Raw genomic sequence first — 142,838 nt, forward strand, 5'->3', positions numbered from 1 at the left:
CGGAGGGGTGAGTACCATGGACAATCTGCCCGCACCCCCTTCCTCCCCTCCCTCCCGTGTCTCAAACACATACACATCCTCGGACACGCTCACACACACACACACACACACTCACTCACTCACTCTCTCTCACACACACACACAGCGCGCCCCAACCCAACTCTGCCACCCTCTGTGCCACATTCTAACACCCCAATCCCTTTGGATCCATTCCCTCAGCAGGGGCCTCTGGGTATCAGGGCCTGATAGAGTCATTAACACAGAGATCCCAGATTCACCCTGGCATGCACACAGGACATACATGAGAATAAGAATAAGTTTCCGCTGTTGGCACAGAAAAGCGTGTAAAAAGACATCCTAAAGTCACCCACATATCCGATTTTACACCGGCGGTATTTATGGTTTTGGGGCGTAGGAGCGCAAACTTCTTTGCCGTGCTGTAATTATCTCTGCTTCTTTTATTAGCCCCATTGTTTTCTCACATCCTTCGATGAGAAAAGGGGCTCGGGGAGAGTTGTAAAGACACAGAGCTGAGCAGCGGGGGATCTGTTTGCCAACCCAGAGACAAGCGACAAACTGAAAAGAATCGCTGAAGAGCTCAATAAGGTGCACCGGGAAAATGAACTGCAACAGTTTCTGTGCTAATCAGTAACTAACCTCTAAACAAGGTTGCATGTGTTGTGACTTCTTTTATTTTGGGGAGGAACATCTCTTGGAGAGAGACACTGAATAGATGTAAGAGGAACAGTGTAATTACTCGTGCTGAATGGGGCCTGCACTGTGCTGGAGAACAGAGAGTTTATGCTGCTGAAACACACTCTTTGTAAAGAGAGCTCTGATCCCCGCAGCGAGCAAAGACACAAATAAACAAACAAAACGGAGACTACTGACACCGAGGTCTCCAATCTCATGGTTATCAAAATGGTATTCATCTCTGCCAGTGGTGGCTTTGCAAAAAAAAAACATTTAAGTGAGGTCAAACTTTAATTTCCCTTTAAAAAAAAAGAGCATTATATCATGTTAGGTTCATTTTTAATGTTTTTTGGAGGAAATTTAGCTTCAAACTTTTCAAATGAGTGTAGTTTGTTTTGTTTTTTTTGTGGTTAGACAAACCAGGCTGAGTGGAGAGCAGGTGGGGGGGGGGCATCACAGGCAACCAGCAACGCACTGACCATTGCGGCGAAATCAAGCAAAGCCACTTATTCAGTTTTTGGGATTTCGTATCCCCCTTACATCCCTGCATAGATCTGCATCCCACTGTCCCTCTACTCTCACACCCCCAACCCTCCCTCCCCTCCTGTGTCCAGCACCCCCTCATTCTACCCAGTCCCCCCAGACCCTTCATTTCTCTCCCCTCCCCTCCCCTCTGCCTCTCACCCATTTCATTGTACCAAAGGAGATTTTCTCCATTGAGGCCCAGTCTCTTAGGTAACCCCAGCGCTGCATGAAATGAGGAGAGGGAGAGAGCGAGAGACAGAGAATGAGAGAAACAGAAAGAGAGAGAGAGAGAGGGCGGGGAAATTGAGAAAGACAGGGGCGAAGGAAATGTAAAGGCGGAGGGAGGGCCGGACAGAAAGGGTTGAAGAAGGAGAGGAAGAAGGACGCCGGATCAGAGGAGGCAGAGGCAGAGAGAGTGAAAGATGGAGAAGTGGGACAAGTGCGGTCAGACGTCGACAGCGACGCCGCTGAAATTCGGCCCAGAGCCGAGGGAGGAAGACTGACTGGCGGAGATGTCCATCGCACATGTAAGGACGAACGCTCTGTGGCTGTGAGGGACTTCATCATATGCTTTTTGCTGTAATTGGTCGTCCAGATTTTAGGCCACGAAGGGTTCAAACACTGGGTGCTACTGCACTGTTGTCTTCTTGATTTTGTGTGCGTTTTGTTGTTGAGTTTTTGTATTTTTCCTTCTTTGTTTATTTGGGTTTTTTGCTGTTTCGTTCTCTTTTTTTTTCTTCCAGCAGATTTAAACTGTTTTAAATTTACACCTGTAAGTAGCCTGTGTGCTAACAGGAGCTGAAGAGCAAAGTTTGGGCCTTCAGGCCTGTTTTAATACCAGCACTTCATGGAGATTTGAAGCACAGTATTTTATTTAAAAATGTAGGACAAATATTTTAAATGCAGGTATTAGTCAAGGAAGATAAACTTTATTGCAAAGTCAGTTTCATGGAAAAAGTTTCAGCCGTTCAGTCTGATGTTAATTCGTGACAGAAATCATTTACTTTACAAAGAAGACCAACGTCAAATGTTTTCAAGTTAAATATTGCAATATAAAACTCTCTTCCTCTTTATTTCAGCAGTTTAGACCATAATTAACACCTTTTTTTCACTTTTTTATAATTTTACTACATTTGTTGGATTTTCTGGTTTTGTGGTTTAACCACAAACTTTATCCTGAACAGAGACTTCAACTGTAAGGAGAGGACCTTCTGAAACGCTGCCATCCTTTGTGGCCATGCTACTCTGCACCTCAATGGTGGGCACACAGCACATGGGGTTCCCATGAATAGACCAGGCCTCACCAAAGACCACATCATTTGGATAAAGATGGGGTCCCACAGAAAGAGAAAACGCCTCACGGAGCGAATCAGATAAAGAGAAAATGTTGCGTACGGCAAATCAGATTAGAGCGGGTCAGAGCTTTAGTTTTTCGTTTGCAGGCCCTCCCACGTCCACCCGCCTGCATCGAACTCTGTGAAATTTACTACTGCTTCTGCTCATGTGTCTGATAATAATGTGCTCCACTGCTGTGCTGAGTTATCATCTCAGGCTTTTGTCTTCTTTGATCCGTGTGACCGTTGGGGGATTCACTTCTTCTTTTGTACAAGGTCACATCGCTGGCTCCCTTTGGACGGGCCTGCCCCCGGGTGGTGACCCCTTCGTTCATCATGGTGTCACCGGCACAGAGGACAAGCATGAGTTAAAGCTTTCAGTTTCTTTTCTCTTCTTTTTTTTTCTCTTCGCCTTCCCGCTCATTCCTGTGTGATGGGCTCACAATCCTTTTAGTTTTTTTGTTCATCCTCCATTATGAAAGTAAAGCTCAACAAGTGGAGAAAAGATTTTTTGGGTGGACCAACACCAATCAGTCTCTGGCCTTAGTGGACTGAAGCCTACTTTAAGTAGGCTATGCACCCGAGTGTCCAAGTGTGCACACTTACGGATGACCAAGAAAAGGATGGAGGTCCGGAGCTGATTGTCCAAACGCAATTCTTGCATGTGCTTTTGTGAAACCAGGAGTTGTGGATGGACATCACGCCCCTGACCTCTGAAAATCAGCGAGGGAGAAACCACCTTTGATGGGCTCTAACCCGGCGGCTTTGCGGGTGGACGAGTGAAAGACACTGAAAGACAAACAGAGAAAGGAGCAGAGTGTGTGTTTATGTAAATGTAAAGCCCGTAAGAACCTCTCTTGACATTTTTTGGAGGTCAGCTTAACTTTCCCCCCCCCCCACGGGAGCATTATTTAGAAAACTGCTCAAAGGTTTCACTTGTGACAAATGACAAGCTCTTAAATTGTAAATATTTCAGTCAATCTAGGTGTGCAGTGAAGAGAAGCTGGTGAATAATTAATATCATCACTGATTTGAAAAGCACTGGCACCAAACAGAGGCAGCAGGTGGAAAGCAGCCAAAGGAATAATAAAGAGAAAGAACTTCATTTTGAATTAATCTGGCCATTTACAAAACGCAAATAATGTGCACAATTGCTAAATAATGCAAACTTTCTCGGAGATGTGATTAAATCAATGCCAGTTGGCTGCCGGTGACATTTGGTTTCACTAATATGTATTTTTCTCTCCGCACAGGTGCAAAGTCTAAATGCTTGGAGATGCCTGGCAGTGCAGATCAGGAGGGTCCCATTTTGGAAAGGAGGTAAGAGTCTGTCTGTGGAGCAGAAAAGACTGAATAGCTCTCACCGCGTTAAGTACAGTTGAATGTGTCCGGTTCGCACTTCAGCACCAGAGTCTAGAGAGGGTCCTGCTAAATTTGCACTGGAAGGGGTGAGAGTGACAGAAAAGTAGAATGAATGAGGGGAGGGAGTTTGTGTGTGTTACTCTGTGTGCGCATACGTGTGTGTGTGTGTGTGTGTGTGTGTGTAGTCTCCTTCTCTGTGTTTGCCCCTGTGAGTTTGCTTCTGTGTGTTTCCCTCTGTTTGACAAAGTTCGAGGGGCCAGGCTTGGAGAAAGAAGAGGGAAAATGAGTGAAAGTAAAGGATTTGAATGAGGTGGAGGGAGAGAGGGAGCAAGCTGGGGAGTGGGATGAAAAAAGAAGGCAGGGATCTGACAGAGAGAGGGAGGGAGAGAAGGACAAGAGGACAGTTTTTGGAGGGAAAAGAAGAGCAAGCACCTTGAAATCTCTGTGGCGAGTTTGCTCGCTGCTTCACAGCACGAGTGGCGTAAATTGGTAAGATTTATAGATTGAAGCTGCAGGAAGCGACAACTCGGTCTGGAAATATGTACGGAGAAAGAGAAAGAGAGAGGGAGAGGCTGAGCGGGAGAGAGAGAGGGCGGGAGGGAGATCAAGAGCGAGGCTGCATTAATATGCTAATGGCCTGAGTGAATACACAACAGGCCCACTGACCAGGCTAATCACTGGTGGACACACACTGAGGCTAATCCCTCATGCAGCACTTACACACATGTGGTCACACGCATGCAGTTGCTCATGCAGATGTACTGTACAGTGCAGGTTAAAATACTGGGACAGTTCGTTTGCAGTGATTTGTCACAGGTTTGAAAGACTGAGCGTGAGGTCAAAGTTCAGGCTTTTATGAGTAATTTCAGGATCTTTTCTACCAGGTTGAATGCTCAGTGACAAAACACGAGATTCTGACTGCATTTAAACTGGAAATGGATTTCTTTTATTGCAGACTGAATGCACAGTCCAAACACAAAAACCGATGAATGTGAAGAGGACTGTGGGACGTAGACGAAGCAACTGAGTGCAGATGTTTTCCAGCTGGTGTTGTAAGTAGATTGACGTGATTTAATTTCATACTATCAGTATTAAATTTCAGATTACAGAGATATACTCAAAACATAATGTGTCACTGTGTTAGCAGACAAAAAAGGAAATCTCCTGAACCAATGAAATGCAGCTGTTGCTCTTATGTGTCTCCTCTGTGTTTTATCTTTGATATCACTGCCATGTGTGTAATTGTATTAAGAGCACCAATAATAAAACTACAATTTAAAAATTTGTCTTTGTGTTTCGATGTGTTTCTTCTTCTGGAGTTATGTGGTAAACTCTTGAGTTAAGTCTACATGTTATTGTTTCAAATAATTAAGTTATTTTTCCTGTTGAAAACTGACAAATATGTTACAATTTATTTTCACACATAAGTAAGGATAACAGGTTTTGCTGGTTTTGTCTCATTATTTAAATCACTAAAATTATTTATAATGTTTATGAAGTTAATTTAACTTACAAACAGTAGAAAAGTTCCACAAGGTTTATGAGATAATGTGGCAAAACACATTATTCTCTTAAAAGCATTCAACTGGAAAACAGTATCTGTCAGTGTTGCAATAAAATCTGGAGCATAGTTATCGCATCATGCGTTTGGTTATCGTGTCATACCATTTTAGTCCCCTTGAGGGTGACAAAGCACCAAGAAACTTAAAGAATTCAGCCACAGCAGATGGAAGGAAGAACCTGCTAAATTGGGAATCATGGGTTTTCCATTAGTTGTTTTTGAAACACAGTTTGGGAACACAGGAGCAGGCTTTTGTATAACACTGCTGTATAACACTGGGTTTGATCTCACTGCTTTCTGATCTCTGCATTAATAAAAACGGAAATTGTAAAAATGGAGGCAAAACATTCGGATCACACAGTTTAAGCCAGTTTAAACAGGGACTGATTCTCAGTAAATTTCCATATAAATGTACAATCCCCACTGACATCAGGTTAAACCGATGACGTGAAAGGTGAATTAAGAGTGTGTACTTTATATCCCTTCATGCTAAACAGACTTTATCAAATTTGCTGACTACTTTTATAATCCTCGTTAGTCATGCATTAAATACTATTCCAGTTTGATGCCTGTTCTCACCCATTGCAATCATTGCATTCTAATTTTATTTACATTAAGTACATAATGTTCCAACTTTTTTGCACTAGGGTTTGTAAATTTGTAACATTCACACACATTCTGGCTCTAATATTTCAAAATGTAACGGATTATTTCTTATATTTTATGTCAAAATGTAAGCAATGTCAAAACTGCAGTTCATTGATGGTATAATTAATTAATCTAGGTAAAATACACAGGCTGGCAGACCACATGAAAGCAAGAAAAGCATGACAGGGAACGTTTTTCACTCATTCTAAACTAATAAATCTGAACTCAGCCAGTTCAGCCAGCTTGCAATGTCGATACATCTCAGACACAAAAACTAAAAGCTGAGTAAGCTAACTAAACTAAGCTGTTACCTTGATAAACATTCCCGAAAGACTAATGTATGACAGATATATAAACATTAATTTTGGCAAAAGCAACAAAAACTGTGACAATTGTGAGTGCCAGCATCCCTTCACTGATGGATTTCTTCCATCAAGAAGAAATCTTGCATTTAACTAGTGTTAATGTATGAATAGAGGCATCTACGCTTGAGTCACCTTAGCACTGTGAAATCATTACAAATTATGTGACTTCTCCTCAGATCTCATTGCTGTTTATTTTATGTTTATATAAACTGATTGTGGATGCTTCATCAAGTTTTAAATGATTTCCCTTTTACATAAAGCAACAGACTTTTCCAACATCCCTTTTTAAAAGGAAAATGGGAAAAAAGATCATCAATACCAGAAAAAAAAACTGCTTGAACATTGTATGTTGTTGCCAATGCAGCTGTTGAGAATATAAACTATTAATAACTTTCACAGCTGATATATTTACAATGAATAAAAAGTAAATCTGTGGTAAACAGCTGAATTTGCATTTTATTGGGACATGCATAGCTTTTTCTTGATAACACAAAGAAAAATCTTTTCTTTTTTACCTTTGCAGGTGCAAAGCAGCCACTAACATGTTTCTTTTTCAACCATCAGTCTCTTCTGTATGCCTTACATATCTGCACCTCCTGCAATAACAAAAGAATATTTTTGAATAATTAGGTAGTTAAGTGTTTTGAATACTGAATCTGAAAAGACCACAAAGGCTATAAAGGATTATTATGATTAGCATTGATTTCTCAGTGTCTGCCAGTAACCTTTTCATCTATGCAGCTGACATACTGAGCTGAACTAGTCTTGACCTCTTGACCCTCTCGCTGGATGTTGTCTCCCTCACTCAGTGACATGTGGGGCACAACACTCCGCACAGTCCACGTCCTGCTTTAAGAAGCAAGGGAAGCCAGCGTTGAGCTGTGAGAGAGCACTAAGCCAAATCCTCCACCATCATCATCATGTTTTCATCCTTGCAGGGGGAGGGAGGGTTGACTACGAGGCAAAGTGGGGGGAGAGACAGACACACACGAGGCCTAGTCGCCACATCTTTTCATGCGGAGAAGCTGAGCCGCTAAACCGTTAGTAACTTCCATTTATTTGCACGAAATATTTACTTAAAATATTCAGCATGTTTTTAAAAAGATTGCATAGTTAGGGGAAGAAGGACTGGGTGATGGGGTGGCTTGTTCTCGGTAGTTTCGCTCTCCTTCGAAGCTTTCGTGGTAACTAGCATGCTAGCCAAGTTACGTAGCTAAGTGTAGTTAGCTTTAGCGATAGGCTTGTTTTGCCAACTTAAACTATGCTTTTCACGCAATTTATTACCAGAGCTTGTTAGCTTTAACGGAAGTGTTAATCGGTCTAATGCCACTTGATTTTGATGTAATACAAGCCACTCTGCTTCTCGGTAGTCACAGACATTGCAAGTTAGCTAGGTTAGTTTACGAGCTTTGGCTAACGTTGGCTAGCGTGGAGAAACGATGGGTTGTTGCCATCTGTCTGGGCTCCATCTCATTTGGTTTGGGGTGTTTTATTCACCTCGTTGAACCCAGATAAGATGAGCAGTGTTTTGGGATCAGCATGCTGCTTATTTGCGGAATATAACACGGGTGTTTCGATCTGTACTGTAAAAGACAATCTTGGCATCAGCTGAGCAGCTGGCTGCTTTAAAACGTCCAGCTGTAACGTTACGTAAAATCACCCAAAATGCATCAAATACGCAAATATTTCTAATGCTAAGCACAGGTAGAATTCACAGCCGTGTAAAGATAGGAGCCACGATAGTTTTGTTTTGCATCTTTATGCCCAAATGGACCCTCTGTGTCACACTCCTGTTTTATACGGTGCTCTTTCTTCTGTTGGAATTTCAGAGCCGTTTTTGGGTTCCCAAAAAAACTCCGGCCCGGGCCTCAGTCCGCGGTCTAGAGTTTGATATCGGGCTGTTAGAGACGGAAGCACGTCGGCTTGTAGCTGTCAGTCAGCCCCTGTGCCCCAACCACCATCATGGGAGACAGCAGAGGTAAGCAAAAGGAAGAACTAATGTGCAAAGATTAATCTTTCAGCACTGCAGACAGGATTATTGTCTAGATGACTTGCATCTGGAAACTAGTGTTAATAATAGATCAATGTTACATTATTATCTGTTGTAAAATCGTAGCTATGAAAGATATGTGGTATGAAGGAACAGAAACTAAAACAAGACTTGCTTAAACATCACAGTGCTAAAGCTTAAACAGATGTGTGTGTGTGTGTGTGTGTGTGTATGGGTGGATGACTGGATGTGTGAAGCGCTTTGGGGTAGGGACTAGTAAAGCGCTATATAAATACAGCCGTTTACCATTTATGTGTTACATCTGACACAGCTAACCAGGTAGAAGTTTGGGGGTTTTTTTTTTTTTGTTTTTTTTTAAATAAATCAGTGTGTGGTGTCCAAAATATCATCTGACATTCTTCTAAAAGTAAGTAGGTTTTAATAATTGTTTTACTGTTAAAAATAAAATCTCCCATTTGATTGAATCGGTGTTCAACTTGCCGGTTCTAATGTAGGAATGTAAAAACATGTCAAAGCTAAAAAATAAATTATGTATATAATTCAAGGTGAGGCAATCATAAAGTTGTTACTGTGCTAAAAAGAAGGCACTCTTCACTCTTTGATTCTGTTTTTCATTAACCTCGATCCAAAACGTTTCAGACTATCAGCACTTTGAACCTTTATTCCCAAGCCAGGAAAGTAATAACAACTCGTGCCAGTGATGGGGATTTATTTATTTATTTTCCCCTGAAATACATGGACAGCTGAGAAAGTATGCACCACTTAAAATTAAACACACACACAAATCTGAGTAATGTAAGGCACAATTCGTTGACTTTGTTGATTTGTTTTTGAGATAACTGTTTTCTTCCTGGCCTGCAGTAGATGATTTGTGAGACAACGTGATTCCCTGATTTTTGTTCCTGGGGGGAAAAAGGGGGGGGGGGTGATTACATCAGACGGCAGCCAGTACATCGCCCACAGCAGCAAGAATGCAGCACAGCCAGCTGTAGAAGGGACCGACTAGTTTAAGGAATGATGATGGGGAAGAACACAATTTACATATTATTTCCAACAATATTTTATGTCATTGTTTTTTTTTTAAATAAATCTGATTGAAATTGCACAGTCAAATAGGGTCTTCAGACAAATGAAGTACATTTATTCATATTAATATTCATATTTTTCACATATTGCACCAATAACATAGAACAAACACACATTTCTGCTAAAACTCATGCAAATTGCTGTAGTAAGAAAATTTTTATTTCCTTTAGAAATGTAAGGAATAACTACTGAGTTCGATTTGACTTAATTTCGCCCTAAAGTCAATGTTAAAAGCAAAGAGAAATTTATATCACCTCATCTATGATAACACAGGTATCTTTACGTATATAGAAATGGCATATCCTCCCGAGAACCAAAGAAAAAAAGTATCTTTCAGTTTAATGTTTTTTTTTATAATTTCCTGCCTCTATGGAGCTAAAAGAGGCCACCCAGTCACATGAGATATCACTGGAAAGGTCAGGATGTCCTAAATTGAGCACATCAGGACTTAGTAGGGTAGCTTTAGTAAGTCAAAAGATATATAGACCAAAAACAAATTTCCATTACAGAGGACATAAATGAATAGGCTGGGTCTCAGGAGGACATCATGATATAATTAAATGAGATGAGCCTGGGCACATCTGTTGTACGAGTAGGAGCCCCGTGTCTGCATCCAATGATAATTTACCGCTCAAAAAAGGAGCGTCTTCAGCAAGCTCCAACAAAGCACAGTGCTTTGCAAATTATGCAGGGAAGCTGTTCCTGATAACCGTGGAAACCACTTGAGGCCGAAACAAACTGTTGAATGCAACCAAGCTGTGAAGGAGTCGATCCTACCTGCTGGTGACGTGTGACCCAAATGTAAACAAGTGACTCAACTGAGCTTTGCTGGGGCACTGATCCTTGCACTCCATATGACAGGAAGAGCAAACGGTGGATGGACATTACTGATGGGGTTGCATGGTTGTAAAGCAGCTTATAAAAAAGCTTGATCCACGTTGCAACATCCCTTGTAGAAATAATGTTTTTAGTTTTGTCATGTGACAATATTGTGGAGCTCCTGATGACTTAAAGGCTTAAGTTACTTTAGGTATTGTTGAACTAAAGTGTTAAGCAGTTGTTTTATATTTTCTTAGTGTAAGCTCTCACGTAATGCAGTTTGTTTTCCATACTTTTCACACACATCTAACTGATGAAACATCACAGAGAAAGCCATCCATAGACTTAGGCGTTTTTGCTGTGTACTGTTATTATGAATAATGAAATTTACTGTATTGTTCATCTTGCTGTCTCTTATCAGATTCCCACAGCCCAGACAGTTCGTCTGTGTCCTCCCCACCTTCGGGCCAGCGCTCCCCTCCGCTGGTTCCCTCAGCTGCAGCTTCCATGACCTCCCTTCCTCCCATCACCACTGCCGGGGTCAATAGCCCCATCAGCAGCATTGGTTCCCCCTTTTCTGTTATCAGCTCTTCGCTGGGGTCTCCCTGCCTACCTGGCACACCGTCAGTGGGTTACGGCCCAATTAGCAGCCCCCAGGTGACAGTTTGCTTTGTTTAGTATGGTTCAGTACATGTGGATGTATCCGTCATTTTGTAGGATTTAGAGCTTGCTACAGCTAAAGTGATGGCTAAACCAACTTTACTCTGTAAATCAGTATCATTCAAAATATTTCACGTTGTATATGCTCAACATTAAACACAAAGTATTCCAAAAATGCTGTTTTTGCTTTAGTGTTTCTTTGATATCAGAAATGTTTGTTCTTTGTTATGAGCCCATTTATATTGTTTTCTGTTTTTTGTTATTTACATGGAAGATTCTAATAGCTGTCTGTTTTCAAACATTTGGCAGAGAGAGAGAGAAGAGTAAGTAGGTTAAAAATTAGGTGCAAAGGGCCCATGTTTCATTTTCAGTGTCCTCTAAAGTTTATAGTGCAGTCTAGATCGTAATATTAAACACAGTCTTTGGATTCTTACAGAGATGAAAAGGGAATAGTGAATAATGTATCATTAAAAAGCCTGGTTGTCATTGCATTTTGCATCTTTTCTGTTGCTTTCTCAGATCAACTCAACAGTGTCGATGTCGGGGCTTCATGCAGTGAGCAGCTCCGATGATGTGAAACCTCCACTGGGCTTGAAACAGCTGTCATCTCACAGCCCTGGGCCGATGCTTTCCCAGAAACGTCTTTGTTCCATCTGTGGAGATAGATCCTCTGGTGAGTAGACTTCTAAAATACAGCTACTTTCTTTGTGTTGCCTCTGAGTTATTTTCATCTATGATTAAAAGCAATTATTCCCTTTTCTCTTAGGTAAGCATTATGGAGTCTACAGCTGTGAGGGCTGCAAAGGTTTCTTCAAAAGAACTGTGCGAAAAGACTTGACCTACACCTGTCGGGACAATAAAGACTGTATTGTGGATAAGAGACAGAGGAATCGCTGCCAGTACTGCCGCTATCAGAAGTGCCTGGCCATGGGCATGAAGAGAGAAGGTGAGCCAGCAGGAAAAGGCCTTGTAATCGGCTTGTTCTAAATCTTCTCTGTGTTATTCCTGTTTATCCAAACAAGTTTAGGTTAAATACACAAAGAGCCAAATATTCACACACAACATACTTTCTGCATCCTTTACAACTTGCAGTGTCCTAAAATCCATTATAAAATCACCAATTTCTTTTTTTTTTTTTTTTTTTTTTTAAAGGTTTAAAAGGTTTTTTACTGTTAATAGTTGGACAAGAGTGTTGCTGATTTAGCTTTGCAATCTATTCTTGTATAACAAAAGGCCAAGAGTAATGTCCTCAAAGGCGCTTTCAATTGGCCCAGTGTTGTGTTTCGGCCTTGGTGCCTTTGCTGCAGGAACCAGCATCTAAATTAAGTTCCATTTTAAACTTCCAAAAAAGTCCCTGCCTTGTACTTGTGAAAATGTAATGGGTGGGGTTTGCAGCAGTGATCATTTCTGACTGGTGGAGTAGCCAACATGAAGCAATTGAGCCAGCCCCTCACAGTCACACTGCGCAATAGTTTGTAAAAATCAGTTTGGTTACTTTAAAGTATGCCACAGAAATCTTTGGTTACTGTTTGTAAACACAGCATTGAATCTTGGCCCCTAATGTCCCCATTCAAAGGGTGAGAGAGAGAAATGGAGAGCAGCTTCAGTGAGCCGAGGCACGAGTGAAGGAACGGAGAGTGAAAACAAAGAAGTGAAAAGAGGAAATAAACATTTTTCTGAAATACAAATAAATAAGCTCACATCTCGGTACAACCCTGCTCAAAACTGGTGCTTTGCCAGATTTTGTGTGAAGTTATCAAAGTGCGCATTTCTTCCATTGTGGTTGCTCTGCTGTGTTTTTGTGTGCATTGTAGCTCAGTCTGACACAGCCTGAACACTACCTCAGACTTCATGCCTTGTTAACAGTTATTAAACAATAACAATGTTAAAATGGATGACATGGCAATTAGCACGAAACATCAAACGCCATTCAGAATTCTCACTGCTGTCCTTAAGAAACCTTTACAAACATCTACTAATCTGTATCTTGCCTTGTACAAGTGTCTTAACACTGAAAGTTACGTTATATCCATTTCAAGCCGGCCCATCTGAGATTATCTGCTGCTAAGCGTCTTAGAGTTGAGCAGTGTAAGTAAGCTAACCATATTGCACCCTGTGCTTTCTCGTGTCCTATTATTAGATTAGCACTGAATTCCTTAGCGTTGTACAATGCAAATTTTATGAACATTGATAATGACTTAATGCAAGTTAAATGTAAGGTATGTCACCACTGTTGTTGCTGATATTGTCACTGTGGTTGTGGAGTATTAAGACAGCACAGATTTAGGAATATTCGAGGCAGCATGCTTTCTGTGGGACCTAATGTCTGCATAATCTGCAGTTTCTGCAGCCTAACTCTGAGCCTAATTTTTTAACTTTACCCAACATTTTAAGAGCTATGATATACTATCCATCCGTCTTCATCCGCTTTATCCGAGGCCGGGTCGCGGCCTAAGCAGAGAGGCCCAGACCTCCCTCTCCCCAGCCACCTCCTCCAGCTTATCCGGGGGAACACCAAGGCGTTCCCAGGCCAGCCGAGAGATGATATACCATAAAAATAAAATTAAACACATCTGCTTTCAAATATTCTTCCTTTAATTAAAGCTGTTTTCACACGTTAGCACTACTCCATGTGGTTTAGGGTGAGAAAGCTGCTTAGTGTGTTCAGTAGGCAGCACTAATGACATCATTTCAGTAGAGGTAAATCTTCTGGACTATGTACCGGAGTTATTTGCACATCACCACAGGCCACCTTTTTACAAGGGAAGTGGCAAGCTAACGACAGTGAGTCACGCGCACTGTGTTTGTGGTTTGTGCTGTGAAATAACAATATAGAGAAGTTGAGGGCTGCAATACATGTGTAAAAACTATTTAAAAACACACTTCTGTCTTAATCTGATGACGGTTTAACAAATTGGTCTCGTGCCTGTATAAGAACGCAGGTCAGTTAACAGTAACAGACACGATGGCAACCCCACTAGATCTGTCCAATCAGAGCAATCAAAATGGAAGGCATGCAAAAAATCAGAACCAATTCATATGAGATAACTTTATTGTATATTTTCCTCACCAGTCATAACAACAAAATAAATTATTCTTAACAAGCTTCCATGTGATTCCAGGCATCATTCGGTCGCTGCAAATTTCAGTAAAGCTGCTGGAAATGTTGCTGACGCAAATGTTGTATTTCTATCTGCTACAGCATGATTGTCCGCGTGACACAAATTTCAACATTAGAAGTTATACGCAAAGCTTTGTGTAGCTGTCAGCGCTCCTTCTAATTTGAATAGAAGTAACTACTCTTCCTCTGTCTGCAGCTGTCTGCATGTACTTCTGCAAGGGAGTGTAATCTCTGCCTGACACTCAGATTAGAGAGCTAATCTCAAATCGTGCTGATTATGGAAAAGACTTGTATCTTAAAGGGACTGTAATGATCTCTTAAATTATATGCAACTTCCTCTGCTTTCTATTCTTGCCTGTTAAATGTTACAAATCATCCAAATCTAATTGATGAGCTTGATAAAGCAGCAATGCTACATATTCCATGACTGAAAAGGCTTTAATATGTGTACGATGGAGGATAGAAAGAGCGAGTAAAGAGTGGTAGAGAGGGAGATGGGGGTGGGTAAGCCTTGTAAACACTAACCCCTTTCCCCCTCTCTTCCTCTTTTTGTTTCCTCTCGATCTCTCTCCCCCACCCTCCTTCTGTAGTGGCCAAGATGAACGACAGATGTAAGGAGAAGAGGGAGGGAGGGGTGTGTGTCTGTGCCTGTATGAGTGAGCAGGAAGCAGAGATATTACATTGCCTATCAATTAGGAGCAGCTAGTTTAAAATATTTTTCCACTGTTTCTTGCCAGTGCTGAGAGGAGGACCAGTGCCAGCCTTGAATTACTTCCCCATGTGTTTTTAACCTTCATGGTTACAGGGAAAGTTTGCTGAGTATGCCCACTCGTTCAGTCATCGTTACACTAGTTTAAGTTACCTATTCTTTGCTCTTAACCAGGTGCAGCCCAGTAGAGTCACACTTACAGAAGAGGTCCGTTCAACCGTGTGGAAACATTTATTTAAGAATAAACTGATGCTTGGTAGTACCGTAGTAAGAATACTGTGAGGATACGTATCCAGATTCTTTTAATTAGCCAACCAGCTGTTGTCTTGCACTGCAGACAGACGCCATCTTCACTGTCTCATACTGGAGCTGGCACTGGTAGTCCCGGTTCTGTTCTGTTCTGCTCTGCCGCCTTAGTGGGCTAGCCGTAGTGGCAGATAACCAGTCCTCCACCTGCTGCGGTTTCTGGTTTCAGTAGCCTTCCAGCTCACTGCAGATCTCCCAGCAAGCAGAACCAGAACTACTGTCGCCAGCTTTAGTCCAGGATGGTGGACAAGAGAATCACTGGAGTGGCAGCTGAATGGCTTTAGGACTGCCACAACAGCAACAGGTTGTCAGCTTGTACACTTATGAAACAGGCTTTATTTAAAAAAAAAAAAAATCATATTACAAAATTTAGGTCAATGGCATAAATCTGGTACTTTAAACAAACCAAAGCGGCCAAGTCACATAATCTGCATCTGCTGATGTCTGTAGGATATCAGACTGTCAAAACATTTGACTGTAAATCATTTGTAACGGACTATGAATTTGATTATTTTAACGTAATTGTGCATTTATTTCTTTTAAAAAAAATCTGGTTACTGTGTATATTAAAAAACTCCCACAGAAATAGGTCATCTAAAGTGAATATAAAACCATATTTTTATTAAACACAGCTTTTTAATACCCCATGAAAAGGGAAAGTAGAGTTCATGCATTTATATTGATTGCATTTACATGGGTGCTGTCTGCAATAACTAGATTGCTTGAACTTTATGAAAATAGAAACCTAGTTTTATTACAGCAGGGATTTAATAGTTCCAAAAACTTTGTTCCAGCCATTAACTGTTAATTGCCTGGAATTGGAATTCAATCTAGGAAAAAGCGCTTACACTCCGAGTTTGATTTCACTGTAATTTCTTCCTTATTGTCTATAAAATGGTTTGTTAATAATTTATGTGGTATGTCTTAATTGGTCTATTTCTGCCTTAGTTGTGGACCTGAAAGAAGTATGAAAGACAGTATGAGAGACTTTTTATGAACTGTGTATACATGTGCCTCTCTCTCCCTGCTGTTTGTTTCTTTTCATATTTCAAAATTCATTTGAATCTTTCTGCTTCTTTCCTTTTGTATGCTCACCTCTTCCTACACCAATCTTTATCCCTCATTGTTCACACATTATCTGTTAATCTCCTTTTCTGCATCTCTCACTTTATTTACCTTGGCTCATTCTTTGTTTATTCTTGTTCTCCACATTTGCCTGCCTACCCAATTCATTTGCTTTCTCGGCCATTCCTCTGCTTGTGTACTTTTCCTCCTCTCATAATAACATACATTCACTCATTTTACCCACCCACATTTTTTTCTCCTTTCTGCTCTTCCTACTTTTTCCTCCCTTCCAACCTTCTTGCCTTTTATTGTTTTCCCCTGTGTTCCTCTCTCCCTTGTCCTGCAGCTGTCCAAGAGGAGCGGCAGAGGAACAAGGATAGAGATGGTGACGTGGAGTCGACCAGTGCAGTCAACGAGGAGATGCCAGTAGAGAAGATTTTGGAAGCAGAGATGGCCGTAGAGCAGAAGACAGAGCTGCATGCAGATGGAAGTTCAGGCGGCAGCTCTGTGAGTAGCCTGGGGGTGGAAATAAACCCTTTAGATGTTTTTAACAATAGAAATAATTATCAAAGGAAGTCTGAGTTTAAACAAACTGTATTGCAGTTACACGTTTGTGTTTCTTGAGCTTTGCGTGATACAGTTACTGTTAGACGTCAGATTAGTTTTAATATTATTCACAGGCACATAGTAATGCATTAAAGCTGCAATGAAATCACTACCACTAATACTATAAATCTGCTTATTTCAGCCCAACGATCCAGTCACCAACATCTGCCAGGCAGCAGACAAGCAGCTCTTCACGCTGGTGGAGTGGGCCAAGAGGATCCCTCATTTCTCAGAGCTGCCCCTGGATGACCAGGTCATCTTGCTACGTGCAGGTAAGTCAGACTGATTTGATCCGGTTTAATGACACAGATGAGATTCTACTGGTTTTACTCTTAGTTAAAACTATCATGATATACTCCAACAGTTTTAAAAGTGCACAAATAACAGGGCGGTTGTTGCAAACAATGAACATTTTTTTTGTGGTTCTTTGTAACAATGGCATTACAGTTTGATCTTCACCATGCATGGATTGATATAAAGTACACCATATGGTCTATCCATCAAAATGTAAACATTTTAATCTTACATAATCTTTAGTTCTCAGGATTTATATTCTGCTGTAACCCGATCTTAAAACTTCCAGTGAGCTTTTAGCCTCACTTGTGCATCAAAGAAGAATGCAAACATCACTTTTGCTTATCAAAGAAATTCAGGACACAATTTAACAATGTTAAGTTTAACTCTTTGATGTTATTTTGATTTCATTATTTTGGTTTTCAAGATCCATTGTTACGTCTTGTAAATAAATTGCACACTGTGTCAGTAAAGATTTTCAACTTGAATAATTATTTCATCAATCATGTTTCGTTTAAGTGTTCCCATATTTATTTACTTATTTATTTATTTATTGAGCAGTATATTTGATGCAGTTATTACAACAGCAGCCACTACAGCCAAGAAAAGCTAAGCATAAACTTGCACACTATTTTTGCAAGGGTATTTGGCATTTTCTGCTTTTTGTGCTTTGTGAAGTAAATTTGGGTAATCTCTTGTTTCTGACGGGTTGTCACATTGAATGGATCAGTGTCTTTGATTTTGCACACATTTAATGATGAGTGTTCTGCCTGATCTCTCCCATTTTTCTGGGCTTTGCAGGAGCACAGTGGCTTGTGACCCACTGAGGCTGGGTTTGTGTGTCTTAGTCTTGAACTGGGGATCTGTCTCATGTATTAGCCACTGCAGTTTAATGTATTTGTTTTTTAAACATGAAATAATCCTCATTAAAGATACTGAGACACCAACTTTTCAACAGGCTGGAATGAGCTCCTGATTGCATCGTTCTCCCATCGCTCCATCTCGGTGAAGGACGGGATTTTACTTGCCACAGGCCTGCATGTCCACAGGAACAGTGCCCACAGTGCAGGTGTTGGAGCTATCTTTGACAGGTAATGCCACAATGTATGGAAACACAAACGGTGCAACTCTGACGTACAAACAACATTTGGGACTCTCTGCAGCTTTAAGGAGAAGAAGGCATGAAACCAAAACATTGTGTTCACTAGAGGGTTTTAGCTTTGTTATATAAGTGCATTTTCAGAAGCCGTTCTACTTTGAATCTCAAGTGTACTACGTCTACATGTATGCAGTATAAAATCATGTACTACATAGTAAAATAAGTGGATCCTGGAAAGCCAAAATGAAATCCCTTTTGGTTTCTCTGGATAGTGAACAAGAATCGAGGTTACAGTGTTCATCTTTGGCTGGCTGCAGCTGCTGTGTTCTGCATTGGCTGTAATTGGCTGAGAGACTTTGCTTCTGTAGTGCTGCCTGTAGGATCACAGCGCATGCCAGGGAGGCTGGTGACTAATACTTAGCAATAGGCATGCATGCAAACTCCTGCACACTCAGTGGCATATCACTCATTGTATAATCTGGTAATGTGGTAATGGCTGGCAAATGTACAATCTTATGTGCAAATATGAAATGGAAATGTCTTTAAAAATATGTGACTATAATTTAATTACTGTGCAGAATGTTTTAGAGGCCGTAAGTATGTTAAAAGGTGTTAAATCTTCCCTTTTTTATTATCCCCCCACACACACACACACAGTTTCAGTACGACTGGCTTAACATGCATAAACAGATTTAATTATAAGTTAAAGATGTCAAACTTTATGTTCTTTGAATTATCGTGCTTTAATATGGATGCAGATATACAAACGGACACTTCTGGCACATTTATAAATGATTAAAGTTCTGGTGCAAACTCCAGTGTGTCTACAAGAAACCATCAGATCACGATCCACGTAGCGTTTATGACCGCAGGCCAAAGATTGAAAAGTTGCCAGCTTCATGAAGGAGGTATATTTCCCCGACTGACCGCCAAGTCGCACCCCAGGCATGTGTGGCTGCGCTGAGCGGGGGTTTTCCCCTCATAGCCGAGAGGTTTGCTGGACGAGGACCCAGAACAAAATGGTGCACTGTTTGTTTGCAGTTGATGCATTAGAAACTTTTCAATTTACTCACATAATTGTGGCCAAAACTATTCATTACTACATACGTGGCCTCTCTAGTCTTCTGCATTATTTCAGCTTCCATCATTTAATACTTAGGTAAGGTGAAATAACGTGTTTTATGTCATGATGGGATGTCAGACGGCTTTTGCCTCGATTTTAAAAAACAGTACGCGTATTGCAGCTCTTGGTTAATCTTATCTAAAGTTTTGGCTTGATCACAGTGTTTTAATTCACAGTAGTTGCACATTAATAGATTACTAATTTGCTACAAATGGTTAATCCTGGCTTCAAATCCAGTTTAGTTCAAATCATGCTGGGCTTGTTGCAAATGGCTCAAAGGTCATTTTCTCATAGCACTGCTCTCTACTAGCAGCAGGCTTCTGTTTCCGCTTGGCATCAGCATCTGTTTGAGTCTACTGAACCATATTTTATGAAAGAGGATGTGGATATTTCTTTGTAACACATTACTCGCTGTAGACGTTTTGCTTTAATGGCCCTGAAGTGCAAAATACCACAAGCTCTTTAAAAAAAAAAGAAAGAAAAGAAACTCCACACACAAAACTCAAACTGAAAAACACATCATTTAACTACACGAACTAACGGACAAATTTCAGCAAACACAAAAGCTGAGCAGGTCCAGATTAATACGATGTAGGTTTAAAAGATGTAAGTCTTAATAGTACCATGACTCTGGTGTCTTATTTTGAAAGGTACCATCTTTCTTTTGAGTTTGGACAGGCAGAAAGTAAATCGATTATTGCACATCCTTTCCTGTTTGCTTCCCTGGTCAATGACCCTTTCCTAGAACAAGCAGACCCAGTCCTTGCCTAGCAGTGTTTCATTCAGTTGAATACTAAATCATGGTCATTGCTGACCTCATTCAAAGAAGCTACTGAACAGTTAAATTTAGTATATTATTATGCTGCTACTGACTAGATGGCCAAGAGGAAAGATGACGCAATGAGCACACACACAGAAAAGAAGCACACAGTGACCCTTTGCCTACATACGCTCCACATTTATGTGAAAATAAATCGATGACAAAGGTAGAAAGCATCTCTGCTTTACTTTGTTGTTGTGTTTGTGCTGTTTTAAATGTGTTTTCTGTTTACCGATGTTTTATTTTCCTTTTTTGTGTGTGGTTAATTTGTTGTCCTAAATGTTGTATCCTGTTCGTCAAGCCTCTGTTCTTCATCCAACAGACACAGTTCAGTGACATTTACTCAGGTTACTTTGCAGATCTGTTAACATTTAGCTAGAAAAATCATTTAAACGTTGAAGGGCCCTTTCTGTAAGATGTTTTTCTGCTGTCCTGCATTTGGCTCATAAAATCTGTTACAGCCTGTGCTTGTTTTAATACATGTGCAAATCATTGAATACTATATACACACTATAATGTAATAAAGCACATCACATTTCTACCAGAGGTCCACATTTAGCAACATGTAACAGTACATGCACAATAAATTTTCAAATAAAGCAAACCTTAAACCAGACATCGCATTTAATACAACCATGTCACATCACATGTAAGCGTGGACTACCTGTGCACTACCTGTACAGCTGAAGGGCTCAGAACAGAAAGTACTGTACTGTAACTGTGTAATGACATTGTAATAACACATTGTGATTGAATACACAGGGCGCACAATGCCGAGGTTGGGGCCATATTTGACAGGTAATTACCCCACTACACAAACACTTTCCTTGAACCCCTCCTCTTTAAGTCTACCTTAAAACAAACAAACAAACGACGTGGAAACGTTGATGCTGTCAGACTTTCCTGCAGCCTTACAGCTGCAAGCCAGGTTCTTACAACAGGATACAAGTCTGAACATCACCTACTAAAATTGTAAATGATCGGCGTACTGTCAGACACCATGTGTTGTTTGTGGCTTCGAATGCATCCTGTCACTGAATGTTTTGCACTTTGGCACTTCATTTTCTTAGAACATAAAGTATATTTAGGTTAGACGACTGCAGAGTGAAACTAAATGTGTGGACTGCCTTTGTGAACAGCAAATACTGTATACCTAAGTCCTCGGTTAAAGTTTAGAGCCCCTAATTTATAGTGGAGGTGGTGTTGGCTGTCATCAGATGGGAAATACCCGTAGTATAAAAATAATGACACGTACTCTGGGTGTACCCCATAAATTACTCCTCATTTCCTCCACTTTCTCAAGTAAAAAGGGGGGGGGGGGGCATTTATCCAGAGCGCTGCCGTGCATAAAACAATTGATTTGGCAGTGCATCGTAATGTTGGTTAAGGTGGTGTCTGTTTAACAAAAACAACCCTGTCATTAAAAACAGATGTTCGTTTCTGATCAAGGATGATGGAGAAGCAAATAAGCAGTCTCTAACAGTCATCACTTCTTCCCCTACTCTATAATTGTATCCCATTCCTCTTTCACTCAGTTCGTTTGCCTGGAGGGGAAACGCTTAATAGTTTAGATTGCAAAACGCAACATCTACTAAAGATTGATAAATGCATTGAATGAAATGTTTGAAAATGTTGTTATTGTGACATTTTCATGTTTAGGCGGTGTTTTTGTTAGTTGTTTGCATTTATTCATGCAGTTGTGAAAAATTAAAAATAGCCATTCTACTTTTAATTTTAAGAAATGATTTTAAAAGTGAGCATTTCATCAAAATGCTGGTGACAGTCCTAGAAAAGTAGTTTTTTTTTTTTTTTTAAACCTTAAATTATGTTAAAAGGATTACTGTTAGGAATTACAGGGGATTATTTCCACCTCGGTCTCTGTGCAGCTCCTCAGTCCATCCACTGCCTGAAACGAGCCGTTTTACCTCCTCTCACTGGTTGTGCCTTTCAAACAGGAGGCTTTAACAGCAGATGGGTGGGTCTGCTGTCCCCACAGCCACAGCTTTGTACTTGAAATGAAGAGTTAAAAAAGAAAAAAAAACTGTTTAACAGAGACAACAACAGGATATGTTCCCTTCACTAAATACATTTTGGGTTTATTCTCAAAAGCTTTGGTCCAAATTATGTGTCTGTGTTTGGTAAATGAAAAATATTTTTCTGACCCGAGTGTCTCTGCTCCATGAGCAGTTGAGGGAAAGACACAAATTAAAGTTTTAAACTAAACAAGAAATTACTAAAAACATTTTTATCTCCAGTCATTGTAGATTTTGACATTTGCCAGCCATTTTCATGACAGGACAGATTCAGTCACCGGTGCAGCTGCAGAACCAGCAGTGTTCAGCCATGGCCTAACTTACAGTCATTATATTAATAAGTAACCATAAATAGCAGTGGTTTTGCCATCTGGTCTCTCTGTTTCACTTAATATTGTCTTTTTCTCATGTATTTTCTCCTATTTTTATCGATTCCCCCTCTTTTTTATTCTTCACTGGCACAATCCTTTCTTTTTTTTCTCCCCTTCTCTCTCCCGGCTTTTTCCTACTGTCTCCATTTGGGACTTCTCTCTTTGCATATCTCTTGTCCTCTCTTCAGGGTTTTGACAGAGCTTGTTAGTAAAATGAGAGACATGCAAATGGACAAGACAGAGCTGGGCTGCCTTCGAGCAATCATTCTCTTCAATCCAGGTACATGGGCAGGTGCAATGTTGAAAATCATGTGAAAGTGTCATTGGGAAAACTAAAATTAAACAGACTCATTAATGTCTGGAAAACTGAAGAAATTTTAAACTGTTGAAGTAATGAAAATATCCTGTTTTTACCTGAAGATGCTAAGGGTTTGTCCAACTCCAGTGAGGTGGAGCTCCTAAGAGAGAGGGTGTACGCATCTCTGGAGTCTTACTGCAAACAGAAATATCCCGATCAGCAGGGAAGGTAAGATATTGCACATGTGACTACAGACGAGAGGTGAAGTCACTGTGGGCTCTGCTTAAATCCACTGACTTTGTTAAAATGAAACAACAATTTATAATTCATTTTTTTAGTTTAGTTGTATGAGATAACTCGGATTGGTATAAAGTAGTCGTATTGCTGATATCTTGTCACTTGAAACTCAATGCACGAGTGGGGGCAGATTCTGTGTACTATAAGCATAACTTGAGCTGTACACTGTTAGACATCGTGATTATGGACCAGATATTTTATGTATTCCAACTCGTGTTTTCACAAACTGTTAGTTCTGCTTAAATACATTATATTAACAGATTATCCAGGATGCTTTCTTTCTGTAATCTGAAAAATTATTCACAATTTTTCGTGCATTTTAATTGATTTTAAGACATTACCAGGTCAGTGGCCATTTCTCTCCCTCATCGTTCCTCCTGTTATACAGGTTTGCAAAGCTCCTCCTCCGGCTCCCGGCACTGCGCTCCATCGGTCTGAAGTGCCTGGAGCACTTGTTCTTCTTTAAACTGATTGGTGATACGCCCATTGACACCTTCCTGATGGAGATGCTAGAGGCGCCTCACCAGCTCACCTAGAGGAGGAGCCAGCTTTGTTCCGGTCAGGATCCAGTGCACACCAGGATTACCAACACGACCCCTCTGTTGGGTCATTGGCTCTTCTTGTTCTTCCTCACTTAACTGCAGCACCTGCTGGTGGACACACAAAAACACACATTCACCCTGGCTAATTGTCTACACACACACACGCATGCAGATACCTTAAATTGCAACCATGGATTGACCTATGATGTAACTAATACACAGATAATATGGCTGTGAAAATAAGTTTCCTAATACTGAGACACACAGATTTTCACTTGTTTTCCCATATCCAGTTTTCCTCCATAGGGGTTATGACTCAAGGAATACACGCCCTTTTTATCTTATATATACAGTAAATGTCTTAATTTTAAGTTAGCCTTCCGTTTTCCCATCTTCAACTCGCAGTGGGTTTTTGCTTCTGTGTAACTGGTGTACCTCCCCTGTTTTTACTTGGGTTACTGCCAGTTGCACCTCTGCATATTATATCCATCACTAGCCGGTTAGTTATTCATGTTTGATTTGAGCTTGAAATCAGGTGCATAGCATTTCAATCAACTGTCCATCATCAAAAGTTTTTTTTGTTTTGTCAGGAGGTGCCCTGTAATGGACAGGCAGAAACACCCTCCCAACGAGCTCATCCAATCTTGTAAAAATTGAAATGTTTAATGCTTTTTATTCATGCTGAAACTTGTTTAAGTTTCTATTTTGAAGTACTGTACTCATGAAATGAGAGCTTTTTCCAAGGCTTTGAAATCCAGGAAAAAGGGGGCTGGGAGGACTTTGAACAGCCAAACATGGTCCTCCCCGCCCTGGTGCGCACAGTGGGCTTTGTAAGAAGAATGACTTGAATTTATTTTCTTTTTCTTTTCTTTTTAAGTTTTAGTTTATCCTTTTCTCTACTTTGGCAGATGGTTTAAACAGCTTGAGGCTCACAGGAAGTACAGCTTCATGCAAAAAAAAAAAAAGAGTATTCATTTAACTTCCCATTCATTTAACGGCTCCTCTTGCTGGTGGTCATTTTTATGCACTTTTGTGAATTGTAACTGTGTAAATGTTTCTGTTTCCTAGAAATGACCATCTCAGACATCTAAGATGAACTTGAAGGTACTAAGTGTAGGATTTTCTCATTGTTGTGTTATTTTCAAATCCCATGTTGTGATTTGTTATAAAAATTCGGTCACGTCCGGAACAAATAATAATCAGATTGGATGTTGGATTGGATGCTAACCTCTAATATACTGACTATATTACCGTTACTGTCTTGACTCGCAGCACAGCTGAACATCTCCATTTGTTATGGGTTTTTTTGGTTTTTTTAAAAGCAAAAGTATTTTTTTAATCGATTGTGTGTTGAACACAAAAGAGGATGATTTGAATTTCTCCCTGAGCAGTTCTGCATGTAACTGAACGGTCTGTCTAAACTGAGTGGCCTGCAGCTCAGGGAGACTCTTCAGTAAATTAACCCAGCAGTTCTTGTAGTTTGAGAGGCATGCTGTGCTGCACCCATACTCTCTGTTAAAGCAGGGTTTGTGCAATACAAAAAGCAGCAGCTGAGATTTGCATAATTTGTCCATTGGCATAATTTTGCAGCCCACAGCTCGTTATAGATCTCGTGTTGAGGATGGAGATCGGTGAAGATGCCCCCATGTTTACAAAGATCCTCGTGTATGTCATGTTTCTCCTGGAATTAACTTGTGATTATATGTAATGGAAATCCTACACCTACTACCTACTCTTTCAAAACTTTATTCACTGTGTATGGGCTCGGTGCTTGCAACCTTTTGTACAGTAGATGTAAATAATAGAAAAAAATGGAGTCATGTGAAAACAAAGGCCTGTTCACACTTGAGAACGTCAAAGATGTGGCTCCACCAAACAAATTATAAAGCTCTATTTTTAGCTGTTGAATCAACATTGGACTGGATTCCCATGTGACAACCATTAAACCTTCACCATTGAACCTTTTGGAGCCCAGGGCCAAACCACACCTCAATGCTGCTTTCGCACCAACTTCTGCCAATGTTTCCTGTAGTTCTTGGTAATTGGTTGGCTGGATTTTGTTGACAATGGCACTTGACATTTACTGTGATTGAAATTTGTGAGCAACTGAATCTGAGAATTACAGTGAAAAGTCAAATGCAGCTACCACACGATCAGGAGATATTAAAACTATGAATTAAACCGTCTACACGTGCTCAAAGGCGAGCAATACTGGGGTACACATAAAGATTTGCTGCCATTTTTGTTAGTATTTAAAAGAGTGTTGACATTCTGAAGTATATTTAGCCTTCTTTTTAGTCACCACATTGAATAGAAATTAGATACACATTTTGCAGTATCATTCTACAGGGAAGAGGCACAAGTGTCCTCTACCAGGTGCTAAATAACGAATACGGTCTTTTCATTTAAGACTTGCACATTTACATCAATGCAATTACAGTATGCAAGTACACAGACAAATCAGACAGCCGTTCTCCACTCTAGCTTAAAACTGAATCTCCCTCTTGAAGTTTTCTTTTTCATTTTTTTTTTAAGACCCCGGCCTTTATTTTAGTCTCCTTACTTTGGAAAATGAATACCAGCAAAGTGCTTGTACTTGTTGGCTGTGGCTGATAAGGCTCTGTGCTCCACCAGTCACAGCCAGAGTTAGTTTGTTTTGTAATTATAGGAAGCAGTTTGCCTGGTGGAAGCAGTGGAAGTAGCTGTTGAATTTTGGGGTCCGCCAGCTACCAGAATGAGCAAAGAGCTTCCCGCCCTGCAAATAGTCCAAATACTACTTCTCAGAGAGGATCCACGGCCTCCCCCATGTGATGTGGACATAGAGGCTGGCAGTTGACCTGTAAAACAGGTGTTGTGTTTAACATATAAGTTGGTCTAACCTTAGAGTTTGGTTTTGTTTCACTTCTTCTTGTTCCTTGCATACAAACGATCAACTCAACAAAGTAGTCTCCAGATGTCCATTAATTTCCTACATGCAGAGAAAGCTCATTCTCTTATGCACCATTGCTGACTCGTGTTATGTATTAGCAAGCAAAGCGAGATGGTGATAAGCTCATGATTTAGGTGAGATGCACGAGCATCTACCAGCATTCTTGTACTGTATAAGCTGTAGTATGGTCTCAGTGCTTTAGTGACTTGAGGTGGTTCAGATGAAATAATAGAGACTTGAGTGATTCTGCAGCCATTGAGCTTTGAAATCTGTGGTCTGGACACAGGTTTGGTTATCCTGAGACAGTTGGGCTGTGGATTCGGTTTTACCTTAAACAAGCTTTTTTTTTTTTTTTCCTCCGTGTGCCGCTCAGAGAGTATGCCGACTTCAGGATGTGTGATGGTGTGAATAATCTCCTCTTGTGGTTGGTTGATATCCTTGAAACTTTCTCTGCAGGATTTTAGCTTTGGAGCTTCCTCTGTTGAATGTTTAAGCCTGCTGCTACTGCACTGTGTTTATACCTTGGGATGGGAATCATTATACAGCCAGTCACAGTGCTGCAGGGTTCACTAGCTGACATTAAGTACTAGACACACATGCAGAGTTGACTGAACGGACGCCGATTTCTGTTGGTGATTCTTCAAAAGTCAAAATATGCAACTTGTATACTCATTGTGGTTCAACTTGTCATGCAATATATCTGTTGTGTTTCTGGCATTAGTTCATTTTAGCTTAGTCTGTTACATAACTTAATATTAATTGGCAGTAAAATCATTTAGGTATTCCCATCCCTCCATATAACAGCAATGTATTTAAGTTGTGCTATGCTATTTTTTCTTTTTAGATTCCTTTACTTTTTGCTATGAGCTTAGCATTTAGAAGACAATAAACAGAAACAGTAAAACGGCGATACAGTCGTTGCAGGTTTTACGTGCTAAGACGTTTCAAGCTTTCAGGCCGACTGTCCTGGCAAAAGCTGGTGGTTGGGTGTTTTTGTTTTTCAGCTTTTGTTTTAAGGTATGTGTGTATGGAATCCTCTGCAGCTGCGCCTTTTGACTGGCAGAAACTGTAGCTTTGGCTGTGACTTGCTGAGCGCTGTTAAATAAATTAGTTGCGTGAAATAATAAAATGGTGCAGGAAAGGCAGCCAGGCTGGAGGGCTGATGAACTCGCTCATTGGCCCGATCCCTGTCAGTACAGCCCAGCCTCCTTCCTGTACTGCCCCATCTCCACTGCCTTTTTTTTTTTTTTTTTTTTTTAACTTAACATTCAGTCACCCACGTGGGCTGAAAATTGTCGGGCTTTCCATCTGAATGGACTCGGACCGTTTGAAAAGGATGTGAAGCTTATCGTGGGACAAAGTGTTGGAGAGCTATGGCGAAGGGATCCCGTGGTGTGTGTCCCTCTTTGCTTACTTTACTTGACGGCAGAGCTGCGGCGATCTGTGGTCTCCACCGAGGGGCCTCGGGATTGCGCCGCACCGCCAAAAATGTTTGTCGTTGCAACCTTGTGCACTCAAGGCAGACGCATGCTGTGACCTTTTGACTGTGTAGCAGTATTGTTGTCGCCATCTTTGTTACATTTTGAAATGACTCTCTTTTGAGAATAAAGACGTTGATTATAAATATGCTTTTTTTTTTTTCCCCCCCTGCGGGCTGTGACTGAAGATTTGATCACCGTGTCTGATTGGACGTTTTAAACCAGGCGCCAAGGCCCCTCCTGTTTGATCAGTGAGTGCTAAAGAGTGTGCTGTGCAGCCTCAAAACCGCCACCACCTTCACTGGTTTATTTATCACTGCCAAGCTGTTTGCAGCCATTTTTAAATGCAGGGCCACTCAGTCCCCAGCGCTTGTCTGTCATGTCATATGTTGTGATCGTGCAGAATGTGCGCTCACCTCGGCCTGTCTGTGATGCTTACTAACGGGGGCCCTAATAGGAGTTGAATGATAGCACGTGTGGAGAGGGGACGTGCTGGTCACAGGAGAGAGTGGATCAGTGTTGTGGACCCCTCTGGGTGCTCAAGCTGTGGATTGGTGCTTAATAGCCTGAAAAGATCTGCTTTGGTTTATAAAGGAGAGGGGAATGCATCGATGAGTGAAATTAGGATAAGGAACGATTTAAGAGGGCTAGCCTAGCCTAGTCCTGCACCTGCTCTTCTTAAGCTGGGTTTGGTTTGGTATTTTTGCCGCTGGGTGTTACCTGTCTGGCTAAAAGTAGACGTTTGAAAAGCTTTTCAGAGCTTAGATTATGAGGGAGAAAATATGGTTCTAACTTTAGAGAAAACAGTGCATAGCCCACTAAAATGCATAGGTGTGGTGAGCAGGATCTGGTTGCATTAACTTGATAGGAAGGATCAGCTGAACTGGATTTCTCCGCTGAAGGAGAAGGTGGTTGTGTTTGAGGTTGGAGGAACCGCGAAGAGTAGGTCAGAGAGCCGAGGAGGGAGGAGAAGAAGGGCAGGGACTTAAAGAACTCAGATCAGGTGTTCGGTTGTTGATCAAGAAGAAGAGCAGGAAAACTATTTTCCAGTAGATCTAGAATCTTCCTTAATTGTTTACTCTTCACTTTAAAAACTTCACACACAGTTTCTTTGTCTCGTTTCTTGTATCAGTCTTTTCAATCTATGCTATTCATCTTTTGTTTATTACAAAGTATTAAACAAATACGAGAAGTGTAAAATCAGAATGGAAGAATCTGTCACTCGTTATTAATTTCTCTCTTTCTCTTGTGTCTGTTCTTTGTCCTGTTTGTATCTTACTCCATCGTACATGTGGAGCTGATTGACTATTGTGTGCTTTGGGGATTGAAAGAAGAAAAAAAAATATGAAATTTTTTTTTTTCAGTCATTAATTCTGAATCTCGTTTCTGTTTGTTGTATCATGAGTAAAGGTTTTAATACTGTACGAGACGTGTGTGTCTTTTTTTTTTTTAAATCTATAAGATGATAAAAGTTACCAGAGTGCACTCAGTTTCTTTTAAAACACCGACTGACCACAGATGTAAGGGAACGTGCCGCCTCCGCTCCGACTGCCTCGGGAAACGATATCCTCCTCAGTCCAGCAGGACCCCAGGGCCCCGAGTGACCACTGGCACCGCACTCCCATCTTTCCACCTCTAGAGGGAGCACTGACCTTTTTGTCCTGTCCAATTTTCTGCAACCGTGGTAAAATTGCTTTGCGTTTCTTTCCCGGCCTACTTTGCACACCTTGACCAATAAGGATGCAGCAGACCTAAGATCAGAGCATGCTTTGCTGATAGGTTTCACCCGACACTGGTGGCTCTGTTCTCTCTGCTGCATATTTAAATGTTGAGAAAAATGTGGGTGTGAGTTTGTCTCTTAGAGATGTAGCCAGGGGAATGCTCTTTCACTTTTGTGCCACCTCCTTTTTTCTGTCCCCTCCCTCGTCTGACAGTCCATCAAAAAAATCTCCTTTTCCTCCTGACTAAGAGAAGCTTTAGCTCACTATGCAGAACCATCAGGATTTGTTTTAGGTCATGGTCAAAGCAACTTTAATCCTGAATATGTTTATAATCAATAGAAGTTTGCAGGGAGTCAGATAAATCAACTATTTTAGACCACCTGTTTTTTATAAGCCTGTTCAGAAATGCTAGTTATTCATGGGCACTTTTCATACCTGTAACTACTCTCCCTCTGAGGGATCTGTAACATGGGAAACCACACATTACCATAGAAGGATAACAATAATACTGTAGCTGCTTCTGTGTTTTTCAAGATGATTTATGCCAAAGATTACAGATTAGACTGGAGGTTTTTAAAAGCTGAAATATATGGGTCAGATTTTCAGAGTTTGTAACACTTTCCATCACTTCAGAGCAGAGAGGTGGTGAATAAGCTTCAAATCACTAGCTGGTCATGGTTATCCTGACGTGGATAAGTAAACTAAGACAGATTAGAAGGATGCCGAGCGTCACTTTGAATGCTACAGATGTTTGAGCCAAGTGTGCCACTCTGAGCTGCTCCTGAAGTACCACCTGCTGCCAGCAGAGGGCGCTGGCACAATAAGGTGTCTGTTCTGGAGGCTCAGTACAGCCAAGTCAGCAGCCTCTATTTAGAGAAGACCCTATAACCTCTCATCTTGGAGTGGTAGACAGTCAGTTTCCCAGTTTGATCCAGGAATATATTTGTCAAATGATGTTTATTTAGATTCCAAAAAAAGGTTTCCACCTGGTTAGAGTCACTATTTTCCCGTAAAGTTGTATTTTGACACTAAACACAGCATTTTGAAACTTCTGAAACATCACTTTTAGTGAATTAAAATAACAGCATTTAATTATAGCTGACCTTTAGCGTTGCGGTCTGTTTAAGTGTTTTGCAGCTATGCTGTTGCCTGGGCCTTTAACCTTTTCTAAGGCCCATTAGCATCTTCAGAGTTTGCTTTACTTCCTGCCTCACGTTTCCTTCCTCATCACAGTTTTGCCTCTGTTGTCTTGCTTTTCGTCCACTCTCTAATATTGACTGCCTGCATTTTGTCTCACTTTCTTTCTGTCCCCAATCTCCTCCTGGCTCTCCCGCCCTCTCACCCCTCCCCTCTCCTGTCTTCTATTTGAGGCTGAGGGCTGTAGAAAGACACCTTTATGCCAGGGGTCAGATTCCTCCTAATTCCTGCTTAGCGAATGTCAATTTTTCACCGGGTAAATGTTTTTTCCCTGCGCTGAATAAACATGATGTGTTTGAAGTCACTTTTTGTGGATCCCGTGTGGTAGAATACCCCACACATCGTCCTCACACACACACACACCTGAGGAGGACAGAGCTTTATTGAGCCTGTGTGCTCTTTGGAGAGGCAAATATTACGCAGGAGGAGAACATGTCAGTTGTGTTTTCTGCTCACTGTTATTTTCTGTTCGGCCTACACAGTAAAATAAACACTATAATCCCCTTTGAGCTTTTTTACATGTTTTTTGTTGTTTTCTTAAAATCCACCTTAAACTCTTTGTGTATTTTATGCTAAAGCTCCGTTTACTGCAGATCTGTTAAGCATTACTACTAATACTGGTGACTGCAGGGACAAATAATTAGTAGTTTTTGGGGGTTTGCACCAGCATACACACAAAAGCAATGACCCTGTTCTTCCTACACCACAGAACACAAGTAGGAAAAGATCATTTAAAGACATCATCTCTCTATTTATAAGACAAAGTACAAACACTAGTAAACTAGAAGTGGATGAACTACTTTAGAAGCCAGTTAAAGTAAACATGTATTAGTGGGAAAGACTGTATATAGAAATAACATCACCACTGTGACGTCCATTGTTTGATTGACTCCACATCTTGAAGCCCCAGAATCATATTCACTCATGAAAACAGAAAAACACACGTGTCAGATAATCGCACGACAGAGACCTCAAAAAGCCCCAAGAGGCAAATCAAACCAGAAAGTTCCAGTTAACTCTGAGGTGAAGCTTTGCAGAGGAAACAAAACGGTATGCGAGACGATCACCTAAAGATTTCTGAAGCTTTGAGCGTTTACGCCATCAAGATCTTGCGTGCAAAAACTTGGATGTGACGAGATGTGGCAGCTTTGACTGTCTAACCGTGTCTTCGTTAGGTGTGTAGTTTCATATGAAAGACAGTCCTTCATCTAGAACCATGGTGCGACCGCAATTTGAAAAATATACTTAATTTTTAATTCATTATGACCCAGAATTAGTGAGAGAGCCCATAAATGGGAGGGAGAGCAGGTAGTGTACTAATCATAACGTCGATGGTTCGAAACCCTGGCTCCCCTACTCATAGTAACCGTGGGCAAGACGCTGAGCCCCAAGTTGCCCCTGATGCCTTCATCGGGCAGAAGACATTTCTTAAAACAGAACTGGCTTCATTAAACCTTTAAACCTTAAAATTCATCTGTATGCATACAGGTGTCAAGGAGAAGGAAATGTATTTACAGGGACTTAAACCTTCCACCTTTACTTGGATGTTAACAGGTTATTTTCCCTGTTAAAGTTCATTTTAACAGAAAAGTCTGTAACTGTAGTTACTGTCGGAGCCAGCCTCATGTGGCCTTTAGGATGAAGTTTTTAATATGTGCGTGATTCACAGCACATAAAAGAATGAACATGATTAGACGTGGATATTGGCATCTAATGTATTTTGCGGATTTTACTGTGTCCTCTTGTTTATTCACCAACTGTGAACGAACAAACAGGATGAATGTGTATGGATCTGCAAAGGAGGCTGGGAGAATGAGTGCTGAGTGTTTATTATCCTCACATATGAAGCTGTTACAAAACTGGTGGTCCTCGCACAGATCCTGCAGCACCACCTCCCTGCTGACAGAAGGGAAACCGGGTGGTGTGGATCATCGGGGTCCATTATGGTGCTGCAGAGGGCGGTCATATTTGGTAAGCTAACCTACTCTGAAAAAGTAAAATAAATGAAAACAAAAACATTTATCTTGCTAAACCACCCACTGAAGGTAGTCGTGACAGTTTATTGTGATTAAATTAAACTTTTCTGTTAGGGGGCACCGGGTGGTACATGTTAGATTCTTGGAAACACAATTTCTGTCTCGTTTCAAGCTTAAAGTCACGTTTCTGTCTTTTTTATGTTGTGTCTGTACGGTTCAGACTTTTGGGACGGGGAGAAACGTTGGAATGAGTGGTGACAACATTTATAAAAGCCAAATTACTGGTCAGCCACTGTCCCCATGTTCTTTCAGGCGTAATGATATGCTAGGTTTTGGGCATACACAGACCAGCTCTGAGCCAGCGTGCACTTAGATGACTGAGAGCGCCTCCTGAGCAGAGCTAAATCTGGGTGAAACTGAGAACGGGTCCCGCACAAAGTATATAATTCTACATTTGAGGATAGTTGGTTTTGCTTTCAAATCAAAGGAACATGGCAGATAAATATATGTCAGGCTGAGAGGAAGGCCTGAAGGAAGACATCGTGGTGGTGCCAACTGGGTACGTAATCAAGAAATGTGCCCCAAAAGTTTTAAACAGCTACGTTTTACGTGCAATTTGTGGTGTATTCTCCATTTTACAGTAAAGGTAAAAAACCTAAACCAGGAGAGAAAATCTAATCTAATCCTTTAAGCGTAATGACTGCCTGTTTTGTCCATCTCAGTTCAAGTAACTGGTTCTACTGGTTTTTGTGTCACTTTCCAAAATAATCTGTCTTACAAAAATAATTCAGCCTTAAATTTTTATATTAAGACATCTAAACACCAAAAAAGTGGGGAAATATAAAATTTCAATAACACAAGATTTTCTTCCTACCTTTTTTTTTACATTCCTAGAAGTGCGACATGATTGGTCAGTGAAGGCAAACAAATGCAAGCAATGTTCATACTACCAAAGTATGGATCAGGTGTAGTAAATCTATTAAAGTCATGGACAAACTCCATCATCTTATTGATTTCAGTTAGAAATTGATCATTTTTTCTAAAATATTAAAGTTTAATAATAAAAATAATCTGTAGAGCTGCACGTTTCAACCCACCAGTCGAGGAGGACCCTCGATTGGTGGGTTCCAGTGTGCATGGAAGATTTGAAGCATTTCTAATGGAAATAACATCAGAAAGCTCCGCCTCTTAATTTCGCTGTAATGATGAGAGAGTGGGAAGTCTGTGTGTGGGAAGATTAACGAGCTCCTGACTGTTTGCCAGGACTGAACGTGAGAGGGGCGCGATGTGTCAGCGAGGGGGAACCAGTAGATGGAAGGAGGGAAACGTGGATTGGAAGACAGAAGAAGGAAGAGGGAGGGTCGTTTTTTCATTTACGCTGCATCCTCGGCTGTTTTGCTCGTACAGTAATGACCCGGATGGGACTGAGCTGCAGGCAAAGATGAAAAGCTCTTTGATGAACAGACAGACCGGAATGAGCTCACATTGTTTTCATTGCAGGTTTTCCCTGACCTCATTAACTGTGTCTGTGCACCAATACTGTGCATCTGTATGCTCGGCCTCATGTTTTGGAAGTTAGTAATTTGTTTTCCTCTTTTTGATCTTTTGTCTGTAGGACAGCCAAGTCTCACCGACACACAGGGGCGGGAATCATAGTGTAATAGTTACAGTACTGTAACTGTGGGTTCATAATACATAACAACAGTACTGTGGTGCAGTGATGCTGCTATTATCAGTTTGTAAGCGTTCTGATTTACCTCTCACCTCTGTCCTCTATTTTCTCCCATCTAAGTTTGTCCTCAACACAAGTAGGATTTAATTAACTGACTGTTGCAATAAAAACATTTATTGTTGAAGTCAGTGTATCGATAATCGTATCACAAGAGGAAGTAATATGATAAATCACACTATGTAGGTTTTCTACCACCTTAGGTTCTCACTGTGTTCTCGTCTTCCGCCTCACTTGTTACACTTTGATCTGTTTTAATCTGCCGTTTTGTTGTCGTCTGTCCTCGATCTTATCCGCCTTCCTCGCTGCACCTCACCTTTGCTCTCGCCATCGTTCTCATATCCCAGATTTGTCTACTGTACCAGAGAGAAGGCCCTGGTCTCAGCAGCTTCCTGTCTCACAAAAGACCCTTCTGTTTCCCCCCTCTGGGATTCCTCCTCTGCCTCCCCACCCACTCTTCAACACCCCTGTGGTACATTCCCCCCTCCTCGATGCATTCCTCGTTGACCTCGGCAGGCTGAGGCGTCCCTCTGTCAGTGAGCTCTGTGAGAGTGGGACTGAGCCTTCACTCGTCGGTGGAAGCAGCTGTTAAATTCAGGTTAAGTAAATCTGCAGAGCGTGCCTTTAAAAGTGAGCCGAGTTATCTTTATTGTTGTTGCAACACAGGTTGTTGCAAACGTGGGCCGATAGCACGATGATCACACTTACAATGCTATAATATAATACTTAATTATCATATGCCAAACATGTCAAAATGAAAGTTAAATTATATGCAGGTGTGTCTGCTTTAAATCAAAGCTTAATGGAAATGTTTTATTTTTACTTGAACACACAAATGTTCAAGTACATCGAAGCTTCGTGTCGAGATAACAACATGACCTGGTTGCTGTACTGACTTCAACTAGTTTACCGACGGGTGCATCTCAAGTCTGTTAGTTGTCTGTTCAATCCAGCATCAACTGCAATCTCCACAAACTGATTCTGTTTATTAATGTGTCAAATCTGTGTGAAACTGGCACTCGAAGCTTTCTGGGTTCCTCCTGTAGTCTAAGTCCTATTGACCACTCATGCTTAAATGTCTGTTCATTACATTCAGGTAAACAATTTATGTGGAGATTAAAAAAGGGATTATATTGGCCAGAACTGCACAAGATTAGCATCATCTACAAACCGAGGATTGTAACAGAAATGGAAAATCTCGTCCCGGATGTCTGGAGGCCCCAAAAAATTTGCCTTTTCCCCAGAGGCTAGACCCCAAGAGGCTAGCTGATGGGTTCCCACATTGTAGAAAAACAAATGAACTTTATCTTTCAATGTCTACTCAGAGTCTTTGATTGGATTCAGGAGACAGACACTCACTCTACTTTTAAGATCAGGCTTAAAGATGAGGTGACCCTGAGCCCTCCTATAGTTATGCTTCACTAGGCCTTGGCTGCAGGGGCTTCCCATGATGCACTGAGGTTTTCATCTTCAATACATCCCATGAAGACTTGTCACGCAGAAAGTGTACAGTACAGTTTAAATAATGACAGATGCACCAGTGAGAAACTTCTCTCTGCTGTCCTGCTAAGACTCAGCATGATGTTAATTTTCCGAACTAACTGTGCTTGGTTTTTGTTGTTTTTATGTAATTGCTACCAAACCTGCAGCTAAATCCCTTAATATGCCTTAAACCAAATTTTATTGTCTCCTCCATTTTTCACTCAGGGTGACTGTTTCTCTCATTTGCCATCTTGAAATTTTAATGCATTTCGTGGAGGAGTTGAGTTCAGCAGCTGGTGTGAAAGGAGCCTTTAAGCTCCTCGCTTCAGCTGCGGCTCCTCCATCGTTCTTTGAAATGCTCAGCTGGGTCAGGCACAGCAAAGTGTCGACCTAATGCCAAACTGACCTTCACCTCCACCTCGCAGAGTCCAGCTGACTAGTCAGGGGTTACAGCTGGGCTTCACTGCCCTCTGTCCCTTCATCGTTCAACCAACCAAATACTCCTAATGCCTCACATTCTTGGTGCTTCTCCTCTTTCATTCTTTACAATGAAGAAGACGAGCTTGTTTTCATCTTTAAAGTGCTCTCCTGTCTTTGTAGAGCCAGTCAGCAGCTCCGTCTTTCACAGGGAGCTGCAGCTTGTACTGCTGGAAGTGTAATACCTCACCAACCAGGTTCCTACACAGGTTTATTTGCACTGCTGTTAATTTTTATGATATTCATTCAGTCATTTTAGTTTTCTTTCCTTTTAGGGAGTTCTACATGGGTTTGACTCGGTTTTTAGAAAATTACTCGGGCAGCTCCGCCTCACCAAACCACCCCGAGTTCAACCCCAATTCCAAAAAAGTTGGAAAACTGTGAAAAATGTGAACGCAGAGTGCAATGATTTGGAAAATTCATAAACTGATACTTATTTACTCATTTTGAAATTTGGTGGCACCAATAAGTTTGGAGAAGTTTGTGTCTACCACTCTCATTTTAACAACAGTCTCTAAACATCTGGGAACAGAGGAGTCCAGCTGCAGGACTTCTGGGAAATGCATCCCATTCTTGTCTGAGAGAGGATTATAGCAGCTCAACAGTCCTGATCGCTCCTTCTCTTTAGTCTGGAGCAGGGTGGGCAACTCCAGGCCTCGAGTGCTGGTGTCCTGCAGGTTTTAGATCTCACCCTGGGTCAACACACCTCAATCACGTGATTAGTTCATTACCAGGCCTCTGGAGAACTTCAAGACATGTTAAAGTCATTTAGCCATTTGAATCAGCTGTGTTGGATCAAGGACACATCTAAAACCTGCAGGGACACCGGCCCTCGAGGCCTGGAGTTGGAGAGCCCTGGTCTGGAGGATACAGAAACCCAGTTTGTGACCAAATTACGCAGCTGTTGGGATGCTGTGAGAAATGTAAATAAACACAATGATGTGTAAATATCATAAACCTGTATTTTCTCCATCTGTGTCTTAGTACCACTTACTTTTCCAGCCTTTTGTTGCTCCCATCCCAAATTCTGTGAGATGTAAAATTCAAATGAGAAAATATTTTTCTCACTTTGTTTCCTTGATTTTATTTACATTTTTCCAGCATCCTGAGGTTTTTAATTTTCAGTAGTAATTCCAACAATATTTGAAGCAGAACATTTATAACTGTATAAACATGTTGAGGTGGATCGTTTCCTGTTGTGTCACATGTGAGAAGGAAAATAGTGGAAAATATTCCAACCTGATTATTCAGAAATGTATGAAGTTGATATGTTGTTTTTAGCTTTAAAGTAAACATGGAAAAGGATTCTCCACTTTGTAAAATACTTCATGAACATTTAGCTCATTGTGGAAAAACAGGGAAACTTTACAACTACAGCATCTGCTCTCCTCAGTTACCAAAGGAGGTAAACATGGAGGTAAACCTGCAACTGTCCTAAGCATCAAACTCAAAATAACCATAAAACGCTTACATTTTAACATTTAAAAGGTTTATCTTTTTTTTTTTTAAAGTTGCATTATGATTATATTTAAATCCAGCACAAAGCTCTAACTTTTCTCTGCAAACAGGTTTTACTTTAGTGGGAAAAAACACAGAAAATGCAGTTTGGGGCATCTGAAAGTCTCCTGGAGAGGCACTACATATCCACCACCTTCATAAAATATGTAATTGTATTTGTGCTCGAACAGTATAACCATGACCACACCGCAGGATTATTTGTGTTTTCATGGGAACTAGCACTTTAGGACTGACTGAGGTCACCTTTGTGCTCTCATTCTGAGGGAAACTCTTCTCTAAACTTTACTGAAGGCTTTTGTCTGCCGGCTGCTGGGGTGACTTCATTTGTGGAAAAACGTGCAGCTTTAGCGACACAAAAATGTTGCTGTGTCAAAGTCGCCGAGGTTCCACCCTGTGTTTTAGTCAGTAGGTCAGATGCATCTGCCCACCCTTGCAGCCACCCTCTCCCTCAGTTTTATTCTGGAATCTCGATGTGTAAATACCTTTTGATCCCTCCTCCCTCCCTCTCTTTCTCCCTCCCCTCACCCTTGTCCGCGCTTTCCCTCTTTATCAATGGCCCTCATTCATTGCCTCTCACCCTGTGCATGCCTGTGTGCCCCTCACCACCAGCTCTCCCTCTCTATTCATTGCTGTGACTTTCTTTCCTGCCTGTACCTTTCCACGGCCCTAACGTCCCCTCCCAGGCACTAGTTTCCTCAGCCTTCATGTGAGTCCTATCGCTCGCCACCATCTCTGGCTCAGTTTCATTTCAGGGATTTTGGTATTTAGATGCAAATCTAGATGTGGTTATTTGAGGCTTAGGCAATATTCATTGGCATTTATGAGAGAAAAAATGAATCGCTGCTACTAATGTGCACGTTTTTCTGTGCCATTTCACTGTTGGTTAGATGTGGATCTGTGGCCCCTGTGAAGCACAGTAAGGCTTGTAGTGGGCTGACTTTCAGCTCCTGACAATTTAATATTCCTTAGGTGAAACCGGCTGCTCAAATATATATATATATAATTTTATGGCTCAGTATAGCATACCTTCTCTTTCTTGTTCATGCTATAGCCACAGTTCTTTCAGTTGCCTTTTATTAGCACAACTATTATGCACCACCTGGGCAAATTACCTTCTAACAGTGAGTAATTGTGCTAAATTGACCAAATCCTGGAGTTCTCCTATTGCTATATTTAACGTCAAAGGCCAAAGAAGCTGCTTTCAAACTCCCAGAAAAGAATTGCTAAGTGTTGAAAGAAAGTAATGGAATAGAAATGCTTAGAAAGGCACACACACGCCTTTTGTATTTTTTATTTTCTTTACTGTTCAGTTTATCGAATATCATCAAAGGACTTGTGTACTTTATAAATATACAGTGTGCTCATATATAAACCGTCCCCTCTGTGTTGCACACATATGTGCTCTGTTATACATCAGCTGGCACGCAAACACTCACCCCACAGAGAAAAACACACCCACTTGTGTGCACCCTCGCTGTACCTCCTTCTCCCTCGTTCTGCCCCACCGTCACCCCTCGTTGTCCTCCCTCCTCCTCCTCCCCTGCCTATTTCGAGGTATGCGGTTAGCTGGGTGTGTTTGGTGGCCAGATTCAAAATCACTGAGCCATTCTCCAAAGAAATTTCCTCCTTTTTTTCTCTTTTTCCTTACCTGACTCAGCACACCTTCATACTGTTTTAGTAAGACGAGTGGAGTGTATTCAACACACACACTCACTCACTCTTTGGAGCCACTGCTGGTGCCGAGAGTATCAGTCCACTCCCTTACTCTTTCCTCCCAGCGAGCCCCTGCTCTGATCTATTTCAGTGTGTTGTGGCCAGCAGGGTGTGTGTGCATTTGCAGCCCTGCCCAGTAAAATACAGACTTTTCAAGGAAGTCAGCAATATAATATGGTCGCTTTATTGTAATTACAAGGTTCTCCTTTTGGAAATGGCAGAGCGAGAGAGAGGGCGAGCTGCCCACAGCCACTTGCTGAGTCCATCTCCTGAGCTAATGCCATCTCTTGCTCTCCCTCTGCAGACTTCCCTGTCTCGGTTTCGTTTATCCTTGAAGTCTCCCTTGCTTGTCTTGACTCAGATGCTGCCACACCATGTGGCTTTATCAGCTGTATACCAGCATTACAGCCAGCAAAGACTTTTCTGCTGTCTGATTGGATGAATTGTGAGAAATCTGTTCAGTGGGTGGCCACATCTGATGGAGCGCACCCTCAGGGAAACCTTGTGGCCTCTGGGCTCTTAAAACCCTTAAATTTCTGTCTGGAAAATTAGAAGGCTTCATTAATCCCTGCTCAGCTGACATTGAAGCTTAATTGAGTAATGACAGGGTTTGCACTGACCTGCCTCACAGGTTATTTCCTTTTTTCTGGACAGAACATTGTAAGCACCTGCTTTTGGATGTCAGGGTATTTTTGCAGCCTCACCTCTTGTTAAAGTGGTCGCAGGGATTTGCCATAAGTCTGTTTGAGGATGATGAAGTCATGCTGCGACTGAAGGAATACGTGCAGTCCTAGTTCTTTGGAATTTGTGGTCATTCCATAACATGGATGCTTAGCAGATTGTGCAGACTGTGCTTCTGCCAGGGAACGCTCGCTTCTGCTGTACTTGGTAAAGGGTGTGGCCACGCTGGATAAAAGACACTGTATACTAAAGCTGAACAAGACGTTTTAAAACCCAAATTTGCAATTTTTCATGCTCTAAAAGCAACAAAATAATGAGATGTTATTGAGCTGCCACAATAAAGTAAAAGATAAAATGCGTTGATTATAATTTTGATGGTGAACCCACAAATCAAATGTCTGCTTGTAAACATATACACGCACATTATTACATTTATTTTGCCTTGTAAATAGAAATTTACTCCTACACGGGTAAACTGGCTGCTTCGTGCACCACATAACAAGACCGGGCAACACCACCCTGAGTTCCACCCGCGGTGACCGAATGTCTGAGGCCATCAGTCTTTCTGTCACCCTGTAGTTCACATCACACTACTTTCATCATAAAACTCTGTGGTTGTGCTGGCCAGTGATTCAAATGTCCAACTGATAAATGTCCAGCAGCCCAGGCTCTGACGGTACGGGTAGTTAGTCTAGACCACTAGAGACAACTTTGTGATGATATCAGACCAACTGCAAACTCAGTAAGTTGTCTGCTCACACCTTCCACTGACCTCGACTTCAATTGTATCTCAGCGACGCACCTGTGAAGTTTCAGAGCTCCATTTGGACAGTTTCTATTGCCATGACAAAATCTATCCACAGACACTGGCCAAATTACTCAAAACCACCTTCGTGGTAGTTTCCGCAACTCCAGGTGTCTCCAGGACAACATTTTTCCATGTTGACACACATACAGACAAACTCTCACAAGGTGACGGCAACACCGGCTAACAACTAAAGACACATTATGCTGATCTGTGTAAAGAAATGTAACTAAACAACTGATTTTCTTTTATTTCCTGCTGTTGTCCTGGTTTTAGTGTTTCCTCCAGTTTACTCTTTAAATCCAAAACTGCCCTGCAGAGGTGCACAGTGCCTCTGTGAGCCTAAGCACCTGCTCGAGCACCTGCATTTAGTTGCAGATACATGCGGTCTTTGGTTTGGATGTCAGAATACAGCGTACATGTTCAGTGGTTAACAAAACTATTATAGCTTAACTTCCAAATTAACATGTAAGACCATATTTTGCTGTTTTTAATCTGTTAAATTTCTGTTCTTCATCATATTACAAATTTCCACATTTGGGATCTGTGTTTAATTCTTCAACATTAACCCAACCGACGAGTTATTGTTGTAAGTAAACGTTGTTATGATATCCTGTGCGGATGAGAATAGAAACTTTTGTTCTTAAGATGAGAAAACTGGCAACAAAAAGCAACACAAAGGGCAACAAACAAGAACACCACTCTGTCTTCTGTCTGTGATTCAGCCATGAATACAACAAAAGCTCTCCACTTGAATGCTTTAGGTTAAGTGAATCAAAGCTGTATGTACAGTTAAAAGCAAACACATACCACAGATGTCTCTTGGGGTGTCTCTTTTTACGGCCCGTGGCATCTACTTTCAGAGCACAAGGAAGCCAGAAACAAACAGTCTGTCCTCAAAAACACTCGATCCAGTGTGTCTAGAAAGCCAAAATAAAACCCAGAGCGGCCGCACTGAGGGAGCGTTTCCTGGACTTTCTGATTTAGTACAAATACTCTTACAGAGAAAATAACAGCTCAGTAAAGCTGGACTGTAGATGATAGAGTAACTTTTGAGTGTATGGTATTTAGATGCCATTTAAATGCATTACATTTACTAATATTTTGTGCTCAACTCTTTCTGATTTTTCAGCCTTGCAGCTGTTCTGCTGACCTCCACTTTTATTCCAACAAAGAAAACTTTCATGTTTTTCTTCTGCATCTGTGAACATGGAAAGCTATATTTTCCTTGGTTTTCATGTAATAATATTTAGGTCTAAAAGTGCCCGGGCCCATTTTCCTCATGATTCTTGATGGATAATTGATGGATGCAGCAGGCTTATTGATGGTTTCGCTGAGTGATCACAGAATGGCCGGCCCTTCTCATCAGAGCTCACCCCTGTAGTTTCTTATGAGAGGGCAGTGCGCTTTCTTCTTTTAGCAGTCATTACTGCTGCACACAGGCTCAAACACGGACACGGTACCTAAAGCGTGTCCTTTTTCTCTTCACGTGAAATTTGGTATCAGGGTTTTTTCATCACTGAACAAGTTTGATGCCCTCAGAAGAATTTTAAGCCAGAGCCAAAAGTAAATCACCAGAACTGTGATTTTAAATTATTTTATGTTCTTTAACTCAAATGTAATAAATATTACTAAATGATCAGAAATAACAAGAGGATGCAGAAATTTATGTCACATAAAGTCGCCCAGTATTCATTGAATGCAGAGCAAAGGCCTAATCTGAGCCAGGGAGAGTCCCGTTGCTAGAACACATGTTCTTCAAATGTAGATGGTGGAGTTAATCATTGTTTAAACCCATGATTTAAAAAAATAATAAATAATAAATAGAATAAATAAATAAGACAAATCCAGCGTTGTCCATGATATATAACCACTGCTACTGTGGCAGCATCCACCCTCAGAGTTTTTGTACTGCAGTGTCAGCCGTCACTGGTGATGACCCTGAAGTATGGTTGCCTTAAAGTTATAAATCAAGAATGAAACCTATAAACAGTGAATTTAAACTTGATTAAAGCTAAACTGCATTTTTTATTGTCCAACAAACCTTTTGGAACTCAGCTGAGACTTTTAGAAATAAACGTTCTTAAAAATGTATTCTCGACGCTGAGTGATTATAATGTCACATGATGTTAACATTAATTCAGGTGCTTTAGCAACATGTGGATATCAGACTGTTAACATGAGCCCCGTGTTTTTCCATCTTATTGATTCTACATATTTAATGTACAGTGGGGCAAAAAAGTATTTAGTCAGCCACCGATTGTGCACGTTCCCCCACTTAAAATGATGACAGAGGTCAGTAATTTGCACCAGAGGTACACTTCAACTGTGAGAGACAGAATGTGAAAAAAAAATCCATGAATTCACATGGTAGGATTTGTAAAGAATTTATTCGTAAATCAGGGTGGAAAATAAGTATTTGGTCACCTCAAACAAGGAAAATCTCTGGCTCTCACAGACCTGTAACGTCTTCTGTAAGAAGCTTTTCTGTCCCCCACTCGTTACCTGTATGAATGGCACCTGTTTGAACTCATCATCTGTATAAAAGACACCTGTCCACAGCCTCAAACAGTCAGACTCCAAACTCCGCCATGGCCAAGACCAAAGAGCTTTGGAAGGACACCAGGAAAAGTATTGTAGACCTGCACCAGACTGGGAAGAGTGAATCTACAATAGGCAAGCAGCTTGGTGTGAAAAATCAACTGTGGGAGCAATCATCAGAAAATGGAAGACATACAAGACCATTGATAATCTCCCTCGATCTGGGGCTCCACGCAAGATCTCATCCCGTGGGGTCAAAATGATCATGAGAACGGTGAGCAAAGATCCCAGAACCACACGGGGGGACCTGGTGAATGACCTGCAGAGAGCTGGGACCAAAGTAACAAAGGTCACCATCAGTAACACACTACAACGGCAGGGAATCAAATCCCGCAGTGCCAGACATGTTCCGCTGCTGAAGCCAGTGCATGTCCAGGCCCGTCTGAAGTTTGCCAGAGAGCACATGGATGATACAGCAGAGGATTGGGAGAATGTCATGTGGTCAGATGAAACCAAAGTAGAACTTTTTGGTATAAACTCAACTCGTCGTGTTTGGAGGAAGAAGAATACTGAGTTGCATCCCAAGAACACCATACCTACTGTGAAGCATGGGGGTGGAAACATCACGCTATGGGGCTGTTTTTCTGCCAAGGGGACAGGACGACTGATCCGTGTTAAGGACAGAATGAATGGGGCCATGTATCGTGAGATTTTGAGCCAAAACCTCCTTCCATCAGTGAGAACTTTGAAGATGAAACGAGGCTGGGTCTTCCAACATGACAATGATCCAAAACACACCGCCCGGGCAACAAAGGAGTGGCTCCGTAAGAAGCATTTGAAAGTCCTGGAGTGGCCTAGCCAGTCTCCAGACCTCAACCCCATAGGAAATCTGTGGCGGGAGTTGAAAGTCCGTGTTGCTCGGCGACAGCCCCAAAACATCACTGCTCTCGAGAAGATCTGCATGGAGGAATGGGCCAAAATACCAGCTACTGTGTGTGCAAACCTGGTAAAGACCTATAGTAAACGTTTGACCTCTGTTATTGCCAACAAAGGTTATGTTACAAAGTATTGAGTTGTATTTTTGTTATTGACCAAATACTTATTTTCCACCCTGATTTACGAATAAATTCTTTACAAATCCTACCATGTGGATTCATGGATTTTTTTTTTTTCACATTCTGTCTCTCACAGTTGAAGTGTACCTCTGGTGCAAATTACTGACCTCTGTCATCATTTTAGGTGGGGGAACTTGCACAATCGGTGGCTGACTAAATACTTTTTTGCCCCACTGTATGTGGAAAGCTCAGGCTCTTCTGTAAATGATGTCAGTCTGAGTTGGGAGACGTTTTGAGGAGGGTTTGACTGCTCAGCACATTTTCTGGGTGATGTTTGCTCTTCTATAAATGATCAGTATAAAATATGAAACACGTAAAAGAATAAACTGATACTTTCTAGTATTAATGTGCCCCAAACACAAGCATGAGGTTTACCCACCAACTGTAAAAATATGTGAAGCCTCAGTTTTTCAACTTGAAGAAAAGTTGGACCAACTTGACCTGATAGAAGTAAAAAGTGGAAACAAGATAGAAGTTTTGTCAACTTAACAATTTGAACCGTGTGCACGTTGTGTTAGCTAAAGCATTTTTAATAACTTTATTAAATTTAAGAAAAAGTTGTGCAACTCTTTACAGAACTTTGTGGAGCCTCATTGAGCCCCAGTGAGGCTCTACAAAGTCTGAAAACTGCAATGACACACTTTCATTTTCTGCAGCGCTCTCATGCAGCTCACAGGCTGCTGGAATGTGATTGGTTGTGCTTTTACATGCTAACTTTATTTATAAAAGTTGTGGTAAAAACAAACATTTTTACAACTTGTTTTTCACGACCCGGATCCGCATTCATCTTTTAATGTTACAGTAATGGTTTATGGTGTTAGGGCCACAGATACTTCCTGGGAAATGCCTTTGCTTCCAGACATCACCCTCACACTCAGCAAAGTTGCCGCACTGACATAAATATTTAGTTTTTAATATACACTCGTAGCATGCTTATGTTTAGTCTGCTGCCATAGTCCACTTCTTATCTGCACTGTAAGAAATACCTGAATCTCATTTTTCTTCAGTTGGGTCAGACTTACAGGGTTTTCAAATAAATAACGCAGACATTGTCATGCAGTTTGGGCCATGCTGCTCGCTGCTGCATTTGAAGTATTTTAGTAAAAAACTCAGGGGGAGGGGAAAACGTCTGCACACCATTTAGCTCCAGTTTAGGAAGTGGAGTCCTAAAACAGGCTTTTGATACATGCCTGGTGACGATTTCATGATATAATTTTCCTGTAATTTAGGAATGGATCTGCTCACACTTCCTCTTTTTCTGCATTTAAATATAAACATGCAATATTAAAACAGCGGGCAGTAGGTCACCTTGTGATTGGAAGCGCGAGTATTTAATAAAGGAAAACCTTTATCATTCATTTGTCAACACACGTGACATCATATCAAACTGACTGAAAGGCACCTGAGCTATGAGGTTTAACATTAGCAGAACATCAAAAAGAATTACGACATTGTGGTGATGAAAAATTGTTTTGTTTGCATCTTAAGTAAATAACTTATACCCTATTTTCCTTTGTGTGCTGCCATTACCACCAGGCCCTTTGAAGAGTTGGTAGTGACGCCAGTTATCTGGGATTTAGCAGAGAATGCAAACACACCCCTGTTTTGCCCTCAGAGAATCAGACAGAAATAGGAGAGAAGAAATGAAAGGTGGTGAGAAAGAGCGAGCAGTATGGAACATCAAGAGATAATTACAGTTGATTACTGCTTTTTGGATGTGAAGTCTGCATTCAAAGAAAGTGAGTAAGCATGGCTGTGTGGAGCGTTTACAGCAGGGCACACAGGCAGCTTTGAAATATACGTATAGGACATGTAGGCCAATGAAAGCAGCTTTGATTTTATATGAAAGGAATGTGTGTTTGATATTACTGCTTAACAGGGTTTGTGTTTGTTAAAGAGACGATTTCAACCCCCGTGCATGTAAAAAAAAAACAAAAAAAAACGAAGAAGAAGCTGAGGTGTCTGAACACATATTTATTACTTTAAGTTTTTAATTTGAAATGTGAGAAGTGCTCGAGCAGTTTACACAGCAGCACGGGACGTCATAAACACCTGTTAGATACTGTAAAATATCTACTTCAGTGTCTTTGTACTACAATTTTTTAAAATTTATGATGTTCAGTTGCTCTTGACTCATCTCTGGTAATTTTGGAGATGACAGGTTGTGGTTTTGTTGGCAAAGAGTTCATTATGTCTTAAGGCAGCATTCCTTAGCCATTAAAAACATGCCAGTTATTTTCATCTTTGCATGATATTGTTAGTAAGGTACAAGAGTAAGGAGGGTAGCTACTAAAGATTCACTCAAACTGTGTTAACTTTGGTATTTAAATGTCCTGTGGTGACTCTTAAATCATCCTAAACCACATCAGCTTTTTGCACAGTTAAGGTCAAAATCTGCGATAATCAGATGTACAGTATTTACAAATATTAAAAGGCTGGAAATGTACATTAGTTCTTTCCATCCTCGTCTGGACCGCGCAGGAAAGGAGGGAGAGTGAATCATTCTTGAGCTTGTTCAAGCTTGAATCAAATCTGAGGAAGAAAGGCTGCCATCACATGGTGCCATCTACTGCGAGATGCACATGCAGGGCAGACAGATAGAGGTGGAGTCCTGACTGGCTGAAATCTGGATGGGAATTAATGGATAGTAATGAGTGATCCTCATTGGACATTTGTGCTGTTAAATAAATGGATGAGTACAATGTAAAACCATCAGGTTTACGTTCTTCAAGTCTCTCTGAAGCATAACTCAGAATTCTTCCAGTACTAAATTCATTTTTTGGGTTTATGTCTTGAGACTTTGGAGTCTCTGCATGTTTTCTTGCATGCAAACATTTTTTCCTTTTAAGCATCAGGCTTCATCATACTCTTCAGTTTCCCATCGCCATCCAACACCTGCAAAACAAGGCCACGTGGGGCTGACCAATCAGAATAAGGGTAGAACTTCGAGAATTTAGCCGAGGGGGCGTGGCTAGTGGCGCGGACAGACGTTTGATTGGCTGACTCAACGTTCATTCAGTTACTCTGCACAGCAGCCGTCTCATCCTCAGTTTACCTGAACAGCCCTGCTTGCTCTACAAAGCCTGCATTTACCTGTCGCAGGTACAGACGCAGAAAGCAAGAAGTGGCAAAGATAAATACTCATCTCAGTAATTTGGGCTTTTCAGAGGGAATCGAGACGAAGACAAAAAGGTTTCACTGACACTGAGTTAATAACTCAGAGTTAACAGAAAAGCTGAAACATCTTTGCAGCTCGATCATAAGAAAAGACCCAGTTTCCACTCCCAGACTCTCCTCGTACACGTACTTCTACGTGCGCCCGGCGCGCTATTACGCACGCCCTCTCCCTCCCTCTCCACCTTTGCCATTCTCTCTCTCTCTCTCCCCCTCTGTCTCTCTCTCCACACACACACACACACATACACAACCGCTCTCACTCTTCGTGGGAGAAAGTAAAGAAGGAGAGAGGGAAAGAGAGAGAAGGGAGAGAGAGCGTGATTCCAGGTCTCTCTCTGCTCTCTCCACTTTGGGTACTCGTACCCAATCTGAGTCAATGGGGCTTCAGTGCTAGGGATTAAACTTCAATATCAAATATATTTATTCACCCCAAACCCATTTTAGTCTTTAGGTTTGGTGCATTAATATAGGTAACTCATTAAGGAAGGTTTCCGGAGAAAGGTAAAGACGTCTCCAGAGGCGTGCTTTTTTGTCTGTTTCCTCACAGAAGGGTCAGTCGGGCTCCTCTCGTCGGCTGGCTTTCTGTGAGAGGATAACTTCCCCCATATCCCACATTTACAGCTGACCCAGGCCGGAGAACTACTGCAACACTATGGATATTGGAGCTTGTCCCTTCCGGAAGAAACGGAGACCATGGCGCATGGACTTCTCCTCCTTCGCCTTGGTAACCGTGGCGCTCGCCCTGTGCCAAACAACTGTGGTTCAAGCAGGTAAGACAGATTTTCCACTTTTTATTGGTGATGTTATTTTTATTCTTTAAATAACATTTAAAATATGGTTTCCTGTTTTTTTCTGTCTCAAACGCCATCTGTTTGAATAAACTGTGGCCGTAATGAGTCTGTATCTCTCCATTATGGGACGTTTGCGCACCTGACGTGCTTCTTTACTTATTCCCAGAAGAATGAGGGCAGTAGTGCCCCATCAGTGGGCCCCACGGTATCCAAATATCTAAATCTGTGTGGTATTTGCTGCATGCAAGAATTACGTCTTTAGACGTTTATATTTTTGAGGACTTAAAGGACTTATTCCTAAAACGCTCTTTTGTGACTTGTGTTTCTCTTTGGGGCCTGAATCTGAACCATACTAACGACTAACTGCTGATATCGAACTGATATTGGTCGGAAAATATTGATCAGGTGATAAAGAGGTGTCCGATTCTGAATCTGAAAAAAAGAACGTATATTCTCGGGCATTCTGTCTTTCTCTATGACCATTAACGGCCTTTATCCATTTTAAAAATAATGCCTTCAAACAAGCTGTTAATTTCCCATTCGTGGAATCTGTCTTCCTCTCTGCATTCAGACTTCTGACAGGTGTCATCTTCTGTTCCTGTTACGAAACATACAGATATATTTTTTTATTTGTTTGTTTTAATCTGATCAGTTTCTTTGTGATTTTCCTCCGATCTGAACTCTATGTGCTCTGTATTAACCTGACCTCGTTATCTAGAGTTCCGAATAGTTCTGACAGGATGGTGCTCATTTCTGTGCCCCTACCCGGAGTGGGGCATGAGATAAAACGGTACAAAGTCCTGTTTGGTAGTTTCTGATGAGCTTTGTCGAATAAAACATTTGGTTTGTTGGATTCTAGTATTTTTAGGGTTTTTTTTCTTTTATTCTGACTAAATATTGGATTCAGTGTGCACTGGGCTACCAGCTGGAACCATATGAATGCGTTTACCAGTTCAGCCTGTGCACCAGTCCATCCATCACTGCCTCCGGTTGTTCAAAGAGGAGGGATTTCTGAGGGATCTCAATAAGACAAAGTGAACTTTATCCCCAGCCAACACCCGGCTGGTTTTCCAGGATTATTTTAGTTTGGGATTTTAAACTGTGGACTTCATGAAGGAATGATCCGTATGCGCTGCTGTTCCTTGATAGACCGCTAGTCGTCTCAAGTTATTTTTAACAGAATCCGCGTTTATAGTCTGGATTAGTTCAGACAAAAATCGTGCATTTGGTGCTTTTTAGTTTTACCTGAAAATAAACTCTCTTTTTTTTTAAGCGAGGCACAAAAAAGCTGTTTTAGCGCAAAATGCAACTATTTTCATAATAATAAAAAAAAATAGTTTTTCACTTTCTATTTGCGTTTTCATGAACTTTTATAATTTGAAGCAGTTGTTGCTTTGGACGTTAACAGGTTGGCTGTTGGCACAGTTGCAGCAGTTTACGGACCGCGGGGGCTTCTGTGGTATAATCGCCTCCTCCACTGTATTCTTTGGCCGCGTTTCCAATTTCAGATTGCGAGAGGCGATTGCACCTTCCAGCCGTGTCCCGTGTGTATTTTGGAGGCGGGAGCCTTGAGACATTTTTGCTTTTCATGAATAGGTTGTTATGCGGCGGAGCAGCTCGGTCGTCGGGGTTCGGAATTGAAAGCGAGCAGTATCTGCGCGTGTGTGCGCGCTTTGTGCACTTGTGTTTGCGTATGTGCGTCTGCAAGCTATGGCTGTTTGTGTCCAGCTCAGGGTGTGGAAACGTATGCCTCATCTGCATGAATGTGCCTCTGTGTGCAGCAGCCCGGGTAGGCTGTGAGCGCTTATACACCAAATCACAGGGTTTCGTTTGCTGGTAGGAAAAAAGTTTTATAATCACCTGCTCTGTGATAATGTCAGCGTGACGCAAGTAAAACACTCACGCGACCTCTCAGGTCTGTGCTACGTGCGCGTGTGGGGGTTCCTGCTCGCACTGGCCCCGTGCACGGACTGTTGCGCGTTTCTGTGTGCGTGGTGTGGCTCAGCAGCAGATGTCAGAGCAAACTGTAACAGCGCCACACTGCGGCGGTGAAATGCAGATTCAGAGGGGTGAAGATGGTCTGAATCCCAGATGTTTGCTCTCAGATGTGTCCTGAGAGAATGAAGACGTCGCCATCACCCAGAGAGCAACACGCCCAGAAACACATGAAAGCAGAGTTTTGTTCAAAGAAGCAGAAATTCAGAGGCCAATATTTTCTTGACATGGATGTTCCTCAACCCCATTTCAAAGGCGACCGCTCCTCAAAGGGCAGTCTGTCTCGCTCAGGCTAAACATAACATACTCTGCTCTCTCTCCTTCCCTCACTGCCAGTGAATAGAGCCACTATATGTGGCGGTGGAGCAGGAGCCTGACAGCTCATTCTTGTGATTGAATGGAAGTGTGTGGTATTTCAGCCGCACGTGACTCAGTTTAGCAGCATTAACCCCGTGCCCTTGGTTTTCCCCTGCCCTGTCATCATGTTCCCCTGGGCCCCTGATGTGACACATCTATCCTCTTTCCTCTGTTGTACTTTTTTTGCACACTTTTCCATTTTTTCTCAGAGTTTTTACACTTGGACATCAGGACCCTTCCCCCATCAAATATCTACATTTTACATCCAACAGCCATCACTTTAAAAATGAGATAACGAGCTCTGTCTAACCACAGTGGGGAGAAACTTGCAGTTACAATATCTGGTTTAGTTTTTTCTCAGAGACTTTGTAAAACTTTCAGCTGACTTGTGCCCTAAGTTGAGCCTTGCAGGCAGTTCTCATGCGCCCTCTCATTCCATGTCTACTTTTGGGATGAATAAATCTCCACCAGTGCTTAAATCTAAACCTAACCATATGTAATGTAAAGTGTCTTTGGTGGTAGAACACGACGTGAGAGCAGGTTGCCTGAAATGCACAGTTCAGGGCAAACACAGCCCATGTTCTTAATGCCTGTCAGAATGACATCTAATAGCCAGCAGTTCAAAAACTATTAACAAAGTGGAAGCTGAACACTGACACAGATATCACAGCGCAGCCTACACATGCACGGTTTCCTTTTCATCTTTAACACTTCCTGTGTTTCCTGGATTCGAGCCTCCACAGGTTGTCCTCACTCTTGGATTGATGCGTTATTGAATCCAGTATTGGAACAAAATGTGTGACACGCTGACCTACTCTCTCAGTCTAGACAAGATTAAAGCATGCGTACGTCAAAGCTGAGATATGCTGAAACACTCTCAGGCCTCATTTCTAACCCACGACATTCCCTCAGACTGTAAACTTGTGAAATCCTTTCTCAGACAAAACCACATTAGCGCTGCAGACTGGAGCGAGCTGAAGATAGTTGGTCTCGTTTCCACAGTTTTATAGGTGATGATTTAGCGGTTTGTGCGTGGGGATAGTCGTTCTTGGGAGACATTCTGTTTGAGCAGAAGATGTGCAAGAACGACGTGAGAGCGTGCCAACTTTATAATGACAGGCTGTCTGTATAGGATGCTATTCCTAGTCACTGTTATTTTGCTGCTTCAAGGAAGTTGATGTGGGAGGGTATGGAGAGCAGCTGTGTGATTTTACATGTAATGTTAATGTACATCTTTTTTCCAGACATCAATGCTGTCTATGCATTTGAAAATAGTTTTAAATTGTGGTTTTAACCAGTAATGTTTTTAGACTTCACTGGAAAATGCTACCCTGAAGCATGAACGATGACAGAAAAGCACTTTGAAGGTTTTTGGGGCTTTACATTTTCTTAGTGCAGTAACCACCAGCTGTCCCACTTAATCCTGCCTCTAAATCTGTTTGTCTTTATTGAGCTCACAGGTGGAGTGGCATTTATGGAGTTTATCCCAGCGTGTATTGTGTGGAAAACAGGGAAAGTCAGAGTTAATTCTATAATAACGACAGAATTTCTAGTATTCAGAGTCGGTGTTTTCAGATTTACAGAGGTGTCTTCAGACTTTATCCCCTTCTTTCTTGGAGTTCTGAGGGTTGAATGCTTTAAGTGTTGCAATCCTGAAGGAATAATCTTCCTGCATAAGTAAGAATCTCAACACAACTTCACAACGAGTCAAAGTTCTCACGCATTCCCCCTGAAGTGGTGTTTACCCGCCGCCGCCTCACATGTGTTCCTGCAGCTAAATTGTTGCCACAGAATACATGATGAGTGTGTGTGTGTGTGTGTGTGTGTGTGTGTGTGTGTGTGTGTGTGTGTGTGTGTGTGTGTTTGTTAGGGGATTTCCAACTGCTTACTGCTCCCATTCCTCTCTTTCTTATCGCCTCTTTGTCTGGTTCATTCTTACTTAAAGTGTTTGATTTATGGTAAATATATTATCTCTACTGTGGATAATTTCAGATCTGTGTTAGTTTACAGCATTTAAATGGTAAAATATAGATTGTGGGTAATGTGCAGTAGCAGTTTTCAGAAGGTCTCTCTGTGAAATGACCCAGTTTATATGTGTGGAGTCTACAAACAGCTTTTATAAGGAGAGAATTATGTGAACCCACATAAACTGGCACTGATGCTCATTTTTCTTTCTCTGTTATAAAAGTGTTCAGTGTAACGAGTGCTTTTCAGTTAAAAGTGTAGATTGTGATGTGCACTGTTCGGACTTGTGAAGAACATCCAGAGCTCAGCTGTGAAGGCCTCTCATTCAGCACAGGGGCACCAACGGTCTTAAGACTGGTGTCTAATTTGTGCCTTTTCTCTCTGTCTGCTCTGTGTGATAGTAAGTTACAGGGACTCACTCGTGACTGCCTCCTGCTCCGGGGCCTTCTGGTCCCGGGTAGGCCTTGTGGTGTCAGTAGCCACCCTCAGATCCAAACTGAGACTGCGGCCTGCAGCTTTGAAACCACACACGACTCTGCATGATACACGTTGGCAGCATCGGGGACGCACACGCAGACTGGCACAGACCACATAATGGCACACGGGGAGCTGCCGTACAGTAAATGTTGGCACTGCCCTGCAGTTACTTATAAACCACACGGAGACTGTGATTCATTAGTGCAGATACTCTAAACTTAGAGGCAGGTATTAAAAGCTGAAAACAAAGCATATGAGCTTAAGTATAAAGACAAAGAGATGCTTTGTTTGTTTTCTCAAAGGAATGATCGGACTTACAGTACAGTTAACACTCACTGAGCGCTGACTTTAAAGGCCCATCGGAGATTACAGGATGAGCAAAGAAAGCAAAAGAGACGCCCTTTAAAATAAGACCAAGTTTAGTACAAATGTTACGACCCGGCTCCAAAGCTGCAAAATAAAAAAAGGAGACGAATACCAGAGTGTTAGTGAGAAGAGGTTTTATCTTGAAATGGCACAGCAGGCTGGCTGAACTGGCTGGTGCCACCAGAACAAAGACCAGTGAGCTCCCGGGAAGCTTCCCTCAGGTATGCTTTTATCCACACCTGAGTAGGTGTGGCCAATTATTACCAGCTGAACACATTGAGGAGATCAGGGGCTGCAGAGGGGCGTAACAACAAAGGTTTTTCTTATTTTCTTTCATATATGTACTGGTACAGTGGCAGATACTCATATTAAAAATAATATCATCATCTTCTACTTCAAACTTCACAAACTCGACTTGCTTTCTGGATCAGAGTAGGATGAATGGCAATAACTTGTATGTTTTAAGGGAATTAATTGTTCTTATTGAATTATGATATTCTTAATCCATGTGTGTTACCTCCAGTGTTAGCTGCTGACAGCAGAACAGTTCAGTCTGTTCAGTTTCTTCTTTTTTTGGCCTCCTTCAGGTTTTCAGGGAGGATTTACTGACTGTGGTACAAAGGCGAGTCCTGCTTTGGTTTTCTGTCTTTCAGTTACAGATTGTGTCACATGGTGTAACATTTATGTTGCAAACAGCCACACACTGACTAATCAAAGCCTCGGCTTACACCAAATAAATCATGTCAATTCAAATAACTCCCTTCTACAACTTCTCATAATGGATTTTCTGTCTGTATACACAGGCATTATAAATAAATCATAACTATAGAGCAGCACGTTGGAAATTATAACCTGGAGCCTGAGCTGCAAGCCTCTGTGGTCAGCAGGCTGGATGGAGACACAGCTGGTGATCACAGAACAAATTTTATGAGACAGTTTTTGAAAGTAGTTTTAATTTTTTAAAGAATTTTCTTATATGAGTGACTCTAAAGTGCTTATCTGTGTACATGTGTGTCTGTGTGTGTGTGTGCGTGTGTTTGTGTGTTAATATAACAATATAGCACTTTTCTTGCTCTTTGTGTCTGACAATGTTGTAGTTGTGTAAAGGTGAGAGGTGAGAGGTCATAGTGTCAGCTGGAGTGTGTGTCTGGTATTTGGCACAGCTGTACCAGAAATACAAAGGGCATGCACACACACAGGCACACACACACAGGCACACACACACAGGCACACACACACACACACACACACACACACACACACACACACACACACACACACAGGCACACACACACAGGCACACACACAAATAATCTTAGGCACAAAGCAGTGGAGAGGGAAGCAAGTGAACTCAGTCACCTGGTAAGCCAGTTTCAACAAACAAAGCTACTGTGATATTTATCCAAAGTCTATCACCCATAATTTTGTCTTTATTTCTTTTATTCTTTATTTTGATGTTTTAAACTTTTTAAACGTATCCAGAACGTCCTTTGAGTCGTTGTACGTCACGATAAACTCTAATCCAAGTAGCACTTGTACAGAATGAGTGGATGGATCGGACGCGTGTCACTACGAGTCGCTTCTTCCTACGTGTTTAATATTTTTTGGGGTTTTTTCAAGGTCTCGTGCTCTTTATGAGGAACACAATGAGCTTTATTCCTTCTCTGCGCATGCTTTCCTCCCCAGTAATCCTCTTTCTGACGTTATGTGCATACAGAGTTTAATCTGCGTGTCCAGCTGCTTTGTGTTTTCTGTTAAGTCAATGAAGCTGCTCGTTAGCAGAGTGTACCGACTCCTGTTAGCAGTTTATCTCACACTCCTGTGAGTGTGTCTGTTTGCACTGAGTGTGTACATGTAAACACATATGTGTGCTGGTGTGGCATGTGGGACTTCAACAGGCCTGACTGTGCTCATGTCACAGTTAGTTAAGTCTCTTTCGGCTCCATCTAGTGGTGACTCTGGGGAATTGCAGCAGTTGAAACCATGCAGGAGCTTATTGCAGTTTTAGCTGCAGGAGTCATTTTACAGTGTGACCGCCACCCTGAGTATCACATGTGTTTCCTATCACAGTGGAAGAAGCTTGTGGTCTGCGTGTTTGGTCAGTTGTGGTTTGTGTGTAACTGGGTGGCTCCCAGTGTAACAGGGACAGGATTGTTTCAGTCGTGGGGCACCTGTTCAAAAATACATCTACTCCATGCTCCAGGCTCATTATACACTGAACAGCAAACCATTATTCCAGACTCGATGGTTTAAGGATAAAACACACAGACCGAGTCTGATAATCTTTATAAAATATATTGTGGCAGTTTTCAGTTTCACTTAATAGATGTTTTCAGTGTTTACACTTGCTGTGTTCTAGATAGATAGATAGATAGATAGATAGATAGATAGATCGATGTTCTCTAAATGTTCAGGCTGTCAGTAGGTATACCTGTACAGGCTACTGTAATGTGCTCTCAGGTGGCTGGGAGCCCTGTTTCCTGTCTTAATGACAGCAGAGTAATTAGCCCACATTTACATCAAAAGGCTGCAGCCATCTGTTAGCGCTTATGGTACGAACGAGCAAGGAACTGGGAAGAGGAAGGAGAGAGAAGGGAAGAAGGAGAGCTTGTGCCCCTCGGCCGTCTGTTTTCTTACCTTGTCTAATTTCATTTTTGCCACTCCTCGTCTCACGTATAGGTGCACTTTTCTCTGTGTGTAGCTCTGTGGCCCAGCGTGTTATTTTTGTGGGTGCGTTTTTGTCCTGATTGTGGTCCTTTAGGCAGGAAGGGCCCCGTCTGCAAATGTGAGCTGGACAGGGAGTCGGGAACAGAGCGGCACATTGTACTGGGCGTACTGGGGGAGCTCGGGGTGCAATCCGATCCAGTATCCTGCCATCACAGAACCAAGCTGTCTGCTGTCACACACACACACACACACCACTTTTGCCTGAACCTCTTCTCTGTCTTTTTGCTGCAAAGATCTGCAAAAGGCTTCAAAGTTATGCAGATAAACAGATCAGCATCCTCCAGGTCCTGGAAAGTTTTTGAATTAAGGAAACTCCATTGAAAGTCAGGGAAAGTATGGAGCCTAGTTTTCTCCGGTTTGTTCTTTACCTCTAGTGCCGTCGAGACACCTATGTCTGGAAATGAAAAATTAGAAAAGGCTAGCATTTTTTTATATTATTGACGGACTTTTCTTCATTTCTGTTTTCTGTTTTAACCTGTCTCATGTTTCCACTTTCACTAACTTCAAGCACCGTTCTCACTTTACCTTTTCCTTATATTCCCTAAACTGTACATCTTCCCTTCCTCTCTTCCTCCTTCACTCTCTCTGTGGTGCAGAGTGATGTTAATGGGCTGTGGTTGAGGAGCCAATATTAATGCACCGTTTGCTTTGTCTGAATAAATATTACAGTTTGTGGGCACGATCTAATAAACTGTGCCCCTGATAAACTGGGTGTCACCTAAACATACGCACCTCTGATGGGACGAGTGTGATTTGAGGAAACCACAGTGTAAACCTCATAAATGGCTGATTTATGTGTCACAGTACGAGCCGACTGTGGGTCTTTATGTTTGACAGCAGCAGACAGGTGACACTGAGGATCTGGGCCAACTTAAAGTCATTTATGATGCTGACGTAGTCAAACTGTTTCTTTTTTCTGACTCTCTCGTTCACACTTTGAATGTGAAACTTTACTCCTGATTCTGTCTTCGGAAGTCTGATGAACTTTGTGCCTGATCGTTAGTTTAGGAAACACGTGTCTCACACTGTGCGGTGATTTTTCACTTCTCTGCTGTTCACATGTTTGGCTGTGATGTCCACAGTGGTAACAGTGGCCCTGAGTGAGTGCCCTGCTGTTATATGGTCCACTGTGCTTTTTAAACATGCTGAGGGTGGAATAATTACAGGTTGTCTATAAATAGGACGTTATTTGAAGTACGTGGAAATGACGGTTTATTAATGTGGCTGCAGGGTGAAAAAAGTAAAAGAAACTTGTCATATAGAAGATGATACATCTCAAAAAAGTATTTTTTTTTCTGTCATTTTTTTGTACCAGAGAAATGTGTCAGTGATGCTGTGAGTTTATTATGAGAGGTGCCACAGCAGGGCTGGCTGTAAATGAGTTTAATTGGTTGTTAACAGTAAAGTAAGCTCAAACACAGAGAGGCTCGCCAACACTGAGGGAGGATGTAACTGCCTCACTTTAAAACCTCAGTGAGATATGCTTTATAATTAGACTTCACTGGGTTTTTTATGCAGGCCAGTTGTTTTCACGCCTTGGCAGCACTTGTGCCATGTGTATTTATTATTCTATCTAAGTGGAGAGCAGAGTTCCCAGCAGCTCTGAGCATTTCATAGGAAACAAACTTCACTGTTATGTTTTTAAGTCTTTAAATGAGAATCATGTACATTTGTATACAATAAAAAACTTCTGAACCTGCTACAGTGACAGTATAACGTCTCCCTGATGCTGCCAACAAGCAGCCTTTTTGGGATTCAACACCAACCAGCCTTAAAACATGCCAATAATAAAATCAATACTTCAAAGATTCTGGTTTTAAGCAGAAATATTCCTGATGTACAGGGAGCAGCACTTCTGCTTCTGCTGTTACAGTTCTGTTTGTTAAAACTGACCATAAAGGGAATCACACCCTGAACCCCAGAGGTTCCTCAATGACACAGTGCCTTTGAGCAATGTGAGAAAGTCAGCCGCAGAAACAGACTGACTGACCTCCGATGTGGAGACGGGATGTGAGGCTGTGTGTGTGTGATTGTACGATGTTCAGGTATGTGTTGAATATTTGTCGAGCGAGCGCGTGCATTCCTGCGTGTACGTGTCAGGGGGGGACTGTGAAATGATTGTGTGGTGTCAGACAAATCTTCGTTTGACTCAGCGCGATCACGTCAACAGCCGCTTGTTTCAGCTGCTCGATAAGCGCGAGCAGAATAGACGCCACTGTCCGCGCTCTGCATTAAACTGAGCTTTCCTGTACCTGCCCTGCACTGCTTCATATATGTGGCTTGGACCGCCGCCCGCTCGCTCTGACACAGGGCCTCCTTTCTTACATTAAACCTAAATGTACAGTGGCGGCCATTGTGGGCATCTGCTGGACCTGATCCTATATCACATTAGTGATTCGAGAACATTTGAGATCGACCTTTTTGATTCTCTGGGGAAAATTGCAAAGAATGACTGCAATGAAAAATAAAACTGCCCTTTTTTGTAAAATATTTGGCAATATTAAAAAGGTCTTTTCAGTTATTTCTATACAGCTTACAGGATGGACAGCCTTCCAGAAAGCTATTAGAGGAAACAGCTGAACTTACAATATTTAGGTCTGCTGTGGAGTAATCGTTCAAGGTGTGAGGCTGTTTTTTCTCACTCAAGAAAAAGAGTTAAGTACTTTGTGCAGAAAAAGCTGTAATTCAGATTTTATCTCTTTAGTTTCCATTGTTCTGAAAGCTCCACAGACCAGTTTGTGTTAATAATGACTGTGTGTAAGGTGCTGATTTAGAGTCATTTTGCAGTATTTCTAGCAACTAAACCATCAGCCTTAAGATTTTACTTGTTTACTTAGTGAACGTCACGTCTTAAAAATAACCGTAATGACTGTTTTCTTTGCTTGTTTCTTTGTCATTAGACCCGGTCGATGTGTTACGGGCTCTGCAGGTTCCCTCTCTACCTGAGGGTGTGAAGAAGGTCCCTGGCTTCTGCACATCCCGTCGCTCCAGCAGCCCCGATCATGCTTTCCGCATCACCAAGAAGGCCCAGATCTCCGCACCCACCAAGCAGCTCTTCTCAGGTAGGCCTCCACCTGGCTGGGCGTCAAAGTGTAAGAGTCTTTGGGCTGACTGGTTTGTAAAGAGCCTCAAGGATTGTTTTTAACCTTATACACAACCTAATTGTTTGTTGTTGTTGTTTTACTTTACTTACTGAGGTGACTGACTTCTATAATATGATGTAAGAATAAAAGGTAATGACATTATCAGAGGTATTCTCTCACACTTTTCTCAAGATGATTAAAGTAAAGCTGCAGAGTTCAGCTGTTCACAGGTGAATACACCTGATATGTCATCGATTCGGTTTACACGGTTTTAAAAAATGCAAAATGGGTGCAACAATTTATTAAATGTGCAAACCTACATGCATAGTATGTATGAATATATGACACAAAAACAGCTTGAATATTTGATGTGACTATCATTATTCTTCAACACAGTCTGAACTCTTAATTTAAGAAGTCTTTAGGACATTCAGAGCTCTCCTTTGGATGCTGTTCTCCATTAAAGTGCATCCACGCTGCTTCGATAATGTTGAGTTCTGGGTTTATTCTGCCCAGGAATGCTTCACTGCTGCAGATAGTTTTCTTTTGACCGGTTACTTTCCTATTTTTTCACATCAAGGTTCACATCATGCAGTGATATATTTTTAGAAAGCAGCTCTTGTTGGTACAAAAATTTTAAGTCAAACTCTGTTATGTTTTTCAACTGAAAAGTGAAAATGTTTAGATACAAGGACAGAAAAGGAGATAAAAAGCACGACTTCCTGAAATCGTGCAGAACTTTTACTCGAGACTAGAAACTGAACAAATATGTCTCTTTGGCAACATCTACAGAAGTGAAGGGAGATTTTTGCACAGTCCTGCAGAACAACAGCTTTTATTGTGAGGCATTTAAGGAATCTTTTAAAGTATGAACATTATAATTATATGTGTAAAAACGTTTTAGGCACAGAGTTAAAAGTTGTGAATAGACTGTTTGTTTGTTGTAATTCTTTATAAATGCCATCCAAAGAAACAAACCCAGTCTGCATGCAGACAGAAAAAAAGTATTTTTCTTTTGTTCATAAATGTGCCATAAATCTGATCGTGTAGAAAGTAATTCATCCATGTCGTGAAGTTTTGCATATTTTACCCAATGTTAGGTCAGAACAGCTTCTGTTGTAATAATTATCTTTGCTAGCTGTATCAATATTGCACAGTATTACCGCCATATAGCAGATCTTATCTTATTTTAATGATTCAGATTGTTTGGGGGAAAGGATTTTAACATTTAAGGTAGTATTATTTAAACCTGTCCCACCTCACAGTGTAAAAACGGCTTTGCATTTAATATTTATCATGAATTCCAGACAGGAAACCTGTAATTATCCTTACTGGTTGGTATCTGTTTGCACTGAGCTGCGTGGAGCAGCTGAGCCCTCTGCGTGATGCTCGTGGATATTAAGTATAATTATGTGTTTTCAGTGCAGGAGCAGAGTTAAAGTATGTGGAAGACCCACAACAAATTAACTTTAGAAGCTGCCTGACACCCCGGGGTGAGGGCAGAAAGGAGACGGTAGCACTTATGTGGCTGTGAATAAATCCTCAAAAGTCAACGCTGATGTTCAGCCTTCTTTCTCCAGCTGTCATTATGTGATACACCATCTATGCCAGCTCCACATGGGATCAGAGCGTGACATTATGTAACCACTTCATGCTGACATGTGTATTTAATAAATTAAAGCTCTTCATTAGTGTTATTTTCACATTTCTACCACTTTCTGCCTCTATGTTTCTTTCCAGTCTGCACACCTGCTTCGCTCTTGTCATCTTTCCTCATCTACAAATATGGTTAATACTTCCCTCGCTCTCATCCTCAGGTCGTTTCCCGGAGAATTTCTCCGTCATGGCTCTGGTTAAAGCCCAGGCTGGCCTCCAGGCCTTCCTCCTCTCCATCTACAGCGAGCAGGGCGTCCAGCAGCTGGGTATCGAACTGGGACGTTCACCTGTTTTCCTGTATGAGGACCAGAGCGGCAAGCCAGCTCCCGAGGACTACCCACTCTTCAAAGGCGTCAACCTGGCTGATGGCAAGTCAGTAACCAGCAACAACAACCAGTTTGTGACCAGTTGAAATGACATGATTGTACTGGTGTAGGTGTGAATGGGACCAGTGTTTGCTGGCTGTGTGGAAACTCAATATTATTTTTTGTGGGGTTGCTGATGGCTGTTTATTTAGGGCTGTTCTCACGTTGCTCATTGAATTGCCTGTGGTTCCTCCTCCTCGTCTGTAGGTGGCATCGCGTTGCTTTCTCTGTTTCCAAGAAGAACGTGACACTGCTGCTGGACTGCAAGAAGAAGATGACCCGCCCTTTGCCCAGGGGCAACAAGGCAGTGGTTGACACCAATGGCATCACAGTGTTTGGAGCCCGCCTGCTGGACGAGGAGGTGTTCCAGGTGAGGAGCTCGATCAAGATAAACTGTGATGTTACTGACTGGGTGGCAACAAAGTTTCAGCAGGAAAATCACACATTTGTTCGTGTTTTGGTCACAGAAACGCAGAAACAAGTTCTAATTATGTGTTTGATTTTTCCTCCACAGGGAGACATCCAGCAGCTGATGATTGCCTCCAACCCTCAAGCTGCCTATGACTTCTGTGAACACTACAGCCCTGACTGTGACTCCCCTCTGCCCAAAACCCAAGCTCAGGACCCCAACACATACGTGAGTAACACCACAACAAGTCCAGAAACAGACATCAATTCATTAGTCATTTAATATCAAAAAATCTTCCCACAGTAACCTTTGTTAGAGTCGCATTCGTGGTGCTTTGTTAACACAAAGTAAATATAAAGTCCTTGAGGAGGTTACAGCTCATTCACAAAACTGAGGGCTCGTCTGTAGCTCCGGTAAAAGATGCCCAAACAGAATCTCGGACTTTGTTTTGGATTTCTGTGACACTTCCTGTAGAAAGAAAACTTTTCACCGAATCCGAATAATTTAAATAAAAAATGTATTTTGTAGCTATTGAAAGATAAAAAGCAGGAACAGGAGCGAAAACTGACCAGCCTGCTGAATGCTTACAATAAACTTTAAGCAGTCAGTGAATATCGCTGATCCTTGTGCAACATCCGCCTTAAGTGCAAAGTAGTGCAAATATATCTCTGTTATATCCATCAGTTCCAGTGCCTATGCCATTGTTAAAGTTCTATCATTAGGATTATTAACTATTTATTGTTTTTATTTATGTTACAACACAACATATTGAAAACATCTTGAGATCAGAAAAAAAACCTTCTGGAAAAAGTTTTTAAGATTCTAAAAAGTCTAGCTGTCAAACTAAATCTACTAAAGTTCGTCTGAAAATGAAGTCCTCGGGTTCAGTTTGGGTCATCTGTTGATGTCATCAAAGTGCTGCTCCCCCTTCCTGTCTTTCTCTCGCATCCTCGTCATCAGCAACAGTTTGTTTCCATCCGCTTTCCTCCTCACCGCCACAGTCTGTGTCTCCCATTCGGTGACGTAAAGCAGAGGCGTTGTCATCGTCCCATCCCAGAGCTGTGATTTTACATTTTTTACACTTTTATGATTTTATGCTGTTGACTTCTTAGAGCAGTGGAACACAGAAAGGTAGGGGAATGAGGATGATACAAGCAAACATCAGTGTCTTTTGACATTTTTTATATATAATGAGTTGAAAGAAAAGGACCTGTTAGAACATAGAATTGTGTTAAATTCTGATTGGTTTTCAAGTATAAGAATTTGGCATCACGATGGCTTAAGGTGGAGCCTCTTTACTTACTGAGACTGGTCGTGCACGTTACATTAAGTACTCTAGGCTTTGCAAGCTTACATTCATTAATTTCACTGTAAAACAAACTGATATCTGTGAGCTGGCAGTGACTGCATCGTCTGCATCCATCCAAAGTACACAGACTTTGTTTTAGAAGTTTGTCTGATGTTAAATCAGGATAAATTATCGGTCACTTCAGAGCTCTGACACTCCCAAACCCTGTCATGTTGATGCTGTTGAGATGACTTTTTCTTTTTTGGATGAATAGAAATCTCTGTGATTTTATTCATTGGCTTCCACTATTGCTTTGTTTTTGCTGTTTTCTCATTCGTCCAGATTCTTGTGTACCGACATATTTAAACACTTTTTGACACAGATTCTGATGAGTGGGAAAAAAGTCAAAGATTTGTGTTTTCTCATCATCCTGTTTTCTGTCTCCTACTGTTGTTTATTCCCCCTGTCCCCAACGCTGCATCACATACTCTTCATCTTAACCTTCATTTATCCCTACATGGCCTCTAAAACCTCTCTCAACCTCCCCGTGGAAATCTAAACTCCTCTTCATGCGTTCTTCCTCTTGCTTTCGCGTTCCTTCCATCTGTCTCAGTACTTTGATGAGGAGCAGGATGACCATGAATACCCCTATTATTATGAGGAAACAACAGGCATTGCCTCCTCCTCCGCGACCCCCTCTCCCCAACCTGGGGCCCCCAACCAACAGGTAAAGAGGGAGCGAGAGTGAAGGAAAACACGAGCAGGGTTTGTGGAAGGGAGGGAGAATGAGAGGGAGAGAGAGAGGCATTTAAACCATAACTGGCTCATAATCCATCCTGTATTATTAGGTTTACAAGTGCTGGGATGTAATCTAGATTTTCTTACACGATAAATTATTTGTTTTATTTTTGCCTCTCTCGCTCTGCGCTCATTACTCCACACCCCCTTTTTGTTTTATTACACCAGCTTCTCCCGTTAATGCAGACATGTGATTACCTCCATCCCCATCACACAGGATTATTTTTGTCATTTACATGTTGTCATATATGTTGTGTGTTCACATGTGGCCAGGTGGGGGCACTGGGGCAGTGAGGGTGCAGCTGTGTTGTTTTATTTAGGTTACAAATGATGTCAAACACCTTCAAAGGGAGATTTTTGAATGAATTGCTGTGAGATAAAGTTGATATTTATATGATTTCATAATCATATAAACTGGACTTTAAGAGAGCGTTAAGATATTTAAAATTCTTGGATTACAGTGATTACATGTTAGATTACAGATGCAGTGGATTTCATGTTTGTCATGTTACCAGATACTAGGTGTGGTTTGTCATACATTGGGTAATCAGCTTATTACACTTACAGAAGCTTTCCTGTGATCGCTCACTACATGGGGTTTAATGACACACACAGTCTTTGATGTCCTGTTACTGTTTTGCATGATTACTTCATTGTCTGGGAGGATGTTACCGCATGCACCTACTGTGCTTCTGCACCAAAAGTTTCTACATCAACGTCTGTGTAAATACGAGAATGTCAGTGCACGTGATTGTGTTAGTAAATGCATTCATGGTTGTTCCCCTGACCTTTGTGAGGAGGGTATAGTCCTCTGTTTTCTCTTCATAACGTATTTTTGTAGGCGATTGTTTGTGAATACAGTTTTGATTTGCATGTATTTTATTGTAGCAGCATGGTGGTTAGAGTCATTGATCTACACAACTTTACACTTTGTGGTTTTATGTGACTAACACGCATTTGCATGCCAGACCGCCGTCCCTGCGACTTCTTTTGCATGACTAAACTGCAGCAACCTTCTCTTACAGTTTGCTTGGTGCATTAATCACAACACAGCAGGTTTGGTATCAGCGTTATGTATGTTTGTGTGTGCCTGTGTGTGTATGTGTGAGTGTTTTGCAGCCAGCTTTACCTGCCCCATCACGCTCTCAGTGCCTCTGCCAAACCACAGCCTCAGTTCTTATTAGCACAAAGATGCTGCTTTGTTATTTAGTATTGGGAATGGCATTATTGGAGAGATCAGCAAAAACAAACTCAAATAAATTGGTTCATAGACATGAAATATTTCATATTGTTTGGCCATCTTGGTGTAAATTCCATTTTTAATGCTTAAGTGGTGTCAGTGTACTTCTGTGCTGTATCCAGTAATGCCTGTACAGTCTCAGTAAATCATCCGAGCCTTAGCCATCTTTATGTCACTGTTTCTCAAAACATGCGTTCTTGTCTTTCTCTCTCCTTCTGTCATCCCTTGTTTGTGCTTTTCATCCCCCTCCCCATCTCCGTGTATCTTTGTCATCTTCTACTCTCTTTCATTGTCTTTGTCCATATTCACGTTTACATACAAAATAACATCTCAACCAAACAATAATCACGGCTATTAGAAGAAGGCAGTCACTGAAAAAACAGCACCTGCTAAACCCACACTTGTAAAATCCAAGCCCACTCCAGCTAAGCCCGTCAAGTCTGGATCATATAAACTCGTCGTCAAGCCGCCTATGCCCACCAAAGCTTCCAAGTCCTCCAAAGCAAAGCCCACTGCAGCAGACGTCCTCCTGTCTAAAATCAAACCAACCAAATCTAAGCCCACAGCTGCCCCAGCGAAGAATAGCAATGGCAAAACTGGCGCTGTGAAGAAAGCAAATGGTAATGCAAAAGCTACAACTGGAGCCAAACCAACACCTCAGGTCAAAGTAAATGGAAATGGCAATGGTAAGGTTGTATCTGAGAAGAAAGCTCCTGTTACCTCGAAGGCTAGCAGCAATGGAAAAGCCACAACAGAGAAGAAAGCCAATGGAAACGGCAAAACGGCCACTGATGTTAAAGCAAAAGGTAACAGCAATGGTGGGGCTAAGGCTAATGGCAACCACAAGACTACAACAAAAATTCAAACAACTGTGGTCAAAGCAACCAAGGCACCTAAACCCACCAAAGCATCAAAACCAGGACCTACAAAATCTGCAGCCACCAAAGCTCCAAAAGTAAAAACCCAAAGCAAGGCAGACGTCAAAGACGTTAAAGCTGTGACCAAAGTCCCCCCGGTGAGCAAACGGGGGAATAACTTCGTCAGGGATTCCCCCCCGACGAAGTCAGTGGCAACATCTGCCCCAGTCCGACCGACTCCACCCAGACCCACAAGAGTCAACAAAGTGCCGGATATAAAATCGCACAAACCTTTCCCACCGTTTGGCAACACAGCGCTGAGCGGAACTGGAGTCCCACCGAAGAAAGTTACCAACCGTTATCAGCAGGTACAGCAGGAGGCCGATGTTTGGGTTGGAACAGCCCGGGTCGTATGTCCCATCTTTCCAATCTCTTTTCTAGATCTTTCCATCATCCAGGATCTGCAGCAAAAGTTTTATGAAACCTCTTTTTTTCCTGCTTTCTTTTTTGAATTCTTTGAACTTTCAGTAATTTTGATGCAAATCCTCGATGATGCAAAATCTGGCCTTCAGAATGGAAGCTGGTTCATACCAAGCTGTCTGTTCATATATCATATGATCTCCATGATCACGCCAGCTTCCACATATGATATGGTACAGCGGTGCAAAGTGAAGCATGGCTAATCGAACGGTTTCACTGTTCTTTACTTCACTCCTACCTTCAAGCTGCTGAAACTGGATGTCAGAACATAAACGCACTCCAGCCCTCTGTTTCTTTCTTTCCGGGGAAACCTTTAACATACGGGTCTAATGAATGAGCATGGATTGCTATGGCGCATAAATGCAACACATACTATCATATTTTACACACTTGCAACACATCAGACCTCCCTGTCACTCTGTCCTCTCTATGTTTTGGTTGTTTTTTGCGTACCTGTGTTTTCTCCCTGATCTCCGTCTCCCTGTCTGCTGTCATATTTTGTATCTCATGTGAGTAAAGCAGCTTCACAGAACTTTCCATCATGCTTTGCTTAAAATCAGAATTTCAGTAAATGTTCCATGAAGTGCATGCTGTGGAAAGCAGTGATTGACTTCACTGAATCGTGTTCTGTGAGGCTGTTTAATGGGGATTTTTCACTGTTGTCTCATCCTGAGGTGAAACTAGTTCATCCCAGAGCATCATGTTATGATGTTTTCACCTGATGGGATGGCTAGAAGCTCTCAGTTCTACCACCAATACGAGCATATTTCACCCTTTCTGAAGTCTTGGCTTGTGAGCTTTAAAAAGCAAAAATGGTTCAGCGAAGAAACGAAAAGAAATCTCACTACAGTTATCTCAATGACTCTCTAAATCTTGCATGAGGCAACATTTATAGTCACTGAGATTCTGAAACGACCTGAAATTTCTTTTCAAAAACGGTTCTTTAAACTTTAAAGATGTGAGTTGCAGCTAAAAAGCTCTTTGCCTTTGCCAACCACAGTTTCATGTCTCATTTCTTCTTTTAACTCATTATGAACCAGAAGACTTTGAACTAACCACACTCTCTCAATCGAATTTGCTTACTTCCTCCCTGCTCCCCCACTTCCTGTCCACTTGATCAATTAGGATGTAGACACTGAATATTCTGAGGCTGGCCACACCCCTACAGAGACTGATTATTACTATGAGGAGACCTTCACAGAGCCAGAGGGTGAGGTGGTTGGACAAGAAGAAAACGCTGTACAGGTAAAAAGAAGATGACACACTTTATCAGAAACACACATCAGGTCAAGCTAGAGTCCACAGAACAGCTTAAACTTCACATACGAGTGTTTTAATAAAACCTCTGAGGGAGAGGAGGATGTGATTCCTGTGTGGTGGTGAGCCCAGTCTTTGTAGTGTAACAAAGTAGTTTAAGCTCTTTGTTTCTCCGTTTACTTTTCTAACCACTCATCACTGTTTTGTTGGCATCGATGTCACGTGACAAGACATAAGAAAAACCTCTTTCAAGACAGAATGCACCGCAATCATCCGAGTGTACCATCGGATATTTTTACGTGGTTCCCGTTTTTCCTAACAGCAAGAGTTTTATTCTCATCTCGAGATCCATCATTGTCGTTATCTCGACATAAGAACAAGAATCTTGTGAAAACAGGATCCACATGAGAATATTTGATATGTGCTTTGAACCACAGCAAAAAAGAGATGAATTAAATGCATTCTTGTTTGAGAGACAATCTAACTGTACTAAAGAATTAGATGATTTGCAAATTCATCACATTTTTGATTTTGTTTTGTTTTCCAGTTTCTATTTTTGCTGCGTTTTTTATCAGGATATGATTTAGAAACCAAATACCGACATTATTCATAATTATCAGGGAGGGTGTGTCAGATATGTTAATGCAATGTGGATTTTTTTTATATTAGAAAACTGTGCAGTAAATTCACTGGATTCTTGTTTGTTATTAAACTTACATGGTAAGTAAAAAAGAAGAAATAACATAGTTTTTGCTTTGCGTAGCAGCTCGTCTTCACAAAGTGTTTAACATCAGTTCTGTGTGTGCACGTACGATGCAAACATCACCATTAAAAGTGTTTTTACTTCTCAAACTTTTACATTTGTGAGAACGTATTTGATCACCGGTCATCACGAGGACTGATGTTAAAAAGCTTTGGTGAAATTATTCCAGAATAAACTAAACTTCAAATGATTAATGGAAGATTTAGGGTTTCCAGGATAAACCTGATCGCCTGTACGGTCTGCCAGATGTCTGTTTGTGTTCTCTCCCTCTGTGACTGTTTATTTATAAAAGGTAAGACTCACTTTTTTCTGTATGCTCCTCTTCCACCGCTGCTTTCCTCTCATTCTTCATTTCAATTCCACCCTGAACATTTCCCCGTCCTGCACACCTCTCCCCCTCTCTTTGACTATTCTCCTCGTCCTTTCTGCACCTTTTCTTTTCCTTTGCTTGAATCATTCTCTCGTGCCCCTCCATCCATCCCGCTGTGGCTACGATAAACTCGTCGCAGCCTCAGGTGGAGCCAGCACTGGTGGGAGAAGAGGTAGACGCCGCCAAGGCGGGCGGTACTGGAGAAGAGCTCTTCACTGAGGAGTATGAGACTGGGGACGTGGGCCTTAAGGAGTACGACTATAACTACAGAGACTACAATGAACCATCACCAGAGACTGCAGAGGTTGATGGCAACATTGGCCCCGCCCTGTCCGCTGTGACAGACGAGGGAGGCGTAAGTCGCTTTGCTTCAGAGGCAAAAACACAAAAAACATTTCAACCAGCTCTACAAAGTATCGTGAAATTGCATTCAGTGTCCCGTCACGTGACTTGTTTGAGTTTGCACTGCAGAGAGAGATTATCTTACATTAAGCCTTACATTAATTCAGCTACTGATGTTTTGGTTGCTAATTTGCTAATTTGAATTCAAACACTGAACATTGCTTTGAGAACTGGCACAGAGATGATCCTCAAACATGGAGTTTAGAAAGCTCAGCTATCCAGACTGGATGCATCAACCATCATTCACCAAACTGTGAATTCAGAGTGGTCGACATTCATGTAAAATTTGTTCACAGTCTCCGTTTTATAGCCTGCAAACTCAGTCAGTCACAGAGAAACGGACAGCGAATGCATTTCAAGGCAAAGTTATCACAGCAGTGGTTGAAATGGGTTTGATTTTATAGTGTGTGTATTGAGCCTTACAGTAACTTATACTGTCACATATGCTCCATAAAGAGGCATTCAGAGGTGATCTTTCGCCCTGAATGTCGTTTTGAGTATATGTCTTTGTATTTTGGTGCCCAGCTCAGAGGATTCTGTATCTGTGCATAAATACGTCTGTAAGTCATGGACCAACAGTTTGGAGAGCTGCTGAATCAATGGTATTTGGATACAAAGTTACACTTTAATCCAAGCAGAGCAGGTTTTCATTTTATTTTACTCTTTTATCAACTCTAGTACGATAATGTTTGACACATGTGTATGTGCATGCAGTCAAAACACTGAAATCTGCTTTCAGTGACTTTGTGCATACTTTTTCTGTGTCGTGTGTGTGTGTGTGTGTGTACTTGTTATTGACTGCATGTGTGTTTTCCTCAGGCTGCTGTTAGAGGCCAGAAAGGAGAGAAAGGCGAGCCTGCTGTCTTGGAGCCTGTGAGTCAATTCAACAGTTTTACCTGACCGGGTGTTTTGGGAGGGGGGGGGGGTGTTTTACCAGAAGCTACAGGGAATTGCACTGGCAACCTTCCCATTACTATCCTGTTTTTCACAGTAATACAAGAAATACACTCACCAATTATTTTGTTAGGAGCTGCTTGTTACAGTCAGTTTGGACGTCCTTAATTCTTTAGATTCAGCAAGGTGCTGGAAACATTCCTCAGAGACTCTGGTGATGATAGCGTCACACAGCTGCTGCAGATTTGCACATCTGTAATGCACATCCTCTGTGCTCTGTTGGACTGAGGTCTGGTGGCCGTGGTCATCAGACCAGGCAACATTTTTCCAGTTGTCCAGTTTTGATTGTAGTTTCCTGTTCTGAGCTCACAGGAGCACAGCCTGGTCTGCTCATCTGTTCAGGGTTCAACACAGTTTGCATTCAGTGATGCTTTGGTTGTAACTGGTGATTAATTGAGTTTTCTGTGCCTGCTGTCAGTTTGAAGCAGTCCTTATCCTCTGACTTCTGACATCATTGAGGCATTTTCTCCCAGAGAACTGCGCTCGCTGGATATTTTCTCTTTTTCAGACCACTGATTAGATGTTTGTGTTAACAAGCAGCTGGACCTGTGTACCTAACAAAGTGGCCAGTTAACCTTGTAGTTATACACATTTACCTTTACAAAGATATTTGTGGCGCTGTAGCTTGTGAGGCCAGTTAAGAAACGTTCTGAAGTGTTGCTCATTAGAGGATTAATGGAGTAGACATTAAGAGGACGTCTGAGGCTTTGTCTGTCTTTTTACTTTATTTTGGATTTTGCAGGGGATGCTGATTGAAGGACCTCCAGGACATGAGGGACCTTCTGTAAGTTAATATTATTTTTCTCCATCCTAAAAAAATAAATCCTCACTTTCTGTCGACAAATATTTGAACTCTTAATTTTTGTCTGGCAGGGTCCCACTGGACCCCCTGGATCTTCTGGACCTCCTGGTTCTGTCGGTGACCCCGGAGAGAGGGTGAGTATTTTTCCTTTATCTGAAGGTTTGTAGGCATGCATCTGAATCTGTGTGTTACACATGTGCTATACAAAAGGAGCTGAATTGATTATGTTTTTAAATTCTTATACTGGCCAACTCACCGTTGCCCCTCTGATATCCTGCAGGGCACTCCTGGTAGGCCTGGTCTTCCTGGAGCTGATGGGGTTCCTGGACCTCCTGGAACTTCACTCATGCTGCCTGTAAGTCACCTTTAACCTTTCAGCCTTTACTGATTATGGAAACTATCAGAATAGCTATAAATATGAGTCATATTTGGGCAAATGTTTTGTTTAAACCAGATCTGAATGTGTTTTAACTTTTTATTGTCGGTGTTGGTTTTTTATAAGCACTGAGATTTGGGTCTTTCAAAGTTGGATTATTTCGGGTTTTCCTCATTGAACACAGCTACAGTCTATAGGAATGCTCTCAGATGTTGAGTTGTTTGTTTATTCAAATGTTAGAGTAATTCCCGCGTCACTGTCACAGATCAAGTCTGAGTCTGAATGTTTGTTCTGTGTTTGCAGTTCCGCTTCGGGCAGAGTGGAGGAGACAAAGGGCCGGTCGTTTCTGCACAGGAGGCTCAGGCTGCAGCCATCTTATCCCAAGCCAGGGTCAGATATGAGTTTTTATTTCAGCTTTTCTATCTATGACTGGATTACTGATGCTTTGTTTCGCCCTGGTATTGTCACCTTTTGTGAAAGACATTGTCTCCAATATTTCATTAAAAACTGCACTTTGTTAATTATTTCGTTTTTCTATTTATGTTATGAAAACTCAGAATCAAAATAAGACTTTAATGTGGTCAGTAAGAGAACACAGAACAGAGATGATGTATTCTGTGAACGTTAAGACGATGATCTTATCCAGGGAACATAAATATGCAAACAGAGTTTCTTCCTGAATCACTGCTATAAGCAGCTGTCGTGTTTTCTGTAGATGGCTCTGAAGGGGCCTCCTGGACCAATGGGATTCACCGGACGCCCTGGACCCCTGGTATGCTACCTTTCATTTGGATCATAATAATCGGTCTGTTCTCTAAGTGTATATGACATCGTCATCAATAAAATGGGACTGAGACGATTGAGTCTCTTTCAGGGAAATCCAGGAAGTACTGGTTTGAAGGGAGAGCTTGGAGACCCCGGTCCTCAGGTAAATAACAACAGCTGTGTGTAAAATTATTAATGACTTTATTATTGTTACTCCTGTATTGTGTTTTAAGTGAACCTTTTCACCCCATGTCTGTGAGATCACAGTTATAACTGACACTTCTGACGGGCCTCTGGTTTATTTTCAGGGTCCAAGGGGACCCCACGGTATGATGGGCCCTCCAGGAAAAGCAGGAAGAAGAGTGAGTATGAACAGCTGACATTTTTATTAAGATGTGTGTATCACTTGTCGTTGTAGATTTTATTTTTTACGTTTTATGAGAGTGGGTGTCGTTTCAGGCCTGCAGTTCAGGCTGTCACCAGTTTTAAAGTTTTAAAACCTCTAAAAGCCAGTTTTTGTCCATCCAGACGCTCACCTGTGATCCTCTTTAAGCTGTCTTTAAACGTAGGTTCACCTAAACATGTTCTTCCTCTGCTCCTCGCAGGGCCGTGCTGGAGCTGATGGTGCCAGAGGAATGCCAGGAGAGCCTGGAGCTAAGGTACCCTCACTGCCTTTATTTAAACACCACCAGCCTGAAGCCTCCACCCTGTCTCCGTAGCTTTTTTATTGGTCCAGTAAGAATTGATATTAAAATTTAAATACCGGTGTCATTTTGGTGCCAAAACCTCGACACAGTCAGTTTGTTCTCCCTGATTATTCAGCTGTATCAAAGTCTTTCTCATGGATCCTGAGGCCTCAGCTGTGTGCTGACTCATTGTTATTGTATTGAGATCGTTTCTGATGCATTTCTACTTTCCACAGTGAGATAATAGTAATGTTTATGTCTGTGTCTTTCACAGGGCGACCGTGGTTTCGATGGTCTTCCTGGGCTGCCTGGTGATAAAGGACACAGGGTACGTCCAACAATCTCAAAAACAACGATTGTTTTTCAGTTATAATCTTTATTACCGCTGGAGAATCATTTATTTACAACTGCTTCATCCTTATATTTTATTAGGGTGACTCTGGACCACTGGGACCACCAGGGGGCCCAGGAGAGGACGGAGAGCGGGTACGTAGATCTGCAGATATTATAATATTAATATTACATCCAGATATTGTGTCACTGCTGATCAGCATCTTTTCATCCATAACGTGCTTCTTCTTCTGTGTTTGCAGGGAGATGATGGAGAAGTTGGACCTCGGGGTCTCCCAGGTGAACCAGTGAGTGTTTCAGTCACAGCCCAGCTGATTCTACACCTCCCACTATTTTCTATTTATATTCTACTCGTGCTTTTATTGTCTGTGTTTTAAATGGTCTCCCAAAGTACATGCCTCTGTTTTTATATCTCACATAACAAGGTCACATTTGCACCTGTTGTTTCATAATCATCACACCTTTATGATATTTTAGGGATCTTTACTGTAATTAATAATGTAGTGCAGTAACACAAAGATGGAGGAGGAGCCAGCGTGCTTTTAGAATCACTGAAATAAGGAGTTGTGTTTTTTATCCAGCTAGTTGTGGGTCAGACTTTTAGATTTGATAAAGAAGGAGAATGCAGATTACCTCTTTAAATAGCTCATTCTGTATTTATACTTTATATATTTATAAGTTCTCTTTCTTTATGTTTTTCCTTTCATTTCTATTAAAAACAGTAGTATGTGTGAGTGAATGATCTTGGTTTGCATGACGCCTGTGTGTCCTTGTGTGTTTGCAGGGACCTCGTGGTTTGCTTGGACCCAAAGGTCCTCCAGGAATCCCCGGACCTCCTGTGAGTAGAAGCGATTTCACGCCCAGCCTTCTGCTGTTATTTTGGCTGCATTGTTTTACCCCACTCTGACCACTGAGCACCCACAGCACCACCTGAACCAACAGCCAGTAACCTGGTTTCATCCCAAATCTAAAAATGAACGTGTGATGTTACCACAGCCTCCTCAAAACATACCAACATGTAAAAAAATGAATGCATGATATATTTAAACTTTCTGCTTGTTCTGCTAAAGTAAAGTTTTAGCTTTAAGGAAATTTTACTCCATCAGTTTAATATGACAGAAGCAGGAACATCAGTGTTTTTGTTCCTTGTATTTTTCTTACAGATTTTAAATATGTAATGTTAAACACAGTGAACACTTTTTATTACCTTACACTCTCACATTTGTTTTGAAATTTTATAACATGTTTAAGTACAAACCAGCACTTTCAGACAAATACTTTGTGCACTTTTTTCCAAAGACTTGTGTAAAATTAGCCGACTGCACTTTAAATAGGAAGATACCCACAAAGACAAACCTGCATCAACATCAAGATGTTTCGTTTTCTATGAGTGATGCTGAGCAAAGCACCAGAGATGATGTTTTCAGTTCCTGTTCCCTGGATGCTTTGAGTAGAAGCTGACATTTAGACATTTATGGGGAATCGTTTTTAATTTCTTCCTCTCGATCTTCTCTCAGGGTGTTCGAGGAAACGATGGACCCCACGGTTCCAAAGGAAGCTTGGTCAGTAACAGTTTCCATGTTATCCTGTTATCGTGTGTATTTGAACATGTAAGATCAGAACTCAGAATGTTAACACAAAATTTTTCTTTTAGCTAGTTTCTGACAGATTCTCTCTTCCTCCTCTGCCCTTCACTTTGTCCTGCGCTGATCGTTATTCTCTCCTCTTCTGTTTCTGTCTCTCAGGGTCCCCAAGGTGAGCCAGGACCTCCAGGCCAGCAGGGAACCCCAGGAACTCAGGTGAGAGAGAACACCTGGTCATTATCACGTACCTGACACGTGATAATGTATGGGAATAGCTATGCAGGAACATGCACACAAAGATAAAAAGAAAGATTAATGCTCAAATTGTAATAATTACATAAACTGATTAAAGGTCACACTGTGTTTTGGGGTTTTTTTGCAGGGAATGCCGGGACCTCAGGGGGCCATCGGACCCCCAGGAGAGAAAGTAAGACCTTAGATATTCATCATACTCTATTTAAAGTACAGTTACATAATGAAAGTTGGCTCTAAACAAGTATTCAACAATAAACAGTTGGAATATTATTAATTCATTACATTATTCAACTCTATTCTCCAACTCTGACATTTAAATACTGCAGTGACGACACCGAGAAAGTAAACAAAGAGAGTCGGATGTGCTGTTGTCAGGAAGAGATCTTTAAACACCTGTTACAGCAGGAGTCTATTGGATGCTTAAGAATTATAGTAACCAATCAAATTCACACATCTCACAAAGGTGAAAATATGATGGTTATTGTCAGAGATGATGATCTTATGCTATTCCACTTAAAAATGAATCTTCTAAATTAAGTTTGATATGAAGTGCAGGGTTTACCTCATGCACATGCAGTACAGCACACAGCTGCCTGCATGAAGACTGCAGTCACTCTCATATAACCCGACAACCACTTACAGCTCGGTGACCCACAGACTCTGCAGCTGTGACAGTGACAGCATGAATATCTCTGAAACTAAAGTGAAATTATGCATCAACACTTTCCCCACCGAGCAGTGGAATCAGCACTCTGAGTCTCATAGAATAACACTCGTTCTCTGTATCAGTGCATTTTTCTGTCACTCACACTTCAACCATGTGAGTCTGTCGTGCTCGTCAGCGACGAAGCAGAAAAGCGCGCTTCATTCAGATATGAGGCGTTTCAAATAAGGAGCATTTATTGACCTTATATACACTTTGTGTCCTTCTCCAGGGTCCCACAGGAAAACCAGGTCTCCCAGGAATGCCTGGAGCTGATGGGCCTCCTGTATGTTTGTCTTTCTTTATATCGTTTATTAAGTTGAACCACCTAAAGCTGGGTGATGTCGTTTCTAAGCCTTAAACTCTCTGTTTTCATGTCACAGGGTCACCCAGGAAAGGAGGGGCCTCCTGGCACCAAAGGAAACCATGTGGGTGCCATAACTCCATCACTTTATATTACTTCATTTATATTACTATTATTATCCATCCTAACAGGAGACCTGTAACCTCTGTTAGGTTTGTCCTTGTGGTCGTAGTTACCACAGTGTGTGTGTTGTGCTGTAAACCTGCTTTCTTTGGTCTGCAGGGTCCTAACGGTCCTCAGGGAGCTATCGGCTATCCTGGTCCTCGGGGCGTCAAGGTCACTGCGCTTCATTTTTAATGTGTCGTAAAACAAATTAGCAAAGACAATTTTTAAATGCGATTTATTAGAATGCAAATGTATTGATTATGAAATTGTTGTGATCACAGGGAGAACAAGGCATCCGCGGCCTGAAAGGCCACAAAGGAGAGAAGGTAAATGAATAAATATCACATTTACACAATAACATCGTGTTAATGTGCACATTTGGTGATTAAAAAAGGAAAACGGAGATATCATGTGACTGCATTTTATAATTAAAAACAAGGTTTGATGTCATGTACATCTATTCACTGTGTTTTTATTTGTTTTTGTTGCCAGGGAGAAGACGGCTTCCCGGGAATTAAAGGAGATTTCGGTGTCAAGGGAGAGAGGGTAAAGTCTGAATAACGAAGCAGCTGATTGGTCAGTTGGCTGGTTCTTTAATGTAACACTAGATGGCTGAATGAAGGACTGGATGGTCCAGATTTTTAATCTAAGCCATGTTAATATTTGCTCTGAGTTAGTGCTTTGTATACAGCACAGATTTAATCTCACAGCTGTGTTTCCACTCTGATCTCTTACAGGGAGAGATTGGAGTATCAGGGCCCAGAGGAGAGGACGGCCCGGAGGGGCCAAAGGGTCGTGTTGGACCCCCCGGTGAGGTTGGAGCTATTGGACTGATTGGTGAGAAGGTATGAACTGTTTCATTACAGCAAGACTGCATAAAAGTAATTATTTTTATTATTCAGACCATCATTTAATACTTTTATAATGAACTTGTGTAAGGATTATATTTCACCTGTACCTGGGATCTGAAACAAGTATTTATTTGAATTTTTCTAAATATTTGAGGAGTTTTTTATGTTTTATTGATGTGAATTTCTCCATTAAACCTGACATTTAACTTTATAACATGAACTTTATTACAAGATAATGTGACCGTTACACCTGTGCATCATGTTGAGTGCTTCTCAGCTTTCTCACCTACATGCCAGCATTGATCAGTCATAACTAGCTGGTTTGTAGTGGAGCAGGTTAGAAAACGCAGTCACACCTGCTGCGATTGATGACGTCATCGTTTGTTTCCAGGGTAAACTCGGTGTACCTGGAGTTCCTGGATATCCTGGAAGACAAGGACCAAAGGTAAGAGAAGCACAAGCCTTTCATTAGCACTGAATCAGTGGTTGATCCTGATGGAACAGCTGATCCTGACATGTTGGTTTATTTTTAGGGATCTCTTGGATTCCCAGGATTCCCTGGTTCAAACGGCGAGAAGGGAACAAGGGTAAGACGACGTCTCTGTGGAAGACTCAGACATTTAAACTTAACAAGGATAAAATTTCTCAGGTTATAACAAAAGTTCTAATGTTAACTAATGTTTAATGTTAACTGTCTGTCTGATTCTCTTCAGGGTACTTCCGGCAAACCAGGTCCGAGAGGACAGAGAGGCCCGACGGTACTTTTTCTGTTTATTATGCTCAGGGTTTAGAAGCTGCTCTGCTCACAGCGTTAAAGAATAACCTATCAGTACATCACCCATCATCAGTGTAACCTCTGGTGATCAGCAGAAACACAGAGTTGTTTAATTGTTGCTTCATATGATTTGAGTGTATCGTAGTAACTTAACTATACGTGCTGTTTTTGACCATCAGGGCCCCCGAGGGCAGAGAGGGCCGAGGGGGGCCACGGGGAAACCAGGAGCAAAGGTTTGTCTGCACACCTGAAACAAACTGTCCACTCTGTGATTTACTGATGAATCCTGTTTTCACTTCATATTTTACATGAATGTGTGAAAGAAATTACTCGTATCTCATCTTTATATAAATATTTGAACAAAAATGTCAGAGCTGGATTTTTTTAAACTAGACTTGCCTAAAAACCCTCGATGCCATTTGCATTTATTGCTTTTGATTTTTGCCTGTAAATAATTTAAATAAAGAAAAGAAGAGTTTGTATTTAATTCATTCTTCTTTTATTGCTCCTGTCAGGGAACCTCAGGAAGTGATGGACCTCATGGTCCTCCTGGAGAGAGGGTGAGTGTTGAAGTTCACAGAAGTGTGTCCTGCTTGGAAAAACTTACTTTTAAATTTGAGTCGTGTATTTAATGTTCTTACTTTACCACATATGATTTCTCAGGGTTTGCCAGGACCTCAGGGAGCCAATGGTTTCCCCGGACCAAAGGGACCTCCTGTAAGTAAACGTTTTCATTTACGGTTCCTCACAGACTGATTTTAGTAATGTTACAAATTCAGGGTGATATCACTGAGCTATTAATAAAAAAACTGAGGTGCTTTGTACAGTTTGATAAAATTGGTTTATTGTTTTATTACAGGGACCACCAGGAAAGGATGGCCTGCCAGGACATCCCGGACAGAGAGGAGAAGTTGTAAGTTAAATTTGTATTTTTTATTAATTCATTTATTTATTTTTCTTTCTTAGAGGTGCCTCCACCTGAGCTCACTGAGTGGAGCAGGTGGCCCATATGCCTTAAGGCTAATCGATAGATGTGGGTTTTAATCCAGACCACTGACTGCATGTCTTCCTCCCAGCTTTGCTGTCTTCTGTCTGTCTGAAGTATTTAAGTAGTGATCTGAGCGTCTGTGTTTTCTAGATAAACTGTTAACTGAGTTTGTGTCTTGCAGGGTTTCCAAGGTAAAATGGGTCCACCTGGGCCTCCTGGAGTTGTTGGACCTCAGGTGAGTCCATTCATCGTGGTGCACATACTGTTACTGTTACAGTAAATCACATCACGAGCCAACTTACACACTTCACTTCTCCATATTCACACCCTGCTGCTTTGCATTCTTCCTTCCATCATTGCTTTCTTCTTCTCTCAATCCTCTCTATGTCCATCTTCCAGGGCCCATCAGGAGAGACCGGCCCCATGGGCGAGCGTGGCCATCCCGGACCTCTAGGTCCACCTGGTGAGCAGGGGCTTCCTGGTCCCTCGGGGAAAGAGGGCACCAAGGGTGACCCTGGACCCACAGGACGGCCTGGAAAAGATGGTCCTCCAGGACTGAGAGGCTTCCCAGGAGAGAGAGGACTTCCTGGAACCCCTGTGAGTATAAATGATCCAGCATATGTCATCAAGCCAGGATCCAGGTGTTTAAGAAACATTTCTTATCTCAGTCATTAGAATAAGAGTCTGATGATTATTCCTGCATGGTCATTTCTTCCAGGGTGGCGGAGGACTGAAGGGAGGCGAAGGACCTGCTGGACCTCCTGGACCTGCTGTAGGTTTCTGTTCATATTAAAAAACAACTCATTTAAAAAAATGTTCATAGTGCAGAAATAATGGAGGCAAGTCTGGATCTTTCAGTTAAGTGAGGAGAGAACAGCGCGTACTCTGAGTTTGGATGTTAACCATCATTGTATTTGTTTAATTTTTCAAGTCTCTCACTATGAGATAGAAATCTTTTAAAAACTTTTAAAATCTGTTACTCATTCTTCCAACTTAAGAATGAATTATTCACTTAATGAAAACCTGCTGTGGTTGGTGCTGACCTCGTGTATTTCTTAGGGGTCTCCTGGTGAGCGGGGACCAGCTGGTACTGCTGGACCCATCGGACCTCCTGGCAGACCAGGCCCTCAGGGCCCACCTGGACCAGCTGGAGAGAAGGGAGTCCCTGTGAGTCTTCTGGATGTGTTAAACAAATTTAGTCTGTCCAGCTAATGATGAATATCAATTATTAATTTCTGTCTTTCTCCTGCTCAGGGTGAGAAAGGGCCCATTGGCCCAGCAGGTCGGGACGGAGTGCAGGGTCCTGTGGGTCTGCCCGGCCCTGCTGGAACAGCTGGAGTTCCTGGCGAGGACGGAGACAAGGCCAGTAACTCTTAAGTAACAGAGATCACACCTTAGCTAAACTTTTAAGAATCTTTAAAAAGCTGCAGGGTGAATGTTTCACCTCAGCAGGTGGTGCCTGCATGTCAAGAGTCAAAATAGCTCAGAGCGTAAAAATAAAATGAATTTTATTTATTGTTTCAGGGTGAGGTTGGAGAGCCTGGGCAGAAGGGCGCCAAAGGAGCCAAAGGAGAGCATGTGAGTGACTTAAATCAGGGGTTAATATTTACCTCTGATGGTAACGATCAGGATCTAATAATGCTGTTTCTTCCTTAATGATTGTTGTTTCTCTGTGTTCATGTGCTTGTTTCTGGTTATTTGCAGGGTCCTCCTGGTCCACCCGGGCCGCTCGGTCCTGTAGGTCAGCCTGGTCCAGCTGTGAGTAGAAACTCTTTTTTTATTACAAGTGCATGCATTTGATGATGGCTGCAGTTTTTACTTTACAGATTTGATAAAGGTCTTGTTATATGATGAATATACAGGATTGTTCCTGATATGATGAGGAGTTTAGATCCATCCAGTCAGCAGATTAACTGTTCTTATGTCCTGCTTTTGTCCTTGTTCTTCTTCTTCTGTGGTGCAGGGTGCTGATGGAGATCTTGGACCGAGGGGGCAGCAGGGTCCTTTCGGAGCTAAAGGTGACGAGGGAACCCGAGGCTTCCCAGGAGCCCCAGGTCCCATCGGACTCCAGGTAAAAACATGAAAATGTCAAAAAGCAGCAACACTTCCTTTCTTTACGTTGGATTTGATGTAAATACTCGTGCAGTTCGAGCATCGCTCTTGTGCAAAGCTCCTAATCCAGAACTTTGACCTTTGCTCTGCAGGGACTGCCAGGACCATCTGGGGAGAAAGGAGAGACGGGAGATGTTGGACCTATGGTGAGTTTCACAAACACATGAATATTGTAATAACTGGTAATGACGTATGCAACAAAATAAATAAAATGATGATAAAAACCAAATCCTCTTTATGTTTCCAGGGTCCTCCAGGCCCTCCAGGACCCCGTGGCCCTGCTGGACCCAGCGGAGCTGACGTGAGTGTTTGGAGCTTTTACTGAACCTCTGTGAAAATCGCTCCTTTTCTATCAAGTTAATTTTAGCAGATTAAATTCTCATGAAACTCATGTTCAGTGTTAATTAAAGTAGATTATCTGATACTTTTTCCTCCGAGTAACTGTTGATGGAAATTATTTGATCAGTTTTTGTCTGTTTTCAGGGTCCTCAAGGTCCTCCTGGTGGTATTGGTAATCCTGGGGCTGTTGGAGAGAAGGTGCAGTACTGAAGGAATATTTTACAGCTTTGTGTCCAAAAGCAGAAAAACTGGTTTAAAATATGTGATATTTGTTCCACAGGGAGAGCCCGGTGAGGCCGGACCACCTGGAATCGTAGGAGAGGCTGGAAAGAAGGTGAGCGATGTGATCTTAATGCTTTTTTGAGCCGATGCATCAGGAGCTCATGCTGTCACTGATATCTAAATATCATCCATGAGCAAACAAAGAGGTCTGTACTTCTGTGGACAGGGTCCTCGTGGAGAGCGCGGAGAGAAGGGAGAGGCGGGCCAACCTGGAACTGCTGGACCTGCTGGAGGACGAGGAGGACCAGGAGACGACGGGCCCAAAGGAAACCCAGTATGAGAACCGGACACACCAGAACATACACAGACTGCAACACAGATCAGTGACCGCAGATCTCTTTAGTGTGTTTAATCATTGATCTTTTTTTATTAATTTCAGGGTCCTGTTGGTTTCCCTGGTGATCCCGGCCCCCCTGGTGAGGTTGGACCCAGAGTAAGTGTCGTTTTTGAATGATTCACGTTTATTTATTTGCAGAGATGTTAAATGTGGCTCCACAGCTGCCGACAGTTCAGTTCAGCCTCTTCACTGCACGTTTGAGCTTCGTGCTGAACCGAACAACCCAAAGAAAAACCTCTGACATCATCGTCTTTGTTTTTAGGGCCAGGATGGTGCCAAGGGAGAGAGAGGAGAGGACGGAGAAGCAGGAGAACCTGTGAGTAAAAAAGCAGAGATGCAGAAATGAAGGATTAGAAATGATCCAGCTCCTCACCCATATGGAAAAGAAATAGTAAAAACTTATAAAAGAGTCATGAAAGTGGCCACTTTCTCATTACTTTCATATATTGTTTTAGTAAATATCCAAAACAGACAAGTTTCATTTATATAATTTTTCAAGGGATCAAACTTCTCATTCTGCCTCCTATCGCAGGGCACCCCCGGACCTCCTGGTGAGAACGGACCTCCTGGACCCCCAGGAAAGAGGGTAAGATCACTCAGTCTGATGGCAACCTGCTGCTGTGAAAGATCACTTAAGTAACAAGTTTTTCATGCAGCCAATATTTTTTTAATGCTTCCAGCTTTTGAAAAAGGGTGAAAACAATCACAGAGTTTTGCAGTTTGACATTTTATTTACCTGAGCATATAAGGAGACGCAGCCTCGTTGTGTTTACTGACCAGTCATGTTTAGAGTATCATCACCCAAACACCCAACCTGAGCGCAGCATCCTGGACACCATCAAACATTTATTCTGTTTCTTTCCTGCAGTCGTATTTAAATGGCCTCTATTTAAAATACAATTCATTCCTACGATTTAGTGAAATCTTATTAACTTTGAAGGAACACAGTGTTTTATCACTTATGTTCACTGATGCACTGTTACCTCATTTACATGTCAGGGTCCTGCTGGTGCAAGAGGAGCAGAGGGACGTCAGGGAGAGAAGGGAACCAAGGTGAGTCCTTCAGTTACTAAATGATCTGCACAGATCACAGTGAGTATAAGCTCTCAGATGATAAGACGAAACTATGTTTACATCTGATTACTGACCCTTTGTTTCTAATAATGATTCTACAAGAAATGATTAACTCTGTTTTTTCAGATTCTTATCAATCTTATTTTTGTGATGCATAACTTTTACTGATGCAAAGAAGGAATCTTTGAATCGTGTTTCTTTGGCGTCACCTTTCACAGGGAGATCCAGGTGCAGTCGGTCCCCCAGGAAAGACGGGTCCTGTCGGCCCTCAGGGTCAACCAGGAAAACCAGGAACTGAAGGTCTTCGAGGACTCCCAGGATCAGTGGTCAGTTCAGTTTATCAGTCATTTTTGGGTTTTTTCAAACAGCAACTAAACAAATTCACTGTGTGTGACACTTGTTGTTTGATGTGTTGCTGTTCACTCACTAAGTGTGTTAATAATTGTGTTTCAGGGTGGACAAGGATTACCAGGAGCTGCTGGAGAGAAAGGACCGCCTGGACCTTTGGTAAGAGCAAACACAAAGTTTGCACTTGGTGCTCCGTCACGCTGCACTTTGCTCCTGCTGCCTTCTTTAATCCTCCATCTTTCCTCTTCTCGTCTGTCCTCCTGCTTTCATCCTCTTCTTTTCTTATTTCTCTGCTTCTCCTCCTGCAGGGACCGCCTGGTTTGCCCGGCCTGCGTGGAGACCCCGGAGCCAAGGGAGAGAAGGGTCACCAAGGTCTTATCGGTCTCATCGGACCTCCGGGAGAGCAGGGAGAGAAGGGAGACCGAGGCCTTCCTGGGCCTCAGGGATCCTCTGGACCCAAAGGAGAGACCGTAAGTTTGACCTCTGTCACATGATGAAGAGCAGGCAGTGAAACCTTTTATTTTATTTGACTCTTTTTTTTATGGAAATGATTCTCATGTCTTGTAACACAGGGACTTTCTGGAGGCACCGGACCCCTCGGCCCTGCTGGTCCTCCTGGTCTTCCTGTGAGTATTTGTGCTGTTTTATTCCAGGAACATGACGTCATTCTTCCTCCTCCTGCTCCTGAAACCTGTCATTGAAGCCGTTTTATTAAAGTCTGACATCTTTTCCAGGGTCCTCAAGGTATCAAAGGAGCTAAGGGTGCATCTGTGAGTAGCCACGCTAACATGAGTGCAGTGTCAGTAAAATTCAAAGATGAATCGACGTGATGATGTAATGCTTCTTTCCTTTTCCTGCTGGATTTAGGGAGGAGCTGGACCAAAGGGAGAAAAAGGAGTACAAGGACCTCCTGGACCTCCTGTCAGTACTCCACCTTTCTTCATTTAAATCGTCTCCATGTGCTCTCTGAACTGCAGTTAATGATGTAAACTTGCTTCCCAGGGCCCACCTGGTGAGGTCATTCAGCCGCTGCCCATCCAGAGGAGTCCCAAGTCCAAACGCTCCATCGATGCCAGCCAGCTGGCGCCGGAGTTTGACCCTGACATGCCGGCATCTGACACCGCCGGCACAGAGTTCCTGATGGGCAGCGAAGGCATGGAGGAGATCTTTGGCTCTCTCAACTCCCTCCGTCAAGAGATCGAGACGATGCGTTTCCCTCTGGGCACTCAGGACAGCCCCGCGCGCACCTGCCAGGACCTGAACCTCAGCCAGCCGGACCTCAAAGACGGTAACGGAAACAAACCACAAAACCCAAAACAAACCTGGCAGCTGATCCTGGCACTTGTATCAGTACCAGGACGATGATGAATGAACATCTTTAAGAGTCAAAGTCAGACTTTTACATTTTCCCACCTCTTTTCTCTGTCGCCCCCTGCAGGAGAGTACTGGATCGACCCCAATCAGGGCTGCTCCAGAGACTCCTTCAAGGTCTTCTGTAACTTTACTGCTGGAGAGACGTGTTTGTACCCGAGCAAGGACGTCAACACGGTCAGTCCAGCAATCTGGAAAAAACAACAACTGTGTCAAAAAACAGGTTTATTAACTAAACTAATAATAATTTGATTAAATCAACATGTTTGGGTTCCTGAGGCGTTTGTGGTGGTTTCTATTTTCTATTTTCTCATTTATATGTAAAAAACTAAAAAATGATTTAACATTTATAATAAAACTAAGATGTCAGAGCAGTAATGTTGAGGAAATTTGCCGCCCAGGTTAAAAAAAAAGGTGTTTTTATCTGTCTGTGTGAAAACAGAGTTTAAATGAAACTTTAACTATAATGTGTGACGTGGATCATTGTGGTCACAGATGCAGATGAGCTCCTGGGACAAAGAGACTCCAGGATCGTGGTACAGTCAGTTTTCCACTGGTAGTAAGGTTAGTAATTAAATTAGTTTAATAGTTTAGTTCTTGACCTGTTTAACCTTCTTTCCCTCGTTTGTTTGCATCCTTTTCTTTTGCTCTTACACTTTTCCTCCTTGCTGCTTGTTGTCTTATCATTAAATCCTCTCCTCTCCTTTCTCATCCTCCTCCCAGTTCTCCTACGTCGACTCCAACGGTGATCCCGTGGGCGTGGTCCAGCTGGGCTTCCTGCGCCTCTTGAGCGTCCAGGTCCGTCAGAACCTCACCTACCACTGCCACCGCTCCGTGGCCTGGGCCGACCAAAGCGCCGAGAACAACTACCAAAGGGCGCTGCACTTCCTGGGTGCCAACGACGAGGAGCTGAGCTATGAGACCAACCCGTACATCAAAGCCTTGATCGATGGCTGCTCTGTGAGTTCACACACACAAAACTACATCCAGACCTGTTAAAGGCTCCGTGTCACTGAAGGTTATGAGGAGCTGTCACATCTTTCCTCTGGACCATCGTAACCATGTATGATGGACCAGAGTTAGTCTGACACTCATCCAGTCCTAGTAAATTAAGCTTCCTCTTTTTCTGTGATGTTGCAGTCACATTAGAAAAAACAGTGTTTTTAAATTATTGAGCTCTCATTACCTTGGAAATGGTTGCTTTGCAGACAGAGAGCAGGTCTACGACACCTCACAGTCAGTTGAAAACTTCTGTGCAACTTTGGTGCTGCTATAGTTTTTTTAGGACTTTTTTAGCACCACTACTTTGATCTCGTCCAGTTTCCTCAGATTTTTTAAGGACACACTGCACAGCATGCTGAGATATGTTTCCAACTAGTCGCTCTTTGGGAATCACACAATACGATTTTCTGTCTGTTAAAGTGTCATTTTTTTACATTTTTCATAGATTCAGCCAAAGAAATGGAACAAACTGCCTAGAGTTGTCTGTTTTCTGTAGACAGAACACTGATTCATGCTGAGTCAGGTGCCTTTTTTATTCTTGATTGAATGATTGAATGTTTAACACTGGTTTAGCTGGTTTAACACTGATCTATGAACTCTGACCTGTTCCCTCTGAAAATGCTCAGGTACAAGGATGAACTGAAAGTAATGAAAAACTAGACGATGTGCAAAGAAAAACTTAAAACTTAAAAATATAAACCAGAAATGCAACCAGATAAGTCGAGTCTGCTGTTTGCAAAGAAACACAAAACAGAGGAGCTGTGCTCATCGATGCAGACTGACTCAGATTAATTTATTATAATTATTGCAGCATCTGGGCATCTACATCTGTGTTTGTAGATGAACAAAAATTATTGGCAAACCTTCACCAATCTGTCTGAGAGTGACTGCAGTCGGTCCAAGTTGGACTGTGATTGGTTGGAGACATTTCGCCTTACACCAGGCGGTCGCCTTGAGATCAAAAACATTCAATCATAAGTTGAGAGCAGCTGCTTTTTTACTTATTGTCACAAAGAGGTTGGAGTTTTATGTCGTGTGACTGAGCTGTTGGAGAAAGCACGAGAGTTTAACCGCACACTGTCACGTTCCTCATCAATAACAGACAGTTTTTCATTTCATGGGATCTTTGGGGTTGTAGAATCGCCGTGCTTTCGAGTTGATTTATATTTGAGAACGATCACTAATCACACTATGATGACAAACGGTTTCACATGTAGCTCCAAAACACAAGAGGAACATTTAGAGGATTTTATGAAGTGTTTAGCTGTTTGTTTTTGAGCAGGTGCAACAGGAGAGTTTGTTTTATATAAAGAGAAGAACCACGTCTGCTCTAACTTCAGCCTAATGTGCCAACTTACACAAACTTTATAAACCTTTTTCATTTTGTGGTTTCCTGACGTTTGTGTCTCTGTGTCTCTCCTCAGTATCGTAAGGGCTTCGACAGGACGGTCCTGGAGATCAGCACGCCACAGCTGGAGCATCTTCCTCTGCGGGATATCAAGGTGTCAGACTTTGGGGAGAAAAACCAGCAGTTTGGTTTTGAAGTGGGACCTGTTTGTTTCCAAGCCTAAGAACACAAACACACACAATACATGCAAACACACACACACTTAGAGACACACTTATATATGAAAAAAACATTCATGCCCAGTAATTTGTAAATTAATTTGTAAATGATATAAAACACACACACACACACACACACACTACATATACATGCAGTTGTTGTGAGACAAACACGCGCTCACAGTAAAGTGCGTGCCCGGGGAAACCAACATCCTCCCAACAATTAATGGACGTCACAAAAACAAAAAAAAGAGGAGAGAAATCTGAAAAACTCGCGGAGAGGAGACCTTCGACCCGCCGCGAGAGACGAAGATAAAGCCAGGAGGGAGCGTCCTTCAACATAAAACAGTGTTTTCTTTAACGTCACCGACCTGAGAGCGAGCCGGCAACCTGAGGTCTGATGCCCCTCTACCTCCCCATCCAACATCTCCTCCCAGAAACGGGTCACACTCATTCCCACTTCTTTAATCTACATTCACTCTGCAGGCAGCATGACTGACGGTCGCTCAGGCTGTGAGAGGCTCCCGTGCAGCCGCCTTTATCTGTGATGCAGTTAAAATCACATGAAAGCAAAACAGGAGACAAACCATAAAAGAACAGCCAGAGGTCAGAAACGTTCCCCTGAGCTGTAGATGAAGCTCTTTGTGAGGTCATCAGGGGCGACTCTTCAGCCATGCTGTTTACAGAGCAACATTCAGATCTTTTTACACTTTAAGGAACCAAAGAATTAACGACACCGGCAGAAACACAGGGAACTGAGCACCGAGGTTAACGTGTGGCGAGGTGCAGGACAATCCCTCCTCCACCCGAGAGGAGCGAGACCGCGCTGAGCCGATGTGATGCATGCACGAGGCAGGAGAGACGTGTGATCAGTGAAATCAAAGCCATTCATTTTGTAAACTGTGCTAAATGCAGTGCTGTTGTATTTGCATGCTGCTGGTGACCTGATTCTTTAAATCACTCCTCACCGAGGCCGCTAACACCACGCCGCTCCGGTGTTTGCTGAGTCTGGACTCTTTGTTGTTTTCCATCAGTGTTTAAACATGTCTGAGCTTCAGAGATTCCTCCTGTTTTTCCTGCAGCAGCAAATAAAAATGCACGCTTTTACTGACCTGTGTGGTAAGGTGCTAATTACACAAACGTGTCAAAGGTGTAGTGTCCACTCCGACTCCTTCCTGTAGTCTCTTCTAATTCATGAAGCTTGTACCTGGGGAAGATGTGCATTACATACCATTTGTACAGAAATAGTGATATTCTATTGTATTTATTTAAAACTAACAGGGTGCTTTGAGATTAAAAAAACAAGAACCAACCAATATTTCAGTCACATGTGGTTTGTATTTATTTCCTGCAGCTGACACTTGAAGGTCAAACTCACCGCGGTGCTCCGCCCTGTTCAAACTCCTTTTGTACGGAATAAAAATAAGAATCTGTGGCCACACGTTACTGTAAGATCCCGTCTTAGTGTTTGCATCGACTGTACTGTGCTGTTACATCCTGCTTCCACTGTAATGATTAAACGGTGACTCTCCACCTCTGTCACGTCCCTGTCCTTGCTGCTGTTTCACTTGTTGGCTTTTGCAGGTTTGCAATCGCGGAACAACTTTTTACTTAAAGTCTGCATCGATCTGAGCTGTGATGGTAAAGATACTGAACCACCACGGGGGAGAGAGAGGCTGTGAGAGAGGCAGGGGGGCGAAGGTCGTCCGCCTCCGTGGGATGGAAAGTGAAAAATGATGGGGCGATTTAATTCTGGGGTTCTGGTTTTATTTGTTTGTGCTTTTTTAAATATATATATAGCAGGAAACCGGAGGGTGGATGACCGAAAAACCCAAAACCAAAAAAATCTGCCCTCCTCCAGAGAGAATGACCTCAACTATTTGTTTGTTTTTATTGTGTTGAAGCCGTTTCAACATAAAAATATGGTGCTGAAAAAAGAAAAAAGTATTTTATAATGTCTGTAAGTAATTTTTTTAAATTCTTGTTTCTGTAATATATAATCTTTTTAAAAAGAGCTGCTTGACTCTTGTTTTTCTTCCAAACTGCTGTCATGATTTTACTACATAAGGCCACAAGGTGTCGCTATTTGTCAAAGTACTTGTTCATAGGCAACAACATAGGGAACACTGTCTATTAATAATGTATTTTAAATGCTTTATTATTTAGCAGTTTAAAGAGCTCTACAGGTTTTCTTGGTAATTATGTTTTTATTTCTGTGCATTTTTTAATTTATCTTCTGGATCAGCTTCATGTTTTGTTTTTTGACTTACTTTAATGTATTTTCCCCAAATCCTTAGTAGCATAATCTGCATTGGTGACAATATTAATTTATGTCTTGGTAATATAACAAAATATCCTTAACTTCAAATTGTTTATGTGCTCTCCATTAAATATTTATTATGGTCTACTTTAGTGATTGCTGTTTCTATTTGTTACTAGAAGGTGAAACAGCGACATCTTGTGGCCATTCTGAAATTATGCTCCCGTTTCCTGTCTTTATTTAGATCAGCATCAGTTCGGTTTCATCACTAGTCACAGACCTTTAAAAAACTGGGATTAACTCGTTAACCTCGTTAGCTTAACTTTGTTCTCTGCAAGTAATTATTTCAAAATGCTTTCAGACATTTTATGTGTTTGAGTAAAAGACAGGATTGTTTGAGAGCTGCTAGCTTCACTTTTTATAAAGACAAAAACAGAAACCTCAGTTTTTCTTTGCTCGAGTGTTTTGCAGACAGATTTTGGCATCGTTATTGTTTTTCTCTCCTCCTCTCAGCGGCTGTATTTAAACTTCTAAAACCAAGACAAGCCCAGCTGTGTCACTCAGAGGGGGACGTAATGTGCTGCTACGTCGTCTTTGAGATTATGGGTCCTGTTTCCAAACTCACATGTTTAGCTGAGAAACAGCATCTGCTGAAGACGACTCAAAGTGAAAACTGCTCTGGTTTCAACAATAAAAGACAGAAAAACTGCAGCACAGACGGAGCAAAGATGCTTCCGATTATGAAACAAACAGCCCTGAAAGGCCTGCAGCACCTCGGCTCACAGCTCAGAGTTAAACACCTGCAACATCTGAGGACGCTCAGCCTTCAGGTTCAAACTGTGTGTGCTGACCTTTGACCTCCAACAATGTTTTTAAAGCCAGAGTTATTATGTAAACCTTCTCAGAGAAGACAGGAAGCCTGAGGAGGCTCTGGTGGTGATGATGGTGTGGAGACACTAAAAACTAAAACAAGCATCTGGTTCAAACCAGCTGTGCCCCAAAAACACACAAACATGTTAAAAGTTTTTTAAAGCTTCATTCAGATTCAACATTACATCCTAGTTTATTAAGACAACATGTGACAGGTTCACATCAAAATTACAAAAACATTCACGCAATCAAAATCAGAGTCAAAAAATAATAATTACGTAGAAACTAGTCTCACGGTCTTCAGTCGCGCGCTCGCCGGACGGCTGATTTAACCCATGAAAAGTCCGCCTGACAAAGAAAGACGAGTCCTGATGTGTTGGGATTCTCGTTAAACTGAAAACATTTGTCATGTGAAATGAAAAGTTTATAGAGAAACTGCACCTGTCACTTCGATGCTGGCTCCGGTGATGTACTGAGAGTCGTCCGAGGCGAGGAAGGCGCAGACATCAGCGACCTCTGGAGGACACAAAGAGCCCATCAGCTGATCTTTTTAATGAATTAACTTTAGTTTGTTTTATGAGGCCATGCAAACGTTCACCTTCATGCTACCAACGTTTGCTGAGTTACAGCTGTCAGAGAGCACCGGCTGGGCTGAAATTATGCATTTTTCAATATGCATTATTTGTTTCAGCATTTTTGAGCCCTCTAAACTTTTTTTTCAGAATTGAAAAACACATTTGTTTGAAAAAGTTCAACTCGTCAATCATTGTTTCCCCTCTGTGAGTGTCACAGTGTCAACATCATCCTAATGAAGCAGTGTAACAGAAACAGGTGTTTGATCTGTTTCTCGTGATTCTCTGAGAAAAACGCAAAAAAGTGGATTTTGTCTGTATTTTGAACGGTTGTGTGTGTGACACAGTTTCAGTGTGACTCCTGTTTTCTAACACAGTCCTATTTTAACACTCGTTAAAGTGGCTGATGACTCTAAAATGCAGTAACACTGATGTTCTCATGTTCCATATATATGTTTGGATAAATCACACTCATCCAACAGCTTTGTGTTCATTTAAACGCAGCTGGTGTCGGTGTGAGCAGAACGACACATGTATGAATCTGATGTCCTGGATGAAGAATGACAGTGAAAAGCATCAGTGATGTGAAACTGACCCGCCGGCTCGCCCATCCGTCCCAGAGGCACCAAGGACTCGATCTGAAACACAAACATGGCTGCAGCTTCACTGAGGAGCAGGAAGTAAATAAATATGTTGGCAGCTTTGGTCTGTGTGTGTGTGTGTGTGTGTGTGTGTGTGTGTGTGTGTGTGTGTGTGTGTGTGTGTGTGTGTGTTGTACCTTGCTAATAACCTTCTCTGGCACTTTATCTGTCATTGGAGTCGTAATGAACCCCGGCAGCACGCAGTTACAGCGAATCCCAAACCTGGCGGGAGAGAGGCGGAGACACAGGTGAGTTTCCGGTCAGCTCATGCGCGTCGCTGCATCACTTTGTTTTACCTGCTGAGCTCTTTGGCGGCGGTCCTTGTTAGACCCTCGACTCCAGCTTTAGAGGCAGCGTAGTTAGCCTGACCGACGTTTCCTACCTGCAAACAACAACCACAACACAGACATGAGATAAAGGCCCCACAGAGAGAGGAACACCTGCAGTGGTTTTTAAAGCTCCTTCTGGACGCAATATCTTTCATGCGTCTTTTACTTTGAAAACTTCAAGGCAACAAAAACTTGGACATCATCTGCAGGATCATGCACTGCACTTTTACCTGAAGCCAGCACAAACACAAGATCCAATTCTGAGTTGGAGCTTTTATTTACACAAATATATCAATTAAGATGTAAAAATAAAATGCAAATACAATTAATTTCAAACAGATGCGAAGAAACTCAAAAAAAAGTCAAGCAGGAAAATAAACTGATGCTGAAACTGTCGTGACTCGATCGTCTCACAGGACACTGAATGCATCTCGACTAGAGTGGAGCTACAGGACGAGTCACTGCTGAGACTTCAGTCTGCTGTCAGCTCAGCTTCATTCTCAGAGTAAAAAATCAGAGTTTCATTAATAACGTGCAGGTTTGGAACCAGAGACATAAACAGGACAGTTTACAGAACTGTAAACTCAAAGCCTGCCCACAGGTTTATGTTCAGGTGTTTTTTTACTTCTGTGTGTGTAAACAGAATAATGACCAATGAGATTTTTTTTCTGCCATTAATTCTTTTTATCATTTTATTTTCTCCCTTTAAATTAAACTAAAGAACAAAAATCTCCAACTTTGACTCATTTTTTTATGTTTCTGTACAAAACTGTGACCCAAACCGTGCCTGCTCATATCTCACCTTTCCCACGATGCTGCCCACAGTAATGATGGATCCTTTGGGCGCTCCACAGGCCACCAGAGCCTGAGCGACCGCCTGAGTGATCAAGAATGAACCCTGGGAGAGAAAAATGAAAAATGAATCCTTTCACTCTGATCTAACACAAGATTCAAATATATTTTTACCTGTGAGCTCGAGTGGATTTAATCACTAACAGGAAACAAATAAACAGCCCGTCACTGTTCTGCTGTTCACATCATTTTAAACTGTGTTCAGTCGTCTCTCAGCCTGCAGTGTGAGATGGAGGAGAAGCTGCCAGGTGTCAGCGCCGCCTACCTTCAGGTTGATCTGGATGACTTTATCAAACTGCTCCTCCTCCATGTTGAGCAGGAAGTCGTCCTGAGTGATGCCGGCTGCGTTCACGCACACCGAGGGAGGCTGGAAGTACCGAGTCTGCAGGAGGAACGAGCTTACGTTAAAGAAGGAGGAGGAGAAGACGAACGCGCAGCAGGAGCGTTGTTCTCACCTGCACGCTCGTTACCAGCTTCTTGATGCTCTCTTTAGACGACACGTCCACTACAGCCGCCGTGTGGACCTGACCTCTGAGGTCGCTCTGCAGACTCCCCAGCGTCTCATTGGCCGACTCCTCGCTGATGTCAGCGACCACCACGGAGGCGCCCTCAGAGGCCAAACGCTGGCACACCGCCCGCCCGATCCCACTGCCTCCACCTGGGTGGGAAGAGAGGAGCGTGAAGTCAGAGCAGGAGCAGAGAGGAGGAAACAGCAGCCTGAGACGCTGCTGTCTGAGGCGTCAGGAGCTCAGGTTGTTTCTGAAATGAAAACAAAAGTCCCCACAAAAACATCTGGACTAGAGTTAGTCGTGAAAACACGACTGCAGGGCTCTCAGGTCCGCGCAAAGCTTCCTGCTCTGATTAAACATCCACGTTTAATAGTTTAGGAGCTGCCTGCCTGGAAATGAACGTTTCTGATGTTTGTGTTTCCTGTTTTAAAATGAAAGGTTGCGATTTACTACAAATGACTTAAACACGAGGAGCAAAGGACAGGAAACTAACCTGAGCTACGATAAAAAACATTATCTCCACTAAAACACAATATGAACTCACATTTTCTCCACAGGTGAAATTTATTATGCATCAGATGTTGAGCTGGAGCCTAAATTTTAATCTCTTTATAACCTGCAAGCAGCCTAAACTCTGAATAATTAATTAGTGTGCATTAAAAATAATGTATTGTTATCTTTGGGAATATTTGCTAGAGAAACTGACCGGAAGAAGGAGTGGGCTATATGAACGATCCTTTCCTGTCGTCAGTTTATTCCACGGCAACAATAACCGAGCTGCACAGATGCGTCTAATTACATATGAATCAGCTGCTGAATACTTTGAACAGCTTCACATGATACAAAATAAATCTCCTTAGTCTGAACGTCAGCCTGAAACTTCACAGCTCCTCTGAACTCGCAGAGAAGTTTAACGAAGCGCGAGTTTCCTTCAGCTGCGGAGATAACGGAGAAAACCTCTCCCGGTTTAACGGAGCAAAAACATCTGAGACAAAAAGAAACGGTCGGGTTTATTTCTCTGTGAAGGATCCATAATAAAACATAAACTAACCGGTGACCAGCGTCAACCTTGAGATGAGCCTTGTGGCAGCCGCCATGACAGTTTGCTGTTGTTGTAGTTTCAGGTTTGTCCATCAGGCGGCGATAAAAAACGATGAAAAAAGGTAAACAGTGTTTAATGTAATGACCAAAACCCAACATCATCAATGAAAGAATAAAAGCCAATACAGGCATTTTATTTTGAAATCGATACCGGTGTTGGGCCAAAAAGTGACCGTCTATCAAAAATGTTGTGTATGTTTTTTTATGTGTAACATCTTTACCTAAAATGTCAAATAGACTGTAGTCAACAGGATTTACACAAAACAAATAAATGCCCTGTTTTTAGGCAACTTTATGACTGTATGATTATTGTTTCTACATTATAATCAATCCAAACTTTTGGACACTTTTATGTTATATTTGTTGTTATTTCACTCTTAACAAAGAAATTTCCTTCATAACATGTTTCACAGATTATAGTCTAACATGTCATTTACAGCTGTTTAAATACCGGGGATCACGGAGAAGGGTCTAACACTGCAGCCACTGTGGAGCGCCACAGAAAGCGGAAACACGTCACCACCACAGTAGGCAGAAACACGTGACTTGCAAACCGCGCAAGTGGATCGTAAAGGTTGGAACAGAGTCATTCACCGTTAGTAGGAATCAACAAGTCCGCTTACACTGATCATGCGTTACAACATGGGAATATTTTAAAACGGTCATTTTTAAACTTGTAATTTTTGCTCCATGCAGAGAAACACAGATATGTTTGTTTCCTGGCTCTGGTTTAAGTAAGACAGCTGGAGTCTTTAAACCACATTTTGCATTAAAATATGATTTATTGTTGGCATCAGAGATGGAAAGAAACGAAGTAGAAATACTTTGTTACTGTACTTTACTAGACTTTTGGGGTATCTGTCCTTTACTTCGCTACTTTTTTGTGCCTACTTTCTACTTTTACTTTACCTTACTTTATACTTTTGTACTTTACGTATGTTTTGGAGCCTGTACTTTTTACTTCCACTTGAGTAAAAACATGAGTCAATAGTTTTACAAGAGTATTTTTAAACAGAGGTATCTATACTTTTACTTGAGTAAAGAAAAATGTGTTCTTTTGACACCTATGTAGCGGTCACTTTTAAATGTATATGTTTTTTGCTTCTTATTGAACAAATTCACTTCACTACTTTTCACTGTCTGTAACATCAATGTAAATTGTTCCATTTACTGCACATTGCACTTTATTCATGTCTTTTATTGCCCGGTTAGTTAGTTTAGTTAGCCTTTATTAAATTGTATGTCAATACATACATATGTCACAAATAAAAGTATCTTGTAAAGTATCTTTTTGTAAAGACTTTTCTCCCCAAATCTATTACATGCTAAGTGTAACGTGTTATTTCTGCTGAAACCTAAACTGTTTTTTTTTTTTTACATGCAAAATGTTTTTATCTCATAATTTCAACTTAATCTGTTGTCTAGTATATTTTCTCTGCTCCGTCAATGTGGTCAAAACGCAATTTAATTTTCGCTATTAAAATCACACGTTTCCGCCTACGGTGGAGCTCCTCACCTTACAGTGGGTAAAGCCAGGTGCGCTTGTGGTTGCCACAATACCGGAAGTATTTACATGTGGCAGGATACCAGTGGTGTAAATACTTATTGTGGCCACTGGAGGGCAGTCAATCTCTGTTATCAGTCTGTTCAATTCAATTTTATTTATACAGCACCAAATCACAACAACAGTCACCTTAAGGCGCTTTATATTGTAACCTAGACCCAACAATCATATGACCCCCTATGAGCAAGCACTTTGGCGACAGTGGGAAGGAAAAACTCCCTTTTAACAGGAAGAAACCTCTGACAGAACCAGGCTCAGGGAGGGGCGGAGCCATCTGCTACGACCGGTTGGAGTGAGAGAAGGAAGACAGGATAAAGACATGCTGTGGAAGAGAGACAGAGATTAATAACAGGTATGATTCAATGCAGAGAGGTCTGTTAACACATAGTGAGTGAGAAAGATGACTGAAGAAGAAACACTCAACGCATCAGTCTACACCGCAGTGAGAACTCAGTAACGTTTATAGTTTAGAATATAGTTAATTTTCCTTATTTACTGGGTAGATTTATTTAAATATTCTCATTAAATATCTTATGATCAGTAAATCTGACACTGATGTGCTGCAGAAACCTTTAGAGGAACATTTATATATTTAGCCACACATGGTTTTGATTTACAGTCGTCTCCGTCATAATTCTGTTGTCTGTTGTTATTCTTGCACTTTTAAGTGTCTGTAAAAACTCCAGTCCAGCTTTTTCCTGAGAAATGAAACAGAAATTTATCAGCAGCGTCAGCGATGTGCTGAAGTCCAGTTCACTGTGTCCTCTTTGCTCTATTTATTTTCCAAGAAGAGATCCTGTTGCCTGGTAACTTCTGACTGCTTCATCTGGTTTTCACTTTCATCTTTCAAGAAGCTTTCATGAAAAATGAGCCAAACTAGACTAAGAGCAAAAACGAATTCGGCTGGAACAGAAAAAACACCTTAATTTACATAAAATCCAATTAAAATATCACAAAAATATCTTTACATGTTTTTGTCCCGGCTGTCAGCATCATTACTGAATACATTTAAAGGCTGATATAAATATATCATTAATAAAATGTTAATAAAAGGTTCAGTTTAATATCATTAAGACTCCCAAGTTAAGAATAGATTTTAAATGTGACACCAAATCTTCTGTGTTATTCTGGACTTTTATCTGTTGTCAAAAAAAACTCATGTTTGGAAGTTTCAGCTGGTCTGTGGCGTTACACGGTGCAGCAGGAGTGTTTTGGAGTATTAAATGGATTTTGTCTGCTTGTTCCCTTTTATTTATTATTAGTAATAATTATTAATAATCAATATAAACATGTCAGAGAATCTCAGGATTTTTAATATGCAGGAAAACTGCTTGCAGCAGGATGCAGGCTGCACATGTGAGGATACATGAAGTCAGGCACTGTGAGAACGTCATTCAGAGGAACTCGATTTTAATGCTCAGTTCCAGTTGTGTGCTGTTCCCCTCTGTGATGAGAGCGTTTGTTTTAAAAAGTCCAGATTAGGGTTAAAAAGTTCTTTCAGCAAAAGAATAAACAAACTGCAGTTAATACTTTAATCTGCGCCTCTCTTTGATCGCCAAACTGAAAACTTTGATGTATTTTTTTATGTTGTGTTGTTTGAACTCAGGATGTCAATAAAACGTTGCCAAAGTCGGTGAAAAGACGTCTCAGTTTATTTATGTACAGATGTTCAGGTGAAGCGATGGAGTACACAGGCTTCAGGGTTCTGACAAACTTCAGACTGAAAATACTTTAAAAAAGGAATCAAAGGGAAACAAAAACATGCTCAGAGGCTGTAGGTTATCTACACCTCCACAATCCCGACCAGTAACCTGTCCACAAACGTTTGCTTTCAGTATGAAAAGTTTCTCCTTTTTAAAATTCCTCCTAAATAAATAATCCGCTGCAGAAGAACAGAAAACACACCTTACCCTAAAAATCACAAACTGGTTTAGTAGTACAAACAAAACGAAACAGTGCATCATCACAACAACATGAATCCGTCGTCGGCGTCTACTCGATCAAAACAAACTCGCCGTCTCTAACCTGCTGTAACTAAAGTTTAATCACACAAAGTAAAGTCAAATAAAACTGAAACTTTCAGCTGCCGTCGATCTCGAAGGCCGATTGTTTAAAGACAAACTTCTGGATTTAAAACCTCTCTGATCCGATGTTTTTGTGACTGAATTAAAGAAATCAGAGGAACAGATGTTATTGAGCACAGGACGAAACGCCCCCACAATTTATTAGCAGATTGGTCACATTAGAAAAAGCAACACGTTTACAGAGAAAAGGATGAGAAAACAGCCGACACAGAAACATTCATGCCCCTCCAACAGATGTGTGCAGATGTTCGTCAGCTCCTCTGTATCTCATGCGTTCTGAAGGTGCTTCTGTGTGCAGACCCACTTTTTCAACGCCTGCGTCAAAACTATGAAGAACGTCACGACGTCATTCGCACAGAAACACACACACAAACATTTCCCCTCTTTATCCACTCGGAAAAAAAAAGAAAGAAACACAAACAAAAACGACTTCGCTCATGCCAGTTTCATTGTTCCCACAATGAGGGAATAAATTAGCTCCATAAAATGCTTCTTTATAAAAGAAATGTATTGAGTACTGTACACCTCGTCTATACAGCATAAAGACAGGGAGCACGGTGAGAAGGGAAAATTATCTCCAGAAATTAGACACATTCTGGCTCTAGCACCCTTATCCCTCCAACGCACGCCTCAATCTTCTTTATGTGCAGGAGATGGAGCGTCCCTCACTCCACCCGCCGAGGCCGGTTCTTCAGGGAGGAGAGCAGGAACCTCCTTCATGTCGGAGCTGAGTGCCGGGAACGCTCCATCTCTGCCGGGCTCGCCGGCCCTTCCTGCAGCTCCGTCAGCAGCTTTAAATAAGTTCAGTCCACTCGGGGAGAAAAGAGTCCAACGGGACATCTTTTCATATGAAGAGTCTGTCTCTCAGCCGGAGTCTGACTCACTTGTGTCTGAGGACGAGGACGAAGAGGATGATGAAGAAGAGTCAGAGGAGGAGCTACTGGCGCTGAGACGCGACGGCTGGGTGTGGGTGTCGGCTGCAGGCTTCTCGGCTGGAAGAAGAAAACAAAACAACATCAAGATGTGTTCAGAGGAAAACAAGAAAACTACATTATGCTCCATGGCTGTAGTTTTTGGTCATTGTTCAACACCGGGACCAGTTTAGTCGGTGTTGATAAAGTTTCACATGGACGACTTACGTTTGGTCTTCGTCGGCTTCTTTCCAGAGTTGAGCTGACCGCTGACGTCCATCAGCCTTCTCTCCAGCTCCATCTGCTTCTCCAGAGCGAGCTCTTCCCGCGACTTTCCAGCACTGTTCTTACTCGCTGCAGACAGAAGACGAGAACATCAATGAGCTGGAGAACTTTAACCAAAGATCAACTAACCCAGTGCTTATTCATTTTCTTCCCAATGTTTTATGAGGTTCACTAACTGTAAGGCTTTCGGGGTTTCTTCCTCAGACACGTCATGACGTATCGCTCCAGCTCCCGCAGCGTCGACGGCTTCAGCGTCTCGAAGTCTATCTCGATCTCCTCGGGGTTGGTGTCTCGGAGCGACGGCTCGCGGGACTGGATGATGTAAACGACGCGGCCGAGCTTTTCGCCGGGCAGCTTGTTGATGTCCAGGCTGAGCTGGCGCTTCTCGTCGTACGACATAGGCGCCGTCTCCTCCTCTTCGTCTGAGTCAAAATGGCTCACGAGGGGATCGTGGGCCACCTGCGGGATGACGTTGGCCTTTTTGGATCTGTTGGAGGAAAGCAGGGAGTGTTTAACAAAATAAAAATGTGCACAATGCAGTCAACTCATAAACTGTCCAGTAGGTGGCAGCACTCACTTGCTCTTGTTGTTTTTCTTGCTCGGTGCCTTCTTCATCGGCATCACGGGGCAGGGCACACTCTTGCTCTTAGATTTTGGAGTTTTGGTCATTTTCGGGGTCTTGGGCGGCCTGACAGGTGTCACATCCTCCTCTATCCTCCGGTGCTTCTCTTTCTCAACCTTTTTCTTCTTCTTTTTGTCCTTCTTGTCTTTCTTCTTCTTGGGTTTGGCGATGGGGCCCTGTGAGAGTGCGGTGAGCTGCTCATGAACAGCTTTTAGCTGAAAGATCAAAAAAATAAAAAGATAAAATGGCATCAGTGCTGCGAACAACCGGTGTGTGAACATGTGTTTACAGACATGCTGCGGTACACACCTGCTCCTGCAGCTCTGCCAGACGGTTCGCCCTCTCCTCCTCAGAGTCGGAGCTTGGGCTGCTGTCGCTTTCCTCACTCTCGCTGCTGAGCTCACTCTCAGAGGAGGATGAAGAGGATGAGGAAGACGAGGAAGAGCTCGGTGGTGCTGGAGGCTCATCTGGCATTTTAGCAATACAGAACTCAAAAACATCCTGGAGAGAGAAAATGGTTTGGTTTAAAAAAAAAAATGCAACTGAAAATGAGAAGTAGAAGTTTCAAATTGCGAGAATTTAAAAGTTCCAATTAATTTTTTAAATCATTGAAATAAAGAAAATCACCTGGAGTTTTCTGGCCATGGCCACCACATCGTGGTCAGGAGGGTTGTACTTGTAGCAGTTGGAGAACATCAGTCTAACATCAGCGGAGAACTGATGCGCCTCACGGTACTCTCTGCCGTCCATCTTTCGCTAAAACAACAAAAGAAAAGATTTTAGATAAACAGTCTCTGAACTTCAGTTTCAGAAGTGATAAATTCAGTCTGTGGAATGAATGCGTACCTTGATGGTGCTGAGGTCCATGGGCTGTTTAATGATGTCATGGTAGTCGTGAAGACCGAGCGACGAGGCATCGACAGGCTTGTAAAACGGCCAGGCGTACGCGGCGTGCTTCTTCGACAGCAGCTCCTTCAGGACGCCGCTGCAGTAACGCATCTGAGGGCTCAGCTTGCTGCGGCGCACCGGCGGCGGCAGGATAGAATCTGGTAAGTCCTTCTTAGGAGGTTTGATGGGTCGTCCGCTCACTCCCCTCCTGTTCCCTCCTGCTCCTTTGGTGCCTACAACCACTGCTGGTCGGCCCATATTCATGTTGATATTCATTCCCATCCCCATCCCCATCCCCATGCCGCTGTTGTGGTCCACCCTCAGAGAGGTCAGGGTTAGCGGTGAGTTGTGCCCCAGCCCCATGCCACTAACGCCCATCGTGCTCATTATAGGCATGGGTACAGTGGTCGGAGTGGTTGTGTCCGCTTTCCGCTTCACACCTTTTTTCTGTAGATGAGAAAAGAAGAACAGAGGAAGTCAGAGGAATCCCGTTTCATGTCTAGTCTCCATGAATTTTAGAACACATTCCAAAAATATAAATACGAGAAGTCAAGCGTTACAGTTACCTTAGCCGTGGGCTGGGTGGGCAGGAGACCTGTGATGGTGGGCATGGTCTGCTCAGTCTGAAAGGTGTGGGGCATGCTCTTGGACAAAATGGTTTGTGGTGGGGTGGAGAGGATTGAGTCGGGCGTTTCTGGAGTGGGAGGCGAGTATGCTGACTGAGAGACAGCTGGGACTTGATGAGCTGTTGTCACGCCTCCAGAGACTGAAAGAGTGAAAGAGGAGAATCAGGCTGTGAAGTGACTGATCTTGTCCTGAGTGTACTACAGCTGCTGGCCTGACACATCTGCTCACCTGCATTGTTTTTCCCTTTTTTGCCATTTTTTGCAGACTTGCTGCGTGGAGGTGGGGGAGGCAGCTCCAACTCTTCCTGAGGCATCTGAGCCACCTTCTGCAGGAACGCCTTTTCCAGAGACTGAGCCATCAGCACGATGTCATCTGTCGGCTGCAGTGAAGGAAATTCACACAAAATGGTTTTAAAACAATGATATTAACACACTTTATACATAATACATTCATTAACTATAGTTAATAACTATAGGCAACATCTAAAGACATAATTATATATAGATACATAATATACAAGGGTAGTATTGCTCTAAATATTTTATACTATATATTTTTACAATTTTTGGTTATATTGACCAGGGCAGATTTACCTTGTTATAAATGTAGCAGTTGGTAAACATGGTGTTGAAGTCCTGCATGCACTCACTGGCACTGCGGTAGTAGTTATTTTCTAATCTCTTCTTAATTGTGCCCATGTCCATTGGATTTTTTATGATCTTGTGATAGTCCTGGAGGAAGAGAGGCATTTTCAGGGTAGGAAACATTCAAACTTCACTCTTTAAACAGGAACTGAAACCTGAAACTATACACTCACTGGCAGGTTGAGCTTGACAGCATCCACGGGTTCGTGAAAAGGCCAGGCAAAGTGGTGCCTCCACAAAGATTTGAGCAGGACTTTCTGCAGGAACTGCAGTTGGTTGGTCATCCTCCCCTGGCGGTTGGGGTCCTTCACCGGGGGCTGCGGGGGCCCGGAAGGGGTCATCTGGCTGTGGGGGGGCATTCCAGGACTCTCAAAGCCCTCGTAGAGCAGTGAAGGTTTTCGGATGCGTTTTCCAGCTGTGCCACAGTTCTGATCCATCATTATTCCCAACATACTGGCATCAGGCCCAACATGGGAGCTGCAGAGAGCACAGTTACAAAGGAACTGAGTATTTTGGTTTGAGCTGTGATGATGAAATTCTATTAAGTTTTTCTTCTCATTATAGAAAGGTTACAATGAATATTCTGTGCTGTACATCCTGGGATTACCATGTAAGCTAATCAACTTTCATAATAAATAAGTGTTCCCTTGTTGACGTATGCTTCCTGTTATCGTGTCAAATTTGATACAAAGTCAAAAAGGATACTACACGTTTGTTAGCAAGCACCCATCTGCCTGACCCTGAGCGCTCACACTGGGTGAACTGGTACAAGCACTTCCTCTTCTACACGTCTCACTCAGACTTAAACCCAACACCCGTTTCCATGCTTAAAAAAAAAACAACTTAGATTGTGGGAGGAGTTTAAGCTGCCATGTTACTGTAATGACTGGAATAGTGTAGAAAATTTACACACAAATTCTAATTCCTAACCTTGTCTACCACAAGCCACCCATTAGTCATTAACACAGAATTGTGATTATATATAAACAGAGCTTAGGGTACACATTAACTTGTCACAGTATTAACACTAAGCCACTCCTACTTCTTGTTGTTCTGTGTTTGACAGGTGCGAGACACCGACTGTCTAAACTCGTTCTCTGCAACCATGACTGTACCTATGAGCGCCTGGTGACTTCAGAGTTATGTTTAGATGACAGGAGAAAACAGTTCTATACAAAAGTCACATTACCAATACGTAACACGACACTTTGCACCAGCGAAGGAAGACATCTCTGTTGAACTCTGGTGTTGACCTGACTTACCATTGTGCCTCCATGTGTACCTTTAATAACACTAAGGTGTAAAGAAAGCATATCCTTATACACTCTAGAGCCAAACAGCATAGTTACGGGTACTGGATATAAAGTAACAGTAGTTGTATTTTATATCATTAACTGTGCAGTATTTTCAGAGTCTGGTTGCTTGGATGGGGACTGTTGGTGGCATTAGCATCAAATCTACAGTGACACTAATGCTAGTATTTTTAATTTAAAAAGAAAAATGTAAAAACCAGCAATTCTGTTTATTCAGTTGTCCCCTCTTTCAGTGCTGCAAGGTATTGACTCACCATGATCCACCTTCACTGGCCCACCATCTGAACCACAAGACTTACAAGACTAACCAAGGCCAGAGGGGGTATTTAAGGTCACCCGCCTGAAAACTGGTCTCTACCAAAAGCCTGAAACAGCTGGTGTTGTATTATTGGATGCTGCACCATTACCATTAAGTCAAAACAGAAAATTGTTGTTTTTTTTTTAAGTTCCACATTTAAGCAAACAGTGCAAGTAATATAACCCATGGGGTTAGTAGCTTAAGTCTCCTATGCATAGCCTAAGGGTATGTTTGCACTGATCCACCCTACACACAAAATGTAAGAAGAATTAGCAACATGATACAACAAAAGGAGTGCAAAGCTATTGTAAAGCAGTCATTTTAAATGATACAACTGTTGGAAACACATTTGACAGTTAGTGTACTTTATTATTAAAAAGGGAAATAATCATGTACAAAATATTAACAGCACTACACAAAAAAAACATGTTGGCCCAAAAAATATTTAACAAATTAGGAGACAAAAAATAGATTCTCCATTAAAGTATTAAAAATTTATCATATTTAGAGACAGTTTTTTGGCATTATCGGATTAGTTCAAAATGATAGCAGCTGCTAACTACTGGGGCTAGTGTGCGCTGTAACCAGGCAACCAAGGGAAACACCCAACATATATACTAATAACCCTACATTAAAAATAACATTTACCAGAGACATTGACAGGCTCTCTGTATGTGTGACAATACTACTTTAATAATACATAAATAACTGGTAGTGGTGCTACTGATAACGGAGCGTTAGCCGTTATGCTACAATAGAGTCGTTACACCGGCGATCACAACAACCCCATGACCGCCACATGGCTACAACAACAAACCGGCGAAACACGCAGTGACTCTGCCGTGGCTGTGCGCCCGACTCCCCTACGTATGTACTTGCACAACGATCAAGCTTAACTATGGTTTTGTGCTACACAAATGCCACATTTATACATTAGATAAAGCCTTCTTAAAAGATGCCAGGTCAGCATTGTCAATTGTCACTGTCAATAAACGCAGACATACAGCACCAAACGTGATACTTACGCGTCTCATGAGCAACCCTTTGGGCTCAGGCTAGAGCTAGTAATGCTAACTGCTAGACAGTGTGAGAGAGCGGCCAACGGCAGCCGAAAATGGCGCCGACACAGCGCTCAACAGTCGCAGTTTGTTATGTTAAAAAGCCCAAAACAACCTTACTTCTTCCACATGAAAGTCACTTCTAATGCCTGTAACGACGCGATAAAGTCCTTCCTGTAGCATACTCAGCGTCCACCTCTCTCCAACTGGCATTACAGCAAACAGGGTGCCCGTTCCGTTATATTTAAAATAAATAACCATAAATGTTCACAATATTCCGACTGATGGAAAGCTGAGAGTCAGTTATACCGGTAGATACCTGTCAATGGGCGGGTTAACAGCCATTTCCATCGGGATGGATCCGGATTCTGTTTTTAGCTACACTCAAACCAGGATCCGTCTCCAGTCGTCAGATCTCTCCGTTCCCCGCCACGGAGCTCTCTTTCAAATCTGCTTCGCTGAAATGGCGACTATGCGACTACACCCGGCTTTTTATAGACCCGTCGCAAAACCCATTGGACACACCACCCCAAAACGTCCCCGCCCCTTGGATTTCTACTGGCTGTTCACGACGTCAGTTAAAATGACCACACCCCTGGATACTGAAACTCTCCAACCTGCAATTCAGGTCAGCCTATTCGCAAGATTTTCCTGTCCGTCAAATAAGTTGCACAACACTATTGGTCCACCCTTCTACAGCCTTTAAGATATACTGTATGCAACTGTCTCCGCCATATTATCCCCCACAGAAAGCGAGGGCAAGGAAGCCAGCCTGCTCCATATCATATTACATTACGTCAACGTGTTGAGAGCGACGACGGGTATTGGTCAAAGCTGCTGTAACGCGGGCTTTCAGGGTAAATACCATGAAGCCTATTGGTTGTTGCATCCAGTCACGCGCACCCTCGAAGAGCCAAGGGCTTCTTCCCACGAGCGTTGTACTAAACAGTACATCCGCATTTTTATCTAAGGGAAACGAAGCACAGCCGCCATCTTTAAGCACGTTGAGAGACAGTAATATGATCAAATAACCCTCAACTCAAAACACACAATGTCAAGAAAAACCTGTAAAACGCCGTATATTCGATTTACACGCGCAAACGGTGTAAGATCCCCAACACTTGGTGAAGAAAGCGCCACAATTTTAACAGTCAGACCAGCCAAGCCTGTAAAACGAGGCCTCCACGACCCGCAGTTACACGCTGTGAAAGGGCGCAGATCAGGCCTTACACATAATTTAACTAAACGATGTTTGTGCTGAAGCAATCATTTACATCTTTCATCAGCAATAAAAACCTAACACGAACACCTATAAGAAGGTCACAGAAACCAACGCCTGAATGACACAGCAGTTTTCATTAACAACCTCATCCAAAGCCTGATTAAATCAAGCTCCAACCGAAATATTTACAACTACGTTAACTAATACAGTCCAAGGGAATAATTAAATTAAAGATTGGACTATTGTTTTAAAGATTAAACCATCAAACCACACCTTTGTGGTTCAACCAAACAATAAAAGACCAAATAACATCAAGATAATTGTACAAAAATCGTACTTAATAAACCTATATAAGCGGCTTCTTTTTTTTAAAAAAAAACGACTTAAACTCATTGAAACGACGACACACAAAAGGTTACCTAACCACTGCGCCCATCCCCCACACCAAGGTTACAAATTCCCTGCAATGTCACTGAAATACACGATACAGCACTGGCACATATTAATACAGCTTCAAATATTTCTAACGTTTTCATAACATTGTGCTGTAAAAACAAACATTAAACTAAACATTTTTAAAAATATATATAAAAAATATAAAATGAATGTTGAGTATAAGTCAATAAAGTCTGGAATGTAAAGTAAGTAAGAAATTCCAATGATAAATCCCAAAATAATGCGAAACCTTTCTTCAAATTATCTTCTTGTCTTCCACCTCGATACTTTTTAACCAACACATTTCCCTCAAACATGTCCGCCTTCTTCCCCCATTCCCTGCGCAGGGTGGGGGAGGGGAGTCATGTGACGACTCGTGCCCGTTCATCAAATCTGGACACGTGGCATTCTGCAAACACCGCGATAAAATGTGTTCAACGCGAGCCCGAGCTCATAAAAACACCGTGTCCATATCCAGAGAGACGCGCAGATTATTCGCCACAATTAGGCGAATAAAGTTGTCGAAATATCCGAACAAAGGACATACTTTCCGTCGGATTTGGCTCGTTCTGATTGGCCAGGCGTGACCACGTGACTAAAAACGATTGCAGTTTTACTGATTGCGCTGTTTGCCGAACTCTTGCACCTGTAATCCGTTTATGATCGCCATAATAATCCACATCTCATTTGTCGGAGTTTGTCAAAGAAAAATACTGACATCTGTTTTTTTCTTCTGATCGTGATTGCTGTCGATCTGCGTCTGCGTTGCACCATGAAACAATGCGCATGCGCTTATCCCACGTAGACGCCTTGCCAACAATGCCCCCAGTGTGCAAGAGCGACGCTGATCCAGGAGCAGTTTTACCCATAAAGTACGTTCTTGTGTTCTGCACTGAGTGTTCCCTGGAAGGAGGTGGGATTCAGCTGGAAGTGATGAGTGTTATTTTACAGATTAAAGCAGGAAAAGGGGATAAACAGGGGATTTTATATAAATAGTTTTCTAACAACAATTTAACTTGTTCTGACATTAAACTACAATCTATTCCTTCCCCTACCCTGTCCTATCTAGTATGTATGTCTCTTTAGACGCATATCCATCATCTCCGCTTTTGTCTCTATTTTTTAATGTAATTTTGAAAAATGTTTTTGGTATTTCTCTAGTCTTGTTATTTTTCGGGTATTATGTGCCTGTGGAGCGTTATGTACACCTTAGTATTTGTATTTCAAATAAGACTTGAAAATGGACAATAAGCTTCACTGAAGTAGTCCCTGATGAGTCGAGACTTTTGCATCACGTTAAAGTGGAGTTATCATTTCACTGCTGGATTCCAATGAGATTATCAGACACCAAAATAATGAAAGCAACATCTTTTGATCCCAGATTTCAGTTAGCAGGTAATTCATTTAGACAGCAGTTATTCAAAACCATGTTCCCCCAGGCACACTCAGGGAACAGCCGGTGATCTGTTGGATGTTAGATAAAAACTCAATCTGCACAATAAGGGTGTGATTATTGTGCAACCGGCCTGAAAATGTTGCACAGTGGATGGAAACTGAACTGCACATCCTGTGTGTGATCATATCTTTGTATCGACTGACTGTTTATTGTTAAACAAATATTTTTACTGGTGAGCTTATAGAGGCAATATTGATAACGACAACAAAGATGCACATTTCATAAATTTGTTTACATAATTCTTCTTTATCAGTCTTGTAACTTTTGTAAATCACATTTTAAATGTAAACACTTGCATTCACCAGTGCAAGCTGAAATTTGATAGGTGGTGTATATGTACTGCAGTATTTGTTGATAAGTATCTCATAGAATATACAGATACTCTATTTATAGTACAGTTACTGACTTTGTCTTTCTTGGTTCTCACTATAAAGAATATAATTTTGACTGAGACACATGTTGTTGTTGATGTCATAAGTTTAATAGTCAGTGGAGCTTTTTGATCCTCTGTCCACTGCTAAACATTTATACATATTTGCAACTTTATCTTAAAAAGTTTTACTTTTAATTTTAAACATCTGAAGTGAAACTTTTACCTGTTAAAATCTAATTTGTATCTGAAATAAAAATTATAAAAGAAAACCATTTGAACCGCAGGATTTTATTCAAGAATGAAAAAGTGAAACTGGATTTAGTGAAAGTGAAAGCCTCATGAACGACTCGTGAGTCATTTTTGTTCATGGACAAATAACATGGATGTGTAAGTATAACCACTGTGGATGTGGAAATAACGTCCCTGTGGATATCTGAAATGGTTTTTTGAATTAAAAAGAACTGAATTACCAAATAATCAACAATCCACAGGCCTGTACACTTAAACTAGGTGTACCTCTAGATATCATAGCATTAGATTTAAGTAGAGTGTACGTTTAAAGTTGGAGATATCTTGAAATAATCTCCCAAATGTAAAGCATTAGACTATTGCTCAGGCTCATATAATGATAACCTGAAGAAATACTGTGAAGTATATCCAGAATTACATAACATATGGAATCAGCGATGGTAAAGAGTAGGTCAGTTACATTAATGCCTTTATGTTTGTTTCTTGCAGGGGAAGAAGGATCAGCCTTCAAGAAACAGTAATGTAGGCAGAGGAAGAGGAGGGAGGATTGCGTCAGAATCAGCCTCCTCTGACTCATCAGCCCTGCTCTCTCCCTGACAAACACACACTCCCCCCTCTGTCTCTCGCGCTCTGTATCCATGTTTGACTGCGTAATCTTGTCACATGAGAGCAATCAGTCCAGAAACAGTTGCCAGGGAAGCTTTTTCCTTCCTTACAAAAAGACAGACTCAGGGATCTTAGATGTTGTTAACTTGATTGCACTACAATAAACGCTTTCTGAGTGCCTGGGTTTTGTCCTCGTGTTTGCGTAACCTTGTATTTGCAGCTCTCTGCTTCAGTCCATTCACTCATTATGGCTGACGAGCCTTCCCTAGCAACAACAGTTCCTTTTACTGCTGATGTGAGGAGCAGTGTTCGGATACAGAAGCTTACTGTGCAGTTCAGGTTCCTGTTCAGCAGCATTTCTGTGCTGATATTGCTTAGACATCCTTCTCCCTGCAAACGCTCATGTCACCCACATGCTAACTCATGCTTACTATGTCAACAGCCGGGCTCACATGTGTAGAATCACATGACTTGCTGATTTTCCATTCGCTGCTTTTTTATTTGCATCCCAATGTGCCACTGTTTGCTTTGCAAAGCTGAACACATTTGCACTGTTTCCATTGGGCTGATTGTGTTATTGATGCACATATTATTTCATTTTTCACTTTGCTAACATGCACTCACAGAAACTGTCATGGTGCTGGGTCGTTGACCCAGCGTTTTGTGCTTTATGGTTATTTTCTTCTGTTCTAGTTATTCTGATTTTGGTGTTCTGTGTCCTCCCCTTGTGCCCTGTTCGTGTTCTGGATTTCCTGTTTTATTTTGAAGGTCTGTGTCTGTTGTCATTGTGTTCAGCTTGTATCCTCCAGTCGTCTTTGTGGATCAGCTGTTCTTCCCTCCTGTGTGTGATTACCTGATTTCCTTGTGTGTGAGTGGGTGTCGGTCTGTGCTTGTTTGTGTTCCATGGTGTTTCGGTCCTCTCTCTGCACCACACCCCGTTTCTTATGTTCTCAGGTTTGTTATTTAGTTTTCCCAGTTTAGGTTTCTTTAGTCATTTCTCACTGTCAGCTCCGTCACCCTATTATTTGTAAATAAACGTCACTTGCATTATCAGTCAACTGCCTGCATTTTGGGTCCTTTTCCCTCCAACACCACACGGCTCGCCTCGACAGCCGTGACAGAAACAGAACCTGGGGTTCAGCAGAAGTCTGTTTCTGTCCCTACAGGTACTGTCTACACAAATGTGGGCTTAATGCACCTCAAGACAACAATGCGCCTTTTCAAGGACCACAAAGGTGTTTGTAGGTTTCCATATTAGCACCATTTTAAGGTGTGGAGATATTGAGGTAAAAGATACATCAATATACAGCATATTATATTTTGCAGTTTTTAGGTTTTCACAGTTTTCTATGTTTTTAAGTTACAGGACAAACTTTAAATGCATTCTGTCAGTCTTGTATGTCAGTGTTGGGTTAGTAAAGACTGGATGGATGCAGGCTGTTTGCCTTTGTTCTTCTTGTTCCTGCTGGGTTTTTTTCCAGGTGCTCCAGATAAGCTTCATATAAAACATTTTAGGTTAACTGGTCTTATAAACTGTTTTCTAAGACTAGAAAAGTGTTGTAAATGCTTCACTTTCAGTGTGAGTGTATAATTGAATGAAAATATCTGAAATGAATGGGTAGGCCTACTCGTGCATGCAGCTGTGAAGATTTTTGCACTGCAGCATTAGGTACAAAATCCCCACCAGAGGTTCAAAACGGTCTCATTGTTAGAAGATACGAATCAGGAGGATACAAATGAGCGCAATCCTGTCGAGGCAGCAACAGGAGGATGTTAGGATGATGATCACAGCCCTAAAGGTGTAATATGAATATTGATTCTTCTCTCACTCACTCACTCACTCACTCACTCACACACACACACACACACACACACACACACACACACACACACTTGTTGAGTGTCATTTACATTTTCATTTAGCGCAGCTTTTACACTTTCTCTAACATCCCTTTCACTTTTGCTGTCACAGATACAGAAAATCCTCTAAGCTTCTTATTGTATCACATTCACGTTGAGATTTACTCATTGATACTTTCAGCAGTTTAAAGAGCAGAGATCCTGAAACTGAAAGACTCACAGGCTGGACTCCTGCAAGAAGTAACGACTAGGAAGACAACAGTAGCTTAATTATGCATTCATGCAAAGGGAGTTGAGTGAAACTGAGTAGGACACTTCACAAAAAAACAAAAGGGTAGTCGTGACTAGAGAGGTGAGACATTTCCAAATGAATAGAGATGGTCTCTCTCTTGAGGAAGGTTTCCTGGGGGGAGATAAAGACGGGAGTTTGTGAAATGAAAGTGCTCTGATCAATGTGTTTAGAACAGTTTTCACTGCACTCTGCTCACTGTTCAGCTCATAAACCAGCTACACGAAAGCAAAATCAACAAAGATAATCACGAACAAGAGATGAGATTATCATGCTTAATCCTACATGAGTAATCTGTTTTGGAGCATATGCCTCCGAGGCTGCTAGTTTTGTTTGAAGGGTGAAGCTGTGAACTGCTGCTGGACACTCTTTAAGGCTGCAGCAGAAAGTTACAATATACAAAGTACAGAGAAAGAAGAAAGTGAAAGACAGCAACAAACATAGAGACAGAACTGTTTCAGTGTGTTTAACAGCCAGAAAAACGGTTGTCCTCGGGTGTGAAGGCAGGCTTATCATCCCTTTGTGCCTCCTCTCCCCGACTGTTTACCTCTCACAGGAATATGCAAAACAGTGCAATTGTTAAACCTTTGAAACTCTCCAACGGCGGTTTGGTAGAAAGTTTAACTGGCTTGTTTATTCAGTCCTGCAGGAAAGAACAGAGTAAGGCTGAGCGATAATGAAGACGGGCTGACTGCTGTTTACACATATTTATGTTTATGTTATGAATGTTTGTACAGAATTCATCTTTAATGACTTTAGTAACACAAACGGGGTCGTGCTATAAATACATATCTGTGTGTATACACCCCCACTAATATTTGATTAAACGTCCCTTGGCAAGTTGCACCTTGATCAGAAGGTTTTAGTAGCCAACGAGCTTCTGAAATCATTCTGACCTGATATTTAACCATATGGACAGAAATGATTAAGTCCATTTAAATTAGTTGGTTTGCTGACTGGGACCCGGCATTAAACATAGGCCACACATTTCCATCATGGCTGAGGTTGGACCTTTGAGAAAGAAGCTTCATGTTAGCCTGCTCTATTATTTCCAAAACCAGTTTTGATGGGTTTATATTTCTATTTTTGACCTTGTTTGGATTTAAAAAAAAAAAATCCAAAATAAACTCAAACTTGTGCATCCAGTTGTTTTTTTTTTGTTTTTTTTAAACCTTTAGAGATGTACACAGGGGCCACACAAGACACTGTCCTCTCCCCTTTCCTCTTCTCTACACCAGCTACTGCACAGTCCTGCCATCTTCATATGTTTTCTGATGGCTCTTCGGTGGTTGGATTCATCAGTGAGGGTGATGAGATGGAAACCTGGTTCAATCCAGGGGGTCGATGTGGACATTGTGGAAAATACCTCAGAGTACACATAGATAATCAGCACCACTGCACTCTACAAGAAGGGCCAGAGTCACCTCTGTTTTCTGAGGTCTTTCAGGATTTTTTTAGGAGTCTCTTGTGACCAGTGCCATCATCTATGCTGTTGCATGCTGGGGTAGCAGGCTGAGGGTTGCCGATATCAGCAGACTCAATAAACCCATCTGGAAGGCCAGTAATGTTGTGGGAATGAAGCTGGACTCCCTTAAGGTGGTGTCAGAGAGGTGGATGTTGTCCAAAATGAGGACAAAGCTGGACAACATCCTCTGATCTTCTGATTCTGATGTATGCTGTACAATCATTTCACCGTGGAAAAAAACAGTTCAAAGAAGTTATTAAAAGGCTAAATTACTGACTTTATGCCCACAATGGGTGAATGTAAACTTCTGACCACAGTCGTAAATTAAAATGATGGAGATTCAGTTTTAGGGAGAGCTTTCAGACTTGAGACACTTGAGTTGTGTTTTTGTTTACTTTATTTAAAGCGACAGTGCGCATTAATCTGCACAAGCCCTTAAGTTCATAAATATATCAGCTTTAATCATCCAAGCTAATGTTCATCTGCAGATTGATGGCATTTACAGACAATAAAGGAAGATATTATCTGTAAATGAGATATAGATTCATCTAAACATGTTTAAGAAACGAAGCACAGGAATGGTGAAACAAAAACATTAGCACTATAACGTCACATGTCAAACATTAAAAAGCACTGAAAAACTGGCACACAACACACAATGTCTAAAACACAGAAAATGATTAAAACAGAGACTTACAGTTATGACATGTCTGATTAACCACTGCTTTACAGACTGGAAAAGGAACGCTACGGTAGCCATCAACAAGCTCTCCTCTGGTGTGGATATATTTTTATTTTGTGCATTGAAGTCATTAAGAGGAGGGGAAATATCTGCAAGTCTAATCATGTTTCCAAGTTTAAAAAACAACATCTTTATTTAGAATTTTACCCAGATATTAATTTGACCTTCTATCTGTTTTTGAACTTAAGCATTCAGTGTATAAATTGCTGATTTTGCAATTATTACCCCACAAACACAAACCAGAGTTTCTCCTTCATTGCAGCTTAGTTTCATTTATGGCCTACTTCTCATTTTTAGACATATAAGTTCTTTACTAAACACTCGAAGGGGCTTAGCTGCCTACAAAAGAGGACGGATCATCCCCACATATATTGAGGCTTAACGTTTCGTTCGGGGCTTCCATTGTGGCTGCAGAGGCCTGATGCATCTTCATAGTCTGGTTGTATATACACAGCAGCAAGAAAAGCTCTGAATGGAGAAGTCGCAAGAGCTACCAACAGGAGGAAAAGATGTAGATAATGAGAGAGAAATTAGACAAGTATCTGCGTGGCGCCCTCTTGTGAATAAGCCGTGTGAAGCTTTGTTTTGATGTTTACATTCACAGTCTCTCCATTTAGAGCTCATCTGTGTGCATGTGTTCTCACATTTACGATATTCTGATTACTGAAAAAGCCTAAACCTGAAACTTGATGTGGGCATGACCGACTAACCTGTTTAGAAAAAAACATGGCGCCATCTACTGACCACAAGTCACACTCGGTATTTAAATTGTATTATGTCTCCATCTGATGGCGACTATTATGTTAAACTTTAAAATAAACATATTTTATGCTCCTGGTTTCCTGCATACTGTCACTCCAAAAGTGCAAACTGTATTTATTCATTTTAAATAAGCTCAGGTATTATGGAAAATGAAATAAAAGTCGTTTTTATACTAGTTTTCTATTTTGTTTATTCCAAACAATTTGGTTTTGACAGACTAATAATAGCAAAATAATATTATGTTCTAGAATCAGCATATTTTCTCAAAACTAATTAAAATCTTTATTATTGGTCAAATTACAGCTCAGAATAAAATGAGATAAATTAAAAAGGTATTCTCTTATTCTTTAGTATTATTGGGTTTTTTTTAACTTAACCACCTGATTTTATAAACTTTGCTGATGCTTCAAATCAGCTTCAATTAAACTGAGAGAAAACATTTTAAACTAAATGAGGACAGATGATTTTCCTTCCCAAATGGCTGAAAGTCTGCAGAAAGGCAGACTGTGATGGAATTTTGAATGAACATTAGGAGAAGAAAAAGAATTACAGATATGAAACATTTCTGCTTATGAGAACTTGGTTGTTCTAAACAAACTTGAATAATTGCAGACTTAAGATATAAAATGCTGTAAATATACATCTTAAGATTGGTGTAGCCTAAGTTCATGTCTGGCTGACTGTAAATGTGGCTGGGTTTTCATACATATTTGTTCACACAGATATTTCTAAATAATTAAAGCTGAAAAAAGGAAAAAATAATGTTCTGTAGATCCAGTTTTATTGAGCTTGTAAATCACTCATAGATTCCCTTAACTTCAACAAGCAAGTATCTCCCCTCTAATTTGTGCGCCACTGCTGTGCTCAGTGAAGCACCAGTGAACTTGCACCTCCTAAAATGTGCATATTACATATATAACAGTGGAAATTATTATTATGATTCATCTGTTTTCTTTTCTTTTCACTGTTTATTTTAAACAGTAAGCATGCCCATGGCAGGAAAAAGAAAGAAATCAAAAGTGCCACCACTTCCTGTGTAGGGCTCTGCAGGGCTTTCTTAAACTTGTCACTTCTCTGTTATGTGGATGATGTGGTCTGATGGTTCAGTAAGCTTTTCTATACTTACCAGCGTGTGGTTTTCCCTGAAGTGCGCTCACACTGTTCCACCCTTCTGCTCAATACAAACTGCAGTACTGACTTTAAGGCAGTGAGGTGTGTAATGCGAATTGAAGTTACAAACATATAATAAAAGGATATAAAGCGCCTTGAAGTTACTGTTGTTATGATTTGGGGCTGTATAAATAAAATTGAATTGAATATTGTTGTTGTTGTTGAGCTAAGGTAGCTTTTTTTTTAATTGACGTAACTTCCGGAGCGCTTTGTCCATCTTACAGGTGTTTAACGTTTTTTTCTGGATTTACTGAATCTTGGGTCGTGGTGAGACTGTAACATCTTCAGCTCTTTCGGTGTCACGGCTGCTGCCCGGCACGCCCCTTTAGGCTGGTTTCTGACGTTGTCTGCTACGTAGGCTACCCTGGTTTGCTTTGTTTTTAGCCTGTCTGCTAGCAGCTTGCTAACCTCAAGCGATGCAGTGTGTGGACATTACTCAGTGTTACAGGACGATACCCGTCTGAAGCTGGACTTCAGGAATAACAACGAGTTTATCATGGAGTTTTCGCCCGTGGCCACCACACAAGCTAAGGACCTTCGTGTTTTCTCAACATCGGTACTTGTCCCTCCAATTAGTCAGTCAGTCTTAATTATTATGCGTAATTAGTCTGCCTGGACCTGGTCCCTGGACGGCTGCTGTTCCACCAACTGCACAAACCACTGTTATTCCGCCTGGCTTCCCAGTCTCAAGGTCAGCCACCTCATCTTTACCAGTTCCAGTTTATTATCACCTCACATTGACCATATTTCACACCCAGGCTTAATAATCTAATTACTGAGCGGTGTAAACCTCTGAGACCCGTCTGTCCTGCAGTTATTGCCCTGCTTAACAGTATAGCCTTTTATCTAACAAATCATTTATGCTTTATATTTTGTAACCTCTCAAAAGTTAGATTCATGGATTATCTGACTAATGTTACCCGAAGAGGTTTGTGCTTCAGTTTTAATGAGTGAAATTACATTATTTTATTAGTGTATTACTTGGCACTGATTAGCTGATATGTGTGGCTGTGCGTTGCACCCCTGTAATTTATAATGATGTTTATGATGTAGTTATATTTATCATGATAGTTTGTAATGATGTGTGTCAAAGCTGGAGTTGTAACTAAATGAATCATTAAATTCGCTCTTTAACCTTTCATCTGTTTGAGCTAACTTCTGGTTCCAAAAACACAACATTGCAAAATGCTAAAATATTTTAGTCCATCTTTTATACTCTCTGTGCTGTAGACTTATGTGTAAATGGGTAAAATCAGAATCAGAATCAGAATCAGAAAGGGTTTATTGCCAGATGTTGAGGAGGTTTACAACATTAGGAAATTGCTGCGGTGCTTCAGTGCAACATGCTGTCATAAAAATATAAAAATAAGAATAAGAATTAAAAGTGCTAAGTGGATAGATATATACATGATATATACATGAGTGCAGGTGGTGATCAGTGCCAAACATGGAATGATGCAGTGAACACAGCGTAGGGTCATGTGTTAGTGGTGGGAACAGTCATATGGTTATTGTTCATGTGTCCGACAGCAGAGGGGAAGAAACTGGAGATGGTCTGGAAGGATGGTGTTGAAGGCAGAGCTGAAGTCCACAAACAGGATCCTGGCGTAGGTTCCTGGGGAGTCCAGATGCTGCAGGATGAAGTGTAGGGCCATGTTGATGGCGTCGTCTACAGACCTGTTGGCTCTATATGCAAACTGTAGGGGATCCAGGAGGGGGGCCGTGAGGGTCTTGAGATGGGAGAGAACTAGGCGCTCAAATGACTTCATGACCACAGATGTCAGAGCCATGGGTCTGTAGTCATTTAGTCCAGTGATCCTAGGTTTCTATATATTTCTAAAATATAGTTACAATGAAGAGTTCAGTCATCCTTCTGAACCATTAACAGCACACTCATTGGATACAGGGTAAATCTAGATAAAGGGTTAGAGTGACAGATCTGAAATATAATACAAAAATAATCTAGAAACATCTCCTAAACTTTAGCATCCAAACTTGGCACACAGGTATATCTTGCTCCTGAAGTCTAGAGGATCTATATCACACATTATGGCTCCATCATGTTACCTGGCATCCACCTACCAATGAGCTACACCAACACAGCGCTTGTAGCATTCATGCACCTATAACACCTTATAAAACCGTGGTATCAGTTTAATTCCATGACATCTATCTAGTTACTTCAAAAGTTCAGTTTTCCTGCTCTAAATCTATTTTATACACTGAACAGTTGACGTGGTCCCCTAATCATACATAGATGTAAATATATATATATATATATATATATATATATATATATATATATATATATATATATATTTATTTATATATATATATATATATATATATATATATATTTATTTATTTATTTTTATTTATATATATATATATATATATATATATATATATTTATTGTATTAAATATTATTGTTGTAATTCTTTCTTTTTGTTACACACTAACAACCACAACTCAGATTAAAACCAAATCAGTGACTACAGCTGCTCAAATGCGCCCTCTCAAGTCACACAGTTGCACACTTTGACTTTAGGTGGGAGCTGTAATGCGAGTGAGAGATCGGAAAATCAGAAAGCAGGAGACCGCATGCTCTGCTGTCCTGTCACAATCACAAAGTTGCAGACAGTTGTCTTCAGAGCTTTGATTTAGGGCATTAGCTCTGTGATTAATGAGTAAATAACTCATTCCTCATTAGGTGCAGCAGTAAAAATGAAAGTGGGTGACATCTAGTGGCAACAGTGGTTGTTGCACTGCCACATAAAGGCTCACATATGTGATTCACCTTTCAAACATTTTCTAGAATTGTAACTAATGTTGCAAGAATCACTCAAATGTCCTCCCAATCTGACTTCATTTTATAAGTTTATATATTTGTTATTTGTATTCCATACAAAAACCACCTGCCTGAATAATTCCATCTAGAAAATAATAATTTTACAAAAAGCATTGAGAAATGGATTTGTCATTGATTATACATTGGATTATATTATATTATATATTGGACAGGGAAGATGTTGTTAATGAAGCAGTGGGTGTGACTGATGTGCTGTGATGTGTTTATATGGAAAGTCTGTACTCTGTCATTATTTTCGCTTTCACTCCAGATTTCTGTCTTATTTCCCTACATAATCTTCATCTTTTATTTATTTACAGTCAGTAAGAAAGGAACCCCTTGAATAATATAACACTGTGAATAAGAATAAATGTATAGATCCCAAAGGGAAATTGATATGTCTGACCCAGCTCGCGTATTATTGTATGAAAGCTGAAAAGTCTGAAGGCAGTGAATGATTTTTTTATATCTCAGTTTTACAAAGGAGAGAGCAGAGCCTACGCGTACTGATGTTTGTTTTTTATTTTTTCTACAATAAAAATGTTAAAATGGGTCATCAGATTTGTTTAGGATGTCTTTAGTGTGCACGAGTATATTTGACTAAACACTCAGAGTAAACCTATTTCATCTTATTCGGTGTCGCCAACTCAAAATATTCCCACATTTGCGAACGCTTCCTTGATGCGTCCAAAATACACTAAAGCAACACTTTTTTACTAACGCACAGTGCAAATGGTACAATACATCTTAAAAACACGGAGTCTTGTGCCAAAGTTTCAAAGCTCTGCCCGTCATGTTGAACCAGCAAACATATTCAGTGTGAATGAAGCAGCGACGTGAACTGAAGCAAACTCCGGCCCGCTGCTTCACAATAAATAACTTATTGAGTTCCAGGAATCTGTGTTGGTAGTAACAAAGCTGCTAGCTAGTTATCTATCATAAACAATCTGATCTCTATGCTGTGATCAATGTTAGCTTGGATATTTGACAGACATGGCCGGGGGTAGGAAAGGGCGAAAGAAAGATGAAGGAAAAGAAAAACAGAGGGGAAGAGGGAGAAAGGACACTTGAAAAGAAAAAACCTCCCTGATCACCTGTTGAGAGGAAAAGAGAGAGAAACATAATAAACACAGCACTATCACATTAATCCATCTGAGTGTAAATAACAGTAAATGCTAAATATTGAATGTTGTTGTGCAGCACGCAGGACCGACAGCGCACAGTGTGCTTTGAGGTAGCAGCCAAGAGAGGTGTGGTTTGTGTCTGTGAACACCTGTGTGTACACCTGTGTGCACACCTGTTTGGATCAGCGCGCTTGTTTTTAAAAGGTTTCTCCATCTGCTGGAGGGTGTGGGGAGCCGTAGCCCCGGCCCTGCCTGCATGGATTCTCAGCAGGGCTAAAATTCGGGTTTGCTCGGTGGGACTCGGCTCTTGTTGTTCGCTATGAAGAATCACCTCATTCACAAACAACGCTTCACTAAAAAAACAGCTGGAATTACAAAGTGTTTTCATTTAAAGATTTTAAGCATGTTTAGCGCCATCTTGTGCCAGTACACAATGTGGCATCACTGGGTTGGTTAGTTTGTTGGTCGCAGTTTATAGACTTGAGCTTGATTTAGGCTTTTGCGGGAAATCTACGTCCTAACTTGTGTTGTAACTGGAAACTCCTCTTATCACTACATGCCAGCTGTCCATGGAATTGAAGTCATTGTGTTATGCGCTGACACAATGTGTAGTAACATTTCTCAGGAGGTGCAGGTCAGATTATGTAGGAGTTTACAGTTTTTTGTTGTTGTTGTTTGGTTGTTTTGGGTTTTTTTTCTTCATTTTTTCCCCCCTACAGACATGCTAATGTTAGGATTCCAGAATAAGCTTAGTTATGTTTGTGTTGTGATATGCGTTTAGTAACTTATTGGTGTGTACACCTGACCTGATGAGTCTTTCCGACTCCAGCTCGTTGGCCCAGTGAAGCACCAGTGCACCTGACTCAAACGGGCACTCCTCCAAACAGGCCTCATTCATAAAGTGGATAACAAATGGATTTTCATGTTTCAGTGCAGCCAGCGGTGACAAAAAAAGAACCCTGAAAAATTCTAGTTTTTTCAGAGTTGGGGCTCCATGGTGTCGATTAGCCTTCGTACATGTAGTGTTTCATTTTCACTTATTTGCCCCATTATTAGCCCAAGAGGAAGTAAGCTATATCATAATCACTTAATAATTTTAACAAGTATGTAACTTAAAAAGTGTTCTGATGCTGTAAGCTGCTGTAACGTTCAGTAAATTGTAATAACCAGAAAGTTCTTGTTATGAATCCCAGGTTGCTCAGGGTATGTTTCAGGCTGCTACCCACGTGTTTTTATTTTCCTGATTTAGCAAGTGGGACTTTGTTTAGTGTGAGAACTGAGCCATGTTGTCAGTTTGCCAGAGGCGTAAACTAGCTTAAAGTCAGAGTTTACAGTGTCACAAAAGTGGCTCTTCTTAAGCTGGGCATTCACTGTGCGATTTTTTTTTTTTTTGGCCCATTGTGAGAAGATTTTTCAGTTGTGCAACCGTTTTGGGGATCGACCCGAGTTTCACCTTAATCGTGTGTCGTGCATCGTGTCGTATACATGGGGTAACGAGAAGCGTTTAACACCTCACAACCAGCTCCCGATCAGCAATCATATGATCGCAAGAAAATCAAACCTGTTTGAAATCCTGTCGCCCCTCATGAGGGTGTCAACGCAACCTCTCTTGCATGTGCAAACACAGAAATTGAAGTGAAAAAGACGGAGTAGCACAGCAGTGCAGCGTGTGATCTGGACACAAGCGATGGATGCCCAGCTTGTAGAACTTTGGCAAGCTCATCCGAGCCTTTTCGATGTGGCCTCACAAAGTTATCACGACCACAACAACCGTGAAAAGAGTTGGATGCTGCTCAGTTGTAGCTGCCTGATCAATGTTTTTCATTAGCAATTTAGCAAAGGTGATGGTGGTGTGTGTGTCTGTGTGAGTGAAAGACAGAGAGGGAGAGAGAGCGAGAGACAGATTTTGTGTTATAACCTTCATGTTATGGACGCACAGTGCGAGCGCTCAGGTCGCATCAGAGCATCGGGCCGTATAGTGTGAGACTCTGCATCGTGACCTACGAACTTCTAACCCCTGAGATTCAATCGTACAGTTTGAGCAGAAGCTGAATAACGCGACTGAAAAAAATGGCACAGCTTTACCTGATTAAATCACTGTGGTAACTTATGCTGTGGTAACACAGGACAGTTGGGAGCAGTCTGTTTAAAACTTTCAACCTCAACTGGCTCCTTTCGATGTGGAGGACTAGCGTTGCCCCTCTCAAATGACTGAACTCCTCACCCCTTCTCTAAGAAAGGGGCCAGCCTTCCCAGGAAGCTTATTTCTGCCGCTCGTATCATGATCCTGGTTTTTTGGTCACTAAAGCTCATGGACATACTGGTCCCTTGTGGCTTTTTACCTTGAGGGACCGGCCTAGATTCATCTGCTGATTTAGACACATTCTATGACACCTTATCATCTCATCTTATCGTATACTAAATGTCCTTGTCTCTCATTAAAATTATGTTGTCACTTATGCTGTAATTTCTGGCACTGTCCCATTGATGCTGGAGAATTTTAATTTATTTTTTCATTGCAGTGAGTTCCTCGTCTCAGCCTGAGAGATCATATGGCCCTTGTAATCACCCAGTTTTCTTTTTCTTGTAGTCTGTTAGTCTTTTTTAAACTTTTTTCACTAGAGCTTTAATGAGTGTCTCAGGAGAAATGATATTGAGCTCTCCCATTATTTTAGCCTGAGTGTTGTTTACTCCCATCTAAACATTTTGGAAACCTGAGGCTCTTCTGGCTTCCTTCTTGGACCTCAGGCTCTATTATTCACTGTTCTACAGTCACACTTTCTCTTTTTTTGTCTATATAAATGTCTATATACATTTGAGCAGTTGTATTCACTGATTTGAGAAACAGAGTTTGGTTGTTGGGAAAAATTTGCCAGTTTTTGTGGGACCTCAGCAATGCTAAGGTCCTGCTCTACAATACGTCATGTCAGTCCGTCACTATGTGATGTGATGATGTGATATAATGCATATCTGAACCTTTATGGATAAATTAGTTTAATATCATGAAGTAAAACTGATACGGTGGTTTTATAGGGTGTTATAGGTGCATGAACGCTACAAATATGCTACGTGTGTAAATAATTTTTGTGTAACTCTGAATTTAAAATAAATGTGTGAAACATTTTAAGTGGAAATTTAATTTTACCCTATATAGTCACATTTTTTTTAACAAATAAAAACACAGCACAGATAAACAAAACGAGAACAGTTTGGTTTGGCGCCTGTTTTTAAGTCAAGACACTGGAACCTCATTGTGTGTGTGTGTGTGTGTGTGTGTGTGTGTGTGTGTGTGTGTGTGTGTGTGTGTGTGTGTGTGTGTGTGTGTGTGTGTGTTTGTTTGTAATTGGGAGATACATTTACTTTTCACCATAAAGCCAGATTACCCTTTGATTTCATGTAAAGTATTTGGCCTGGTGATGTGTCAACAGTACACTGGTGGGACTGTTCTTGCCAAAAGATTTGAACATGAGTGCCCCCTGGCGGGATTCAAAAAAAAGAAGGAGAAGAATGAAATGCAATTTATATGTTGTATTGGCACTATACGTGGGTATTGTTCAACATACTTCTATTCAAACAGGAGCAGCTGTGCCTCAGGCTGTGTTTGGGTCGTGTCCTGCTTTCATGTACAGTATTTCTGTGTAAATGGGAGAATCATCAGCGTTTGTGTGCTTTGCAAAGTGCTGTATGTAGTTTATACTGTGAATAAGATATTCTGAGGCCTCCATGAATGACCAAGCTCCTCACTCTGTCGCCCAGCCATCCTTCTCAGGGGGTTCATTTCTGCCACTTGTATCAGGTGGCCTCTCAGTGACCTATAGTCACTACCCAGAACTTGTGACCATGGGTGAGGGTGGAAGCACACAACAAGTTTCAAAAGCTGGTTCACTGTGTAAAATTTAAATAAAATGCCTCATAAATAGATATTTTATTCATAGTAGAACATAACTGAGCCTGATAAGATAAATATAATTCAGCTTAATAGCTCCCTTCACCTCTGATGTTCACCATCTGGTTTTTGGAATTACTGACCTGACAGCCGTCCATCACCCGCCTCAGCTCTCTGTAGCTGCTTTGGTAGTGGGGTGTGAAACACAGTCCACTTGGACTCAATATCTTCAGCCTCCTTTGAAATGCTGTCAGATTCTCCCCAAACACCCTCACTACATGTTTGGGTACACCAGGCCTCTCCATCCTCCCCCACCACCTGATCCAAGTCACCGCCAGGCAGTGATCAGTTGTTAGCTTTGCGCCTCTCTTCACCTCAGTGTTAAAGACATATGATCATACAGTTATAAAATCGACCTGCAACGAAAGGCGTTCTGTCCCAAGTGCACTTACCTCAGTCAAACTTTGATCAGCACAGAAGGAAAACTTCTGCAGGTCTTGTGGTCTCCCCACCGATGAGTTTTATGTGCACAGTGATTCGTGTTCTTTGCCCAGCTGTCATCAGTGAAGATCCCAGCTCATCTCCTCTCAGGGTCTCAAATAAGAATTTCATCTTAAAAGATTAAATTGTGTCCAAGGAGATGGATTTCCTGTTTCTGGCTAACACACACTTCCCTTGTGAAACTCTCTTCTATTCTTCAGCTCATATTCTTCAGGATGTGGTGCCTGGCTGCAGCTTTATGTGCTGTGAGCTCCAAAACCTTTTCATTTGAGTCTAAGATTTCTAAAGATGGAAGAAATAATCAGTTTTACTGTTGTTATTTACCATCCACCTGGTCCATGTACCTCCTTATTGAAGGATTTTTGTGACTCTTTGTCTTCCACATTGATCCTGTCAAGACTGCTTATTATTGGAGATTTTAACATTCACATAGATGAACGTTAGATAAATATGTTGGAAAGATCCTCACACTGATGTAATCTTTAAAGCTGACCCAACATGTGCTGGCCCTATACATAACAAAGGACATGTTTCAGATCCTCTTATTACTCTGGGTTATTTTTCTCTTTATTTTGTGGACATTTTATTCTCATCATGCTTTTTTTTAAAAAATTTGTCTCTTAATTTGGATTTTCTGTGTTCCACATGTGATTTTTAGTCACCTTACTGCTGATAAATTTGCTTCTGCTTTTTCTCATGTAAATATTTTACATTATTGTAGATTCTGTTAATATTAGGGTTTGTCTGTTTTAGACAGAAAAGCTCATTTTAAAATGAGAAATGCTGCTTTTAACAATTACGCTTCGTGGATGAACCACAGCAAAGCTGATAGTGGAGCATTTATGGAAAACAACACAGCTCTACCTCATTCATTTAGAGGAACTTCTACTTTCTTTTAACATCACATTTGAAAGATTCAGGGGCTGCTTATTCCTCTCAGGCGATTGTAATAGTAGAGAGAATCCAAAAATGCCACAGCCATTCAGCGTAATGAAGACTGAAAACTTTTTATTGTTTTTATTGGAAAAATTAATAATATCAAAGCTACATAAATCCTTCTGTTTCTCATCCCGTCCCATGTCTCAGCTAACATCGATATCATCCTTACTGCGGTTGATAACATCAAATATTCCTGATGTTTCATCCATGTTTTTTACTCAAAGTTTTCTGTAACGTTGGGCCGTGTGTGTTTACAGTAACAACAGTTCACTGATTATCATCCGTCCCTCAAGATTGTAAACAGGCTGTTATTCATCCTCTTAACTTCCATACATGCAAATTGTTGTAATCTATGGCCCAAAATAAAGGTGAAAAGATTATGGGAAGGCTTACCTGTAAAAATGTATTTTCAGCAGTCATTTAACACAAACCACAGAATCAGCCGACCAGATAGGTTGAGGAAAGTTGTTCCGTAGTTTGGGCAACACAACCTTAAAACCACAATTGCTTCTGGTTTTAAAATGAGCAGGACAGTTAGTAGACCCTGGTTGGGGGATCAGAGACACCAGCTGCAGTGATAAGTCCTCTGCAATATAAAGAGGGGCTTGTCCATGTAGAGCTTTGCAAATTAGCAGGATTTTAAAGTGGACACTGAATTTCACTGGAAGATGAAGTGATGCAAGAATAGCTGTGTCGGCTAGTTTTTTTAGGGGTCTCGATGCTGTGATTCTTTGAGACGATAAACTATGTAGGACTGAGAGATGTGAAACTAATTTCTATTTTGGGACAATAAAGAATTTGAATTGAATTGAATTGAAAAGTGAGTAACAATAATCAAGGCAGGAGAAAATTAAAGGGTGAATTAAAAGTTTCAGGTGATTAACTGACAGTAAAGGTTTGATTTATTTCTGAGGTGAAGGAAACAAGGCTGGATGAGCTTTGAGATGTGAGATTCAAGACCACAGATGGTACCAAGGTGCTTAGCAGGTAATTTGATGTTACTGGTGAGAGGACCGATGTACTGACTGACCTCCGTAGAAGAAACTGTCAGGGCCAAACACAAGAACCTCAGTTTTACAGGAGCTGTGATGAACAAAGTTAGAATACATCATGTGATGTTATATGAGGGGCCAGTAACATGTTGCACTAAATTAAGTGCCCCATAGATAATTGAAATAATTATTCAAAAGCAGATACATGTCCACAATTTTGTTTGTTCCAGTAATTTGAGAAAATCCTGGCAGCTGTTTTAATTTTTACATTTTCAGATTGATTTCCATCTTAGGAAACAGATGCTTTACTACAGACTTTCAACCACTAGATAAAAATTTAGAGGTTTCATTCTGGATATCCATGCTTTTGACTATAAGGAGGTCAAATATATAACTTAATAACTTATTCTGACTTTGTTGGTATCTTACATCAGCTAACAAAGGGCAAGAAGTGAGGTACACCCTGGACAAGTTACCAGTCTGTCGCAGGTCTAACACAGAGAGACACACAACCATTCAAACCAATGGGCAATTTAGAATCATCAGTTAGCGCCTAGCTAACTGAATGTCTTTGGACTGTGGGAAGAAGTCGAAGTACCCACAGAGATCCCACACAAACAGGGGAGAACATGCTGACTCCACACAGAAAGGCCCCGGTCAGATGGTGGATTCACGCTGTGAGGCAGCAGGACAAACCACCACACCACCCGCCATTAACTGATTATTTGTACACAGAGAGACAGACGACCACCTACTATCAGGTAGTAGGTCAATGTGCAGGTTCAAACCATGCTGTGAATGAAAATATGCTGCCCACCTGTTTATTATATTGGTTCAACTCATTTAAGTAATCTAAGTAAACTATGAAGTCTGTTAGGTTTGTTATTTAATGTTCTACCTGTTCCTACTTTAGTAAATGGACTGTAGTGTATACGGGGCTTTTTTACTCTCATGTAGCATTCAAGACATTTTTTAGTCACTCACACACACACACACACACACACACACACACACACACACACACACACACACACCCAGATGGACATATTGGGGGTTCATTATTTTGCTCAGGGACACTTTAACAAACTGCAGGAACTGGGACTAAACCACTGACTTTCTGAATAGCAGACGACCTGCTCTAAATCCTGAGCCACCATAAACAGCAAGCTTTCTGGAGGCTTTCAGGATTACTTATAATACTGCATTTCACACTCTGTTTGAAATTATAATAACAAAACAGAAATTTCAAGCTAAAGTTGAGTTCTACATGATTGAACATGTGTGGTTTGACCCTATGATCATTCAAAAAGGCAGGACTAGTTTATTTCATGTTTAAACAGCCACCACCCTGAGTTTCCTGAATACGTAATCATAAAAGTATATATGTAATCATTCTGGTACTCGTATCCACCTGTGAATGAGTTCCCTGTAATGTTACATGATCTGCTGCACTATATAGAAACAATAGTTTTGCACACTTCTATGTCAGCTTCATTTTTAAGCTCCTGAAGTTGTTCAAGTAGTTTGGTTTTAATTTAAAATCCGTTGGTTTGAACAACACCTGAGTGTTAGTGTCATTTTATTCACTATTATTTGATCCCACAGGGGGGCACTCGAGATCTACGTACAAACATTTTGTCAACACCAAACCCAGTCAGAGTGCAGCTGATGGTTCTCCCGATCAGCTGAATTACAGGAAATCAGGTGGTTGTCTTGTTTCGAAAAATGTCTGAGATCAACAAATGAGGTGCTATTGGTCCTCCAGTAAGCAGTAACGACAACAGTTTTAATGAGATAACATTTCACACGCTGTTACTGTGTCCTGACATAAAACCAAACTGCTTTGCAGTCTGAGCAACACCAGGTCCAGTACCGGAGTATTAGTGTCAGTACAACATTCACAGCATTTAATTCAGGTTTATTTCCTCCCACTTGGGGACACTCGAAGTCTATCATTCAGATCTTTTGCCAACACCAACCCAGCGGCTGTGCCAGAATTACAGGAAATCACGTGGTCGGTTTTCTGGTGAAATACTGGAGATCGGCACTCGGGGTGCTGTTGGTCTTTGAATGCTCTTCATCCCGACTCTATTTTAAGTAAATGACATCATCCTCCCACCAGGCTGCTGAACTCCAGACACACTGAGAGTCTGGCTGTCCTCATGTGACCTCTGAATAAAGCTTCTGTGTCGAGGCTTCAAGAGTCAAACAACATCATGGAGTTTTTATGTGTAGACCTGCTGAAATACAGAGTTTGAACATATAAAGTGACTCATGCACTCAAAAATAAATTACAGCAGTGTTTCTATTAACTGGAGGAGCTGCTCTCTGTAACGTGCTGCCTCCTGTCTGAAGCTGCTTTGTTGGGTTTCTGTGAGCCGCTGTGGTTTCAAACACTCCTGTCACTCACATGATTTTGGTTTCCTGTTGATCTTCACATAACATACCAACACAAACCCTTCAAAGGCATGTGAAGCATGGCAGCGCTGCCTATAACCACCTCTTGTGGTTTATGAGTCAGCGCTGTTTATTCTCCATTTTCAGCTCTGTTTTTCTCTCACTAGAGGACAGTCGTGCACAGTGAGTCCTCTCAGCGTCGAGCCTTCTGAAAGTCCCGAACTTTACCAAACTGCCAGGCTCACAGCTTTTACTGAAAATCACATGTCTGCTGGTAAAGGTCCGGACACAGCCAGGCGCGGCGCTCTTACTCTGCCTTTGGCTTTGTCACAGATCCAGGTCATGAGTTTTGTTTTGCTGACGGAGGATCAGTTTCTGTTTGGTATTTTTTCCTCTCTGGTGATCAGTGCTTTAGTATTTTTTCCCAGATTTCCCTCAGCTGACCGTGTTTGACTGGATATTGTTTCATTAACATTAAGCTGTGAAACGAATTCTCAACTGTAATCGTACGAACTTCCTGCAGTAAATGTTGCAATGGCCGCCACACCCAGGGGAAATTAGGGGATTCACAGAAGACCGGGGGGGTTTACCTGACAATAAAACAATACAAAAATACCCCACAGTGAAGATATGCAGCTGTTATTACTGCAGGAAAAAACACAGATCAACATAACTGTCAAGAATCACCTTATTCTCTAAGATCAGTGAAGTTTATATGGTGCCATGCTCCTCCTGATTATTCTATCCAGTCCTTTTACATTTATTTCTACTCTGTTCAAACTCGTGATCTCATGTTTCAAGCAACACGTGATGATGAAGCTGCACTGGTGTCATTTTGTGCTGCATCGACTGCTTTATTAGTTTCAGTTGAGAGAGAAGTGAGTGTAATGCATGCTGAAACCAGTCTGTGAAGACGGGCCGTGAAGGTTCAGAGATAAGCAACCAGAGTTTTTTTGGATATTAAAAAATATAAAATATACAAAAGATCCGAAAATGTTGTTTTTCTGTTGTACAGCTGATTAAATTTTTGACTCCATTGTTTCCTGGTTAAAGGCTGCCGAATCAAACCAAACTGCTGAGTAAACCCAACAGAGGCTCTTCTTCATCAGGAAGCTAAAACAGGCCAGACTTTCTGAGCTGCTTTTGAACTTCTACAGAGCAACAACAGAAAGCATCTTCTGTCTTAGTATGAAAGTGTACGGCAGCTGCACCACGAGACAGAAAGAATTTGGCCCAGGTGGTGAGAACAGCACTGGGGATTGTTCAAAGTCAACTTTAACATCTAGACTCGTTGGACGGATCCAAAAAAAGGCCACATGTATCGCTGCAGACCCCGCCCACCCTGGAAATGGACTGTTTATACACCACCAGACTGAGAGACAGCTTCTTCCCCAGAGCTGTGAAATCCACTTTTTGCTCATGTTTATTCTGCAGACTCACACACATGGTGGAGTTTGATAGCGCTGCTTTATATAGAGGCTTTCTTTTTTGTGTGTATGTCCAGGTGTGCGTGTTTATGCGCATGTAAAAGGGCGAGCTCAGTGTCTCATCTTTTCTGTGCTGAGACCTGTGTATGAAGACACAATGACAATAAAATGATTCGTCTTTATCTGCGACTGATATTCTAAAAATGCTTAAATATCATCAAACATGGCTTTCAGTCATTTTTAGCCCAAAGGAAATTCCTCAGCTCTGTCATTGACACTTTGGCCATTAAGCAAGAACTTTCCACGACCCTGCGAAAACTAGGAAAAGTTGTTGGAGAATAAATGAACGATATCATGGTAGGAAATACTTTAAAGACTGAAAATGGTGTAGCACACAGTTGGTGACTTGAAGTTTAAATCCTCCGTGTTAGGATCCTCACATCCTAACAGATCCTAACACGGTCCAGCTGTGAACCATCGAGGATGGAAACAGGACCCGTGGAGGGTGTCATGCTGTGTTTGGACGTTGGCATTTGATCCTTTGGGTCCTGGAGTTTACACAGTGGGCTTCAGATGATCTGACCATGATCCATCAGGTCAGACTGGGATCTGTGAGTTTGAGAGTCGGGTGAACGCCATCAGGTCCGTTTCTTTGAAGTGTGCTGGGTTCAGTGGAGGACGCTGCCATTGGGGAGGTGCATGAATTTTAACATGAGTGTTTTCATATTTCATCATGATTTTCTGAGATATTTCAGTAAAATTTATGATGTCAGTGTTTGTCATCAGATTAAATCTCGCCGGCCTTCATTGAGTAAAAATAAAACCTGTTCCACTCGGTCTGCAGCAGCGTTTCAGCGGGTGGAACGTGGCGAAGAAACATCTGCATAAACACCAGCAGGAAATATTTACCTGCAGAACAAAGCCATATGGAAAAGAAATAGTAAAAACTTATATGATTTACTCATGAAAGTGGCCACTTTCTCATTACTTTCATATATTGTTTTAGTAACTATCCAAAACATACAAGTTTCACACAAGACAGATACAAACTTTATAAGATTTATATATATCTGTTCCATATGGGAAGCTCTGAACTCAGATTATCAGTATTATTCACTTTAGTGATATTAATCACGTGGCTGTTTGATGTAAAGCACTGCAAAAAAACAAAACAAAAAACCAACAAAAACTGTAAAAGAGAATCACAGACGTCATGTTTTCAGTTACAAGACTTTGGGCGTGTTTTTAGTTTGGTCAGTTTTGGCGCTGAATGAAAAGCATTACACAAAAAGGAAAGTGAAAGCATGAAGAGCGGGGACTTCCCGCCTCAGCGGTGTGGTGATATGGCGCTAGGCTGATTAGGCAAAAGCTTCGAGACACAAACACACGTACATACGAACACAAAGACGCGCGCGCACACAAACACGTGTACGTTAAAATACTTACAGGGGCACGTTTGAGTATAAACACGACTCTTTCTTTCGTGGTGATGGAGGGGATCATCTTTTACCTCACTGGGTATCAAACATTCTTTACATGGTTGTCGGCCATTTTGTGACTGGATGTGTGTTGATTGTCAATCTAAGATGGCGGTCTGTAATTTTGTGCCCGCCTGTCTCCGTAACCCGCAGGCGGTACGTGACTCCTGATGGGAAGCAGCCAAATATAATAATGAGTCATGCTGCCCTAAAACCTGGCAGCTGTCAGAGTTTAGTAGCTCCAAAGTTTTGGGGAAAATAATGCAGCAAAACCCGTCTACAGGTAGATATTAAATATACCAGTGTTGTTCAGAAGGTCGTCTTTAGCTGTGAGGACCACAGTCCTAAAGTCCTCAACACTGGCTAAACTTTAAAGATGATAAAAGTTTATTAACGTTGAGTAGAAACAAACACTGACTGATGTCCGGCTGTGACCTGAGGTGACGTTTTGTGGAAGCACGGAAAGGTGACAAAATGGCGACACGTGTTCGTCAAACTGAGGCTGATCTTTGTCGATAGAGGGAGTTGGTGTTGTGCTGATTGAAGGAGGAGATCTGGTAGTTTTCCAAAAACAAACAGCATTGATAGTCAGGGACTTTCCATTAGATATGAAGGCATTCATCAGTTTCTTTCGTTCTTTGATTCATTGCATCAAACTACAGTCACACCCATTTAGTGGCACCATCGGTTTTTACTTCAGTAAAGAAACAGGATCACCTTTCAGCCAAATCCATTGTTCTCACTGCGAGGTCATTTAAATGTCCTGTGAATGTATTTAAGGTTTTTTTTTAAATAAATGTGGGACACAAAGCATAAAAAATTATTCCATAACGTTTAGATTAATCTCTGATGCTGTTCATTAATCTTTATTTGGGATATAAAGTACCAATAAAGCAACCTTTGGTCTCTCTGATCATAAATTAAGGTTTATGGTGTTTCCTGTATGTGTGTCAATCATTTATTCACCTCTAATTGCAGTAAATACAAAACGACATTTATTAAATATTTACATAAGCGCCAGTACATTCTCACACAGCTTTATGCTGCACAGTTGTGCAGAACAATGATCTCAGCAGAGACTCAGCAGTTTGTTACTGTGGCGAGTTTCTTTCAGAGAAAAGCTTCCATCAGTTTGCAGTAGGCTCCATCAGCTCCAACTTTGCTGCAACAACAACCTGATCTGAGTTTCGATGGTCAAAAGGGTCTGGTTGGGAATGTTGGAGAGAAAATGTTGAATCTGTGAGAGTCAGAAAGAAATGTTTATAATCCAGCTGGTGAATCTGTTTTTAAGTGATACAGGGCAGAAGGATGTCACAAGACAGTTTTAGTCATACAAGCATTGAATGTGATAATACAGCGCTCTAATTATTAGGGCAATTTTTTAATGGTGAAAGTTCTGCAGACCAGCACTCTGCTGGTCTTCTAATGCTCTTTATCACAGCTCTATTTTAAGTAAATCCTCCCACCAGCCCCGACATCCTGAGCGTCTGCCTGTCCTCATGTGACCTTTGAACAAAACTTCTGTGTCAGGCCTCTCGCAGAGTCCAAGAACATAATGAGGTTTCTATCTGTAGAGCTGCTGACATATAGAGAGCTTAACTATATGTAAAGTGACTCACGCACATAAATCACATTATAGTTATAAGCAGGAAAAGCTGCCTTCTCTGTCTGTTGCCACAGTTTGATCTGGTTTTGTTGGGTTTCTGTGAGCTGCTGTGGATTCACACACTGTTGTCACTGATCATAACACAATAAGAAATTTCCCACGCGTGGGAAAAATAAAGGTTATCTTATAACAAAGAGCCTTGACGGGTGTGTGGAGCGTGGCAGCGCTGCTTATAACCACTTGTTGTGGTTTATGAGTCAGAGCAGTTTGTTTTCCATGTTCAGCTGTTTTTCTCTCACTAGATGTCAGTCATCTGCAGTCAGTCCTCTCAGTGCTGAGCTCTCTGAGAGTCCCAAACTTTACCAAACTGCCAGACTTACAGTAAATCACATGTCTGCTGGTAAAGTGCCAGATACAGCCAGGCGCGGCGCTCTTGCTCTGCCTGTATCACAGATCCAGGTCATGTGTTCTGTTTTTTTCTCTCTGGACTCAACAGCAGATCTCAGATCAGTGCTTCAGTATTTTTGCCGGGACTTCCCCGAGCTGACCGCATGACACAGCATGTATTTGATTGGATATTTCATTGCTATCAAGCTGGGAAACGACTTCTCGACTGTAATATTACAAATGTCCTGCCTTAAATGTTGCAACTCCTGCGATTATCTGGGGAATTTGGGGGATTCACAGAAGACTCGGGGAGATTTACCTGATAATAAAACAATACAAAATACCCCACAGTGAAGACATGCAGCTGTTATTACTGCAGGAAAAACTGTAGATCAAAATAATTGTCAAGAATCATCTTATTCTCTAAGATCAGTGAAGTTTTTCAGGTTTAATACAGCAGCACACTCCTCATGTCTGTTCTAATCCTTTTCTGCTCATTTCTGCTTTGTTCAAACTCACGTTCTCATGTTTCAAGCAACATGTGATGACATAAAGCTGCATTGGTGTCATTCTGTTGCGCGTCGTGCTGCATCGGCTGATTTGATGCATTTGATTTAGAGAGAAGTGAGTGTAATGTTATACTGAGTCCAGTCTGTGAGGATGACTCTGCAGACCCCGATGAAGCTCCAAAGGACAAAAGTTTGTTTCTGTACGGTCAACGTGTCCTAGCTGACAGTACAGAAATCAAACCAAACTACAAGCTGTCGATCAAATGCCAAAAATATGAATGTGTACAACACAGAAAAACATCCATGTAGTTCAGTTTTAGTTGTTTGGCCTGCAGACTGAATTAAATAATATCAAATATAGAATCAAACACAAATACAACCTGTCAGGTGACAAATCCACCAAACGTCAAACTCAGTTTGGGTTCATCATACTATGTCTGTTAAATGTGATTTTCAATCATTTTTTTTCTATTCATTATAATAAAATCAAAACCTATAATATTTTTTAAAGTCTTTATATAAAATGCAGGGCCATATATCACCAGGATCATAAATGGCGCCTCATAGCTGTCTGTTATTGTTGCCAAACCAATGCACCAGTTCCTGGAAACACGATATTTTCCTGCAGAACGAAGCTCTGTAACTACACGATCAGTTTAGTTGGATAAATGATTGATTGGTGTTTTTGTACTGGAATAGACAAACAGATTCACTTGGAATAATGATTATAATTAAGAATATGCAATAATGTGCAGCTGTGAAGCATCAGGGCATGGGTGGAGACAGGAGCTCTGCAGGTGTCCTGCTGTGTCTGGACATTGGCGATGGAGGCTTTGGGTCTGGGTGGGGTTGCAGGTCGACCCTCTGTGGATCTGACTCTTTGCTCAGACTGGGATCTGTGAGTTTGTGCTTCATTTCACATTTCCGATGTGTGGAGGGGCGCTGCTGTTAGTGCACATTTTAACATGACAGTTTTTTTTATTTCTTCTAGATGCATCTTCCAGAAAAGTGACGTCATTGTCCGTGTCAGATTAAACCTCGTCAGCCTTCATAGCACAAAGCAAAAATAAAACCTGTTACACTCGGTCTGCAGCAGTGTTTCAGTGGGTGGTGCGTGCCAAAGTAACATCCACATAAACACCAGGAGGAAATATTTACCTGCACAGCGATTCTGCAGCTACATGATCGATATTGTTCAGTTCAGTGGTGATATTGATTTATTGGTGTATTTTTAAAAGAAGACTCGCAGATTTGGTGTTTTGGGTCACAAGACTTTGGGCGTGTCTGTGGTTTGGATACAAAAGGATTATGAAATAAAAAGAAAGTGAAAGCATGGAGAGCGGGGACTTTCCACCTCGGTGGTGTGGTGCAGCGTGTGGTGCTGACGTGATTAGGCAAAAGCTTCGAGGCACAAACACACACAGAAACACACACGTGTGTGTATACAGTACATAAACATATTTATAGGTGCACATTGAGTCTCCACCAAACACACAACTCTTTGTTTTATGCCAACGCTGTGGGGGGAATCGTCTGTCATTTTACCGAGTGTCTAACTTTATTTGCACTCGTCAGCCATTTTGTGACTCAGTGTTCAGTGTCGGCCTAAGATGGCGGATGGAAGTTTGTGCCCTCCTGCCTTCCTAACCTGCAGGCGGTGCAATGATTGTGGATGGGAAACACCCAAGTTTAGCAATGAGTCACACCTGCAGCAGAAACCTGGGATCTCCAAACTGTCAGAGTTTAACCATCGAAGAAAAGTCTTTGTTTTCAGATGGACTGTGACGCGGAGATTTAGGTGAAAATAAAAGACCAAATGTCACTCCTGAACAAGAATATTACCCCCGCTAATGAAAATAAGTTAATCTAATGTCAGGGGACAATATGGCACCAAGACGAGCTAAAAATGAAGATGATTAAACTTGTTTTAAATGCCCTGTCGTTAGCAGACACAGCAGGGATGTTTCCATTGTTTGAGTTTTCATGTCATCTTTTATAAATGCAGTGTTAACAAGGTTTCAGAACACATTTAGCTGTGGGCTGCAGTACAAATACAACATACTCATAAAACTTTAAAGTCACAGCGCTGGTTAAGTTTTAAAGTTCATCAATGATCAAAAGAAACAAATGCTGACCCTGTTTGAGTCACCTGACCTCAGCCGCCATTTTGTGGATTGACAGACTGATGACCAAATGGCGACAGGTTGGTTCAGGTGAGCCTGATCTTTGTCGATAGGGGGGGTTGGTGTTTCGCTGTGTTTTGTGTTTATGGCATCAGGCAACTTTCCAGAAACTTCACTGACAGTAAAAACAGCTCTGACACTCGGGGAGTTTCCATCAGCTCGAACAATAAAACCCAACCCTCGCTTAGATTTGATGGCATGTATCGAAAATTCTTTCATTTTCATTCTGGGCAAAAAATGCAGTTAGATGGTTCAAAAGCAGAGATACCAGAGACACGATGAACAGGGGAGGCACTGATCTGTGATCACAGAAACCCTTAGATTACTACAAGCATGAGTATTAATTAATCATTTAGGTGTTTAGTACAATTACTTATTATTTTTTAATTGTTTTTCCTGTCACAGTAAAGTAACAGGGTACTATTATTTTAATTTCAGCTGCACCGATTTTGTGGATTTTTGAAAATGTGACCATCTCAGTTTTTCCTTCATTGGGAAAAATTTATCAAATGGCCAAAACCATTAAATGTCCAGTGAAAAGTTTTTAAGTAAATATGGGGAAACGATCCAGCACATTTAGATGAGTCTGTGATTAATTTTCTGTGATGTTTTTGGAGGGAAATAAAGTAACCTTTGATCTCTCTGATTAATGATAAATGAAGGTTTATGGCTTCATACGTTTGACGTGTTAAACATTTATTCACCTTCATCAAAAGCCAGCAAATGGAACAAGATTATATCATGAAGATACATATTTAATAAAAAAATCAAACATATGTATAATTTAATCAAAGGTTTATTACCAAATATATACAAAACAACATATATTCAATATTTACACAACCTCCGGCTCGTTCTCACACATCTGTTTACACTACAAAGATCTCAGGACATCGAGCTTCAGCACAGACTCAGCGGTTTCTCACTGTGGTGAGTTTCCTTCAGTGAAGAGCTCCTCTCTCAGTTTGTAGTAGCTTCCCTTCATGTCCATCAGCTCCCTGTGAGTCCCTCGCTCTTCAACTTTGCCACCACTTACAACAACGATCTGATCTGCGTTCTCGATGGTCTTCAGCCTGTGAGCGATCACCAGGAGGGTCTGGTTGGGGATGCTAGCGAGGGACTGCTGAATCTGTGCAGAGGCAGAAGGAAAAACATGTTATTAGTACCAACTGAGTCTGTTTTTAAGTGAAAGCAGTGTTCATGGACATCAGTAGGAACCTATGCTGTATTCACAGAAGGAATTTAAAAATACACCACTCACATCAGGACATGTTTTAAATAAATTAATAACAAATATTAGTTGACATAACAGAGACAGAATAAGCTGTTCTGTTAAAGCAATTACTATTTTGTTTTGAAATACATTTATTTTTATACATTCAATGATCCTAAATAAGAGGTGTGTTGGGTTTTAATTCTGTGAGTACACTTTGTTTTGTGAAATAAATAAAAAGACTGATTAGCAACAGATCCTTGAAACATAACTAATAATTCATGGAAACACCAGCAATTTCACAGAAACTGTAAATAACCTCTACAGTCTTTCTATGGCAATATATAATTTGTCATGCGTTTTATTATTAAATTATTTAGAACAATATAATTCACTAATTGTCACTAACAGACATAAATTGTTAACAGAAATACCGCTAAGTTTCCATAAACAATATATAAATCTATGTGCATGTTTTAGTACCATAGAGTGAAAACAAAGCAACTGTAAAGGTTGAAATACCTAAATGGTGAAATACCCGTGTACTCAGAGGTGCGAGGTTTGAAAGTAGCCAATCAGAGAGCGTTATTCATTTCTCCTTAATGCCTCTCCGGCAGTCCAGCATCCCTGCATCATAACAGTTTACCACGTGTAGCTCTCTCGAGTATTTCGCTGAGTGTTGTCATGTTTTTCATTTTGTTCGGCATATTTAGGGTTTTTTTCACCAAAATTTGTGTTTTGTGTTGTTTTTTTCTCAAATTTGCAGGGGTCACTTTGCTAGAGCACCACTTAAAGCTAAGTATTTTTGCGTTTAGTAAACACTACGTTGGGGGGGTCAAAGCACATTAATCTTTGCATTTTTGAGTGAAAATTTCATTTTTGTGAATCAGACACTGATTATCATACTGAAAACTAAGTTAAACAAGCAATTTATATTCAGTATCCTAAGAGCAATGTTCCCACTTTAGTCAGTTTTTAGTAAGAACTGTTTTCCTGTTTATGGATTCCTGGAGTGGTGAAGCTGCGGACCCTTCACTGTTTAATCTGTAGTATCAGACATGCTTGAGACATAAACCTAGAAGCTTTTGTCTGCTGAGGAAACATTTAAATATGTAAAATACCTTATTTTCATTCTCAGTGTCCAGAGAGCTGGTGATTTCATCCAGAATGAGGACCTGAGGCCGTCTGACGAGAGCCCGAGCGATGGCGATGCGCTGCCTCTCACTTTTAGCTAACTGACCTCCACCTTCACCCACCTCTTAGAAATGGACAACATCATAAAATCAAATATTTAGATTTAATATGCAAAATGTAAAAAAAGAAACAACTGAAAATACAAGAAACATGAATCACACTAACTCTCAAAAAAATGCATTTTTTTATGCACAGAGTCAAGTTTGCTGCAAAATTTTATCAGACACACAAATGCAGGTCTGCAAGCAGCCGTGTAAAACAGCCTGAGAGGAAGTTAAAACTGTTCACCTGTATCGTAGCCTTTCTCAAGCTCCATGATGAAGTCGTGGGCGTTGGCTTTCATTGCTGCGTCCTTGATTTCATCCAATGAGCAGCCTTTAAGCCCGTATTCAATGTTTTGTCTGATGGTGCCAGAGAAGAGCACTGGCTCCTGGTTCACCACAGCAATCTATTGAACACACATAACACCATAACACATTATACATATAGACACATGTGGACTTCTTACATAGATTATTAATATAACAATTCATCTCTTTTGTCTCCCTCCCCTCACTCCCAACCCAGTCTCAAAGATGAGTGTTTCCTTCACCCTGTGATTAAAGTGCGTGCTCATAGGGGTTCATCTGATTGTTGAGCTGTTCTGTTTTCATTGTGTGGTCTCTACCTTACAATATAAAGTGTCTTGAGGCGACTGTTGTTGTGATTTGGTGCTATATTAATTCAACTGAATTGAAACTTGAATTGAATTAGGAATTTACACATTTAATACCATAACCGTTTAATTTTGTTAAATTTGAACAAAGAGGTCATTTAAAAACAGACTTGAGACTGACGCTCTAATCAAAGCGACCGTAGTGGCGACCGTGGCTGAGGGGGTTGGGAATCACATCTGTAACCGGAAGGTCGCCAGTTCGATCCCTGGGCTCTCTGTCTTGGTCGTTGTGTCCTTGGGCAAGACACTTTACCCTACTGCCTACTGGTGTTGGCCAGAGGGGCCGATGGCGTGATATGGCAGCCTCGCTTCTGTCAGTCTGCCCCAGGGCAGCTGTGGCTACAACTGTAGCTGCCTCCACCAGTGTGTGAGAGTGAATGAATAGTGGCATTGTAAAGCGCTTTGGGTGCCTTGAAAAGCGCTATATAAATCCAATCTATTATTATTAAAGAACAGCTTGATTGATCAGGAAAAAGCTCTGATGATGAATCACCTTCTTGTGGAGGAACTGGTGATCATAGGATTTTAGCGGTTCTTCATCCAGCAGGATTTCTCCCTGCTGAGGCTCGTAGAAACGCTCCAGCAGACTCACGCAGGTACTTTTTCCTTCTCCAGATGGACCCACCAGTGCCATCATCTGACCAGGCTTCAGTTCCAAGGAAAAGTCCTGAAAAGAGTGATAAATGTAAGAACAGCAGTGGTTATTCTAACAGAATAAATGGATAGGACAATCACACCCCCACTAACCAAACCATCTGTCCTGCCATCTCACCTGCAGCACTGTTTTGTTGGGGTTTGCAGGATAGGTGAAGCTGAGACTCTTGAAGCTGATGTGTCCTCTCAGCTGATCAGGTTGGAGTTTGCCGTCTGTGCTGACCAGAGCCTTTCGGTCCAGGTATTCAAACACTTTCCCAGCAGCCCCCACTGAGTTCAGCATGTCACCAAAGATGAAGGTGAGCGTCTGAAAGATTAGAGTCACAGGACATGATTAACAAACATGTTTTAATTTACAGTGTCTATAGGTGCAGTATGTTAAATGCATTAATTTTCTCAGATAACCAGATGTTTTAAAAAGTGTAATATTATATATATTTTAGTCTAGTTTAAAAGCTCTGAACCACTGAAACATCTTAGGTCATCTGATCTCTCTGCTGAGGATCACCTAAAAATGTTGTGAGGCTGGTGTAAGGTCTTATGTTCCAACAATAAATATGTGTTTGTATTTAATGCCTTTTACCTTAAGAGTCTACAAATTGTACCTCTTATTTATCAGCAAATGCATAAATGGTGCCATGGGTTGTATGAATTGTCCTGCCAAAAGTAATAAAGTACTTTGGCATGCCAGATGTGAGCCGTGGTTGTATGAAAGTAAATGATAGAGCACAAAGCATTATGGGATACCCTGATGTTGTCTCCAAGATCTGAGTGGTACAGGATGAAGGAAACCAGGTTCCCTGTGGTCATCTGTCCCTTCTGGATGAAAAGCCGTCCATAGTATAGCACAAAGACCTGCATGGCCAACCCTGTCAGCTGTGGACACACACACACATTACATGGTGTTAAAACTGTGATACACAATGATCTCTGAGGAACACACAAAAAAACAGTAGCTTCTCACCCTTCGTGCAAGCAGGTAAACAGCCCTAACAGTGGACTGTCGAATGCTGAGCTTGTGTGTGTCCATCAAGCAGTTGTCATAGCGACGGGTTTCGTGTTTTTCTGTGTTAAAGCTTCGTACTACTCGGATTCCAGACACTACCTCATTTGCAGATTCATTTGCTAAAGCCATGGAGTCCTGCATAGCCAGGGTCAACCTCTGAGGAAAGCATGAAGGAGAAGGAAATATAGTTAAGTATTATTAATAATTTTGCTTTTGACCACAGGGGACAAGAGTCCTGTGTTATCAACATGAACAAATCAATCATTATAGTGGAAGGAGATATGTTTAGAGTTTAATATTACACATAGGAGAAATCTTTTTTGTTTTAGTCTGTAAGACATACACATGCTTTCATCTGAACCAATGTTTCAGAATGTTTCTGGTTTCCTTGTGCAAACCAGCCTTAGACCTATCAGCACGTTGTCAGGTGGTGTGAAAATTCTTATCTCCAGCTCAACATATCAAAAACCAAGGTCATGATTTTGGACTTGAGGAAAAATTCCAGCACACCTGATGCCACAAACATCAAAATTCAAACTGGGATGTGTGAAATCATATAAGTAATTATATTGATTCAAGACAGAATGTTGACAATGTTTGAAGACGTTCTGCAGATCAAATTGTAATTCATTGTCTCCTGTCAACCTGCTTTTACCTGGTAGTGTGTGTCATACATGTTTTGTAAGAGGCCAGTGATGGGAGTCTCCATCAGTACCAGGAATGTGAGCTTCCATGAGAGGTTCAACATTAGAGAGATTATGCCCAGTGTCTTAAGGAAAGTCCTCAGCAGTACGTTAGCATTCAGACACACTGTTCTTCCCATCAGGTTAGTGTCTTTAGACAGCCTGGATGTGATTTCACCTGCACGGAGAAAAAAAAAAAGGTCACTGTGTGCCATCATCAGTCTATTATGTAACCAACTGTTCAGGCTTTATCTGACATGCTTTGTCCTTTGTGTGCACATGACAGCCTTACCTGTCTTTATGGTCTCAAAGAATCCGATTTCCTGTTGAGTCAAAGCCCCGAACAGCTTAACTTTGATTCTGCATGTGTAGGAGCTGATGGCACAAATTAAAAGACCCCCTCTGCAGCCAGCACTGACAGAACTAATCAATCAAAGAGAAAATCTGTTAGATGTTACCTGTGAGGAACAGACAGAGGATAAATGTGGAGGAAAAACACTGCTTGCCTCTTACCCTCCCAGAGAGTAAAGGCCCATGAAGAGGAGAGCAGACAGGAAGTCGTTCTCCTGGTAATTACTTCCGAGGATGTCAATGACTCTCCCAGTGTAGAAAGGGATGAACATCTCACCTGAGAAGAGATGCTCCAGGTGATATATCAATCAGAATCAGAATATTTTATCAATCCCTGAGGAAATTATTTATAATGACATTCATCAGTCCCAGAAAATCCCAAATCGAAAGCACCACTTTGAAAATTAGATTACAGACCAGCCATTAGATACCAGCTCTTTTGAGGCTGTTTTCCGAAATTGAAATATTAATTCCGGTCTGTCCTTCAAGCTCGGGTCCTCTACCAGAGGCCTGGGAGCTTGAGGGTCCTGGACAGAGATCTCCGATGTTGTTACTGGGGTCTGCTGGAGCCACTCGCCTAGCTTGGGAGTCATTGCACCTAGTGCTCCGATTACCACTGAGCCCACTGTTACCTTCACCCTCCACATCTTCTCGAGCTCTTCTCTGAGCCAGAAAGAAGGAACACGAAATGCCGGGGAAGTACAAAGGGCTCAAACTGTAGGGGAGACCGGGGATAGTTGTAACATTTTTGACATTTCTGTCTGT

The 142,838-nt window shown here is 41.5% G+C and overlaps 5 protein-coding genes and 1 long non-coding RNA gene across 16 annotated transcripts in view; 3 read left to right on the forward strand and 3 right to left on the reverse strand.

Moving 5' to 3' along the window:
* The first annotated feature begins 7,302 nt into the window (after window positions 1-7,302).
* On the forward strand, window positions 7,303-29,579 carry rxrba (retinoid x receptor, beta a). Of its 5 annotated transcripts, XM_040041188.1 has the most exons (13): window positions 7,303-7,528; window positions 8,318-8,466; window positions 10,826-11,061; window positions 11,584-11,737; window positions 11,831-12,010; window positions 14,776-14,796; window positions 16,612-16,772; window positions 17,014-17,143; window positions 18,124-18,256; window positions 20,970-21,005; window positions 22,800-22,891; window positions 23,032-23,137; window positions 23,595-29,579. In XM_040041188.1, exons 2-13 carry the CDS (start codon window positions 8,451-8,453, stop codon window positions 23,740-23,742), a joined length of 1,413 nt encoding a protein of 470 aa, XP_039897122.1. In that variant the 5' UTR covers window positions 7,303-7,528; window positions 8,318-8,450; the 3' UTR covers window positions 23,743-29,579. The 5 variants fall into 5 exon arrangements, with proteins under 5 accessions (XP_039897122.1, XP_039897124.1, XP_039897123.1 ...); XM_040041190.1 differs by lacking the exon at window positions 20,970-21,005 and having other exon boundaries at window positions 7,304-7,528; XM_040041189.1 differs by lacking the exon at window positions 14,776-14,796 and having other exon boundaries at window positions 7,305-7,528.
* A 19,004-nt stretch (window positions 29,580-48,583) lies between these two features.
* col11a2 (collagen, type XI, alpha 2) lies at window positions 48,584-88,164 on the forward strand. 6 transcript variants are annotated; one of them, XM_040041176.1, is made up of 66 exons: window positions 48,586-48,788; window positions 48,909-49,057; window positions 59,866-60,027; window positions 61,866-62,076; window positions 62,277-62,439; window positions 62,584-62,706; window positions 66,163-67,029; window positions 68,267-68,386; window positions 69,671-69,886; window positions 70,753-70,806; window positions 71,630-71,671; window positions 71,761-71,823; window positions 71,970-72,044; window positions 72,369-72,455; window positions 72,781-72,837; window positions 72,940-72,993; window positions 73,139-73,192; window positions 73,436-73,489; window positions 73,791-73,844; window positions 73,949-74,002; window positions 74,110-74,154; window positions 74,652-74,705; window positions 75,385-75,429; window positions 75,613-75,666; window positions 75,833-75,877; window positions 76,641-76,694; window positions 76,792-76,836; window positions 76,995-77,048; window positions 77,159-77,203; window positions 77,370-77,423; window positions 77,615-77,722; window positions 78,120-78,173; window positions 78,262-78,315; window positions 78,442-78,486; window positions 78,683-78,736; window positions 79,019-79,063; window positions 79,167-79,220; window positions 79,363-79,416; window positions 79,673-79,726; window positions 79,891-80,088; window positions 80,210-80,263; window positions 80,551-80,658; window positions 80,746-80,853; window positions 81,016-81,069; window positions 81,196-81,249; window positions 81,455-81,562; window positions 81,696-81,749; window positions 81,851-81,904; window positions 82,087-82,140; window positions 82,223-82,276; window positions 82,391-82,498; window positions 82,604-82,657; window positions 82,824-82,877; window positions 83,094-83,147; window positions 83,561-83,614; window positions 83,854-83,961; window positions 84,089-84,142; window positions 84,292-84,453; window positions 84,556-84,609; window positions 84,718-84,753; window positions 84,851-84,904; window positions 84,986-85,271; window positions 85,422-85,531; window positions 85,850-85,918; window positions 86,078-86,314; window positions 87,781-88,164. In XM_040041176.1, exons 2-66 carry the CDS (start codon window positions 48,940-48,942, stop codon window positions 87,925-87,927), a joined length of 6,186 nt encoding a protein of 2,061 aa, XP_039897110.1. In that variant the 5' UTR covers window positions 48,586-48,788; window positions 48,909-48,939; the 3' UTR covers window positions 87,928-88,164. The 6 variants fall into 6 exon arrangements, with proteins under 6 accessions (XP_039897113.1, XP_039897110.1, XP_039897111.1 ...); XM_040041177.1 differs by having other exon boundaries at window positions 48,586-49,057; window positions 66,166-67,029; XM_040041180.1 differs by lacking the exon at window positions 66,163-67,029 and having other exon boundaries at window positions 48,592-49,057.
* Window positions 88,165-91,205: 3,041 nt separating this feature from the next.
* On the reverse strand, window positions 91,206-95,058 carry hsd17b8 (hydroxysteroid (17-beta) dehydrogenase 8). 2 transcript variants are annotated; one of them, XM_040041229.1, is made up of 9 exons: window positions 95,007-95,058; window positions 93,902-94,104; window positions 93,712-93,828; window positions 93,397-93,492; window positions 92,562-92,647; window positions 92,403-92,487; window positions 92,220-92,262; window positions 91,494-91,568; window positions 91,206-91,400 (listed from the first exon to the last, which is right to left on the reverse strand). In XM_040041229.1, exons 1-9 carry the CDS (start codon window positions 95,050-95,052, stop codon window positions 91,381-91,383), a joined length of 771 nt encoding a protein of 256 aa, XP_039897163.1. In that variant the 5' UTR covers window positions 95,053-95,058; the 3' UTR covers window positions 91,206-91,380. The 2 variants fall into 2 exon arrangements, with proteins under 2 accessions (XP_039897163.1, XP_039897164.1); XM_040041230.1 differs by lacking the exon at window positions 95,007-95,058 and adding an exon at window positions 94,500-94,545.
* Window positions 95,059-98,808: 3,750 nt separating this feature from the next.
* brd2a (bromodomain containing 2a) lies at window positions 98,809-107,780 on the reverse strand. Its single transcript, XM_040041183.1, has 12 exons — window positions 105,670-107,780; window positions 102,855-103,158; window positions 102,631-102,768; window positions 102,266-102,416; window positions 101,977-102,176; window positions 101,369-101,857; window positions 101,150-101,278; window positions 100,832-101,023; window positions 100,478-100,737; window positions 100,077-100,387; window positions 99,844-99,969; window positions 98,809-99,696 (listed from the first exon to the last, which is right to left on the reverse strand). The coding sequence occupies exons 1-12, from the start codon at window positions 105,699-105,701 to the stop codon at window positions 99,569-99,571; spliced, it is 2,460 nt and encodes an 819-aa protein (XP_039897117.1). The 5' UTR covers window positions 105,702-107,780; the 3' UTR covers window positions 98,809-99,568.
* Window positions 107,781-115,887: 8,107 nt separating this feature from the next.
* LOC120739477 lies at window positions 115,888-132,276 on the forward strand. The gene is made up of 2 exons (XR_005697227.1): window positions 115,888-116,670; window positions 129,721-132,276. It is a non-coding gene; the product is annotated as an uncharacterized LOC120739477 (long non-coding RNA).
* Window positions 132,277-136,936: 4,660 nt separating this feature from the next.
* tap2a (transporter associated with antigen processing, subunit type a) overlaps window positions 136,937-142,838 on the reverse strand; it is a 7,850-nt gene continuing 1,948 nt past the window's right edge. The window contains exons 2-11 of the mRNA XM_040041187.1: window positions 142,236-142,350; window positions 142,015-142,145; window positions 141,695-141,900; window positions 140,998-141,195; window positions 140,781-140,909; window positions 140,152-140,340; window positions 139,873-140,046; window positions 138,953-139,112; window positions 138,592-138,728; window positions 136,937-137,386 (exon numbers count right to left, since the gene is read on the reverse strand). Of these exons, the coding sequence (XP_039897121.1) occupies window positions 137,180-137,386; window positions 138,592-138,728; window positions 138,953-139,112; window positions 139,873-140,046; window positions 140,152-140,340; window positions 140,781-140,909; window positions 140,998-141,195; window positions 141,695-141,900; window positions 142,015-142,145; window positions 142,236-142,350 (1,646 nt within the window). The 3' untranslated portion in view covers window positions 136,937-137,179. The remainder of the gene's footprint in view (window positions 137,387-138,591; window positions 138,729-138,952; window positions 139,113-139,872; window positions 140,047-140,151; window positions 140,341-140,780; window positions 140,910-140,997; window positions 141,196-141,694; window positions 141,901-142,014; window positions 142,146-142,235; window positions 142,351-142,838) is intronic.

The sequence above is a fragment of the Simochromis diagramma genome, unplaced genomic scaffold (assembly GCF_900408965.1).
Source record: "Simochromis diagramma unplaced genomic scaffold, fSimDia1.1 OVJJ01000536.1, whole genome shotgun sequence".
Taxonomy (NCBI): domain Eukaryota; kingdom Metazoa; phylum Chordata; class Actinopteri; order Cichliformes; family Cichlidae; genus Simochromis; species Simochromis diagramma.

Coding starts and splice junctions, on each gene's coding strand:
- rxrba (XM_040041188.1), top strand. Junction 11,062..11,583: donor GCCCAATTAGCAGCCCCCAG/GTGACAGTTTGC, acceptor TTGCTTTCTCAG/ATCAACTCAACAGTGTCGAT. Junction 21,006..22,799: donor GTTGGGGCCATATTTGACAG/GTAATTACCCCA, acceptor TCCTCTCTTCAG/GGTTTTGACAGAGCTTGTTA.
- col11a2 (XM_040041176.1), top strand. CDS start 48,940: ATGGATATTGGAGCTTGTCCCTTCCGGAAGAAACGGAGACCATGGCGC. Junction 62,077..62,276: donor GTCAACCTGGCTGATGGCAA/GTCAGTAACCAG, acceptor CCTCGTCTGTAG/GTGGCATCGCGTTGCTTTCT. Junction 79,221..79,362: donor CCGGACCAAAGGGACCTCCT/GTAAGTAAACGT, acceptor GTTTTATTACAG/GGACCACCAGGAAAGGATGG.
- hsd17b8 (XM_040041229.1), bottom strand. CDS start 95,052: ATGGCGGCTGCCACAAGGCTCATCTCAAGGTTGACGCTGGTCACCG. Junction 93,829..93,901: donor AGCTGGTAACGAGCGTGCAG/GTGAGAACAACG, acceptor TTCCTCCTGCAG/ACTCGGTACTTCCAGCCTCC. Junction 92,648..93,396: donor TGGGCAGCATCGTGGGAAAG/GTGAGATATGAG, acceptor TGTTGTTTGCAG/GTAGGAAACGTCGGTCAGGC.
- brd2a (XM_040041183.1), bottom strand. CDS start 105,701: ATGGAAATGGCTGTTAACCCGCCCATTGACAG. Junction 102,177..102,265: donor AAAAGGGAAAAACAATGCAG/GTGAGCAGATGT, acceptor TCACTCTTTCAG/TCTCTGGAGGCGTGACAACA. Junction 99,697..99,843: donor GAAGCCGACGAAGACCAAAC/GTAAGTCGTCCA, acceptor TTCTTCTTCCAG/CCGAGAAGCCTGCAGCCGAC.